Genomic DNA, 133,036 nt, shown 5'->3' with positions numbered 1-133,036 from the left:
AATTTTGCTATTGGTGATACTGTCTCTTGACGACCACTTTGCACCTAATTATTTAGTAGGGACTTCAAACTGGAGTGAGTGGTACTGTCCCAAAGTAATCGCTTTAAATAAATATCTAGACTCAAATTCTTCAAATTTTTTTTGGATGAAGGCTTAGTTGAATTGAGTTGAGTTGTAGACATATCTGCTGCAGTTTTCATTGAAGAAACTTTGACAGCTTCACCTTTTCAGGAATGTCTGAGCTGTAGAACCTAAGATGTGAAAGAAATGTTCATATGGATTTAAGGTGTTAATTTCTGGTGGAACGAATGTGTCCCTTATTAGATAACAATAGTGGTCATGCAGATTTGACACAATAGTTTGAGGAAACGTTGGTTGAATATGTGAGCAAAGTGGATCATATGCTTGTGAATAGACATGAACTATTTTTGAATCGATTGATGTGATCTTCTGAATTAAGAAGGCCTATTTTCTAGGGCTGGAATCTCTGTTGTGGCGTTTTTCTTCTACGTGCATTGCCAGTTTCTCCCACTGAACTCGTTCTTACCTTTTTTGCTGCATAATATTCCAGTATTCTTTCACTATTCTCAACTTTCAACAGTAATGTTGTTTATAATTGCTATTTGTTGAGATAAACATGCTATCTGAATCAGAGATCCAGCTTTGTTAGTAATTTCTTGAAGATGCAAGGATCATTTTCTTGGACCAACTCACAAATATCTAGTGATCTTTAAATAGAGTTGTTGTATAATATATCTTACTATCAATCAGCATTTTCTACATAATTCAAGTTGTCTTATAAAAATGGAAGAAACTAGACCGTTAAATGGTTTGCTGAGAGCCTAGAATCTCAGGTTTCAAGCCCATTAGTCTCATGTTTCCTTCCTTCTTTTGTTAAGCACTTGTTTTCTATGCGATTTGTTTTTTTCCAGGTCTATTTGTTTCTTATACTGCTGTTTTACCTTTCCTTTTTGTTTCTTTGTATTTGAAAGGATCTTCTAGTGATCCCTTTGTTTGGATTATTAGCCTATTCTTGAAGGTGTTGACATTCCCTATTGGAGATGTAGCTTTTGTTGGATGAATGATTGTTACGGTAGATTTAGAGCTCTATTAGAACTACGCTCTTCTCTCAGGCTATTTGTTCATCATGATTTCATTTAGGAATGCAATGGCATTGCGTTATTTTGGTAGTCCTATATATTTTAAGGAGAAGAACAAAGGTAAGGTCCATTGTCAAAATATTAATGTGTCTCAAGGGACATGGAAAATCTGCACTTATGAGATGGGGCAATTGGTTCAGTGAGGATGAATACAAATCCGTGCCTTAGAGGATGTGCCAAGGGGCGTATATGCTCTTATTGCAAAACAATTAAGGAGATACAGTCCTTGTATGAGCGTAATTGTTGGGTTTAGATGCTTGCTCTTGTGAGAATTATATTGTTCTTTTGTACCTTACTATGATATTGGACTTTGATCTCCTTGTATGTGAGGCAGAGCCTTTATATGCTTGTAATCCCTGTTAGCGTACATATATATTGTTAGGTCGTGTCAGTCAGCATACCTTAGTGGTTATTAGGAGAAAGGGGGAACCAACATTACTCCAGAATGCCTGGATTTCATAGCATGTTGGTCAAATTTTCGCTAAATGAGGAATTCCTGCCATTGGATGGTGGGTATAGGGACGACTTGCTCACTTGACTAACTCTTTAGCCTCAACCTTAGGCAACGAGGTTGAAATCAAATGGGGGCATTAGAAATAAAAAATGAGGTACTCTAGTCATGATCCTTTTTCTTGTTAACTGCACCAAGTTGTGCAGCCATGGGGCAAAGACTGCAATGGAGGCTACCAAATACCAGTGTTTCTTTTTTTGAAAATGAAATACCAGTGTTTCTTACTATAGCCCACGAAGGTTCTCTTCACTGCCTTGAATTTGAATGGTCGGAGAGAGAGAGAGAGAGAGAGAGAGAGTTAATTGATGTACGTTAAAGGAATAGACACAAAACTGTGGAATGCGGGTTTTGCAGCAACTTGGCATCAGCAATGTAAAGGCAAAATAAAAGCTGATGCCTGATGGTATTTATTTGATGTCTCCTGCAGCTTTCGATTTAATGCTTCTCAGGTCTTGTCGTTGGTATGGTTTCTGTGGTATTTATTTACTTTGTTTTAATGGTATTCTGATTTCTGATACCAAACTCCTGCTTCCCTTCCCATATTGAAATTTACCATTTTTAACAACCAGCTCAACCGGAATGTTACCAACTTATTCTAATTTCTTAAAAAGGTTTTAACCTCCGTATTATCAAATAATTTTTTTTTTATCATTCTCATAAAAAATTGCACCTATGAGATGTTTAGTGTAAATTACAAAATAATATATATTTTACCCTTTGTTTTATAGAATATATTTGAATGTAATGGACTGTAATGAAATTTCCTTTAATCTAAAACGGAAGAACTGAAAACTACAACAAACTGGAAGAGCTGAAAACTAGTTGCTGTAGTTAAAGTTCTTCCGCTGTTGATGCTTTCTAGCCATGAAAATTTCTCATGAAATAAAAACAAGATACTATCCTTTTAAAACAACCATAATACATGGTAATGCAAATGAAACTCATCAATGTTATTCAGTTATGGAGAGGATTTGGTCCAGTGGGAACACGTCGCTTCTCAGCACTGAAGTTTGGGCCATTCTTCTCCATTGCCGGAGAACAATGATAATACCTTCCAAAAAGGCTGTGATGGGGATGGCTGTGGCGGTGATCTTGCTTGTGATACAAAGTAGCCATTGTAGGGGAGACTTGTGCCACTGCATGGAATGGTTGAACATTTGACATGGAGATAAGCAAGAGAAAAATGACAGCTACAATCTGCAGGCCTGAAAATGCTTTAGAAGGAATAAATCTCTTCATGTTGTTGATGTTTGAGAAGAGTGGGGGAAGTGTAGAAGAAGATGAAACTTCAACTAAATGCATGAAGAAAGCTAGTTGTCTGTATATATTTATATATATGAAGCGGCAGTGCCGGCCTGATGGGGAGTTGAAAGAAGCTATTTGAACACTAATTTTGGTCTCCAACAGTTCTTTTTCCTTTGTGCAATAAATGGGCTCTCAAGCTCAGTTTTCTCCTTTGCACGTATACCATGCAAAATTTGAGAGAGAGAGAGAGATTTTTTAAAGGACGCCTTGTGTCCCTCATATGTACAGTGTTGAGTGAGTCGGCAACTTATCCACTTTCTATAAAGTGTACCATTTAATAAGGATCAATCAATTTTTTTTAATCTCACATGTAAGAGGAACTCTCCACCACCACAAGACACTGTTTTTATGCATGCATAGATCTTCCAGGCATCCTTTGCCCTTATTATACCAAAGGAAATACATTTTTGAAGTAGCCGTTTTCATATCTAAACAATAAATTAACAAATTGCCTTAAAAAAGGGGTATCTTTAGGAGCAAATGAATCTCATTGAAAATGAATTGCCAAATTTCCAATCTTGTATGAATTGTAAGGCGGAATAAAGAAAAAATATTCCTACATCATAGAAGAAAATCTAAATCCAAACCCATACATGCAGCGAACAACAGTGAGAAAGGGAAGGGGAAGCCATTATCAGTGGAGCAGTATTCAATCAAACTCAACAACCTGCACTCTATTTTCCCAGCAAACGACGACCACGTTGATTTGCACCTTTAACACGGAAATTTAGTTCATCCACATCATCCTGGAAATGATCCAGAGCTTTGGTTTGCCTGCAGTCATAGTAAAATGATTTACTCATTGATGGATTAACTCAAGAAAAGATCAGATAAGAAATTGATAGTTCAAGTGACATGATTTGTCCACAAAAGTGTCTAATTTTCACGTCATTTTTCATGACACAGACAGTTGAAGTTCTTGCATTTTCAGAGTCAAAAGAAGGAAAGATAAAATAGCAACATCAGAAAGAAACAAGTATATAATGCTGAAATGCTAACCAACAAAACTAACCTCTCAATTTCAGTCCCCATGTCAACAGCCATATCCTTCAGCTCTCCCAACAGATTACTCAAATCTGAAAGCGCATCATCTTGCTTTTCTTTTTCCAACTGTTTTAGCATAATCCCAAATTGAGAAAAATAATTAGACCGCATTGACAAATTAATTCAATTAATCATTGCAGGTTTTAGATCTGATACATTGATTAAACATACGAACGAAATACAGAAAAATGACTTCAGCAGATATAGAAGCAGAAACTATGATATAATTCTCATCATACATGATACAAACAGAGAAGGAGAAAGATCTCCCATGAAAGCAGCAAAGCATATATGTGAAAATTCTTAACCAAAAGGAAGAAGAAAAAAAAATATATTGTAAACTTAAGAAGAAAAAGATTAGACTCTATAGCGGCATAAAATGGCACTTTTTATGTGCCAGAAGCACCTATTTCTTAAGAAATTAAAAATGAACACAAACCTCAACTTTCTGGAATGCATTGGTAGGTTCAGCCAAAGGTGTTCGAGTGTTTGACCGTTCCTTGGCTGCAGAATTCAATCCCAACTTCTCCCTCTGCTCCAGGTGGCTACCCCTTGTTTTGGGATAATCACCTGTAAAATAAAATAAATCACACATAATTCAAATGATAAAAAGTAAAGTTCCAAGATTTTCATATTGTTTCAACTTCAGCACCCCATTTTTTCCTTGTAATAAATTGTAAATAAAAAAGAAAGGAAAAATGAGACAAGCAGCCAGCATGCACAGAGTTCAACCTTTTTTTCTGCGTATATGGTCATAAACCTGTATAATATTAAATTTTGAAAATGAATATTAATCAACAGTTGGGAAATATAACCTCCTGTGATAACAGGGCCTGTAATTGGACGATTCTTCTTTGGCTTCCAAGTTCTAGAGAAAATGCCTCCAAGACTTCCTAGAAGCTTCTCTCCCTGAAATCAAAATCAAAATAACCATGAATATGTTCCTTAGGTCACAAATGATTGCTGAGCCACAAGAAGGGAATATTCTTATGCCGAAAGAGGAATGGTGTAATACTACACTAATAGGAATAACAGAATTTTAGGCTGATGCTATTCAACATCCTCAATTGACAACATTTATAATCAACATGTAAAGAATAAACTAAATAAATATTTAAGAATAATATATTTCAATCAAGAAGTAAATCGAAAGATATGGGATCAGCTTCAAGCACGGAAGTCTGATAAAAAATAATAAGACTTGCTAGCAATCAGCAGCGTTTATGTAAACCAAACTTAAATGAAAAGATTAATCAATTGTAGCATGTCTTATAAGTTCTAGCCATAAGTGAAACTGAGCAGAAAAAATTTCAAAAGAACAAACTGAGTTAACATATCTGTAAATCAGTTGATTAATAATACACCAAGATCTATAGTATTCAAGACAATCATCTGATAGGAAACTGATGACAAAAAACAGAATCAAGCTTCTAACAAATTTCAACAAAAAATATAAAAGAGAACTTTAAATGCCATTTCAAAGAGCTGAGCTAACACCACTGAAGTGCATAATATTAGGTAAGAAAATCTAAGTGAAATGGGAGATATAGGACGTCACTTTAGAATACTCTCTTTTTTTCTTTTTTTTTCCCTCTCTTAAATGTTTAACTTCTGGAGTTACTTTAGACTAAGTAAACAAAAGTCATACCCGACTAAGATCATGATCCGTCTCAACTGCAACATTATGGGTCTTGGTTATTTGGTCCCCCTGCTGATGTAAAGTGATCAAAGTTTTGGTAGCGTCCTCTCTGATTTCCTCAGCAATCTTCAGGCAGCCATTGACCTCCTTTGTAGTCTCCTCAGCCTTGTATACAGCATAGTTCTCCAATTCTTGTACTGATTGGTTCTCTAGTCCTCCTGAGTCACGGAAATCATTCTTGTACTTATTTCTTGCTGCTGAAGCAGCTGAACTGAAGGAATACAAAGATGAAGAAGATGTCTCTCTTTCCTCATCATCATCAAAAGGATTGGTACTAAAATCTGGTGTAGTCAGATTGGGTTCTGAAGAAGTTTTCCTTGAAGGTTTAAGGGTTTGCTTTTTGTCCAACTCGTCATCAGAATCAAAAGGGTTAGGACGAGGAGGATCAGGATATTCAGGGTCAACCTTGCTACGCTTGCCGAGCTTCAAGGGAGATTTTTTCAAACCAAACATTCTCCCCAAAAATAAAATGCAGACAGATCAGGCAGCTGATGAATAATCAGTTAAAATTTCTGCAGAAGATGAAGGAATGAACATGTGATACAGAGTCAACATTGAAATTACTGTGAATCAACATGAATAATCAGAATTTCTAGAGCATTCAATTTAGATACATGAAAGTTCCCTTCCAGGAGAGGGGTGGGAGCTTGGTTTTGACAAAATTTTGTGGAGGACTACAAGAAAACTCTACAATTGGAAAAAATCAAAGAGACGAGGATAAAAAGATAAATTGGAAAAATAAGTTTTTATAGAACAACAAAAACTATTAGAGAACAAAATCATCAACAGGAACAGTTGAAATAGCAGGATGGATTTCAAAAAGGGTATGAAAATTTTTCCGAGGGGTCACATGACCAAAAAAATAGTGAAAAGTTAACAAATCCGCAGCGTAATTTCTCTTTTCCCCCCTTTTTTTAACTGGTTGAAAAGAAAAGGCTACTAGGATATTATGCCAAAATTTGAAAAAGCAACATAAAAAGGATCAAAAGAACAAAAGCGAACCAAAAGAACAATCATCGATCATATTTAACAAGAGACAAGCACACAATTAAGAGTCATCTCACCATTAGGACTTCACTAAAACTGATTAATTTCTATTTCTATTTCTATTTATTAAAAAGCCAGAAAACAGGGAATACTTTTGAAAATCTTCTATCTTCAGTTTTCTCACCAACCAAACAGAATAAACGGGTATGAATCCGTGAACATTAGTGAAAGGGATCAATTCCAAAACGATAGAGAAAGAGAGAGAAGGAAAGGTCATAAACACATATTCACAAAAGGTACTAAATGTCAAACTAGATGCATAGATCATCAATAACAGAAATAAGAAGAGAAAATTGGAAGTACTTTACAATAATAACAAGAAGGTCAAACTAAAGTTCAAGAATTTAAAGAAAACCCAGATTAATTTGAGTGATAAGAGGATAAGAAAACAAGTGAAATAGAAACAGAATCAACGGTCATCAACAAAGCGAAGAGAGAATCTGGGTATACCTGATATTGTGGAGAAAAGAGTTGCAGAAACTGAGGACAAAATTCAATCCAAAGAATCTCTTGTTTTTTTTTTTTTTTGAGAGAGAGAGAGAGAGAGAGTTCTTGAGGGCGAGAGAGAGGGAGAGATTTTTATAGTTGTACAGAGAGAAAGAGAAGCATTCGAAATTTCGAACGCGTCAAGGACTGAGCCAATTCTTGAGAATGGAAACTCGTAAGAAAAAGCCAAAGCCTGTACCCAAACTAAGAAACGTTCCATTCAAGGAGATGTAGTTTTCTTGACTTTTTTTTTTTTTAATTTTTTCTTTTAATATTGCATAAGAAGCTTCTATTTTTAATATATTTTTTTTTTACCCAAAAGTAAATACCAACGTAATTCATGTATAAGACATGTCTCTTAAGATATATTAAGATATATTAATTTTATTAAGATATATTAATTCATATAAATTACACACAAGCACCCTCTATAGTTAATGTGAAAGCTCAAATGCTCAATCTCTTCAAGAGACTTATACTAGTGAGCCACATTCACACATATCAGCTTTCCTCTTCTGAATTTAAGATTTTTTTTTCTCAAAGTTAGGTACACATATAGTTCAAAAACATGATACACTCCTCAATAAATTATAATAATTTTATCAAGACATACTAATTCATATAAACTACATACACACTTTATAACCGATGTGGGTGCCTAAATACTCACTAAAATCTTCTACCTTCATCTCAATGAAAATAAAAAAAAATATTCAAATTATTATAATTATTATTATTGGAATATCTTCTAAAGTCAATATCTTCTAAAATAAAGTATTCAAATTATCCATGAATAATGTTATTGATTAATCAGAATATAAAATCAAAAGTCTTTCTAAAAATAAAAGGATTAATCAACTTAAGCTTGATTAATTAGTCATTTTATCGTCAATGCGGTCTTGATTTAGTGCTAAATTATTTAAGATTGTAACTATAAATTATGAAATTTAAATTTGATAAAGTTATATTTTTTTAATTAATTAAAAAATAAATTTATATTAACTTTATAAATATGGAAAACATCTTATTTAAATTTGAATTTAAAATATTTTATAAAATAATGTTATTTAATAACTATTTTCAAAAGTTTTTAACAAATAAAATGATATTATTTAAAATTTAAAATTTATTAATAATTTATATTACAATTAAATTTAAATCTTTTTTTTTTCAAGTTATGATATTAAAACATAAGTATAAATAAATTTTTATTTAAACACTTCTTTTTATAACCATTTTTCAAAAATGGTATTCAAACATTTCTCTTTAGAATTTGTGGGCAATGGACCTAATCAAGAAAATTAAAATAAAGCAGCCCAAGAATTTTGATAGAATTTTTTGCTCTAGTTATGGTGAATTTTGTAAAATTAGAAATATAAATGAATTATTGTTAAAACCAATTTCATAAATGGGAAATTATATATAAAATTGTATTTTTCAAATATAATAGGTGTAAACCAAATAACTTATATGATAAGAAATTTGGTGAATTTCTTAGGGTTAGGGATGAAATCTTGAAAATTAAATGAAGATAAAAGACAGGGCAAGAAACAGGCGAACACCACCAAACTTACAGCAAAAAATTAATTAAATCTCAATTACTTAATTTTGTAATTTATTATTATTATTATTAATTTTAAAGGGAGAGCTTATACATGGATGATGCTTTGCTATTGGATGAGCAAGATGGTTCTTTTTCCCATAGTCTTTGGTCTTTACAGAACATATCTTCTAATAAGAGCCTTTAGAACCTGCAGATTGTGCAAATTGCATTCGAACATTTTCTTTCAATACTAACAACTAATGTCTTTACAACACATACCCAAAAGATCTAGTGAAGATATCATCGTACTAACACTAAATGAACAACTTTGGGGCTCTTGATAGTTCATACGTTTCATCCACTCCATGAAAATGGCGTCTTCTTCGACTTGGAAACAAATGGGTGACTTTCTAATGCCTGGGTTAAAGTCTTGCAGGCAAAAATTTACGGGTCAGTAATAAAAGAGCTGAAGTTTGAAAATGCAAATGAATTGGTGTGACTGTGACCAATTTAGAAAGGTAGAAGCAAGTCAAATCAAACGAAATATCTGTATGTGATTAAAAATCAAAGTTTGCAACTATCTCCTCCTTCTCCTATCTTTTTTCTTTTTTTGGTTGACTCAGCCATCGACTTTACATTATATTTGGGTTATTTATTGTCAAAATTAGAACTATCTCGCCTGGAAAATTATTCTGTAGGCTGTAGCCATGGGTGTTAACAACAATCCATGGTTCAAGCTTTGTTTTCTCTTCGTGTGCTTCTGTTTCCAGTCACATATCTCTTTTGCTGCAGGTAAAATCTGTGGAAATCAGTCTATCTCCGGCAAGCAAACCATTTCGTCTGAAACAGGGGAATTTATACTGGGTTTCTTCACTCCAGGTAACTCCTCAAAATACTACGTAGGAATTTGGTTTAACATTCCTGAACAGACCATAGTTTGGGTAGCAAATAGAGATAAACCAGTTTTTGATATTTACACTTCAGATATCAGAATATCAAATGGTAATTTAGTTCTCTTTAATGAATCCGGTATTATGATATGGTCAACAAATTTGAGCTCTACAAATTCAAGCTCTTTGGAAGCAGTACTTCTCGATGAAGGAAATCTTGTTTTGAGAGATGGGCCTAGTTCATCAGACCCACTGCTATGGCAGAGTTTTGATCATCCAACTCATATATGGCTCCCTGGTCCTGGTGCTAAGCTTGGATTCAACAAAATCACCAAAAAAAGTACACGTCTTACTTCATGGAAAACCAATGAAGATCCTGCGCCAGGTTGCTTTTCTCTTGAGCTGGACCCCAATTCAACCAGTCAATTTTTTATCTTACGGGATATGTCTAATATTTTGTGGACTAGTGGTCCTTGGAACGGACAAATCTTTAGCTTAGTTCCTGAAATGAGATTGAATTATATCTTTAACTATAGTTATATTGACAATGAAAATGAAAGCTATTTCCAGTATTCTCTGTACAATAATTCTCTCAAATCTCTACTCATCATGGATGTTGGAGGGCAGATTCAACAGAGAACATGGTTACAGCCCGCCAAGCAATGGAATGTGTTTTGGGCTGTGCCGAGGATGCAATGTGAAATGTATGCCTACTGCGGGGCATTTGGAATCTGCAACAAGGAATCTGAGCCTCTTTGTAATTGCTTGGAAGGTTTTGGTCCAAAGTCGGTAGATGAGTGGAATTCCAGGGCTTATTCTGATGGATGTCAAAGGAAAACCAGTTTGCACTGTGGGAATTCCAGTCTTGTTAATAAGAAGAGTGACCGATTTTTGGAAATTCGCAGCATAGTATTACCAGCAAATCCAAGGCCATGGGCAATGGCAGTTGGGAATGCACAGGAATGCGAATCCACTTGCTTGAATGATTGTTCTTGCACTGCTTATGCTTATAATGGCAGTCACTGTTCATTTTGGTCTGGAGAACTCTTGAATCTTCGCCAGCTTGCAAAAGATGACATTGATGGAAAAACTCTCTATGTCAGGCTTGCAGCTTCTGAGTTCTCAAGTTCTAACAGTAATAAGGGAATGGTTACTGGGGTGGCTGTGGGTTCATCGGTTATGCTAATTCTCCTTGGCCTGCTTCTATCAGTAATCCTGAGAAGGACAAATATGAGAAAAACAGGTACTTTCTTTACACACACTGATAAGCACGGCTCATTTCCATATTTCGATTTGAGTTTTTTCTGATAGTTATCCTAAACAGACAAGGTATCAGGAAGTTCGTCTGAGATAAAAAACAATGTTGCAGCTGGAGGAGGACAAAACAATGCACAGCTGATTTCATTTAGCTTTAAAAGTATGTTAGCCGCCACAAATAACTTTTCTGAAGCAAATAAACTGGGAGAGGGTGGGTTTGGCCCTGTCTATAAGGTATAACTTCCAGATTACAAATTGGATTTCTTCACGAAGCATTCTTGTTTTACTTTTGTTTAAGTGATTGATTTGTGCATTTGGTCACACTTTTATAGGGAAATCTGCCTGGAGATCAAGAAATAGCCATAAAAAGGCTTTCAAGAAAATCTGGACAAGGACTAGAGGAATTTATGAATGAGTTGAAACTTATTGCCAATCTCCAACATAAGTATCTTGTCAGGCTTTTGGGTTGCTGTGTTGAAAGGGAGGAGAAGATGTTGATATACGAGTACATGCCTAATCGAAGTTTGGACAAATTTCTTTTTGGTAAATTTCTTTTTCTCTCTTTAAAGACATGTTTTTGTCTTCACGTCTACTTGATCACTAATTCTTGCCAATGGCGTTATTGATTAGATCCTTTTAAAAAAGCAAAACTGGTTTGGGAAAAACGCTTCAGTATTGCAGAAGGTGTAGCTCAAGGACTCCTGTACATCCACAAGTTCTCTAGATTGAAAGTCATTCACAGGGACCTAAAGGCAAGCAATATTTTGTTGGATGAAGCAATGAATCCCAAAATTTCAGACTTTGGAATGGCCAGGATTTTTGGCATTAATCAAACAGAAGCAAATACCAACCGTGTCATGGGCACTTAGTAAATGTCACACTCTTTCTATTCGTTTGAACCTTACAGTATTTACATGCATTTGATGATTTTGCTTCCTAATGTTGCAGTGGCTACATGTCTCCGGAATATGCATTTTCTGGGCAATTTTCAGAGAAATCAGATGTATTTAGCTTTGGTGTGTTCCTGTTGGAGATTGTGAGTGGAAAGAGGAACACGAGCTTTCATCGCAGTGGACTTTCTTTCACCCTTCTTAGCTGGGTAAGCCAAAACTATAAACCAGACCATACCCTTGTGAGTAGGTAACAGATGACTTAAAACTTAGCCTAAAATTTATGGGTATGTTATTTCAAGGCATGGGAACTGTGGAAAGAAGGCAAAGCAGAAGAGCTGATAGATCCATCAGTGAAGGATACGTGCCGTCCTAAAGAAGCTGTAAAATGCATCCATGTGGGGCTGTTGTGTGTTCAAGAGGATCCAATTGAACGACCTACAATGTCTTTGGTGGTTCTCATGTTGAGCAGTGATACACAGACGCTTCCATCTCCCAAAGAACCAGCATTTCTCAGTCGCAGAGCTGTTGATCTTTCTTCTGAAAGGCCTAACACTCGTTCCAACAATGAGCTCACTATCAGCTTGCCTGAAGGTCGATAGAAGCTCAGCTCTCAGATTTTCAAACCAATAGAAACACTTCACGTAGTCCACAATTCAAAGTTAATTAAAAGTAAATTACATGTTAATCCATAATTGTATTAATACGAAAGGATTTCAAGCTTAGACTATAATATGATAGATTAAATTTATCCAAGAATTTCTTTCAAAAAAATCATCCCATTCAAGAATTATATATATATATATATGAGAATATACCATTTGCTAATCCTGTTTGCTACACATAAACATATGGCTAGTGTACCAAACGCACTTAAACAAGAAGCAAAATATTAATTGCTTTAATCAAACGACAAACACAAGCAAGCTGAAGCCCATTCGGTGGATTAGATTTATAAAACAATCCAATAAAATTAGAAGCAAGCAACTAATGCACTTTTACGGATGAGTTTTGTAACATCCCAAATTTTTAAATTTATTATTTTGTGGGTAAATATTAATATCTTATTTTATTTAAATTTTAGAAAATTATTTGAAATTTTTTGGATTTTAGAAATTGGGTTCGATTTTCCGAAAATATAAAACTTTGATGATTTTTAAAAAATAATTTAAAGATCACGTGGCAAAACTAAAAATATATTTGGACTCTACGAATTTTTCTGAATTTTCTAGAATATTTTTTCGAAAATTTTGGGCCTCGTTTTCGGTCCCAAGGCAAAGTAAAAATTTAAAATTTTGTATCATAAATCGGACCAACCGAATCAAACCGGACCGGATCAAACTGGTCGAATTAGACCGACCTTCTTCTTCTTTTTTCCTCTCCCCCGCGCGTTCCCGTCTCTCTTCCTCTCTCTCTCGTTTTCTCTCTCCTCCCTCCTCTCTAGGCAGCGCCGCCGCCACCCCAGCCTCGCCGGCGCTCTGCCCCAGCCCTTCCCCATCGCCGGCCAGCACTCCAAACGGCCAAAAAACGCGGGCGAACTCCTCCTCTGTGCCCGCGCGATGCCTCACCTTCCCGGCCAAAATTTGGCCGATCCAGCCACCAATCGGACCGGGTCTTGTGTCAAACTTCATCTACGCCTTGAGAGCTTTATATGGACACCAAGAACACCAAAATCCATCGAGCGGTTTGCCCAATTTTTGTCCAGGAAGTTTTAGTCCATTTCGATTTTTGGGCTAAATTTCTCGCAAACCGTGAACCCCACGAGAAAACCGAGAGTACCGGAGCGCTCCACTCGTCGAGAGCTTTGCGGCAATATAAATTTCAAAATTTTTCGATACCATTTTTCGGTGGATCCCATGAAACTTCGTTGTATTTTTCCGAGCATTAAATGGGCTTAAAAAATTCCGTAAAAATTATATACTAACCCCTGTATTGTGGGCTTCGTGTAGGTACCTTCAATTTGCAGAAATTCGACGACTGCTAGGGTCTGTAAATTTCCAGCCAGACAGACAAGCTATCGAAAAAGTCTTGGAATTGGGTCGAGATTTTGGCTGCCCCACCTTTGTTAGACGTCCCGAGCGCGTTCCCGAGGTCGGAATCGGCATAAGTAAACCCGAACCTTGCTTTTTCTTAATTTTCTAGTGCTTGAATGGGATTAAAAATCCATAAAACATTCGTGGTAGCTCAGAAAATTATAATTCCTTTTGCATTAGCTTAGTAATAATGCTAAGAACCACGGGGCAAAGTTTTAGAATTTTTAGAACTCATTTGGGTAGTTTTTGCAAAAATGGTCAATTATAAGGACTAAACTGTAATTTTACATATTGTGATTAATGACTGTTTGGATGGGCCTAGGAGGGGCTGTGTGATGTGATTGAGTTGTGGGTGTATGGTTTGTGGATATAGAAGTGCGTTTTAAGCCCTTTTGCAGGTTGGGTAGGTCCTAGGTATAGGGGAAACTCTGCCGGATTTTCGGTACGACTTAGGACATCTTTAGTCTTTTTCTTAGTTTGTATTGAGTCAAATGTACTAAATAATTGTAATAAAATTGTTAGGTGAGCCGGGACAGCCTTCCTCCTCCGCCCAGCCGCCACAGTGACTTCGGTTGAGTCTGTGAGTAAAATTTTAATTTTAATTGTAATTTCGATATTATTATATGTTCAAGCATGCCCATGCATCACTTATAAATATGTATCTATGTAGTTAAACTCTAGGCACATTTTATGTTGCATTCACAACTGTTAATGTCACGACCCAACCTATGGGCCGGACCGGCACAAGGACCTGGGCCAGCCTAAAGCCCCCGAGGCCCGTAGTAAGCCTAACTGTACCTTTACCCAACTCTAAGGCCCATTTGGGCCCAATATCAAGAAATCAAACGGACAGAGTCCGGACATAAAATGGACTTTCCAACGGGGAGTTTTCGACTCACCCGACCTGTAAACACAATAAATACTCATTTGGGGAGCTCAGCTCACTCTCCACATACTCATCAGCATAAAAATAAATGGGAGCTCAGCTCCCTCATCCAATCCATTAAACATGCATAGCATATTAAGTTTACAGGTCCAAAATAATAATTTAGGTTACAGACCCAAATCAAATAAACATTTCTAACACATGCGGAAATTCTAAGATTTAACCAGTTTATACAAACATTAGTAATCGACCTGCGAGGGAGAAAGCAGGTTAACCTCAAAAAATATCCTCCTGTGGCCTGTAAAAATTTTTGAACAGGAGTGAGCGTTCGACTCAGAGAGTAAAATATCAATTTTAACCATAATCTCTATAACTATCTAAAACTAATGCACCCTGTAGAGTGAAATGCAACATCAACAACATTTTCACATCATAACATCAAAAAGGTAATTTGGAGCACTCACGCACCCTGTAGCATCAATCATAATATATGGAGCCGATCCTGCATGCCTCTCTTAAATCCAACTCAGTGCGGCCAAGAACTCAAGCCGGACTTTCGCTTAATAAACCAAATCGAGGGTCCCAGCGAAGAACTCAAGCCGTGACTACCCCTCGAAGGATCGGGTTCCCAGCGAAGAACTCAAGCCGTGACTACCCGTCCTGTCCATAGTCCACACCACATCACACGCACACCAACGCACGCAACTGCTCCAAATTACCACAACAACATCATGGCACTTTAACAGTTATCAATGCAACATAAATCGTGCCTAGAGTTTAACTACATAAATATATGCATATAAGTGATGCATGGGCATGCTGAACATATAATAATATCGAAATTACAATTAAAATTAATATTTTACTCACAGACTTGACGACAATCACTGTGGCGGCTGGGCGGAGGAAGAAGGCTGTCCCGGCTCACCTGACAATTTTTATTACAATCATTTAATAAATTTGACTCAATACAAACAAAGAAAAAGACCAGTACGTCCTAAGTCGTGCCGAAAATCCTAAGCAGTCTCCCCTATACCTAGGACCAAACCAACCTGCAAAAGGCTCAAAACACACTTCTATATTCACAATCCATATGTCCACAACTCAATCACATCACACAGCCCTCTCCCGCCCATCAAATCAGTCATCCATCACAATACGTAAAATTTCAATTTAGTCCTTATTATTGATCATTTTTGCAAAAACTGCCCAAACAAACTCTAAAAATTCTAAAACTTTGCCCCGCGGTCCTTAGCAATATTACTAAGCTATTGCAAAAAGAATCGTAATTTTCTAAGCTACCACGAATATTTTATGGATTTTTAATCCTATTTAAGCACTAGAAAATTACGAAAAAGCAAGGTTCGGGTTTACCTTTGCCAATTCCGACTTCGGGAACGCGCTCGGGACGTCTGACAATGGGGGGCTAGCCAAAACCTCGGTCCAATTTGGAGACTTTTCCGGTAACAGGTCTGTCAGGCCGGGATTTCGCAGACCCGGTCAACTGTCGAATTTCCGCGAATCGAGGATACCTACACGAAGCCCATAACACGGGGGTTAGTACATAAATTTTTCAGAATTTTCTAAGCTCATTAAATGCTCGGAAAAACACTGCGAAGTTCCGTGGGACCCACCGAAAAACGGTGTCGGAAAAATTCGAAATTTATGTCGCCGCGAAGCTCTCGACGAGTGGAGCGTGCTGGTACCCTCGGTTTTCTCGTGGGATTCACGGTTTTCGAGAAATCTAGCCCAAAAGTTGAAATGGGCTAAAATCTTCCCGAGCAAAAATCGGACAAACCGCTCGATGGATTTCGGCGTTCTTGGTGTCTATGGAAAGCTCTCACCGAGTAGATGATTTTAGACACAAGATTCGGTCCAATTGGTGGCCGGATCGGCCGGAGAAGCCGAAACGCCGCGTGCGCAGGGGAGGGCGTTTCGCGCGCGTTTTTCCGGCCGTTTAGGCGGCGGCGGCCGGGGTGGGGAGGAGAGAGAAAACGGGAGGAAGAGAGAAGGAGGAAGGAACGCGCGCGGGAGGAAGAAAAAGAGAAGAAGACTGGTCCGATTTGACCGGTCCGATCCGGTCCGGTTCGATTCGGCCGGTTCGATTCAGAATACAAAATTTTGAATTTTTACTCTGCCTCGGGACCGAACGAGGTCCAAAAATTCTGAAAAAATTCCAGAAAACTCAGAAAAATACGTAGACTCCAAATATATTTTTAGTTTTGCCACGTGGTCTTTAAATTAATTTTTAAAAATCATCAAAGTTTATATTTTCGGAAAATCGAACCCGATTTTTAAAATCCGAAAAATCTCAAATAATTTCTTAAAATTTAAATAAAATTAAAATACCAATAATGCTCATAAAATTTAAAATTTCGGGGTGTTACATTCTTCCCCCCTTACAGAAAATTCGTCCTCGAATTTTACACAAGGCAGAATAAAACACATGATTACACATTGAACAGATAGGGGTACTTGCTACGCATGTCCCGTTCTGACTCCCAGGTGCACTCTTCCACTGACTGGCTCCTCCACAAAACCTTAACCATAGGGATCTGTTTGGATCTTTGCTGTCTCACTTGGTAGTCCACTATGGCTACAGGCTGCTCCTCAAATGTCAAGTTCTCTTTTAGCTCTATCACATCCGGCTGCAGTACATGAGAAGGATCGGGAATGTATTTCCTGAGCATGGAGATGTGAAACACGGGATGAACGTGAGAGAGGTTGGGTGGTAGCTCCAACCGGTAGGCAACTGCTCCAACTCTATCAGTAACCTCAAAAGGTCCGATATACCGAGGTGCCAACTTGCCTTTCTTTCCAAATCTCATGACTCCCTTCATTCAGGAATACATAGTCGCCCACTGCAAACTCCACATCCCTCCGTCTAGGGTCTGCATAACTCTTTTGCCTCTCGAAAGTTTTGATCGTTCCTCGATTAAAGGAACTACCTCAAGTGTCTTGCACTAGGTCTACATCATGCACCTTCGCTTCCCCCATTTCTGTCCAACACAGAGGAGACCTACACTTTCTTCCATATAATGCCTCATAGGGTGCCATCCCTATGCTGGAATGGTAACTGTTGTTGTAGGCAAACTCCACCAAAGCTAGCTGCTCATCCCATTGACCTCCAAAATCCAAAACACTCATGCGAAGCATGTCTTCCAGTGTTTGGATTGTCCTTCTCTGACCGTCTGCATGCGAGGGTGGAAAGCCGCATCAAGTTCAATCTGTGCCAAGTGCCTCCTGCAACTTTCTCCAAAACCGAGAAGTGAACTGGGGCCCTCTGTCAGATATTATGGAAGCCGGAACTCCATGCAATCTGATTATTTCTCGAATGTAGAGCCGGGCGTACTGTGCCACAGAATATGTAGTCTTCACAGGCAAGAAGTGGGCTGATTTGGTTAAGCGGTCTACAATTACCCATATGGAATCATATCCTCGCGTGGTACGAGGCAACCCAGTCACAAAATCCATGGTAATCATTTTCCACTTCCATTCTGGGATAGGGAGCTCTTGCAGCTTCCCTGACGGTCTCTGATGTTCAAACTTCACCTTCTGACAAGTCAAGCACTTGGACACAAAGTCTGCTATGTCTCTCTTCATGCCATTCCACCAATAGCTATCTTTCACATCATGGTACATCTTGGTGGAACCTGGGTGGACAACATGCGATGTGTAGTGTGCCTCTCGCATGATTTCATTCCTGAGGTTGTCTACATCGGGCACACATATCCTAGAACCTTGCACTAGGGCGCCATCATTGGCAAATCCAAACTCACCACCTTCACCCTGTTGTACTCTTTCTATGATCTTCATCAATTGTTGGTCTCTGTGCTGGGAAACTCTAACTCTGTCTCTCAAGTCTGGCCTCACTGAAAAATGAGCCAACAATACCCCCTCATCTGAAAGATCTAGGATTAAACCTTGATCCATCAACTCCTGTACTTCCTGAATCAACGGTCTCTTCTCTACCGAAATGTGCGCCATACTACCAGAAGATTTTCTGCTCAAAGCATCTGCTACAACATTGGCCTTCCCAGGGTGGTACTGGATGGTGCAATCATAGTCTTTCAGAAGCTCCATCCATCTCCTCTGTCTCAAGTTCAAGTCCCTCTGTTGGAAGATGTACTTCAAACTCTTATGGTCGGTGTATATCTCGCACACTTCACCATACAGGTAGTGTCTCCAGATTTTTAGTGCAAAGACTACTGCCGCCATTTCCAAATCATGGGTGGGGTAGTTCTGCTCATGCCTCTTCAGCTGCCTTGAAGCATAAGCCACTACCTTTCCATTCTGCATCAAGACACACCCTAGGCCAACTCTGGAGGCGTCACAGTACACGGCGTATCCTTCACCGCTCATAGGTAGTGTCAACACAGGGGCAGTGGTTAGACACTCCTTAAGCTTCTGGAAACTCTCCTCACAGTCATCTGTCCAAATGAATGGAACATTCTTCCTGGTCAACTTAGTTAGGGGAGCCGCTATCCTGGAGAAATCTTGTACAAAACGCCTATAGTAGCCAGCTAGACCCAGAAAACTTCGCACCTCAGTGACTGTTGTAGGCCTAAGCCAATCGATTCTGACTTCAATTTTCTTGGGATCCACTTGAATACCTTCACTAGAAACCACGTGTCCCAAGAATGAGATGCTTTCTAGCCAAAATTCACATTTTGAAAATTTGGCATATAGCTGGTGCTCCCTTAACGTCTGCAACACCATCCTCAAGTGCCACACGTGTTCTTCCTCGGTCTGAGAGTATACCAAAACGTCATCTATGAATATGATGACAAAACGGTCCAAAAATGGCTTGAACACCCTGTTCATCAAGTCCATGAAGGCTGCTGGTGCATTAGTGAGTCCAAAAGACATCATCAAGAACTCATAATGACCATATCTTGTCCTGAATGCCGTTTTGGACACGTCCTCATCCCTGATTCTCAACTGATGGTAGCCTGATCGCAGGTCTATCTTGGAAAAGAATCTAGCTCCTTGGAGCTGATCAAACAAATCATCGATCCGAGGAAGTGGATACTTGTTCTTCACAGTCACCTTGTTCAGCTGTCTATAGTCAATACACAACCTCAATGACTCATCCTTCTTTCTCACGAATAGAACAGGAGCGCCCCAGGGTGAAGTGCTCGGATGTATGAAACCCTTGTCCAAAAGCTCCTGTAGTTGCTCCTTTAGCTCTTTCAATTCTGCTGGCGCCATCCTGTAAGGTGGCATGGATATGGGATTTATACCCGGCACAACATCAATGCAAAACTCTATTTCCCTTCCTGGTGGCAACCCTGGAAGCTCCTCTGGGAAGACATCCATAAATTCTCTGACAACAGGAACATTTTCCATGCTGACACCTTCTATAGATGTATCTCTCACCAATGCCAAATACCCTTGGCATCCACGCCTCAACATTTTTCTAGCACTAATTGCTGACACCAAATTATATGGAGCCACGCTCCTGTCACCATCAAAGCTAAACTCTTCCACACCAGGTATGTGGAAATGCACCTTTTTGTTCCTGCAGTCTAAAGTGGCATAATGAGTTGCCAACCAATCCATCCCCAAAATTACATCAAAATCCATTACTGGTAGAGGAACCAAGTCTGCTGGGAGGATCTTTCCATCCACTACCACTAGACTACCCGGAAAAACCATGTCTACATCTATATTGTCACTAAGTGGGGTAGCTACCGACAAAGGGCATTCTAAAGTTGTAGGGTTTCTACCCAACCTCATGGCAAACACAGGGGAGACAAATGAGTGCGTAGCACCCGGATCTATCAAAACATGAGCCTCATAGGAATGCACTGGAAGAATACCGCCACAACCGCATTTGAAGCTTGAGCATCTGGTGGGTCGTGGTGAAAACCCGAGCTTGACCCCTACCCCGAGTGGCGTAACCGACATCGACTTCTACCTCCTCGATCGGCTCCAAATCCACGCCCCTTGTCCTCGCCTGTTGGCCACCGAATCGATCGCCATGTTGGAAGCACCTGGATACAACTGGCGAGGAACATTTGCAACAGAACCCTGTGACCCCATCTGTGGCTCACTGAAAACGGGGCATTCTCTAGCAAAGTGACCCGGTTGGCCACACCTGAAGCATACTCCTGATCCCATCAAACAAGGTTCTGAATGTCCTCTTCCACACTGTGCACAAGGTGCCAAGGAGGATCTGAACTGCACTCTTTGTACCCAGGCTGTGACAATCGCTGATCCGGATCAGTGCAGATCCTCGAGGTTTGTGTCTAAAACCACTCTTCTTGTTCCTACTCTTTCCTCTGTAATTAGTTTGGCCACCACTTTCCGTAGTGCCCATGTGGGGAACACACAAGAACCCTACGCTGCTTTTTCTTTGCTCTTCCGCTGTCATCCACAGCATAGCTAATCTCAATCTGTCTAGCTCGATCAACCACCACATCAAAAGACTGATCAGACATCATGGCCAGGTTTGCATACCTCCTGTCAAGCCCCTGTAAGAACCTCTTCACCTTCATAGTTTCTGTAGCAACTACTGTAGGGGCATACCTGCTCAACTCCAGAAATTCTGTAGCATATTCATCTACAGACCTGCCATTCTGTCTTAAGGCCTCAAAGGCCCACTGCTTCTGATCTCTGAAGCTTTCTGGCACAAACCGATTGATAAAAAGTTCCACAAACTGAGCCCATGTCAAACCCTCCATCCGGGGTAACACGTAGTCATTCATCCATTGTCTAGGCACAGGCCCCATGACATCTTGCATACACTCTATCGCCTCCTATCAGTCAATCAGACTGCTCGCCTGTCATAGAATCCAAAAACCGATATGCATCGTCTGACACATCATAAGTACCAGGCACCAACTTCTTGAAGTTGATGATCTGTTTGTAAGTTTTCCCTCTTGGTGCGGTGGACTGCTGCTGCTGTGGAGGGTGGACCATATACTGCGCCACCATGTCGATGGTCCTCTGCAACCCAGCTAGAGTAGCTGCCATGGGGTCCATGGGACCCTGTGCCATAAAGGACCGATCTCAGTCTTGGGGTGGTCTCCTCTACTTGAGCGACTCTAGGCCTCCTACCCCGCCTCCTCGGGCGGCGCCTCATCTGTGCCGACACCTCGTCAGCACATCCGTTCTCGTGCGAAGGCAGCTCTCCTGCTTCTACGCATTTTTCTGAAATTCAGCAGCATTAGCCCACAAAATTCAAAACTGCACATTACACAGCTCTATAGACTCATATTTATACACATATATGTAGCAGACACTAGAAGCAAAGATGACAATGCAAGACGAATGTGAACCCTATTTTCCGCATGTGACTCCTAGTAGACTCTTTCCAATACTTTAGACAAACATTCCCTAAGAATCTGGAGCCTAAGCTCTGATACCACATCTGTCACGACCCAACCTATGGGCCGGACCGGCACTAGGACCTGGGCCAGCCTAAAGCCCCCGAGGCCCGTAGTAAGCCTAACTGTACCTTTACCCAACTCTAAGGCCCATTTGGGCCCAATATCAAGAAATCAAACGGACAGAGTCCGGCCATAAAATGGACTTTCCAACGGGGAGTTTTTGACTCACCCGACCTGTAAACACAATAAATACTCATTTGGGGAGCTCAGCTCACCCTCCACATACTCATCAGCATAAAAATAAATGGGAGCTCAGCTCCCTCATCCAATCCATTAAACATGCATAGCATATTAAGTTTACAGGTCCAAAATAATAATTTAGGTTACAGACCCAAATCAAATAAACATTTCTAACACATGCGGAAATTCTAAGATTTAACCAGTTTATACAAACATTAGTAATCGACCTGCGAGGGAGAAAGCAGGTTAACCTCAAAAATATCCTCCTGTGGCCTGTAAAAATTTTTGAACAGGAGTGAGCGTTCGACTCAGAGAGTAAAATATCAATTTTAACCATAATCTCTATAACTATCTAAAACTAATGCACCCTGTAGAGTGAAATGCAACATCAACAACATTTTCACATCATAACATCAAAAAGGTAATTTGGAGCACTCACGCACCCTGTAGCATCAATCATAATATATGGAGCCGATCCTGCATGCCTCTCTTAAATCCAACCTGGTGCCAGCGAAGAACTCAAGCCGAACTTTCGCATAATAAACCAAATCGAGGGTCCCAGCGAAGAACTCAAGCCGTGACTACCCCTCGAAGGATCGGGTTCCCAGTGAAGAACTCAAGCCGTGACTACCCGTCCTGTCCATAGTCCACACCACATCACACGCACACCAACGCACGCACACTGCTCCAAATTACCACAACAACATCATGGCACTTTAACAGTTATCAATGCAACATAAATCGTGCCTAGAGTTTAACTACATAAATATATGCATATAAGTGATGCATGGACATGCTGAACATATAATAATATTGAAATTATAATTAAAATTAATATTTTACTCACAGACTTGACGACAATCACTGTGGCGGCTGGGCGGAGGAAGAAGGCTGTCCCGGCTCACCTGACAATTTTTATTACAATCATTTAATAAATTTGACTCAATACAAACAAAGAAAAAGACCAGTACGTCCTAAGTCGTGCCGAAAATCCGGCAGAGTCTCCCCTATACCTAGGACCTACCCAACCTGCAAAAAGGCTCAAAACACACTTCTATATTCACAATCCATATGTCCACAACTCAATCACATCACACAGCCCCTCCTGGGCCCATCAAATCAGTCATCCATCACAATACGTAAAATTTCAATTTAGTCCTTATTATTGATCATTTTTGCAAAAACTGCCCAAACAAACTCTAAAAATTCTAAAACTTTGCCCCGCGGTCCTTAGCAATATTACTAAGCTATTGCAAAAAGAATCGTAATTTTCTAAGCTACCACGAATATTTTATGGATTTTTAATCCTATTTAAGCACTAGAAAATTACGAAAAAGCAAGGTTCGGGTTTACCTTTGCCAATTCCGACTTCGGAAACGCGCTCGGGATGTCTGACAATGGGGGGCTAGCCAAAACCTCGGTCCAATTCGGAAACTTTTCCTAGCGTCTGTCGGTAGGATTTCGCAGACCCGGTCAACTGTCGAATTTCTGCGAATCGAGGATACCTACACGAAGCCCATAACACGGGGGTTAGTACATAAATTTTTCAGAATTTTCTAAGCTCATTAAATGCTCGGAAAAACACTGCGAAGTTCCGTGGGACCCACCGAAAAACGGTGTCGGAAAAATTCGAAATTTATGTCGCCGCGAAGCTCTCGACGAGTGGAGCGTGCTGGTACCCTCGGTTTTCTCGTGGGATTCACGGTTTTTGAGAAATCTAGCCCAAAAGTCGAAATGGGCTAAAATCTTTCCGAGCAAAAATCGGACAAACCGCTAGATGGATTTCGGCGTTCTTGGTGTCTATGGAAAGCTCTCGCCGAGTAGATGATTTTAGACACAAGACCCGGTCCAATTGGTGGCCGGATCGGCCGGATTTTGGCCGGAGAAGCCGAAACGCCGCGCGCGCAGGGGAGGGCGTTTCGCGCGCGTTTTTCCCGCCGTTTAGCGGCGCCACCGGTTGGGAGGGTTGGGTGGCGCGCGGCCTACCGGGGTAGGGCGGTGGTCGGCCGGGCCGGGTGGGGAGGAGAGAGAAAACGGGAGGAAGAGAGAAGGAGGAAGGAACGCGCGTGGGAGGAAGAAAAAGAGAAGAAGACCGATCCGATCCGGTCCGGTTCGATTCGGCCGGTTCCATTCAGAATACAAAATTTTGAATTTTTACTCTGCCTCGGGACCGAAAACGAGGTCCAAAAATTCCGAAAAAATTCCAGAAAACTCAGAAAAATACGTAGACTCCAAATATATTTTTAGTTTTGCCACGTGGTCTTTAAATTAATTTTTAAAAATCATCAAAGTTTATATTTTCGAAAAATCGAACCCGATTTTTAAAATCCGAAAAATCTCAAATAATTTCTTAAAATTTAAATAAAATTAAAATACCAATAATGCTCATAAAATTTAAAATTTCGGGGTGTTACAGTTAAAGTGCCATGGATGTTGCTTGTGGTAATTTGGAGCAGTGTGTGTGCGTGGCGTGCATGTGGTATGGTATTGGATATGGACAGGACGGGTAGACACGGCTTGAGTTCTTCACTGGGACCCGATCCTACGGGGTAGACACGGCTTGAGATCTTCACTGGGACCCCGTATTTGGTTTATTAAGAGAAAGTCCGGCTTGAGATCTTCGCTGGCAGAGGTTGGATTAAGAGGCTGTATAGGGAATCAGCTCCCATATATGTATTGTTTGACAGTGTTGGGTGTGTGAGTGCTCCAAATTGCCTTTTTCCTGTTATGATGTGAAAATATTGACATTGTTGCATTTCACTCCACAGGGTGCATTAGCTTTAGATAACTATAGAGATTATGGTTAAAATAGATATTTTACTCTCTGAATCGAACGCTCACTCCTGTTCAATTATTTTTCCAGGCTACAGGAGGATTATTGTCGTGGTTAACCTGCTTTTCTTCTTCGCATGTCGCTTATTAATGCTTGTGTAATTCTGTTAACTCCTAGAATTTCCGCATGTGTTAGAAACACTTATTTTATTTTGGGTCTGTAAGATATTGGCCATGTTGGACCTGTAAACTTATTAAATGCATGTATGTTGGACTGGATGAGGGAGCCGAGCTCCCATTTATTTTTATGGCATCAGGATTATATGGAGGGTGAGCTGAGCTCCCCAGATGATTATATATATTGTTTTTATAGGTCGGGCGAGTCAAAAACTCCCTGTTGTATAGTCCATTTTAAGGCAGGACTCTGTCTGGTTGAATTCTTGAAATTGGGCCCAAATGGGCCTTAGAGTTGTGTTAAGGAATAGTTAGGCTTACTACGGGCCTCGGGGGCTTTAGGCTTGTCCAGGTCCTAGTGCCGGTCCGGCCCATAGATTGTGTCGTGACCAATGTGGTATCAGAGCTTAGGCTCCAGATTCATAGGGAATATTTGTTTAAAGTGTTGGGAAGAGTCTACTAGGAGTCACATGCGAAAAATAGGGTCCACATTCGTCTTGCATTGTTATCTTTGCTTCTAGTTTCTACTTTATATAATTGTGTGTAAATATGAGTCTATAGAGCTGTGTAACATTTTAGGAAAATGCGTAGAAGTAGGAGAGCTGCCACTACACCAGAACCAGATGTGCCTGACGAGGTGTCAGCACAGGATGAGGCGCCTGCCCCGAGGAGGCGGGGTAGGAGGCCTAGAGCTACTCAAGTAGAGGAGCAGCCACCACTAGTTCAGGATCAGTCTTATGGCTCAGGGTCCCATGGACCCAATGGCAGCTACTCTAGCTGGTTTGCAGAGAACCATCGATATGATGGCACAGTATATGGTCCACCCTCCCCAACAGCAGCAGTCCACCTCACCAAGAGGGGAACCTTATAAACAAATAATTAATTTCAAGAAGTTGGTGCCGGGTACTTATGATGTGTCAGATGATGCTTATCGATTTTTGGATTCCTGCAAACAGGCAGGAATAGAGTTGCAGTTGACTGATAGGAGACTTATAGAGTGTGTGCAGCATGTCATGGGGCCTATGCCTAGATAATGGATAAATGACTACATATTACCTCGGATGGAAGGTTTGTCATGGACCCCATTTGTGAAACTGTTAATCAACAGGTTTGTGCCAGAAAGTTTTAGAGATTAAAAGCAGTAGGCCTTTGAGGCCTTAAGGCAGAATGGCAGGTCTGTAGATGAATATGCTACAGAATTTCTGGAACTGAGCAGGTATGCCCCTACAGCAGTGGCTACGGAAAGTATGAAGCTAAAAAGGTTCCTAAAGGGGCTGGACATGAGGTATGCAAACCTGGCTATGATGTCTGATCAGTCTTTTGATATGGCAATTGATCGAGCTCGACAGATTAAGATTAGCTATACAGGAGATGACAGTGGAAGGGCAAAGAAAAATAGAGCAGAGGGTTCTTCAGGTGTTCTCCACATAGGTATTACGAATAGCGGAGGCCAAAATAATTACAGAGGAAGAAGTAGGAATAAGAAGAGTGATTTTAGACACAAATCTCGAGGATTGCACAGGTACGGATCAGCGGTGGTCACGATACAGCAGCCTGGTGCAGTTCAGGATCCTCCCTTGCACCTTGCGCACAGTGTGGAAGAGGACATTCAGGACCTTGTATGATGGCTTCAGGAGTATGTTTCAGGTGTGGCCAACAAGGTCACTTTGCTAGGGAATGCCCCGTGTTCAGCGAGCCACAGATGGGATCACAGGGTTCTGTTGCAAATGTTCCTCGTCAGCTGTATCCTGGTGCTTCCAACATGGCAGGCAGTCAGTTCAGTGGCCAACAGGGCCGGGGACAAGGAGGACGTGGATTTGGAGGCAGATCAGGAGGTAGAAATCAATATCAGGATTCTGCAACACAGAGTAGGGGTCAAGCTTGGGTTTTCACCCTGACCCACCAGGATGCTCAGGCTTTCAATGCAATTGTGGCAGGTATTCTTCTAGTATGTTCCTATGAGGCTCGTGTTTTGATAGATCCGGGTCCTACGCACTCATTTGTCTCTCCAGTGTTTGCCATGAGATTGGGTAAGAACCCTACAACTTTAGAATGCCCTTTGTCTGTAGCTACCCCGCTTAGTGACAACATAGATGCAGACATGGTTTTTCCAGGTAGTCCAGTAGTACTGGATGGAAGAATCCTCCCAGCAGACTTGGTTCCTCTACCAGTAATGGATTTCGATGTAATTTTGGGAATGGATTAGTTGGCAACTCATTATGCCACTTTAGATTGCAAAAATAAAAAAGTGTATTTCCACATACCTGGTATGGAAGAGTTTAGCTTTGATGGTGACAGGAGCGTGGCTCCATATAATTTGGTATCAGCAATTAGTGCTAGAAAAATGTTGAGGCATGAATGTCAAGGGTATTTGGCATTGGTGAGAGATACATCTGTAGAAGGTGTTAACATGGAAAATGTTCCTGTTGTCAGAGAATTCATGGATGTCTTCCCTGAGGAGCTTCCAGGGTTTCCACCAGGAAGGAAAATAGAGTTCTGCATTTATGTTGTACCGGGTATAAACCCCATATCAATGCCGCCATACAGGATGGCACCAGCAGAATTGAAAGAGCTAAAAGAGCAACTACAGGAGCTTCTGGACAAGGGTTTCATACGTCCGAGCACTTCACCTTGGGGCGCTCCTGTTCTATTCATGAGAAAGAAAGATGGATCTTTGAGGTTATGTATTGATTATAGACAGCTGAACAAGGTGACTGTGAAGAACAAGTATCCACTTCCTCGGATCGATGATCTGTTTGATCAGCTCCAAGGGGCTAGATTCTTTTCCAAAATAGACCTACGATCAGGCTACCATCAGTTGAGAATCAGGAATGAGGATGTGTCCAAAACAGCATTCAGGATAAGATATGGTCATTATGAGTTCTTGGTGATGTCTTTTGGACTCACTAATGCACCAGCAGCCTTCATGGACTTGATGAACAGGGTGTTCAGGCCATTCCTGGACCGTTTTGTCATCGTATTCATAGATGACATTTTAGTATACTCTTGGACCGAGGAAGAACACGTGTGGCATTTGAGGATGGTGTTGCAGACTTTGAGGGAGCACCAGCTATATGCCAAATTTTCAAAATGTGAATTTTGGCTAGAAAGCATCTCATTCTTGGGACACGTGGTTTCTAGTGAAGGCATTCAAGTGGATCCCAAGAAAATTAAGGCTGTAACTGATTGGCTTAGGCCTACAACAGTCACTGAGGTGCGAAGTTTTCTGGGCCTAGCTGGCTACTATAGGCGTTTTGTGCAGGATTTTTCCAGGATAGCAGCTCCCCTAACTAAGTTGACTCGAAAGAATGTTCCATTCATTTGGACAGATGATTGTGAGGAGAGTTTCCAGAAGCTTAAGGAGTGTCTAACCACCGCCCTGTGTTGACACTATCGATGAGTGGTGAAGGATATGCCGTGTACTGTGATGCCTCTAGAGTTAGCTTAGGGTGTGTTTTAATGCAGAATGGAAAAGTAGTGGCTTATGCTTCAAGGCAGCTAAAGAGGCATAAGCAGAACTACCCCACCCATGATTTGAAAATGGCGGCTGTAGTCTTTGCACTAAAGATCTAGAGACACTACCTGTATGGTGAAGTATGCGAGATATACACCGACCACAAGAGTTTGAAGTACATCTTCCAACAGAAGAATTTAAATTTGAGACAAAGGAGATGGATGGAGCTTCTGAAGGACTATGATTGTACCATCCAGTACCACCCTGGGAAGGCCAATGTAGTAGCAGATGCTTTGAGCAGAAAATCTTCTGGCAGCTTGGCGCACATATCAGCGGAGAAGAGACCATTGATTCAAGAAATACATGAGTTGATGGATAAGGTCTGATCTTAAATCTTTCAGATGAGAGGGTATTGTTGGCCCATTTTTCAGTGAGGCCAGACTTGCGGGATAGAGTCAGAGTTTCCCAGCACAGAGACCAACAATTGATGAAGATCATAGAAAGAGTACAGCAGGGTGAAGGTGGTGAGTTTGGATTTGCAAATGATGGCGCCCTTATGCAAGGTTCCAGGATATGTGTGCCTGACGTGGACAATCTCAGAAATGAAATCATGCGAGAGGCACACTATACACTGTACAATGTCCACCCAGGCTCCACCAAAATGTACCATGATGTAAAAGATAGCTACTGGTGGAATGGCATGAAGAGAGACATAGCAGACTTTGTGTCCAAGTGCTTGACTTGTCAGAAGGTGAAGTTTGAACATCAGAGGCCGTCAGGGAAGCTGCAAGAGCTCCCTATCCCAGAATGGAAGTGGGAAATGATTACTATGGATTTAGTGACTAGGTTGCCTCGTACCACGTGGGGATATGATTCGATATGGATAATTATAGACCATCTGACTAAATCAACTCATTTCTTGCCTGTGAAGACTACATGTTCTGTGGCACAGTACGCCCGACCCTATATTCGAGAAATAGTCATATTGCATGGAGTTCCGGCTTCCATAATATCTGACAGAGGGCCCTAGTTCACTTCTCAGTTTTGGAAGAAGTTGCAGGAGGCACTTGGCACACAGTTAAACTTTAGTACCGCTTTCCACCCTCAGATAGACGAGTAGCCCGAAAGGACAATCCAAACACTGGAAGACATGCTTCGCATGTGTGTTTTGGATTTTGGAGGCCAATGGGATGATTAGCTACCCTTGGTGGAGTTTGCCTACAACAACAGTTATCATTCCAGCATAGGGATGGCACCCTATGAGGCATTATATGGCAGAAAGTGTAGGTCTCCTCTGTGTTGGACGGAAATGGGAGAAGCGAAGGTGCATGATGTAGACCTAGTGCAGTACACTTCAGAGATGGTTCCTTTAATCAGGGAACGATTGAAAACGACTTTTCGAGGCGCAGAGTTATGCAGATCCCAGACGGAGGGATGTAGAGTTTGCAGTAGGCGATTACGTATTCCTGAAGGTTTCTCCGATGAAGGGAGTTATGAGATTTGGAAAGAAGGGCAAGTTGGCACCTCGGTATATTAGACCTTTTGAGGTTACTGATAGAGTTGGAGCAGTTACCTACCGATTGGAGCTACCACCTAACTTTTCTCATGTTCATTATGTATTTCACATCACCATGCTCAGGAAATTCATACCTGATCCTTCTCATGTGTTACAGCCAGATGTAGTAGAGCTGAAAGAAAACCTGACGTTTGAGGAGCAACCTATAGCCATAGTGGAATACCAAGTGAGGCAGCTAAGATCAAAACAGATCCCTATGGTTAAGGTTTTGTAGAGGAGTCAGTTAGTGGAAGAGTGCACCTGGGAGTCAGAGCGGGACATGCGTAGCAAGTACTCTTATATATTCAATGTGTAATTCTGTACTTTATTCTGCCTTATGTAAAAATTCGAGGACGAATTTTCTGTAAGGAGGGAAGAATGTAACACCCCAAATTTTTAAATTTATTATTTTGTGGATAAATATTAATTTTTTTTTATTCAAATTTTAGGAAATTATTTGAAATTTTTCAGATTTTACAAATCGGGTTCGATTTTCTGAAAATATAAAACTTTGATGATTTTTAAAAATTAATTTAAAGACCACGTGGCAAAACTAAAAATATATTTGGACTCTACGAATTTTTCTGAGTTTTCAGGAATTTTTTTTCGGAATTTTTGGGCCTCGTTTTCGGTCCCAAGGCAGAGTAAAAATTCAAAATTTTATATCCTGAATCGGACTGACCGAATCAAACTAGACCGGATCGGACCGGTCGAATCAGACCGGCCTTCTTCTTCTTTTTTCCTCTCCCCCGCGCGTTCCCGTATCTCTTCCTCTCTCTCCCATTTTCTCTCTCCTCCCTCCTCCCCAGACTGCGCCGCCGCCTCCCCAGCCTCCCCACCTCGCCGGCGCACCGCCCCAGCCTTTCCCCACCGCCAGCCGGCACTCCAAAAGGCCGAAAAATGCGCGCAAACTCCTCCCCTGGCGCGCGACGCCTCACTTTCCCGGTCAAAATCCGGTCGATCCGGCTACCAATCGGATCAGGTCTTGTGTCAAACTTCATCTACGCCTTGAGAGCATTCCATAGACACCAAGAACACCAAAATCCATTAAGCGGTTTGCCCAATTTTTGTCTGGGAAGTTTTAGTCCATTTCGACTTTTGGGCTAGATTTCTCGCAAACTGTGAATTTCACGAGAAAACCGAGAGTACAGGAGCGCTCTACTCGTAGAGAGCTTCGCGGCAATATAAATTTCAAAATTTTCTGACATCATTTTTCGGTGGGACCCACAAAACTTCGTTGTGTTTTTTCGAGTATTAAATGAGCTTAGAAAAATTCGTAAAAATTATATACTAACCCCCGTGTTGTGGGCTTCGTGTAGGTACCTTCAATTCGAGAAAATTCGACCGTTGCCCGGGTCTGTGAATTTTCGGCCAGACAGAGAGGCTACCAAAAAAGTCTCGGAATTGGGTCGAGATTTTAGCTACTCCACCGTTGTCAGACGTCCCGAGCGCGTTCCCTAGGTCGGAATCGGCATAGGTAAACCCGAACCTTGTTTTTTCTTAATTTTCTAGTGCTTGAATGGGATTACAAATCCATAAAATATTCATGGTAGCTCAGAAAATTATAATTCCTTTTGCATTAGCTTAGTAATAATGCTAAGAATCGCGGGGCAAAGTTTTAGAATTTTTAGAACTCATTTGGGTAGTTTTTGCAAAAATAGTCAATTATAAGGACTAAACTGTAATTTTACATATTGTGATTGATGACTGTTTGGATGGGCCCAGGAGGGGCTGTGTGATGTGATTGAGTATGGGTGTATGGTTTGTGGATATAGAAGTGCGTTTTAAGCCCTTTTGCAGGTTGGGTAGGTCCAAGGTATAGGGGAGACTCTGCCGGATTTTCGGCACGACTTAGGACATCTTTAGTCTTTTTCTTAGTTTGTATTGAGCCAAATGTACTAAATAATTGTAATAAAATTTTTAGGTAAGCCGGGACAGCCTTCCTCCTACGCCCAGCCGCCACAGTGACTTCGGTTGAGTCTGTGAGTAAAATATTAATTTTAATTATAATTTCGATATTATTATATGTTCAAGCATGCTCATGTATCACTTATAAATATGTATCTATGTAATTAAATTCTATGCACATTTTATGTTGCATTCACAACTGTTAAAGTGCCATGGATGTTGCTTGTGGTAATTTGGAGCAGTGTGTGTGCGTGGCGTGCGTGGCGTATAGTATTGGATATGGACAGGACGGGTAGACACGGCTTGAGTTCTTCGCTGGGACCCGGTCCTACAGGGTAGACACGGCTTGAGATCTTCGCTGGGATCCCGTATTTGGTTTATTAAGAGAAAATTCGGCTTTAGATCTTCGTTGGCAGAGGTTGGATTAAGAGGCTATATAGGGGATCAGCTCCCATATATGTATTGTTTGACAGTGTTGGGTGTGTGAGTGCTCCAAATTGCCTTTTTGCTTTTATGATGTGAAAATATTGACGTTGTTGCATTCCACTTCACATGGTGCATTAGCTTTAGATAGCTATAGAGATTATGGTTAAAATTGATATTTTACTCTCTGAGTCGAACGCTCACTCCTGTTCAATTATTTTTTCAGGCTACAGGAGGATTATTGTTGTGGTTAACCTGCTTTTCTTTTTCGCAGGTCGTTTATTAATGTTTGTGCAATTCTGTTAACTCCTAGAATTTTCGCATGTGTTAGAAACACTTATTTTATTTTGAGTCTGTAATATATTGGCCATGTTAGACCTGTAAACTTATTAAATGCATGTATGTTGGACTGGATGAAGGAGCCGAGCTCCCATTTATTTTTATGGCATCAGGATTATATGGAGGGTGAGCTGAGCTCCCCAGATAATTATATATATTATGTTTACAGGTCGGGTGAGTCAAAAACTCCCCGTTGTATAGTCCATTTTATGGCCAGACTATGTCCGGTTGAAATCTTGAAATTGGGTCCAAATGGGCCTTATAGTTGGGTTGAGGAATAGTTAAGCTTACTACGGGCCTCGGGGGCTTTAGGCTGGCCCAGGTCCTAGTACCGGTCTGGTCCATAGATTAGGTCATGACAAGTTTAATAATTATTAAATAAATATTTATGAATAAATGTATATATTTACTATAAACATTTTATTAATTTTAAATAAATCTTAATACCAACATTTAATTTAATAATTACTAAATTTATTCTCATAAATCGATTTTATATTAAATGGTCAATTTGGGTTTGCAATTAACTTTAATACAACTACTTAATTGTTATATGCCAATTGTGAACTTAAAGTAATGCTATTTAAAATAAATAAATAAATAAATAAAATGCTTGAAGGGGGAATTGACTTTCCCTTGTTCACCAAATTAAGATATCTTTAGGGTTTGTTTTAGTGTGGTCATTTACAAGGAAAAGTCAAACTCTTGATGCTCAGTTATGCCAATTCTTAATTATACAATTAGCTCACTCCCTCAACCTTAATTTGGGTAGGTATTTTTCTTGAGAAAAAAAAAAGAGATTAGAGAATTGAGCTATGAAAATCAAGAGGTTTTGCATTATAATTATTGTTATTATTAATTAGATTATTAATTATTTCTAATTATTTGTTTATTATATGCCTTCTGAAAAAGGGTACTTGAGCCTTAGAAGAGGGGGACATGAATCTGATTCCAGTAAACACCCAAAGGCCAACACTAAAAATAGTTAACAGCTACAAAAATAATTGAAGTATCAATGTAAAATGCCCCTAAATCTCCAAACACTCTTCTTGGACATTCTAAGAGGGATATATACCAATATACTTATTTATTCTAAATTTAATTCTTATTTTCAAAAGAATTTCTTGAAAAAAAAAACCTTATATCTTATTACCAGCCTAAAAAATAAAAAGAATTTTTTTTTATAATTTTATTAATGTAATTAAATATAATTATTTCTGAACTTTAATTTTGAAGTTTCAATTCCAAAGGCAGGCATGCTGAAAATTTTCCAATGCAAGGCAGCCCATTGGGCTTTAAAGAAATGTTAACCTACATTTTCAATGGCCTAGTTGACTTTATATTAAAGTTGACTCAAATGATATGGCCACGGCTACAGCCATTTGCTTTGGTTAGATCTGAAAAAGCTCAAAGGAAAAAAAAAAAAAAAACAAACCTAAAATTTGATGAACTAGGGTTTGCATGTGCAAGTGTCCAATTCCAATTCATTGCTGAAATTCCCTCACAAGACCAGACGTAAAGCATCCATCTTCTTGATCAAATAAAATCCCCAAACCCCAATTTTTCCAAATTATGTGAATCTAAAACGGCTGCTACCTGCAGGTAGTTCCCTGTGCTAGTTTAGACCAAGAAGCACCAACAGGCAACTGCCAGCTTCTAGAGCAGGTTAAACAGTAAGTTCACCAAGATTCTATGGTCTAAGCAAGCAAATTAGACCAGAGATTTTGAGTTTTTTGGCCAAATTAGGCACATAACTGCATGCCGCCCATGAGAATTTGTGCGAAGATGTGATCACTTTTTTTGACCCACCTTAATTAAAGACCTTTTTGTGCTCAACTGGAGAGAGATTGCATAAGAATTTGCGCATCTTTGCCTAATCTTAAGCCATCCCATCAACTTAAAAACCTTGACCAAAACCCTATTATTGATTAGTATTAGGGATGAGTTTTTCTCCAACTATTCTTGATTTGGTTGGATTAGGATTCTGATTAAGAGATATGGTGTGATCAAGCTTTTTGCTAATCTTTAATCTTTTTATGTTGCTGACCTAATCAAAACCACACTAACAACTAGTACAAAGTGGTCCCATTATAGAGAGAGCTTTCTTTCTACTTAGCTTAGCCATTAAATAAGCACATAATAACACCACTGGTAGATTAAATTTGGGGATTATATTTAACTTTTATAGCAACAGCATATTGTGTATGAGAGAAAGAGGAGAAGTAAGATGGGTTGTCTTGTTTTATGGTAGGTGACTAAACAACCACCTTTGAGCTCACATGCTATCCTTGTGTGCATTATAAAATTGCCTTTTATCTTCTCATGACTTCACACACCCATCCAAATTTTCAATACCTCACTCATTTCTCTTTGATGCTAAGAAAAAATAATTACCCCAGAAACAAACGGCTTTTGATTCGGCAAGTACACTTCAAATGTGATTTAAGTAAAATTGACATTCAATTACAGTATTGTAGTTTCTAGGCACATGAGATTTAATGTGCCTGAACTTGTTTACAACTATGAAAAGAAGGGAAAACATATAGGAAATGAAGTGAAGAAAAAGAGGGTTTAACATTTGATTTTGTGGGATTGGAATGTGAAGTAGGCGCAAGTAAAAGGCTACTAAGAGCAACACCTTGGCTAATTTCTTTCTGAATCTTTAAAAGAATAAATGAATCTGTACACTCTTGAATCCCTTTTTATTGAAAATTAACCATGCATAGCCTAGATTAGAGAACTCAATTAGAGATCAAACCTACAAGGGGTTCATGCTTGTGGTTGCTTCCAATCCACCATGGATTAAACCCCACAAGCCCATTGTTCTCTTCTTCAACAGGAGCAGGAAGATTAAGATCAGGGAAGTCTCTAACGGATGGAATTGGTTCTTGAGTTGCAATGGTTTGGTTGTTTTTAGCCTTAGTACCTCCCACTAAGTGAGACCTCTTGTGACCACCCAATGCTTGGCCTGATGGGAACACCTTGAGACAAACAGGGCACTCATGTCCTTTACTGTTCTTTGCTCTATAACTTGTCTCAGCTTTGTTGTCACAATCTAGGGCCAAGTGATCAGCAGAAATCTCATTTTTGATGGATTTGATGAGCTTACTATCTCCTGTTGGGACAGGAGGTAGTTCAGTTTCAATGCTGTTTTCACTGCTGTCAATTCTTGAAGCAAAGCAACCTTTAGTCTTTTTGTGGCTAGCTCTATGGCCTCCTAAAGCTTGGTAAGAGTGGAACACCTTGCTACAGGTAGTACACTCAAATCTGCTGCTTCTATCAGAGGTCTTGCAAACTTCAGAATCTGAGGCATCGGTTGTCAGCTTTTTCAAGTAATCTGACATCAATTCAGGATCAAAAGAGTCGCTGAACTTTCTCTTGCTAGAACTGCACTTGCTAGGAACCATTTTAGCTTGATCCAAACCAGTTTCCTTGGTCAAATTCTTGCCCAATTTAACTCCAGAATTTTCAGCTTCACATTCATCATCTAGCTCAGACTTCTTGGCTTTATCATTCTTGGTAAACCTTTTTCTTGAAATCCTTGAAGCAGAGAATTCTGATTTTCTGTTTTCAACTTTGAAATCATCATAATCCTCAAATTCGTCAATCTCCAACTTCTCACCAAGTTTTTTCACTTTCACAGTCTCAGTACCAACACAAATAGAAGGCTTATTTTCAGTTTTTGAACTACCCAAATTAGTTTCAAGAAACACAGAATTGTTATCGGAGGACTCAGCAACAGAATTCAAGCCATCCCACAGACCAACATCCCTAGAAAGCATCATCAAGCACATAGCAACCTCTTCTTGTTCTTGATCAATTTCAGAAACAGAGGAGGAAGCATTATTAGCAAAAGACAGAGAAGAAGAATTTGCAGCACCCATGTACCTTATTCTCCTTTTTGATCTCTTTCTTCGACTAGGAGCAGCAGTTTCATTGTCAGATTGGCTGTCCATGACCAGCTTTTGGTTATTAGCACTGGTCCAAGAATCTTGCTGCTCCTCCAGGCTGTTATTGTTGGGCACTTTTTCTTTCTCTAGCGAGTGATATTTCATGTGACCAAACAAAGCTTTCCAAGATTGGAATACTTTGCCACACTCTTTGCAGGATTTGTCAAGGAGTGAAGTATCTTCACTTGAATGATTTGCAAGTCTCCAAGTCTTCTTTGGATTTTCTCTGAGACCATAACCGGTAGTTTCGCTGCTAGTTGTATTGTTATTAGCTCCATTATTGCTGGGGAGAGATGGGAGCTTTTTCTTGGTGAGCTTAGTACCATCAGCTTGAGCTGTAATATCATTAATCATGTGAGACCTCATGTGACCACCCAAGGATCTACCACAAGAGAAGCTCTTGCAGCAGAACTTGCACACATGTTTGAATTGTTGGTCTTCTTCCATGAATTTGAATCACCGAAATTGAAGAAAGAAGAGAAACAAATCGTACAAGTAAATGGAAACTTCAAATCTGATCAAAGAACTTGAAACAATGCTTCAATTACACTAAAACTGGAGGCCAAAATGGTAATGAAAGAGAGGATCCCCCAGTAAGAAGACAATTAGTTGGAGACCCAAATCAGAAAAACAAGATGAAAGTTCAAATCTTGAGAGTAAATTAAGTCAGTTCATATTCCTGAGGTGATTCGACAAGAATCTATCTCAGATATCAGAGAACTTTGGAGCAAGAAAAAGACCTAGATGTAGAGAAAAGAGGGAGATGAACAAAAACAGAGGCCTAGAAGTGAATATCTACTAGCTTATTTAACTTCTTGTGCAGTTGAAATTTTCAAGAGAAAAAAAAAAAAAGAAGATCAAATTGGGAGAGCTTGTGGGTCTGTTGCCTTTGTTGCAAATGATGGCAATGAACAAAGCCAAAGAAGAAATACCAAGAGAGAGAGACAGAAAGCAAGTGACTATTTCTTTGTTTCTTTCTCTCTCTCCCCCCACAACTACAAGTTCACTATATTTAGGAGAAGAATTCCATGCATGGAAGTAAAGATAAAAAGAGGTAAAGGAAAGAGGAAAGAAAGCACGTGTACTCAAGTTGAGAATGCACTGTGTTGGACAAGCAAAGGTCCTGAGCCGACCCTTAGCGAAGTCTCCCCTGATCTCTCATATGGCTGCATAGAAATTGCCTATATTGCAGTAAAAGGGATTGCCTACTGAAATATGACCCAAATGGCCTTCTTTCCAAACAAAGGTATATCCAGGGTTCATATATTATATTATAATCAATATAAAAATTTCAACCCATGCTAAGATATAGCAGGACCACTTTAGCTAAGTAGCCAAATTAATTAAGAAGTTGATTAATTTTAATTATAGTGATTCCTTCCTCTTGAAGATGCTATATTGATATTAAGAGACATAAATTAAACAAATGGCTAGCCTTAAGTGAAACACTGAGATGGAAACATATATGCCAGATAAAGTTGCACTTGCACCTGCAGCCCAAATCTTGAATTATAGCAGGCTCCCAAGTTGTAAGATCCTATGCGATGCATCATCAAAACAAAAACTACTCACTCAAGCTACTCTCTCCACTCTCCTCCAAGTTATCACCTACCCTCATAGATAGCCCAGCTAAATTCACCCAAAACTTAAATATAAATCATGGCCAGGCTTAGATCATAGAGATGTTTCTTATAAATTCTTTTTTTTTTTTTCCTTAAAGAAAAGAAATCAGAGGAAGAATTAAGAACAACCTCTTAAATAAGTGGTCATTTACAGGACTATAAGGACTCAAGTTCGAATTCCAACCAGAGTGAAAGAGAGGGAGAAAGCCGGCTACTTAATTTCCTCGCACTAACCGTAGTTTAACTGTCTTATTAGGGCACCAACTGGTTATTTTTTCTTTGCAAGAAATCCCTTCTTTTGTGCCCTTCTTGCCGGCACTCTACTGCATTGTTAATTTTTGTTTTTTTATTTTTTGTTATTTGATGCATCAGAGAGAAAATGAAATCCTTTGCAAAGAAAAGTGATAATTAGAGCATATTTTGGGCTGCTTTTGTAGATAAAATAGTCTGTAACCAATCAACATGTGCATGCACATTATATATGTGGTATGTGTAGCACAATGTGAGAGCCAACCCAATTATTGATTAACAACTTCAATTATATATTATATACCAATTAATTAAGACTCTAATTAACTTGGTTTCAGAGATAATTTTCTGAAAGATCATTGAAGGCAGGTCACTGAACAATGTAGTTTAATATGCTGGTATATGAGGAGTTTTATTAATGAAAAAAATGACAAGTTAATTGCAACTTACAGATGCTAGTTGACCAATATTATCAGTACCCACTAAGAATTTATTCAGAAGGAAATTAAATATTATACTATTATTTGTAACTAATATCAAAAAGCTAAGTGAAAATAGAATTTGTACTACTAATTAGGCACTCCTCTGATTTGACTTGACAAATAGAATTGAGTATGTTAAGGCTAGAACTACTTTCGTTCATTTTTATCTATTGCATTTAGGTTTTTTTTATCTAAAATTATTTATCACATTTTAAAAATTAAAGAGTATTAATTATTTTTTTAAAATTTTATCTTTTATCTCTATTAAATATAATAAATATTTATATAATTTTTTAAGTGAGATAAAGGGTAATTTAATCCATTACTAATTTTTTTTGTAAAAAATTTTTTTTAATTATTTCTTTAATTATCACATAAAATGTAAATGTAATAGATAAAAATAAACAAAGGTATTAATATTTTTTGGCAAGTTGGCAACATTGCTTGATTTTTTTTTTTTTTTTTAATCTTTATAGGGAAAAGGTTGGGTTGAGAAGAGATGTCCAACAACTATAGTGTGGTAAGTTGTACCTAAAAGTTGTTTGCACGTACAAGCATCCATATGTACTATAGTTTATGCAGGCATAGAATAGAGAGAGAGGCAGTAGTATAAGCTTAGCAAGTAGCTTCTTTATTGGAATATTATATATATATATACTGCTACTGGCTAAATGCTTAATGCCCATAGAAACTTCACTTGAGAGTGAAGTGTGCTGGCCCTCCAAAAGTGATGCTCAAAATTGGACAACTAGACACCTTACAAGGAAAGATTAGGCCAGCCCTTGTCTTCTGCCATGCCTTGTAACATTTATATCAACAAAACTTGGACAAGAATATGCCCTATACTTTGGCTTTATGCTTTGTCAAGCTCTTCTCCATTCATCACCCTGCATCCATGACTAGACCTAAACCTTATTTGGAACCATGCACCATAGGTAGGACAATTACTTAGTTTCCCTAGAAATTGACCACAGAGTCAGGACCATTGCTTATTTGCCCTAATCTTCCAAAACTTTTCCTCATTATTCCTTCCTTTGCCACCACCCTAGGGATTCTTATATGTTGACTTCTATGTCCAAGCTATAGCTACCTTTACAAATGTACTGCTTCGAGAATTTCTTTTGCTTCATTCCACAGATAACAATTTCAAATCTTCTATATTTTACTGAATAGGAAATGCTTTACCCTTGAGGTGAAAAATCAATCTAAATATACCCACTAAATGTGGATATGAATTCTTTATTATTTTTCCTTAAAAATTAAAAGGATAAATAGAAATAACAAAAAATAAAAAGTGGATAACAGTTATACAGAATAGGCATGAGGTATCTTGAATTCTTGCCCTTAATGCATGGATTTTATTTTATATGCAAAAATTATTTATACAATTGTGAAGCAGGCACATATCCAGCACTTTCTTTTTGAAATATATATATGCTTTAATCATAAAGGCGCATGTGTTTCTTCATACAAGTAATAATGTTGCATGTGTTGATGAGCAAGTTTGCAACAGCAATGCTTAGGGAATACTCAAAAAGAGTGGATATGAAAATCAAAAAAGAAAAAGAAAAAGTATAATTACATTTATTTTGAGAAATTAATATGTTACAATGGGACCCATTTCTTACCTAGTCTTTTTTGGATGGTAGAGGTAGTTTGGAGTTAGCACACCAGCACTATCACTCTTAACTTGTTTATTTGTTGCTTTTAGGCTAGCTAGCCATGAGTTGCATAGTTGCATATTCCTTATCCAAAGCCATGTGGGTGTTTGTTAGAATCAAAGATTGGTTCATCAAAGACAGACATGTACAGTTGCTTTCCACTCCACTTGAGACTCCTCATAAAAATCAAATTTTCTACCCATTAATGGGGAGGTCAATTTTCTACTAAACCCATATATATTTGTCTAATCCTACATTATAAACTCCATTATCTTTACAAATATGTAAACAAAACTAGTAGAAATCCAAGTCATGTTGACTTGCTAATTGACATTAATTTCTTGGCCACTAAGTAAGTGTATTTCATGCCCCATTTTCTGTTGAAATCCCACAAGCATGAACCACATTTTCTTGTGCTCAATGCAACTGTGGACTTTGGGCTCATAGAAGACTCCTTACACAGTGAAATTGACTTCCAGGATTTAACAATATCTTGTATGCTTTTGAATTGGTAGGTCACTAAAATTTATTTTTTAAGCAATACAGTGTTTTTTTTTTTTTAAATTACAAATGTTCAACTAGAAGTTTGTCCATGAAGATGGTTCTAGACTAAGAAAATATAACACAAATACCTTGCATTAGCATAAAGGTGCCAGCCACCACTCCTTTTGAGAATGAGCACATTAAGAGAGCAAAATTAGCAAAAGAAAAATAGACCAATAATTTGTTAAAGTCAATTTAATATCTCCTTCCTTCCTAGCAGATTCCACCATTATGAATGATCCTTTGTAGTTGATTTATGAACAAATTGCCCCAAACTTGCTAGGAAATTAAATGCATTGGGTGGAGAAAATGTGCCAATAAAAGTGGTAGTTAATATGGTAAGAGTATTTTGACAATTTGGTACAGCCCAACTTTGATGAAGATTGAAATGACTCACTCCTTAGCAAAGCAGTGTCAAACATATTGGGCTAGATTTAGTCTTGGTTAAAAAGATCAGAAAGCTTTCTACCAAGAAAAAATGAGCATAGGCTTTTTGGGTAATGCACTGGCTAGATGCTAATAGGTCCACAACTTGCAAAGAAGTGCATTTAATTAAAAATAGTAAAAGCATCTCTTTCTCGTAAGCAAGCACAAGAATGCAGTGGCTGGAATAAGTGTGTCTGAATTCCAAATGGAAATGATATCAAGCAAGAGTTTTCATGTCTGCAGAGGATATATTCCACACCACTGTTTCTTGCAGATCAGAAGTGTGTAAATATAATCCTACTTCAGTGGATATCAATCTTTTTGACTTCCTATATTGCTTTAAATCATTGGTCACTACGAAAGTCAGAAAGAGTGGAAATCATAGTTGGGACTGATCCAGGATTTGTAAAAATAAATGAAGAATTAGAGAGATGAACACCATGAAACTGGTCAACAAGGGAAAGCCTGTTGAAAAATGCAGCAAAATTTCTGAATCTGATATATGAAAATTTAAATTTTTAATAAATTTTACAGGCTCAACATGTTCAAGTAACATTGGAAAGCAAATAAATGAGAAGTACATAACAAGGCCATCTTGAAAACAGTAGAATCATCTTCAGTTGTTCATTTCCGATTCATGGAATTTTGTCCTCACTAAATACAGAAAAAACCACCTACAATTACCTGTTCTCGTCAGAAAAATCACTTCAGCAGTCATCTATGAAATACTGGCTCATTTCGGCCTGAATTATTATAGATCTTACTTTTAAGGTAGCTATGATGTAAGTAGGCTAGAGTGCAGCTTCTAATTAGCCAGCCAAGCATGAGTGCAACCTCATGCTGGTGTATCTTCATTACTCCACAAATGTGCATGCTAAAACAAGAAGAGAAAATTTATGCAAATACTATTTCTCCATTGAAAGGAAAATATATTTAAAATTACAAGATAGAAACCCCACCTCTCTCCCACACACACCCACCCACCACCACCACCCCCACCCCAAAAAAAAAAAAAAGAAAAAAGGGACAACACACCTACATGCTGTTTATCCCTTAACAAGGGAGGGATCCCTGAACTTTAACATCTGTAATGAGCAACTGGAAATTGCAGATTCTCAGTACCGACCAAAGAATACATTTAAACCTAATCGATTGAAACTAATATTCCAATATACTATCTTACAGTGAAAGGTGGGCTACCCACGTTACACCATATTAATGTACAAAACTAAATCTCTCGTACACACGCATGTAGACACACACATTTCTTCGTTAGAAAATTTGACTCTCCTGTTGCTTCTACAATAAAAACTTGTTGGTCAGTGGCTTCAAACCAAAGCCTTGGAGAATAAGTGCTTTCCAATCACCTGTAGTTTAAAGGTAAGCACTTGCAGTAGCTCAGACTCTAGTCATCTTTTGCCTTATAGTTTCATGAACCATCTCCAAAAACCTCGTCGATCATACTGCAAGTAGGCAAAAAGTCAACTTTACTTTTTGGGCATATCATATAACCAGAATCCCAAACTTTGACATCAAAAGGTTCTAAAACATGATCCCCGCCACTTCCACAGCTTAATTCATTAAAACTACATGTCCAATGCTCATCACTTTCAACCTTCACCTCGGCCCCTTGTGAATAAACGCCTGTATCGGAAGATATGCATGAGTCATCTTGGACTTCTTGATCAACCTTTTTATCAGAGGGAAGTTCATCCAGGAGATGAGAGTTGGAATCACAATTATCAAGAGATATCCTAGGGCATGTTTCTAAAAAGTTGGTGTTGTCTCTATCCCAAGCAAAATAAGAATTTTCATCAACAGCATCATGTAAATCATCTTTCAAGTTCTGGTTATGAGTACAAACATCTTGACGTACAGGAGACTCAATAACTGAGTCTTCATCTTCCTCTGTCATTCCAAATTCATTGTTATTATAATCATCACCCCCCAGCCACTCATCATCATCACTGTCAATGTTCACTGAGTCATATCTGTTCTGTTCAGCTCGCCTTCGAAGCATAAAGACATTAAAGTAGTAGCAGACAATATCCTTTTTGGATCGAGAAGGGAAGACAGCAGAAAGATGGTCCCAAAAGTTTTTGCCCAATGACTTAGGATTTGAAAATACAACCTCATTGTATAATTGTTCTTCCTCCTCACTCCACTTATCAGCCACTTCCTCTCCCATGTCATAGAACCCCATCTCCTCAAATCTCTCCCCCCCAAGGAGTCTCTTAAGTTCCTCTCTTGATTCAACAATGTGCTGTCTGACACATCTGATAGAACCCTCATCCAGGCAATTGCAGTCAATCCTAACATTTCCAAACCCATCAGTAAGTTCCAAATCAGGCATTGGAATGACACAAGTCCCCATCAGTCTATTCACATTTTCCTCCCTAACAACAAGGTTAGAATCCAGAGTTGCTACAGGTGCTCCAGAAGAATTTGGTTTAGTCTCACTATAATGACTCCATTCTGGAATATCAGCTTGATGATTCAATCCAATTGGAACTGCTTTTCGTGGAGGATAATGCAAAAGCAAAGAATATATATCCTCATGGTGAGCTGCTGTCTTTATTGGATGCTCAGGACTAAAATATTCTTTGGGACAAGATATATACACTGGCATGTCAAGAAAGGAAGACTCTTGGCAAGCACTGATGGTAGCAAAGGAAGAGATGCTTCTTCCACGAACAATGGTCTCTACATCCTTCTCTGTACTAACTGGGAATCTAGCAATTATATCACTTGCAAGCCTCTCATGGCCTTCAGTAGCATTTTCAGTGAGTCCACACTCACCTTCACCAAATAATAATAAATTAACCTATCAGGGTTGTTACAAAATAAATAAGGAAAATATTCCGTCCAAGTTGTCTCAGCCAAGAATCAGAAATACAAAAAAGAACTAAAAACTGAAGCTTCTAAGGAGCACTGTCACACATCAATCATACAGCCCAAAGGAGGGATGTCAGAGAAGGAAACTAACAAAGGGACTGAGCAAATGGTCAACAGATCACATCCTTTCAAAGAACAAAGTTCAACACCCTTGAATCAATCCAACACCACAATCTGTTGTGATCGAGGTTCAAATTTCGATGCAATGCAAATATCAAGTTCTCAAAAATTATGGATATTTGTTACATCAATGGATATATATATTGACGCAGCGTGAAGCTCAGATGAAAACACTCTATGCACAAGAGTGAAAATAAGGAGAGAAACCTCTGTTGAATTTCTATTAGTAATAATTTGTGTCCCAATGTAAATAAGGGTATTTATAGATATTAATCTCCTAAACCTAATAAGAATGTAAAACTACTGAATAAGAATTTTAGATAAACTAAAATACAATAAGAAGATATAAACTAAAATAGGAAAACATTAATATGTCCTAAATAGAGTAGGCGACTTCCTAATTAATTCTAATATAATCCCTACAACTGCTAGAAGCATTCACAATACGTCCTAATTTAATTAGGACTGTTGAAAATTAAAATTAGTTAAAAAAAAGTTCTGCCTTATTATCCAAGCCCCACATCATATATATATTGAATTTTAAAAAAATGTATAAATCTCTAAAGAAATTAAGAAATATTAATTGACCAATCTATTCATTTCTTTTAGTTTCAAAATATTGCAAAGAAAATGGGAAAGTAACAACCATATAGTATATAAAAAATTGAACATCTGAAATTGTTAAAATATAACATAAAAATGTAAATATGTATAAGAATTAAATTCAAAACAAATTTTAATGTTTAATACTTTATAGTTAAAAAAAATTATATTAAATGACTCAGTTTTTAGTTATTTTAAATTTATTTTCTATTTGACACTTTATATTTTCAATTCTAAGCTACAATTGTCACTTTTAACATTCATGTTGCTAGATGTTATTCATGTTATAATCACCCCTACCATTAAACACAACGTTGGGTTAACAGTATGCAAATTTTGCATGTGAAGGCTCAGGTTCAAGCCTTAACAACTAATATTTCTTCCATGTTTTTCAAATCTTGGCAAATTGAAAATGCTGGTACATATAGTAAAAAGTTCCAATAAATGAAAATAATGAGTGATGTGAAAGATATATGGGAAAAAAATACCTTATTGATCATCTTGATATGTGATATATTGGTCAATATTTCAACTGATATCACAAAATTATAGCCCATGGTTGTAATAACTAAGAATGTCAGTCTAATTGCAAAATGTTGGAAACAAATCAGAGATCAGATTCTGATGATTCAGAAAAGGTGGCACCCACCATGGTATGTGAAAGAGTCGATACATAGCCCTAACAGATTATTAGACTAAATAACCTCCTCTCACCTGGAACTTGAGGTGTCGTCAAAGCTACCTCCAGAGGAACAAAATCTGAAAATGAAACTAGCCGATTATTGTATTCCACTTTTCTTGGGTGCTTGCAAGCAATGCTGTATGATTCCTCATTAAAAGATCGCTTTTGTACCATGCTTAACTGCATTAGAAAAGGTCAAATAACTTGATGAATGCATAGAACAAGAAGGACAAAGCCATAACCATAAATAGCACCAAGAAGAAAGCAACAACCAGAGATTCATGGTGCGCACAAAGAACAACAAAGGAAAAAGAAACACATATCTAATGACACAGCAATATAATTTATTACTATTGTTCAACTAACTGACACATTGAAGAAACTGTCAACAATTCATCAGCTTGCTCATAACTATCCTGAAAATGCCATCTCATCTCTCGCAGCAATATTATCGGTTATGATACATTCAATTTACTAAAAATTCAACTCTTCCTGGCTTTTGAACGACATAAGATGGTATGAGCCAGAATTTACCATAATGTTAAGCATATAAAGTAATATTTGCATAAATTCAACTAGGAACTTGCAGGATTGTCTTCCATGAGCATGCCATTGAATGCTCAACTTAATCTAACAGTTTCCATACCCTATCCCAATCACATTGCAATACTTAAGGAATAGTGTCTATGGGAATCAGTGTAGACTATAGAGCATGCTGCAGAAGCTAACTTCCAATATGTAACATCCATTTACAATCACATCAAGCATGAAAGGAAAAGTGACTCTCAAGCATATCACTAATAAAAACATAAAATGTACCCAAAAAAAAAAAAACTGATAAAACCATGAAAACTATTAACCATCCTTGCTCAAGAGGGAAAAAATTCAATCAATCAATCATTTGCACATGAAACAAAACAATGTTAACACTTCCATAATTAATATATATGAATCCAAACCCCAGGGCAAACAATTCCCAAAATCTACCACTTCAAAGACGATTAATGGGTATAGACTCCCTGAGTCAAAGCCCCATTCCAAGTGTATACCTAAAGAGTCTGTATTATTGCATTTTAGTCTTCAAAATGCATATATGATGCATCTTCAAGATCACACCACCGAATTCATAAACTTTAACGTGTTATTTGTTATTTAATTTTCTCCAACAATTATTATTACTATGCAGGGAAGTGGTCAGTGATTTGAGCGGCCCACCTTAAGGACACCCCTTCTGTTAAGGGCAATTTGGTGAAAATAAAAAACTTGACCATTAAAGGGGCAGCCTGTCAACAAAAGAACAGCGCCCAAATAACCATTTCCAAAATTTTGCCAAATAGAACGAATAACATTTTTTCTTTTCCCTGACATCCCCAGTTTTTTGATATTTAATAAGCATATCTTAAATCCAAAATTAAAAAAAAAAGGTTTATACCTCAGGAAAATAATTCTCCTTCAATGATAGAGCAGATCGCTAAAATGTAAAAGGAAAAGTATAGTTCAAATTTACAGGCAACCAAGGAAAAAAAAATGAGATCTTTCACTTTACCCAATATATAATTTTTTTTAATAGAAAAAGGTCTAATTTTCAGGAAACCCTAACCCTAGAGCTTCAAATTCGTGAAGAAATATACAAAAAAAAAAAAAAATTACACCTCGCCAACCAACAAAATGAAAAAAAAAGAAAAGCAAAAAAATTCAAGTCGGGATCAAGCAGATATATAGATCAAAACAGACCTTATTAATCAAAACCCAAAAACAGCTTCCAAAATAAATTTTACAAAATCAGAATAATTTTGACGAGATAAACGAAACCCGCAACCCAAAATGGCTTAATTTACAAGCGTTTTCACGGATCTTGAGATCAAAACCACAGATCGGGAGTTTGTGTATCCTAAACCTAAAAATGGGGAGAAAAAACGGATAAAGTTGAAATTGGGATCGATCAGTACAGCAAAAGGAATAAACGTCAAATCTGATCCTTATTTGACGATTAAGAATAGAAACATATAAGGAAGAAGATGAAAAAGGATCGTGAATGACGAAATGGGGCAAAAGTTAGGGTTACCTTTTTTCTGAAATAGGCAGTTCAAGAACGGAAAAATCCCTAAAAATGATGGCAAACAAAGAGGCACGTTATTTGGGTGTAATTACGAGAAATGCCCCTGACAATTTGGTTACTGAGAATCGGATTATAAAGTGCCTATATACGGATTGGATTGAGTCGCTGAGTTTGATGGTGAACGGCACGTGGTTTTTGACTGGCTGGAAAACCAACCCTAAATTACCTTTTAATCCCTATTAATATCTAATATTTACCTATGAATATTTTCCAAAGTAGATTGTAAGATGACTTATGAAATTTGATAAAAATTATAAATTAATTTTATTATTTGAAAATATAATCATTTTAATTTTAATTTTATTTTATTAATAATAAAATTTTTATATTAATGATTTATAATTAATAATATTAAAATTATTTTTGATTGCGGAAAAATGTTACAAAGTCAATTCTATATTACATAAATATTTATTTTGTACATCTTACAATAAGATAGAAAAACCGCCATTGTCAAAGATAATCCGGCCAGACATTGAAAATGTTTTTTTTCTTTTTTTTAAGTACTGCACGTAATTGTTATATTCTAATTTACCTATTTTTTAATTCAGTGAAGATACGATACATCATGTGTTATGAATATGATAAGGGGAATTTACAATTTAATAAAAAAATTAATTATTTAATTTTAAAATTTTATGTGTATTATATTTTAATCTTTAAATTTTGAAAAATTATTTATTTAATTCTTATCATTTTAATATATAAAATAATTTAATTTTTATAATTTTAATATTTATAATAATTTTATCTATTGACAAAATAAATAAATTATTTTATACATTAAAATTACAAAAATTAAAGTATAATAATGTAAAATCTAATAATTAACTAATTAATTTTTTAAAATTTAAGAATTAAAATGTAATATAATGCAAAATCAAGATACTAAAATATAATATAGTATAAAATTTAAAAATTAAATAATTAATTTTTTAAAATTTAAAAATTAAAATATAATATAGAGGAAAATCTAGAGACCAAATTATAAATTTCCCATTGGATAATTAAAGATGGAAGAGAGATTTCAGGAAGCAGCTCCACCACTTAAGCTTACAATTAGCAATATATATTATATAAAATCTTAAAAAGGGAACCACCACCGTATATAAACCTGCACATGACAGTCCAGTATCTAGCAGAGAAACTTCTATCATTGACATTCACAATAAGAAAACCAGTTGAGATTATATTTTATTTCAAATCTGCCAAGAATTCAAAATGAATACTGATCTGAAGAAGAGCTATTAGGAATCTACAGCTGTTGAGATCCAATTCCCATTCCTTGCATTAAACATAGCCTCAACCAGTCCAACTCTGTCATGCATTCTGTTCCAGAGAAGTCCTAATTTATATCTTCACTACATAAAAGAAATTACAGAAAAATATCCACAAGAAATCTTTTACTGTACAAAAAGGTAAACATAGCATCAAAACATAACATAAATGAAATTCCGACTGCACATATTAGATAACATAATAGAGGGGTATGCTCGTATTTGTCAACTTAATCCTTACTCAAGCTTGGCTGGTATAATAGTTAAGCTGTTCCCAAGCCTTAATTTGAAGCTCGTTTAACAAATAAGTCAAGCTTGAGCCGAGCAATATATCTCATATAAAGCTCACAAGCCTGAACAAGTTCAATCGATCCAAAGTCTTTTCTACACTTAGTAATATTTGCTTGAAATTTTGTTTACAGTAAACATTACAAAATTAAAATATATTAATTTTTTTATATATTTTTAATTAGTAAGTTTAAGAAAGAATAATTTTATACATATTAAATAAAAATATATAATTTAAATTTGAATCGTTGACAAAGTTATTTAAGAGCCATCGTGTGAACTAAATGAGCCGAGTATTGATGAGCTCAAATTTAACTCATTAATTTAACAAACCGAGATCAGACAAGCTTTAAACGAGTCAAGATTGGAGTAGCTCGTGAATGGATTGGTTCATTTACAACCCTATATATCATCAAGTAATGTCTTTCGGTAAATCAGCCAATGCATATATTAGATATCGTCATCCTCTTCATCCCACATCAAGCAACAATCAAGTGCATTGTAAACAACAGTATCTCAACAACACTGCTAAAGGATCAACCGGGAATAAAAGAACCACAGACCCCAGGAAGATTTATATTCTAAAAATAGCATGCTCAACAGACTTTTCTATGTTCATAAACCATCAAAATGCAATTTTCCAGAACAATTAACTGTATATCAGAGGTGTTTCAAGAGTCAGTAACCATGTGAAACTTACTCTGGCATGGTATCATCATAGATCAACGCCCTCGTCAAGCCCTTTGGAACTGATCATCACATTTGAATCAATTTGTTTGTCAAATTTCCTCTTTCTTCTTGCTTCAAATTCTTGAAATCCTTCCATCTAAAAGCAATTTATGGAGCATTTCAATTGAAGCAAAAGATAAAGAACTTTTTTTTTCTGAAAATTTAAAAATATGTATATATATAAAGAATGCAGCAAAGAACTGTAACTTACCTGCTGAAATTGATCCATAGAAATAGGATTGTCATGAAGGGAAATATTCTGGAGAGCTTTGCAGTCTTTCAACAGATTTGAAGGAATCTATGAACCAAGGAGCACAAAATATCTATGAAATCCAGTCCAACTAATAAAACCTACTATACATGCTTTTCCAAGGAAAACAACAACGAAAAGATTTATAATTTGAAGGTTTTACAGTATGGCCCTGACAATTAATCAAGTTTTTAAGTTTGATACATCATCCATCAATGGAAACTGATGCTCTTCACATATTCCTTTAGATTGCTATTATGCCATTGAAGAACCTAGAAAATCAATAGAGCTGGATTCTTAATGACCAGCAAAGTGAAATTGCCCTGTTAGTAAGTTACTAATAAATAATCAAACCTAGATTACCATAAATTTCAATTATTGACCAATAAAATACCTTGAACTGATTAGAACCTATACTTAAGAGTCTTAAACCAATATTCACATCAGCTAGTAATATTTAACATTCAAATCCTTGCATTCAACCAACCTAAACTCATTTAACAATTATTTCTTATGTGATAATCATTATAGGCCAATGTAAGCCAAGTAGGTAACTGTTGAGTCATTTCCAGAAGCCCTAGGACAAGAGCTTTCTTACATTTCAAATTTGGAAATAGAGAGATTTGGCATTATTTCTCATTACCCAATCCCAAAAAAATAAACATACTCAAAATAAAATATAAAATATCCTTTTGTGTAAAACAACATCCAACATAGTTTACTAGAAATCAAATTACTTGCACATTCCATTATATCTTTACATAGAAGGAAGACAATAAACTCAACAATACCTGGCTCACATTATTGTTGTTCAAGGAAAGCGACTTCAAGTGAACGAGATTGCATATTGATCCAGGAAGGTCTTCAATTAAATTATCTGCAAAGTTGTTCACGAACACAAACCTTTAAGCAGTAATGACAGTATTATTCATAACAAGGACCAAAAACATAGAACTTATTAAAAAATAGTAAGGAAAAAAAAATCCATTTGCATCATGGAGCAGAATTAGAATATGGTAACTCTTCCAGCTAATATCACTTTATCAACAAAGCATTGAAGGATTGTCAATATTGATCACTCGATCAGACAAGCCTTTCCATGCATTGATCTTCTTTCTCTAGTATTAAACCCCTCATGTATATATGTGACTGATTAGGATCTGACACCTGACAGTAATCTTCAAATGGGAAAGGTAAAAAGTAAAATACATGGCCACAAAAGAAGAATAGATAATGTAAAAGCTAAAGGAAATTAAGATTCATATACAACTCAACTCAACTCAACTAAGCCTTTATCCCAAAAATTTGGGGTTGGTTATATGGATTCGCTTTCTCCACTCTAAACGATTTTGGGGTTAAATCCTCAGAAATGTGTAATGCTTCTAGATTATGTTGTACTACTATCCTCCAAGTCAATTTAAGTCTATCCCTTTTTTTCTTTCTATCCTCCAACCTAATGTGCTCTACTTGTCTAATTGGAACCTCCGTATGTCCACGCTTCACATGACTAAACCACCTCAATCTCTCTTCTCTCAACTTATCCTCATGCAAAAATATCAATAAAACGTCAAAAGTCTTCCAACATCCAAAAGTAGAAAACTTGTGCATAGGAAAAGGTAACCTAATGCCAAACTGGAGGAAATCAAGTGTAAAAATAATTAGAATTGAAAGAAGTATAAGTGAACATACCATTTGCTTGTAATTCTTCCAGAGAGAAGCAACTCCCAATTGATTCTGGAAGAGCCTTTAACTTGTTATTTGAAACATTTAATAGTGATAGCTACATCACCAAACAATCCACATTAGATCAAGGAAGTTAATGAGATATGCAAAATGCATCATAGATAGTATAAAAAACTCCAAATGGTAAAACGTTACCATGCTTGGAAAACACTTTCAGTCAATTTATAACAACCCAAGATGCAGATTACTAATAGGTGGGTTTTCACTCAACAACATTTTGCGGACTACTTCGATCACCCTATATCCTTATCCTTAATTCCTTATCTGTTTCAGCTGAGATACCTTTTCACTACTTTTTGCTATTTCATAGTATATACCAATTTGTTTGTTTTTTTCAAAATTCTAGTCTTTCTCCATTAACACATTCCTTGAATTGGAGTTACTTACATTGCGCAAGCTCCCAATTGTCTCGGGCAAGAAAGTTAACATATTTCCTGAGATTGACAAACGCTCAAGCCTCACCAGCTGGCCCACTAGACATAGATAACAAACATTTGTTAGTGCTTAGTCAAACAGCCTTATCCAAACGAGGGCGTTATGAAATTCACAGATAAATCCATGAAGGAAAATCTGCAAACAAGAAGTTAAGGGAAATAAATTTAAAAAATAAATAAATAAAATTATCTTACTTATTTAGAGGAGAATATTACTTTCATCAGGCAAGTAAGTAATTTGATTCCCATCGAGTATCATAACTTTTAAAGACTGCAGCTTCCCCAAGTTAATTGGTAGTCGCTCAATAAGATTATCAGCCAAAACCTGGAAAGGACAAGCTACGTCGATGTTAATCAAGTTTTTCCCAACTTGCTTCAGTTAACAAAACCAACATTCAACTTCAACATACAATAAGATCACCTAGTATGCCGATGAGTATTGGCACATAATCATGCCATTATGAATATGGATGATATTTCCAAACTCCTAAGTAATAACTGATCCGTTTATACCAAATGAATGCAATGGTTGATGGAATTCGTGAATAGATTAATGATAATGTACCCCGGATGGATCAAAGTGAATATACAACAAATAATTTCAGCACATTTACAGCCTTCACCATGAGTTTTGTAAAAAAGAAGTGTAGAAAAAATGAATAAATAAAAGGCTGCAACTTGTAACTCTTACCAGGCGCTGCATGTTGACTAATTGGCTAATCTCCATAGGAATGCCAACTGCAGTTACATAAAAAATAAACCATCAACTCCTGAAGAAAGCATGTGTCAATAATATTTAGGTCTTAAAGGGAAAATTTTACTGCAGTAGTATCACCACTACAACACAAAGTCCAGAAAAGTTCCTTTGATTCTTTAATAGGAAAATTATTATTTAGTCCATGTATTTTAACGAAACTAACTACTTGATCATTGTATTTTGAAAAATACACTATTTAGTCCCTATATTTTGTTTCAATTAAACTATTTAGGCACTCCATCAAATTTTCCGTTGTTTATGCTATTAAAGTTACATTTTTTTATAATTTTCAATTCTTTAGACATTATTTTGTATTTTCTCTAATGGGAAATAATTTTTCTTAATTATTTAGAAATTTAAAAAAGCTGATTAATTTTTTCTGTGTAGATAGCTTGTACCATTTTTATCAGCGGATGAAAACAAAGAGAGAATGAGGAGGAGAAATGTGTAAATGTAGAAGAGAAGAAACATGGAGAGAGAAAAATAAGAGAGGATAAGAGAAAAATAAGGGAGAGAAATTATTAGAGTAGTATAGATATTAAAAAAAATTATGGGATTAAATAGTTAATAAAGTTAAATTATAGGGACTAACTAATGTATTTTTTCAAAATATAGGGACAACTAATTATTTTTACTAAAATAGAGAGATTAAATAGTAGTTTGACCTGTATTGATTAATGAAAAAATTGATGAAATAAACAGTTTAATGAAAGGATAATACAGAGACTAAATAGCGTATTTTTCAAAATACAAAGACTAAATAATTAGTTTCGTTAAAATACAAGAACTAAATAGTAATTTACCCTTCTTTAATTCATTTGCTACTACTAAAGAAAGGAAATAATGCATTACCTAATTTGTTGTGAGTTAAATCGAGGGTGCGCACACTTTTGTCTAAATCAAGAACCTCATCCGGAAAAGTCTGTTAACGATAAATAGACAAGTAAAAAAAAAAACACAAAAAAATACATATGCAAGCCAGATCACGGGATTGGGAAGGCACTTGAACATCTGAACTTCTTCATCTGGTATCAATGAATGGTATCTAAACTATCAGCATTAAATTTTTTGTCACAGTACAACTTACCAAATTGTCCTATTATTAAATTACTTAAAAAAAAAAAAAGGATTGATCACATGTGATGCGTCTTGCTTATACAACCATGTCCTTAAATGGAAACTACTGTAAATGTGTGCATATAAAATAACAATGCGTTACCATTTCTAACATATCTATCTACTCCAAGATTAACATTCTTAAATATCCAAGTAAAAATTCTAAACAAGAAGAGAAACGAGCCAAACACAACTTCATATTTAAATTCCTTATAAGTCAATTAAATTATAGCCCGGAATCACCTACAAGAACAAACGCATTTCCTTGCAAATACCCACACATGCTTTTACCTAGCAAAATTATGGACAGGGACACAAGCATACAAACAAACAGGAAGAAATAATATAATAATAATATCAAAATTCAGAAAAAAGGAAAAGGGCATAAAAACGCCATCATCTGCAAAGTAATAAACAATCAAACACGATCAAGCAAAACCCATGATGTTTACGAAGCTTATCGAAAACCTACTAATGAAATTTAAGGAAAATATTGAAAAGGGAAAATCGAGAGAAAGAGAGAGTGATGGAAATGCCTTCAATTTAGCATCACGCAGGGCAACAATGCCCGTGGATCGCCAACGGGCGGTCCTGCTGGCTTTGGAATCGGCGTTTTGGCTGGGACAGCAACCCATCTTCGTTCGAACTCTCGTGATAAGAATTTTACACCACAAAAAGCAATAGAAGTATAGAGAAACAAGAATCAAAAGCTGGAGTTTTGGTTTTGTTGCCCCCAGTAAGCAAAGAGAGGAGGTTTTAGGTGTGGGTCAAGGTGCCAGATTCGTCATTTAGTTATTGGAAGGACCCCTCGAGTCGTTGGGTTTTGTTGGATTTTGCGGGCTCCGTGCATCTGAATGTGAGACTTTGCCTTGTTTGACTATTCTCCCTTTTTTTCTTTTTCTTCCTTTTTTGTTAATTTAAAAAAGAAAGAATATTTAACTTGAATACCATATGTTAAAGTAAGAATAAAAGGAAATTTAGAGAATATGTTTAAAATTGAGTTAAAGATTGTTTTTAACAAATTATTATTATTATTATTATTAGAGAAATAAACTCACAAATATATTCATGATTCATATAAAAAATAATTATGCTCATTAAAATAAATATAAGACTAAATGTGGATGGATAAAATCTGAGAGAATTATTTTTTATTTTTTCTCCCATAAAGCTTGGAAAAAAATAAGAATAAGATCAGGACGGGTTGGGTGCGAGTAGGGGTGGCCACGGTTCGGTTTTGAACCGGAATCGAACCGGAACCGGTTTGGTCAAAACCGGACCGAAACCGGTCAAAATCGGAATCGGCTTCAAACCGGACCGAAACCGTCATTCTACGGTTTGGTTCAGGTTCATAATTTTTAGAAACCGTGAACCGGCGGTTCCGAACCGGATTGAACCGACGATTTCAAATCGGACTAAACCGATGATTTAAATACAAAAAATTCAATAAATAATTCATTCTACTCCTAATTCATTTATATATATATATATATATATGTATCATTAATTCATTAATTCTCTACACTCTCTTTAATTCTTAATACTCTTTCAATTTCTCTCAAATTTTCCAAATAATTATTTTCTACACTCCTTTTAATTCTCAGTACTTTCACAATTCCCCTACTTTATTATTTTTATACTCACTGAAATTTTTAATACTATCTCAATTACTCTGTTATTATTTTATATCTTCAATAAAATTTTCAATACCCTCTATTTTTATTTTTTTTTTCTTTTATATTTTTTTAATTATTAATTATCATATAATTTTTTAAAAAAGGGCAAATAATACTCAATTCAACTAAGCTTTTATTCCAAAAATTTATTGGGCTCGGCTATATGGATTATTTCTCCACTCTAAACGATTTTGGGTTAAATCCTCGGAAATGTGTAATGCTTCTAGGTCATGTTGTACTATTCTCCTCTAAGTCGATTTAGGTCTACCTATTATTTTCATTCTATCCTCAACATAATATGCTCTACTTGTCTAATTGGAGCTTTCCTATGTCTATGCTTCATATTACCAAATCACCTCAATTTCCCTTCTCTCAACTTATAACTGAAAATTTTGATTCCTCTAAATCCTAAAGGGATACATAGGTAAAATTAAGTTTATGCACATTTTTCTATTTTTTTTTAAATTAGTTTTATCTCTAGTTTTTTAATAAGTTCAAGTATTTGCTTATTAAATTTTTCTTAAAAATAAGTTATTTTTATTCTTATTTTTCTTATTTTATTTTGATTGAAAAATTTCTAAGAAAAATTAAAATATTTTTACAAATATAACTTAAATTCTAAATTAATAAAATTTTTCTATAATTTTTTCCTTTAAGTTGTTCTTAAACCGCCCCTAAACCGCTTTCAAACCGTCTTGAATTATCATTTTTCGAACCGTTCTCTAAACCGTTTTAAACCGGCTCGTTCAAAAACCGTCTTCCGAACCGTCCCATGACGGTTTGGTTCAGGTTCATGATTTCATTGAACCTGAGCCGGCGGTTCAGGAACCGTAACCGGCGGTTCCTGAACCGTGACCACCCCTAGGTGCGAGATTACTCCCCCTTCCTCTCCAAGTCCCCATCCCCGTCCCATAAGAGTTTGGGGCTAGGCGGGGACTTCTTTATCAAAAAGTAAGGCGAAGTAAGTTTTTCCTCGAAGATTTTATCTTTTTATTTTTTTATTTTAATTTATTAATATATAATATAAATTATTTATTAAAAAATAAATATAATTAGAATTATTTTAACAATATAAGAAAATTATAATATTTAAATATATAAAAATAAATTATTTTTTAATAAAAAAATAATATATTACTATGTAGGCAGGCTATGAGGATTCAGGTAGGGCGGGGAGAAAATTTTTCTGGTCTCACCCCGCACAAATCGAGTTTGGACAAATTGGATAGGATTGGATTTGGGAACTTTACCAACTCTAGAAAAAAGTTTGGATGACTATTTTTATTTTTGTTAAATAGGGCTTCAAAATGGATGATTGAGTTAGACCAAAAGAGAGAGAAACTTCTCTATACTGATGGATCAACACTCAGTGGATCCTTCTTGAAATCCACTATGCAGGACCATAGTCATGAACCTGCAAGTAAAATGAAGGATAAATCAAGCTAATAATGTCAATGAACAATGCCCAAACCCAAACCAGAGTTTCTTTAAAGTTGAGACTCAGCCTCATTAATCATAATAGTAAATAAAATTATAGATTTTCTACTAAGACAATGACATTATGCAATGATTATGATATTCAAGTGATGATTACCAGTAAAATAAAAGAAACAAGCACAGAATAGAAAAATCAAACTGCAGCTTCCAGATTGCTCATTTCTAGCTTCAAATCCCATGAGAAGAAACTCATGCCACAGCAGGCATGTCTTTTAGCCATGGATCCAATGGTTTCCCCATGGAGTAAACAATGAAACCAATCTCCCTCAACTTGTCAACATTCACAATATTTCTTCCATCAAACACAAATGCAGGCTTCTGCATGTTGTCAAAAATCCTCTGGTAATCAAGGGTCTTGAATTCGTCCCACTCGGTAAGAATGCAGACCCCATGAGCATCCTTTGTGGCCTCATAAGCATCCCACACCACACTCACTTGCTTCACGGAACTAGGGCTTATTGGTTGAAGGTGAATCGGATGATCCCAATTAAATTTGTTCATTGACAGATCCCTCTGGATCTGATCCTCAGTCACTTGTGGATCGTATATGCTCAAGCATGCCTTATCACCCAGCAAGCCTTTGCATACATCAATTGCTGGTGTTTCCCTTGTGTCACCAGTATCTTTCTTGAATGCAAAACCAAGGATGGCAATCTTTTTACCTGAAACTGTATTGAACATTGAGGAGACTAACCTGTTGACAAATCTGTTCTTCTGATAGTCATTAATCTTAATGACTTGTTTCCAGTAGTTAGCAACTTGAGGTAGGCCATTGCACTCGCAAATGTACACCAAATTTAGGATGTCCTTCTGAAAGCAAGATCCTCCAAAACCAACACTTGCATTGAGGAACTTAGGACCAATTCTGGTGTCCATGCCAACAGCATGGGAAACCTGTGAAACATCTGCTCCAGTTGCTTCACAGAGAGCTGACATTGCATTCACAGAAGAAATCCTCTGTGCCAGAAAGGCATTTGCGGCCAGCTTTGAGAGCTCTGCTGACCAGAGATTGGTTGAAATGATTCTATCTTCAGGAACCCATTGAGCATATACATCTTTAAGAGCCTGAATGGCCTTCTGGCCATCTGGAGTTTCCCTCCCTCCAATTAGAACCCTTTCAGGGTTAAAAAGGTCCTGAATTGCAGTCCCCTCTGCAAGAAATTCCGGATTCGACAGAATCTGATATTTGATGCCTCTGCTATTATGGGTCAGGATTTTTTCAATTGCCTCAGCAGTTTTCACAGGAACAGTAGATTTCTCAACAACAATCTTGCTGGATTTTGATACATCAGCAATCATTCGGGCTGCGCTCTCCCAATAAGTCAGGTCAGCAGCTTTGCCTGCTCCAAGGCCCTGAGTTTTTGTCGGGGTATTAACAGAAACAAAGATTATGTCTGCTTCTGAGACATGTTTTTCAATGTCTGCGCTGAAGAAAAGGTTCTTCCCTCTGCACTGCTTCACCACCTCATCGAGGCCAGGCTCATAAATGGGAAGCTGATCACTGTTCCAGGCTGCAATCCTAGAAACTGAGATGTCAACAACGACTACTTCAACTGAAGGGCACTTCCATGCAATAACTGCCATGGTGGGACCCCCAACATAACCAGCACCAATGCAACAGATCTTCACCATGTTTTCTAGCTATCTAAAACCGGAAAGAAAGAAATTTATTTTGTCATCTAAATGAGACTCAAAAGACTAATCATGCAGATAATAATTTCAACAAATAGCTGTGCCTGTGTGAAGTTCAGTGGCAATGCATATCCCGGAAATAGCTATAATGCAAATCAGAATTATCTGAAAGGACAGCCAAATTCAACACAGAAAGATTATAACCATAAATGAAAATGCTCACAAGCAAATCAGGACATATAAATAATTCCTAAATCTGGGGAAAAAAGGATCAAAATTTTGTAACTTGCTTGAAAACCACAAATACCCAATATAACAGGAACTCAAGTATGGAACTAAGGATTTCAAGGAAGAAGAACTTAATACTTTAAAACTACAAGAAGCATTAAAGCAAGACCTTAAAAATATGGAAAACATAAAAATAAACAAAAATTCACGACATTTGGTGTTGAAAGGTTGGGGAACAAAATTACCTGGTGTATTTCTCTCCAAATCTTCTTCACAAAACTTGGAAGGATGGAATGGTAAGGAGAAATGGTTGGCTTAAATTATGAGACACAACCCCACTAGTCTATGCAATTTAAGAGACACCAAAGCTAGTCTTATAGGAAAGTTAAGAGATCACCATCTTCTTAAAACCCCCATCTAAGATCCACTACCTCCTCCCAATGGCCACGTCCCTTTCATATGCCTAAGCAAAGTCAGATTGCTCTATTGGGACGTTCAACACGTTTCCAAAATGCACCTTTCAGTAACAAACATGGGAATCGTATCTTATTTTTTGTAACACCCAAAAATTTTAAATTTTATTATTTTAAGAGTGTTATTGATATTTTAATTATTTAAATTTTAAGAAAAATTATTTGAGATTTTTCGGATTTTAAAAATCAGGTTCGATTTTTCGAAAATATAAACTTTGATGATTTTTAAAAATTAATTTAAAGACCACGTGACAAAACTAAAAGTATATTTGGAGTCTACGAATTTTTCTGAGTTTTTTAGAATTTTTTTTCGGAATTTTTGGACCTCAATTTCGGTCCTGAGGCAGAGTAAAAAAATTCAAAAATTTTGTATCCTGAATCGAACTAGCCGAATCGAACCGGACCGATCGAATCGAACCGACCTTTTCTTTTTCTTTCTTCTTCTCCCCGCGCGCGTCCCGACCCTCCTCTCTTCCTCTCCCATTTTCTCTCTCCTCCCTCTTCCCCTTGCCGCGCCGCCGCCTAGCTAGCCGGTGCCCATCCGAAAACGGCTCTCGAAGCGACGCAACGCTCAAGCGCGCCGCTTCGTCTTCCCGATCGAAATCCGGCCGATCTGGCCACCAATAGGACCGGGTCTTGTGTCTAAACTCATCTACTCGTCGAGAGCTTTCCATAGACACCAAGAACACCGAAATCCATAAAGCGGTTTGTCTAATTTTTGCCCGGGAAGTTTTAGCCCATTTTGACTTTTGGGCTAGATTTCTCACAAACCGTAAACCCCACGAGAAAACCGAGAGTACCAAAGCGCTCCACTTGTCGAGAGTTTCGCGGCGACATAAATTTTGAATTTTTCCGACACCGTTTTTTGGTGGGTCCCACGGAACTTCGCAGTGTTTTTCCAAGCATTAAATGAGCTTAGAAAATTCTGAAAAATTTATGTACTAACCCCCGTGTTGTGGGCTTCGTGTAGGTATCCTCAATTCACTAAATTAGAAAAAGTCTCCGAATTGGACCGAGGTTTTGGCTACCCCTCCATTGTCAGACGTCCCGAGCGCGTCCCCGAAGTCGGAATCGGCAAAGGTAAATCTGAACCTTGCTTTTCATAATTTTCTAGTGCTTAAATAGGATTAAAAATTCATAAAATATTCGTGGTAGCTCAGAAAATTATGATTCTTTTTGCAATAGCCTAGTAATATTGCTAAGGACCGCGGGGCAAAGTTTTAGAATTTTTAGAGTTTATTTGGGCAGTTTTTGCAAAAATGATCAATTATAAGGACTAAATTGAAATTTTACATATTGTGATGGATGACTGATTTGATGGGCCCATGAGGGGCTGTGTGATGTGATTGAGCTGTGGATATATGGATTGTGAATATAGAAGTGTGTTTTGAGCCATTTTGCAGGTTAGGTAGGTCCTAGGTATAGGGGAGATTTTCGGCACAACTTAGGACGTATTTAGTCTTTTCATGAATTGTATTGAGTCAATTGTGTTAAATAATTGTAATATGATTGTCAGGTGAGCTGGGACAGCCTTCTTCCTCCGCCCAGCTGCCACAGTGACCGTTGTCAAGTCTGTGAGTAAAATATTAATTGTAATTTCACTATTATTATATGTTCAAGCATGCTCATGCATCACTTATATGCATATATCTATGTAGATAAACTTTAGGCACGATTTATGTTGCATTCATAACTGTGAAAGTGCCATGTATGTTGTTGTGGTAATTTGGAGCGTGCGTTGGCGTGCGTGTGATGTGGTGTGGACTATGGATAGGACGGTAGACACGGCTTGAGATCTTCGGGACCCGATCCTTGTAGACACGGCTTGAGTTCTTCGACCCCGATTTGGTTATTAAGTGGAAGTCCGAGTTCTTCACTGGAATTAAGAGAGTGGATCAGCTTCCATATATATTATGATTGATATTACTAGGTGCATGAGTGCTCCAAATTACCTTTTTGCTGTTATGATGTGAATTTATTGTTGTTGTTGCATTTCACTCTACAGGGTGCATTAGTTTTAGATAGTTATAGAGATTATGGTTAAAATTGATATTTTACTCTCGCTCACTCTGTTCAATATTTTTGAGGATTTTATTGTGGTTAACCTACTTTTCTCCTTCGCAGGTTATTTACCAATATTTGTGTAATTTTATTTACTCCTAGAATTTCCGCATGTGTTAGAAATATTTAAATGATTCGAGTTTGTAACATAAATTGTTATGTGGACCTGTAAAATTATTATATGCATGTTTGATGGACTGGATGAGGGAGCTGAGCTCCCATTTATCTTTATGTTGATTTGAGTATGTGGAGGGTGAGCTGAGCTCCCCAATTGATGATATATTTTGTTTACAGGTCGGGTGAGTCAAAAACTCCCCGTTGAAAGGTCCACTTTATGGCCGGACTCTGTCCGGTTGATTTCTTGAAATTGGGCCCAAATGGGCCTTAGAGTTGGGTTAATGAACAGTTAGGCTTACTACGGGCCTCGGGGCTTTAGGGCCCAGTCCTAGTCTGACCATAGGTTGGGTCGTGACAAATGTAGTATCAGAGTTTAGGCTCCAGATTCATAGGGAAAAATTGTCTAAGTGTTGGGAAGAGTCTACTAGGAGTCACATGCGGAAAAATAGGGTCCACATTCGTCTTGCATTATCATCTTTGCTTCTAGTTTCTGCTTCATATATTGTGTATAAATATAAGTCTATAGGGCTGTGTAACATGCTGTTTTGAATTTTGTGGGCTAATGATGCTGAATTTCAGGAAAATGCGTAGAAGCGATGAGGCGCCAGGAGCCGGTAGGAGGCCTAGAGAAGTAGAAGAGCGATCTTTCATGGCACAGGGTCCCATGGACCCCATGGCAGCTACTCTAGCTTGGTTGCAGAGAACCATCGATATGATGGCGCAGTATATGATCCACCCTCCACAGCAGCAGCAGTCCACCGCACCAAGAGGGGAACCTTACAAACAGATCATCAATTTCAAGAAGTTGGTGCCTAGTACTTATGATGTGTCAGACGATGCATATCGATTTTTGGATTCTGATAGAAGACTTATAGAGTGTATGCAGCATGTCATGGGGCCTATGCCTAGACAATGGATGAATGACTACGTGTTACCTCGGATGGAGGATTTGTCGTGGACTCAGTTTGTGGAATTGTTCATCAATCGGTTTGTGCCAGAAAGCTTCAGAGATCAAAAGTAGTGGGCCTTTGAGGCCTTAAGAATGGCGATGAATATGCTGTAGGTATGCCCCTAACTATGAAGGTAAAGAGATTCCTAAAGGGGCTTGACAAGAGGTATGCAAACCTGGCCATGATGTTCGATCAGTCTTTTGACGTGGTAGTTGATCGAGCCAGACAGATAGAGATTAGCTATGCTGTGGATGACAGTGGAAGGGCAAAGAAAAACAGAGCAGAGGGTTCTTCAGGTGTTCCCCACATGGCTACTACGGATAGTGGTGGCCTATCTAATTACATATGAAGAAGCATGTATAAGAGGTGTGGTTTTAGACACAAATACTGAGGGTTCATACCGAATCCGTCACGTTCAAGATCCTCCTTGGCACCTTATGCGGACATTCAGACCTTGTATGATGGGTTCACGAGTATGCTGTGTGGCCAACCAGTCACTTTGCTAGGGAATGCCCGTGTTGAACCAGCAAATGTTCCTCGTCAAATGTATCCGGTGCTTGACAAGGGGGCGTGGGTTTGGAGGTAGATCAGGTAGAAGTCGGTTACGCCACTCAGGGGTCAAGCTCGGTTTTCACCGTGACCCATCAGATGCTCGGCTTCAAATGCGTATTCTTCTAGTCTGTTCCTATGAGGCTCGTGTTTTGATAGATCCGGGTGCTACGCACTCATTTGTCTCCCCTGTGTTTGCCATGAGGTTGAGTAGAAACCCTACCACTTTAGAATACCCTTTGTCTGTAGCTACCCCGCTTAGCGACAACATAGAAGTAGACATGGTTTTTCCGGGTAGCCCAGTAGTAGTGGATGGAAAGATCCTCCCAGTAGACTTGGTTCCTCTACCAGTAATGGATTTTGAATAGCCTAGTAATATTGCTAAGGATCACGGGGCAAAGTTTTAGAATTTTTAGAGCTTATTTGGGCAGTTTTTGCAATAATGATCAATTATAAGGACTAAATTGAAATTTTACATATTGTGATGGATGACTGATTTGATGGGCCCAGGAGGGGCTGTGTGATGTGATTGAGCTGTGGATATATGGATTGTGAATATAGAAGTGTGTTTTGAGCCATTTTGCAGGTTGGGTAGGTCCTAGGTATAGGGGAGACTCTGCTGGATTTTCGGCACGACTTAGGACGTATTTAGTCTTTTCATGAATTGTATTAAGTCAATTGTGTTAAATAATTATAATGTGATTGTCAGGTGAGTCGGGACAGCCTTCTTCCTCCGCCCATCCACCACAGTGACCGTTGTCAAGTCTGTGAGTAAAATATTAATTTTAATTTTAATTTCACTATTATTATATGTTCAAGCATGCGCATGCATCACTTATATGCATATATCTATGTAGATAAACTTTAGGCACGATTTATGTTGCATTCATAACTGTGAAAGTGCCATGTATGTTGTTGTGGTAATTGGAGCGTTGGCGTGCGTGTGATGTGGTGTGGACTATGGATAGGACGGTAGACACGGCTTGAGATCTTCGGTAGACACGGCTTGAGTTCTTCGCATTTGGTTATTAAGTGGAAGTCCGAGTGAATTCTTCATGGAATTAAGAGAGCTGTATAGGGGATCAGCTCCCATATATATTATAATTGATATTACTGGGTGCGTGAGTGCTCCAAATTACCTTTTTGCTATTATGATGTGAATTTATTGCTGTTGTTGCATTTCACTCTAAAGGGTGCATTAGTTTTAGATAGTTATAGAGATTATGGTTAAAATTGATATTTTACTCTCTGAGTCGAACGCTCACTCTTGTTCAATATTTTTCGAGGATTTTATTGTGGTTAACCTGCTTTTCTCCTTCGCAGGTTGTTTATCAATATTTGTGTAATTTTATTTACTCCTAGAATTTTCGCATGTGTTAGAAATATTTAAATGATTCGGGTCTGTAATATAAATTGTTATGTGGACCTGTAAAATTATTATATGCATGTTTGATGTACTGGATGAGGGAGCTGAGCTCCCATTTATCTTTATGTTGATTTGAGTATGTAGAGGGTGAGCTGAGCTCCCCAATTGATGATATATTTTGTTTACAGGTCGGGTGAGTCAAAAACTCCCCGTTGAAAGGTCCACTTCATAGCCGGACTTTGTCCGGTTGATTTCTTGAAATTGGGCCCAAATGGGCCTTAGAGTTGGATTAATGAACAGTTATGCTTACTACGGGCCTCGGGGGCTTTAGGCTGGCCCAGGTCTTAGTGCCGGTCCGGCCCATAGATTGGGTCATGACATTTTTAAAATAATAATAATGATAATAATTCAACTATTTGAGTGCAAGAATAACTGAAAAGAAAACCCAACTAAACTCAAGATTTTGAACACTATCAATTTTAAGAAAAGTTCAGTTTTGCATTGGAACAAGGTTGTTCATTAACTGACAAATCCCTTGGCAGCCAAAAGTATTAGATTAAAAACTACATTTTCTTTTACTAGATATACATAATTTTCCTTCAGAATACATAGGCCCATAGAAATCAAATTTTGGACAAAACCCATGTACTATAATACGCAAACAAGAGGTTGTCCACCTATATTAAAAAGAAAAAGAGGGGGTAGTAACTCTAAGAGGCATATATTAACATAAATATTTTGAATATTGTATTAACGTATACCCAATTATTTGGGTTTGTTCTTCACATCTTCTACGCAATAAGATAATTCACATAGGGCAGAAGATTAATAGTTGAAACAAATTTTTTTTCCTTGAAGACACAAAATCTAAAGTTAGTACCTTTCTTGTGCTAAAGAGGGAATGAACTAAATCCCATAATGGTTTACTACAGGGGAAGCTTAAGAGACCAGAAAGAAAAAGCTTGGTAGGTTGAGAAAGGTGCATTAAGAGTGAGATCAAAGCCAGAGGAAGTATTGTTAAAAAAAAAAAGAGTGACGGTTAAAAAGAGAGCTTTACTCAAAAGGAACTAGGAATTTTTTTCTTTTTGTTTTCTTTTTTATCAGAGAAAAGGAACTAGAAATGAAAGGTTAATACCTCATACACTGAACAGAAATCAGCACCAGAAAGTTGATGGATGGGCACAGCCGTGAGACTCACCACACGAAGATTTATTTATATATATATATATATTTGTTCATGGAAAGCAGAGCGAGAAAAAAGAGATTTACAATGAGAGGCTAATTTTGGAGGGCACTTTTCCTCAACCCTCATGTTGTGCTTGAGTTATAATGGTTACCGTTCGTATGAGATATGCTTTAATTAATCAGTTTTCTTACTAAGAGAAATTTTTTTTTAATAAAAAATGTATATTCATATATGCTAATCACACACTCGTCATTAAATGTTACAACTTACATTATTATATCCATACACATCTTAAAGGATTCTATCATAGTTAAGTGGAGATTGAAGCTTTGAGCATTTTTGTAAATATAGGAATTGAGCATATACCATCTCATCTATTTGGAAGGTGAAAGAAAGTAATTAATGAAAAGATAAAAAAGAGTAGGAAGAAAAAAGGACAGAGAGGGTTATAATAAAAAAAAAATTAAAAGTGAAAGGAGTTAATATATATTGTTTATGTGTTGAAAAGAGATAAAAGAATGATAAATTTAAGAGGTATAAGAAATAAAATAATCATAACTCTCACTTCTTATTTATCCCTCTTTACAATCTAACTTGGACGTAAAAAAAATTAAAATTTGAGAAATAAAAGAAAATAAGATTTACCTTTGCATTCACCTCTTTTTATATAAGTCATTTATTTCTCGTTACTTTTATTTATCTTATTTATCTTTTTTGCGCTTCCATCTAAGAAGGGCTTAAAAGACCAGTGACTAAATTCAAATTTGTGACCACAGACTGAATGTGTTGAGGTGGCAATGGATAATGTGCACACAAAAATTATTTTAACTATATGAATCATTCACAAACCCAATTATTCTTATTTGAATAATACACAAATCCATTTAACTCTATATATTTTAATTAATAATTTGAATAAAATATTTTTATTAAAATATTTATATTTTAAAATTTTATTACTTTATGAAATATTTAATTTTTATTTATTTAAAATATAATATATATATACACGTGATTTCAAGCAACGAACATTCTATGCATAAAATATGAATTCAATATAAATATTATTTTTTAAATTCAATTATATAATATTTAAACATATTTCAATTGAATTTAATGGGATTGAGTATTGAAAAATACTTATTTGTCTTTTTCTTACCATTGGAATTAACTCCTTGTAGGTTGAAGGAGAATTTTTTTTTTTAATGATGAGTTTTTTATTTTTATTTTATGGGCGTTCAATAAAATGTTGATTTATGGTATAAAAAAATCTTGATGTATTAGTGCTGGACTTGGCATTAAGTTCTGCAAGAAAGAGATAAAGATTGAACTATTAGATTGATAATAATAATAATAATAATAGCAGAATAAATTATTATTTTAAATATGTTTAGATTTTGACATTTCGTTAGTTGTTTTTTTTTTTTTAAACAACATATTTCCTATACTTATTGAACAAAGCCAGTCAAAAAAATTGGCCTAGAGGATCCTCTACCATCGGAACCCACGGGCGAATGAGACAATGAGCATGCTCATCTTGACCTGAAAAATCAGTAATCAGTGTCCCAAATGGGATTGCAAGTTCTGGTGTCAATTCCTGAGGAAGCTATGTACGGGTATACGTCTACAAGTCCTGAAAATTTTCCAAGTGGAAACGCTGACAAGAACAATCAAGCAAGTAGTGGGTTCAAATTTTAACACTATCGACGGAGCAACTTCTGATCAAATTTCACTCTTAATAACGACAATATCCTTTACATCTACTCCAGAAATTTTCCAGAGAAACAAACTTTAATTTTCTGTTGTTCCATCCTAGTCATCTTCTGGTTTGACCCTTTTGCTCACCATTCTCTCTCTGTGGAGACATTAGGTCCAAACCTAACCTCTTGATTTAGATGTATATTGCACTTCTTGGAATATCCTGAGAGATCAGGTAGCATCAAAAGTTTTGCCTTTCTGATGTTGAGATTTGAGTATGCTCATGGTCATGGTTATCAAACATATCTCATTTTACACACTATTTTCTACCCGTATATTGATTTCTTTTTAAATTAATCTCCATTGATTCCTGTCTAAATTAATCATAATTGGTATGGAACTTAGGTTTTTGGGTGCTTTTCTTGGTTCTAACTAATTGCACAACTAATTCTATATAAGAACATCCTAAAGACGTAGAAAACAAAGCAATTTTCTTGTTAAGCATGGAGGATTTGATGCCATTTGCAGTGTATACTACAAGGAAAAACTTTGATAAATAAACCCATATGGGCCCATTAAAGCCTAAGCACCATTACCAAACACCAACTATCAAAGATGGGAGAGGCTTTAAAGCAAAAAAACTTGCCTCCATCGTTGGACTTCCCAGGAGAGGAGGAGATGCCAAAGACCAATCCCACCCGTGTCCTTAAACCCATTTTCAGTCCGAGTCCCCGGTGCAATGGCAGCACTCTCTACGACTCATTCGAGCTCAGAGCTATAACCAAACAACTCAACAAGGCCATGCAAAACTTGAATGGTTCATCGCCCACTCTGATTTCCTACTTGAAATCCCCCTTTTACAACCATTATTTAGATAGCATCTGCAAAGAACATGCTCAAACACCAAAGAAAATAATGGGTTCCCGGATCACTCAAAGGTCCCTCGACAATAGGGCAAGCAGAGCAGGCACTGGTGCATCACGCTGGGGATTTATTAGCAGGCTGTGGAAAAAGGTTAAACAAGGAGTGCTATGGAATAAGCAGAGAAATGAGAATTAATCAAATTGTTCATGAAACACTGCAGCTGATGATCAAATCATGCTTTGCAGAAGCTGTTATTGTACATATGATGTTGAACCTTGTGTTATGGAATGAATTATCCAGTAAAAAATGCTTGCTTCTTGATAATATCTTTTATCATCAGTAAGAAAAATTTCTTCAATTTGTTTCCTAGCCACGGAAACTAGAACTCTGAGTTTATTACACAACATTACCAACTGAAAGGAAGGTACAAAAACAAGGGATACTAATTCACTTTTTCCTGTCATGTTTCTATAACAAAATTTCCCCTTTTCTGCTAATTTTCAACATGGGGAATGCTATAACCTGTAAATTGAATTTACAAACATGCGTTGGCTAAAGTACCAAGTTAAACACCAATAACACGTGGCATTTGTATGAAGAGATGCAATTAGCAACGTAAAATGCAAAATATTTTTCCTGAGGCAGTAGTTACCAAAACCACAATATCTAACAGGGTGACCAGAGATGACCTCTAAGACAGCCTAAGTGCCATTTCTTGAAGAAGTGCTCGCTTCTGTGAAGCATTAATCACATGATTAGTTTCAGCATTCTCAAGTACATCAGTAATTATGGCAGCTGCATGACCAAGAGGTTCCTCAGCAGCCCTCATTAACATGAAAGCCTGCCAAGCAAAAGGAATTGGTCAAGACATCCAGTCATTCACAAACAACAAAAATTACAAATATTAGTGAGCATACAATTTGCCTCGGAAATTATGTGTATGAGAGAGAAAGAGAGAGAACAAAGGATGGGAGGGTCTAGGATGCCAAAAAGGGAAAGCACTGTGAGAAAGCATCAAGAGGCCAAAATGCATCTTCACATAAATTTAAAAGTTTAACCACAATATCGCCCTTAATGCAAAAGTTTAACCACAATAACGCCCGTAATGCAACTTGATCTCACATGATGCATATGTACTATAAAAGGAGCATGATATTAATGGTTAGAAAACTGTCAAGAAGATATAATATAAACATCCATACGAGGCATTTGCACCACTAAGGTAAGCAAATAAAATGTATAATGACCACTCCCAGCCCCTTAAGATCTGTAAACTTCATCTTTCAGTTTAAATTTTCCTCCAGATTCTCTAGAGGACCAAGAAAAGAGATGCTCAAACAGGTAGTCAATTTAAGTTAAGACTCTTATTAAAATAACAACAGCTTAAAAGTGATTGCATGGGCATCCTGGGATTACTAAAAATGAAACTGCCTCATGCATGGTGGATGCTGAAGCATTGATGTACAACTAGTGAAGCTAAAGCAAATCAAGAGAAAACATTTTATATTTGATATCATAAAAAATTGTTCCTAGATCCTTTAACACAAAATAATATTTTAAACCAAATAACACATTGCTGTCTCATCAATGGCTGAAACCAAACCCTTTTCTGAAACTGGCAAACTTTTTGTACAATTGTGTGTCTCCATTACTTTGGCTAAAATAGCTCATGCTGATCACCAATTTCTATATATGACCTTGTTATGAGATAATGCATTCACTACAGATTGGGCAGATTTCAAGTGATTAAAGGTCCCTGAACTCAATCATTGAGCATACAAAATATTGTAAATAATGAAAAAATTAAGGAAATGGGGAAGGTAACATATTGATATTGCTTATAACAGGTAGTGCAGTACTTCTTTACATTTGAGAATGGGAGAGCATGTCTAAAACAAGATAATGGCAGAATCTAGTAAATCCAACTTGCCATTATTTATAACAATGAGAGAGAGAGAGAGAGAGAGAACCTGTCCATGATGAGATACAGCCAAAGTACAAGGCTGCTGAAACCAAGGTTCTCCATCAATCTGCACAGGCAATGCAGCAAGAAGTTGTATCTTTATTGACTGTCCCTGTGCAAGCCTTCGAGCACGAGAAAGCCCCACCTACCCACACAAAACAAAAGCTCAAAATCAGGAGATGAAACTAAACATATTTCTGTTGTAAACAATTATAAGTCAGTTTGAGCCAAAGCCATGTTCTCTGCTCTGATGAAAACAACAGGCTATTTGGAAGACTAAAATGGTAATGAGTGCAAAGAGGACACTAACAAAATTTCATTTTTGAGTATTTAACTCAGAGCTGGGTTCTTCTTCCAAGCATTAAAATGAAACAAAGTGGTCTAAATGCAATCTTACATGGACGTAAAACTTTATGCTCATGTGCCACTTTCTAGGCATTAATGGAAATTCACAAATAAATTTCACATGAAGAAGTGTCATTTGAGTTGCAAGAAAAACCTGCATATTTCATTATTTTGGAAAAGAAACTACAGTTCAGTTAGCAAAAAATCCATGTGCACATATAAGTTTTTTCACTTATTTTACCTGAAGCTTTCCAAGGTGCCATGTTCCAGATATGCTCACAACCTCTAGTATCTTATCATGCATGGATTGTGGATCAAAGTTATCATAGTGTTCATCCTCATTTTGCCATAGGTCTACACCACCCATATAGCTTCCAATGTTTGCAACAAGTACCCCCTCAGCATCCTGAATTGTATAGAACAAAATCAATAATTTCTAAAAGACATAGGTGACTAGTGAGTAAATTTTTTATTGTGGAACACCCCAAAGCTTTTGCATAAATATCCATAAGACCCAGCTTTTCACAATTACTTTCAATCCTTCATAATTCATTAATAGATCTATTGGACATGGACAAAGTTGAAATGGTGAAAATACCACATATAAATGCAGTCCCTAATTCAGAGGAAGAGAGAAGAAGATGAGAACCCATATCTGTCTCTTCAGTGCCTAACTGCTTTAGTTTTCACAAATTAGAATTTGACATTAGAATAAAAATAATAGATAACAGAATATGCAGCATATGAAAATATATGAAGCATATTCGATCCTTATATCATATCATCCCAAAACAAAAAAATATTCCATTCAGGATTGATAGGAAAATACTAGTAAAGTTTGCATGTGAATTAAAGCCTATTTCGCCCAAATTAGAATTTTGTTTGATTCCAGAACTCAGATGGACACTGACCGCATTAGGAACTGTGATGTAAACTACTTTTTCAGAGAAGTACCATTTAGATCTTTTTGCAGAAAGTGCATAGAAATTTCTTTGGAATATGTTCAGAAAATTTTATGAACAAACATGACAATATGAACTTGAAAAGCAAATGTTAATTAGTTTAACCAAAATATTCAAGAGGATGATCTTCTCAACAATATGTGTGACAACAATGTCAAACAAACATCACCATAGATCAATGTGCACAAGTTATCAGTAAAAGTTCAAACTATTTTACTGCAGAAACAGTTGAGATAAGTGTGGCACTAACCTCAGGGACCTCTATTTCGACACCATCTACTTCCACTCTAACTTGCCATGGAAAGTCAGCAAATGTCCTGTCCATTATACTCCTGGCCCCTTCTCTTGCGTAGAGAACTTTGTTCATAAACTGCAATTATACTAAAGCAATTTCAGCCAAGTGAAAAAAAAGTATGGTTCTCATTTATAAATGAAAGACAAGGAACAAACATATACTCGAACTTGGCAAAAGCCCTTCCAGGTTACGATTTAAGCATGCGTATTCACAGTCCACCAAAATGAAACATAAAATTAAGAATGAAAATAAATCCATGGTAACTGGCACCACAGGATATTGGCATGCCCATAACAATCAATAAATTCATAATCCACCTATACATGCATAAAACACAGAAAATCCCATTTCACTCTGCTATATGATCTGCAAAGTTTTTCCCACCACAAAGTAAATTTTAAGTTTTTATTTAATAAACAATTTCAGTACTCCATATTTCAATCAAGTAATACCAAACTAAAATAACGCATCATCTTCCCTTGGCAGTTGGCATATCCAATAAACATATTTCTATACAAAAAGTTCCCAGAAGCCAGAACTATTTAATTATTTCTTATATTTTCCTGCTGCAAAGATAAAAGGTCATCTCTGGTAACAACACCATCTAATTTGGTGGGCAATCTATTGTCTTACACAGGAAGTCAAACTCATCCTCGGTGGCAGTGATGTCCTGTTAAATATTTTGCAGACCAGTTTGCATTTCATCCTAACCAAAATTTACAGTTACCTGGTTATAAAACTTCTCTGGATTTTCTTCCCGCAGATTGTGGATATCCAGTGCAACCTTTGCATCACACCCAACTCCTGTAAACAGTACTTGCCACAATGAGTAATTGTACTGCACAAAAACATTTATGGCAGAAGAAACGAAAACGAATATGCATCCCACCCCCCAACCCCTCCAACCCCACCCACCACCACCACTGCACACCTACACACATACACACAAGTTCCAAAAATGTGTCTTATTTGACTGGCTTCAAAAAATGAACAATGAAATACCCACAAGCAGATCAACATGACTGAAGATATTTCTGGAACTAATCAAACATGTTTCAGGAAATAACCCTATGATATGATACTTCACACATACAAATTTGATGATCCAAGCCAGATTTTGAGTTGAGATCTTGAGATCCAATAAGGTTTAGTCCCACCTGTACTTGTGATCTATTTTACCACTCCAAAAGCTTATGGCAGGCACACATCCATTTAGAGATCAAACATGCATCCAGATAGCATGCAGTATCCATCAAATAATTCAGCCACATAATTGCATAATATAAGCATTTACCTACCAAGATAGTTGTTCATAAATTTGGAAGACTGAAGTTGCTTTCCTTGATTTACAATGGCTACCTTCCACCGATCAAGAATAGTTACTGCAGCATGCTCTATATGGTGTAACAATGTGCAAAGGCCTCCTTGTTTCTCAACTGAGCCCAGACCACCTCCCCAGGATAGTACTCTAGCCAAGTCATTTCCAGTTCCAGCAGGAAGAATAGCTACAGGTGGAGGAGAAATAAAATTTTGTTTGTCTATGGCATTCAAAACCCAGCCAACAGTACCATCTCCACCACATATGAGAACTCGGAAGTGAGGCACCTTCCTGAAAAGATAAAGGCCTACTTCTGGCCCCTGTTTTGAGCTCAGTTCAAATACCTGTAAGAAATACCAGTATAAACAACCCACATTTAATACTATGTAACATACGAGAAAAGAGAGAGAAAATAAAATAAAAAAGGTCCACATGGTCCATGTTGATAGATGGACAACAGCCATAGTTTGATCCTTAAGTTATGTGCTTTTATTTAAGAATTGTTGATCAAATATCTATAACTCTATGTAGAGAAAAGACAGCTGAGTTAATGAATTAAACACACTGCAAAATGGTTAGAATCTTAGGAAAACTTCTCTTTGGAGCAGTTCAAACCTGAACAGGATTCAAAAGAAAGTTCAAACGCTGCCTGAGGGAATCTCCACGCTGAGCCCCACTCTTCTTGTTGATGAAGACTAACAGTGGTCTTGCATCAGGACGCAAATCAATTATTTCATATCTCTGTTTCATTCGTACTATCTGAGATTCATCTTTCTGATTACGTGATCCACTTCTTTTAAAATTAGGTTTTGAGTTCATCCTATCTACGCTACCACCATGGCAAGGACTTCCCCCATTCAAGCTACCATTACAGCTTTCCTCCCCACCTTGAGAACCATTTACTGTAAGATGGGCATCAGCTGTGCTTTTTGAAGATGGGTCACAACAAGTGCTAGCACTATTACCTTTGTCAACAGAGGACTCATTACCATGCTTGTACTTCTTTCTCTGACTCCTAATACTTGCACGCACTGAAGAAGCAATCTCGTTTGCTCCATGTGTGATAGAGCTCAAAAATCCACCTGATGAATTCAATTCTTTAACATGAAGCGGTGATAAAATCAGCCTTCTAAATGGACCCAAGTCACAAATATCTCCAGTTTCATTAGACATGCTACTGTGACAATCGACATGTACAAGTCGTTGACACCACAAGCAACACCATATAGGGGATCCACTAAGAAAAGACCCGCTACATGGCTCTTCACAAAAACTACAAAAGGAAGTTTCGCAAGGTTGATCTGTCATCTCTGTCCATCGAACAGCCCATTGGTGCATTACATTCTCAAATCCAACCATAGATACACACTTGCAATCCTTGTGTGCACTTGAAGAGCAACTTAGGTGTGCCGCTGCACCACAAATGCTACAGTGGTGAATAAAACTGTCTGAGGCCACCATAGGCCCAAGAGTTTGAGAAGGAGACATGGACCTTAAGCAGACACAGCAATTTAAATTCTTTCCACGCGATATAGGTTCGAGAACCCACTTATGAGGAGTTACAGGAACCTTATGCCTTGCCTTTGGGTTTTTCTTTGACCTGGCTACGGCTTTCATCCAATTTAGATTGATGTTTCTTCTCCATTGGAAAGCAGTGTAAGCTATTGTCAAAATACCAACTAAAGCAGCAATTAAGCAAGATAAAATAAAAATGCGAGATTCAGTTGGATTGTTCCAACCAGAAAGCAACATCCCAATTTCTCTATCATCATCCATTCTTCAAATTGTATTCTTTCTCATTCCATAAGCTCTGCCATGATTAAAAGATATCAGCAAATCACACAAAAACTAAATTCCTATTCATCCTCCAAGCTACCTCCGTCACTGAAGCATACATAAGTATGATAAAAATGCTTGAACCTTAAAACCCATTTCACTTAAAACTCACTACCAGAACCCATATTCACATCACACTGATTGAAATAAACCCGTGAATTCAAGTAAGCCACTCAATAATAGTAGTCGACCCTAGTTCTCTAAAATATAGACCCTAGTTCTCTGAAATATAGATCCAAATCTCCAAGGCAATAAAAAGCCAGAGATAACACAGATGATACCTGTTAAAAAAGAAAAGGCAGAGAATTAAGTTCAGACACAAAATGCAAATAACCAACGTTACCCATTACCAAAAAATTGATACACTTCTTCTTTCTTCTCCAACTATGGCAAATATTCTTCATAAGTAATACTCAAATTGCTTAGTCAAGCAACGCAGATGAACTCCATTATCATTTCAAACTCCTTAGCCGACCATTAGAAAAATAACAAAGTCAAAAGGGGGGAAAAAAATCCGATCTCTTGCACCAATACACGGGACAAAAACCACACATAAGAATTACAAAAACTCCATTATCTTAACTATAACACAAAAATTTCATTTCCAAAAAGGAGAATTATAATTAAAACGGCTTTTATTTCCTGCCAATCTAAATAAATAAACAAAAAAAAAGCAAGAGCTTACAGTAACAGTACACGACGAGCCAGAGAAGAAGACGATCGAAGGAAGGTGAAAAACCTGAGGTCGATCTGGAAAGAGAAAGTGAAATCCAGGGATGGAGAGAGGAAGAATCTGTTTCGAATTTAGAAAATTTGAGCATCTAAGCAAGAACACCTATCCCAAAACCACATCCAAGACGTAGTATTTCATTGGTATTCGAAATCGAGGGGAAAAAAATATGGGCTTATGAGTTACTTTTTTTTTCCTCTAGAAATTAAAAATAAAATAAAAATTACTACTTTCAAAAGCAAAAGCGAAATCCAGATATTCTCTATTTTGGGAAAGACGCGTCCAGAGAGAAAACGAAGGGGCCTAGATTCTGAATCTCGAGCACGGCCTGCCACGTGGCACGAGCGGATGCTATAGTGGCAATGCTGAGTTCCACTAGACTGTTACGGTGGCGTATTGAGCTGTCGACATGTTATTGATTAAATTTCTTAGTTACATCAAAATGTTTAGTATAAATAATTATTACATTATAATTTTTAATTTAAAGAAATTAAATTAAATTTTTATTTTATTAATAATTATTTATTTAAAAATTAAAATTTATAAAAATAACATTTAATTTTTTTTTATAATCAATCAATATATATATAATTTTAATTAATATAATAATTATAAATTAATCAATAAGTAAATAATATTAGACTATATGATAATATTTTTCAGACTAATTATAAATTTATCATTTTCTGCAAACTCTTCTAAAAGGAACAATTTCCCAATATTTGTCACGGAAGGACAAAACGTTTTCAAAGCAAACGGAAATTTAGAAAAATGAAAAAAAGCTTTTAATTGATTGAAAAGCACTAATTTCGTGAGAATTGATTATTATAACACTTTTTTTGGCATTGAAGTCGTTCTTTGTCTGAATTTAAGGATCAATTTAAAAGCGATTGTAATCAGAATTTAAACACTGAGCAGATGTGCAAATGGTCGGTTCGGTTTTGAATCGAATCGAATCGATAAAATTAAAAATTAAAAATTTTAAAAATCAAATCGAACTAATTAATAAGAGAAAATCGAATCAAATCGATAAATATTAGTTCGATTTGATTTTAAATCAATCAAATTGAAATTTATAAAATTTCATATTTTTAACATTAAATCTAAATAATAAAAACATATAAACAAAAAAAATAGAAATCAAAACTTAAAAATCTTAAGGTTCGGTTCGGTTCGGTTTTCTTTGATTTCGATTCGATTCGATTCGATTTTCTTTGATTTCCTATATATATTAATAATTTCGGTTCGGTTCGATTTTTTTATTTTTTTATGAAAATAACCGAACCAAATCGATTAACTGAAATTATCAAAATTATAAATCGAACTAAACTGATTAAATTTTAAAACTTAACTAATTAAATCGAATTGAATCAATTCAGTTCGATTTTTCAATTTAAATCAAAAATTACTCTCCCCTAATTATTGTGGGTTGTTTGATGGGAGTTGCAGCAGAGACTTGCAATAAGAGCCAGCTTCTGCCTTGTAAACAGCGAAACCAAACCCCAGCTTCAACCTGGCAGTTAAGGAAAGTTGAAACTTGTTTCGTCTCCTTGTCATGGGCTTCCATCTCATTTTGTGATTCTGAATCTAACTGCTACGGCTTTATTTGGATTTATTTTACTCATGTTTAGCCATTATAATTAATTATTTCTGAATTTCAATCTATATCTTAAAAACTCTCTAAATTTTAGGTTTTATTTATTTCATAAAAAAAAAAATTTCATGAAATATTTTTATTATTTATTTGTAATGTTAAACTGTTATTATATATTTATGTTATACATTTATAACTATTTTTTACATTTTTATGGAATTATCAAAGTCTAAAAATGATAACTTAATTTTTTGTTTAACTAGAAAAATATTTTTTATTAACATATTTTTTAAGTACCTTAAATATTAAAAAAATGCAAGGAAATGTTTTATTAAAAAATATTTTTCACAGAAAAAATGAAATCTTATTATGACAAATTTTTATTTAGTCTCAATTCATTATGCATTTAGAACTTAGTAAAAATATATAATAAAATTTACATGTATAATAAATAAAATTTATTTATATTTTGAATTTATCATAAACAAAAAGAGTATTTAATTTAACTAATGAAAAATCAATCAGTGCTTATAAGTTAATTTAAATTTATAAATATTTAAAATTTTAAATGTTTATAAAAATAGCTTATAAAGTATATTTGTTACTTAAAAATATTATAAAGAGTATTAAATGAAATTTATAATAAAATTTTAAAAATTAAATAAAAATAATATAATAAAATACTTGATCATTCTATTTTTAAAATTTATAAACTGATTTAATCATTCTTAAAAGTAATTTTCCATTTTAATCGTTAATAATAAAGTTGAAGAGCTAAATTTCCTCAAAAGTAATTTTCCATTTTAATGGTTAATAATAAAATTAAAGTGTTAATTTTGACTTTCATCTCCATACACACGCCTCTCTCTCTCTCTCTCTCTCTCTCTCTCTCTCTCTCTCTCAAGTTGATTCAACAACAAAAACCTAAAAATAATCACAACAATCCAGTACAAAATCAACAACAAAAACCCAAGTTGATTCAAACATAGCACATTAATTTAAAATGATTTACATGCTAAACTCGATTCATTCTCGCCTAAAGCAGCAACCTTCGTGTTGTTACTCAAAAATCAAGCCACCAAATAATAAATAAATCAAAAAATACTAAATAATAATAATAATAATAATAATAATAATAATAATAATAATAATAATAATAATAGAAGATTAAAAAAATCCACAACAGAAATTAACAAATTCAAAATCCAAAGCAAATCCAGAAGAAGACGAAGCTAACGCTGTTGCTTCTAGTGATTATTTTGGTGGTTGGGGATGAAGTCGAGGAAGGCGCCGTGGAGGTGTATACGCACTGTGGAGGTTCACCTATTGTGTGAATCAAAGGAGATTGCGCAAGGAGCGATTAAAGTGAAACCAAACATGATGGGTTGTTTGGGCTGCGCAAGGTTGAATTGCATTCTCACATTCAGTGCGAATTGCAATTAATCCAAGAACACTTCTTTTCTATGCATAACGCAATTCAAGAACACTTCTTTTCTATATTAGTCAAGTCAAACAAACACCTAACCGATGCCATAAAGATCCAGCGCACTAACTACACTGATATTGTGCGGATCAAATGCAATGTGTCGTATCAATATGATGGGTTGATGATTCTTCAGATGCATGATCACCAATGACTATCTCAGGATACTGACGTAGTAAATCACATTGGTAGAATGATCAAACAATAGTTTAAAGATAGGTTATTTTAGGAGTGCTATAAAAATGGACAAATGGTTGGTGTGCTCAAACTAGATAGCTACTTCAAGAAAAGAATCCGGATATAAAATTGAAGGCAAAAGTCAAAAACTTCCACAATAGGACATGAAAAACTCATGTTTAACGTAAAAAGTACCAGGCAAACCAAGAAGGTAATTAATTAACAGTACTCTCTACATCTACTTCCAATTAAAGAACTAGACTCCAATATTCCATCATCCTCATCAAAGTTGGAGTAAATCACTCAGTGAGCAACTGCAATCCGTCCAGCAACTTGGTCAAGATCCCTCTGGCCACTAGATGTAATTCTTCTACCGCTGGTTAAAAAAAAAAAAAAGAGTTGTGAGCACAACATTTGGTAGTGCATCAGATTGATGAACAAAGAGAGGAGAGAGGAGAGGAGTAAGGGAGAGAGAAAAAAAAAAAGAGAGGGAGGGGAGGGAAGAGAGGGAGGGAGGGGGGCGCGCATTCTTCAATCTTTTAACCCCCTAGGAAGGTCATATTTCTACATGTTTTAGGAGAGTTATGAATAGCATAACCCCACACACGAAGATACTTCAAAGTCCCAAGGCTAAACAACTTAAATTCAAAGTCAATGATAAGCCTGCTTCCAATTACAAATCATGAATCTGGAATTATATAAAAGTAGACTAACCCCTTAGGATCAAGGTCAATGATGTTCATGTTCTGTAATTGCTGAAGAATGTGTCGGGCAATAGATCCACTACTCTTGCCAAAATGAGGTGGGCGACTACCATTCCTCTTGCTCCCTCCGTAGATCCTCCTGAACGCACCAACACCAAGACCACCCCTCAAGTATATTTTCCTCGCCATGGAAGCTGTATAGCAACTTAGATTAGATAAAAAGAAAAGATAACACAATCATACTACACGAGTACCCACACAAACAGACAATGTATGTCTCGAGGGAGCGAGAGATATGTACCAGCCCTTATGTAGTACCAATCAGGATCATAGGGTGCAAGCTCCTTCAAAGTGCCAGTCTTCACAATATCAGTCCATGGAGGAAGCTCAACCTAAGTCAAAAAAAAAAGGAAAAAAAGAAAATTTTAGAACCATTACCTTTTTAAGAACTCCAGTTCAAGCTTATAATTTTTCCAACACATCAAGATATGACAAAAGTTAAGTAGTGGAACATCAAAGAAAGTCATGCACGCAACCACACCAAATCCAGCATTGCGCCAAAACATCACAAATTGAGCTTGACAACATATTTCAACTACCTTAAGAAAATCATAAAACGATTCAACATACACCAGAATTAAGAAAATACAAAAACAATCTCAAAATAAAAGCAGCCAGGCAACTCTTAATTGCAATGCTAGCCAAATGCTCGCAGAATTTCTATATAAACTTCCTGGGATACGGCAAAAAGAATTAATGTTATTTTAAACCAATCCAATAGACATGGAAAATACACCGCCATAAAGCATAGGCAATTACACTACACAGAAGGCTAACAGAGATGCTGATAAAAGAAATACTGCAAAATAAGCAAAAATCCATCTTAAGTGACGAGATTCTCAAACGATAAACCAAAGATCGAACAGAACATTCCAAACAGCTTGAGCTATTGAGAAAAAAAAAAAAAAAAAAAAAAAAACCCAAACTCAGACAGCTAGATTAAGCTAAAAACCAATCAACCCAAAAGAACCAAACTAAAAAAACCGCAAACAAAAGAAGAAAGGAAACAAATCAAGCTTACAAATCTATAAAACAGTTATATTAAAGGCGAAACAAAACAACTTTATAGATTCATTGATCAAAATGCAAGCAAGCAAGCAGGCGCATTTGCGTCTTACCTTTCCGGAGCGCTTGAGGTGGGCAGCGTAGGCCTTAACGAACTCGTGAGGAGAGACATCCTTCACCGTTCTTGCTGCCTCCATTTTGTTTTGTGTCCCTTTAGCCCTGCTTCCGGTGGTCTAGCTAGCCGTTGCGCCGCGGAACTCCAATAGAGAAGAGAGTGTGCTAATGCTTTCGGGTGAAGGATTTAGGGACCCTAGGGTTTTGAATAAAGTCCAATTTACCTGCCTTTGCCTCAAAATTACGTTTATGTCCTCCCTTCACTGCCGCTATTTATTAGAACCTTTTTGCAGAAGATATTACCATATTTTATTGTTGATTGGAGGAAAATTCATGCTTATAACTCTATTTATTTATAATTACAATTTGTATTTATTATTTTATAATTAAATTGACAAGATTAATCCTAAAAACCATATGTTTAACATTTAATCATTATAAAATATAAGCTATTTAGTATTTAAATTTTTTACAACTCTCTGAAAATTTAAAATTAATTATATCCTCAACTAATTATATATAATGATTAATTAAACCACAAAATGAAATTACAATTTTTTTTTTAAATAAAAAGGTATTAATTGTGTTAAAGTTTAAATTTAATCAAATTTATTATATTTTAATTAATTATAAATTTTATTTTAATAATTAAGAATAATCATTTATTTTTCTAGTTATTTACAATTTTTTACATATACTTATTTTAGAATTAGGTTTGTATTTTTTTAATTAAAAAATTTTAATTATCTAATTAAAATATAAATTGTGATTTACCAAAAATTTAATTTTATTGATTTATATCCTAATTTTTTTATCTTTATTTATATATTTTTATAAAAAAAATAAATTATCATATTAAATATTAATTTTTTATTTAAATATTTTTAAATTTCAACTATTATCTTTAACTCATAAGGAAAATAATTATTATCTAATTTTTTTTATATTTTTAAAATTTTCAAAATTCTTAAGTTTATTATTTTATGTTATATATATATAAAAATAATCAACTTTTAGTTAAATTTTTGGTTAGATTTAAGAATCGTATATTGTTGATACTATAGATATTAAAATAGTGGTCAAATCATCGCAGTTATAAATCCTAATGCTCATAAGACTCTTAATAGTATGGACTCCAAGTGTACCTAGTCATAGACTTTTAATTCTAATAGAAATATATATAAATAAATTTTAATAATTGTCATTGAATTTATATTGTTGTACCACTATAGTCATTCAATTTAAAAATATAACATAAAATGTTAATCAATTTTTAAATTTTGCACAGTTTACTCCCTCTAACCTCCAATCATCGATTTTCTAATGAAATGCTGATCTAAACAGTTGCAGTATGGCATTAATCAATATTTCTCTTTTCTCTCTGAAGTCATATGTAAATTAAATATTTCTCCTCTCTGTAGAGAAAATAATTTTCATGTGTAGAAAGAATAATTTTACATCATGCGTAAGAGAGGAGAGAGAAATGCTGATTAAACTTCACTCTGGACCTATTAAAAAGCAGTAATTAAAAGTTCAAAAAATTTTATTATACAACATTTAAAAATTTATAAGATTTTATATTACATTTTAAAATTAAAAAATTAGAATAATTATTGAAATTTATCGAATATACACCAAAACTTATATAAAAGTCATTAGGTATATACATAAATCTCTTAATCAATCATATTCAACTATCCCATCCGGTATTATTTTCATATTATTATATATCTATAAAAATAATGAAAATGAACTTTTAATTAAATTTTTTATTAAATTAAAGAATCATATATTATTGATATTATAGCCACTAAAATAGTCTTCAAATCACCGCTATAAGTCCTAATATTCATAAGACTCTTAACAATGTCAACTCCAAGTTCCAACTAATCACAAACTTTTGATCTTAATAGAAATTTAAGCAACTAATCCACCTAGTTTTCTTTGCTACATTTCAGATCCAAGATCCAAATACTCAGGAGAGGAGAACAATATCAATTATTTTTTTCAAAAATTATATATATATATATATTCAATAAAAAATTATTCATAAAATTTTAGAAATTATTTTTAAAAATATTTCTTATATTTAATGTCTAAGAATTTTAATAATGGCTTAATAAAAATAAATATTTATAAATTTAACTGCTAAAATTTTATCTTATTTAAAAAATAATTATTATCTAAATTTTTTTCTACATTTTTTTAAATTTTTAAGTTTATAATTATCAAATTATATATCTTAAAAATGAATTATGTTTTAATTAAATATTATTTCAGATTAAAAAATGGTAAATTACCTTTTAAAAAATTATATATATAAATAATTACTCAACAAAAAATTATTCATAAAATTTTAAAAATTTTACAAACATTTCTTATATATAAAGTCTAAGAATTTTAATGATAATATTTCAAAAAATACGTGCCATAACCATTTTTTTCCTACTTTATTTATTATTATATTTATTTATGATTATATCAATTAACTCAACAAATAAAAAAATTATTAACATTTTATTTATCTATTAAGACTTAAAATAAAATTACAAATAATTAAAAATTTTATCATAACAAAATTTGATAATATGATTATAAAAATACATAATAAATTATACTATGTAAATAGAAAAAAAAAAACACATGGTCAAAACAAGTAGTTATCAATTAAGCGTTATCAAAGTGGAGCTAGTTATAAGAAGGGAATACTAATTTCTCTAGGCTTCCTCACTTCCCATCAGATTGTGAAATGCTTATATTATTAATGAAATAATTAACCCTTAAAAATGTGATTAATATTATTAATTGGCCATAATTAAACGTTCCCATTTGGCAGACATTCTATAAGATTAAGAGTGATTTACATGTTGCATGGAATGACCATTTTATTTTATAATTTATCGTAAAAATTGACCCTTTTCTCACTCTTAGGCAACTATCCAAGAGTCCCATTTAACAAGAAAGTGAAGTACAGCCACCAAAGTCCCTCGGGTAGCTTCAAGACTTTGTCTTGTACAACAAGACAGAATCACGGTTGTTCAAATCCTTAAAAAAGCCAAAGTACGATATGGAACTGGTCTAAAATAATCGTGCACATTCAGTTATCCATTATGTCTTGCGTATCCAAGTTATACTAGGATTCCACTTCACTTTCAAAATGCGTTACGATAATGCAATTTTTTTTCCGTATATAATGACATGAGATGATCAGCTCCTGTGCCACACATTCAGATTGATCATTAAGAACCTGCAGGAGCAAGCACACATGTTGGATTTTCAATCATCATATACGGATTGCCAAAGTGAAATTCTCACAGAATTCCCAATAGGGTACAGATTTTTGCCCACTGATGAAGAACTGGTCACTCACTATTTGAGTAACAAGGTGTTTTACAGGCCTCTTCCTGCCCATGTTGCTCAGGACATTGATTCCAGGGAGTTCTATAGCAAGGCTCCTAACAGTATTGGTATTTTTTTTTACCACTCTCCATGTTTATATATCATCCTAATTTCTTGATCTTAATTTATATATGCATTCTTTCTAACATTTCATTTGGAAGCACCGTTTTTAAGGTAAGGTAAAGTTTTTTTTTTTAATGTAATTAAGATATATAAACATGTTTGGGTGGGAGATTTTATGGAGAAGATAAAGGTTTTTGAGGGATTCATAATTTCTTTTATTTTTCTTTACTTGTTTTATTTTCTAGATTGATTGATGAATAAAGAAAGAACTAAAAAAATGAAGGCTGACAATAATCAAAGTGTATTAGGAACAAGAAATGAGATGAGAATGGCAAGAGAAACTATGAAGGAAAAAGAAAAATGGAAATTTGGAATAGCAGCATAAATTATAGCCAAAGATCTAACCCCATGTAGTCAACTTAATTGTTTTCTTTTGTAGAGCACTAAATATGCTTAATTATTTACTTAATTATTCAAAATTAATGAAAAACAACTACTTGGCATGCATTGGGGTGAATTTAATTTTTTTTTGGTTAATTTTTTTTTATATTTAGGCATTTATTTTCATTTCTAACCATAATATTTTTTTCTTTTTTTTTTATTATTATACAGTGAATTACTCCTGTGGAGAAAGGGAGTGGTATTTCTTTCTTCATGAAGATGAAGACTTTCTTGTAGAAAATAATCCAAATAGAATCGTTGGAGATAAGATAGGGTTTTGGAAATCAACTGGGCAAGAAAAATCCATATGCAACTTAGATGGAAATGTTTTTGCCTCCAAGTTTCAGTTTACTTATTTCTCAGGAATCTTTCCTAACGCTAGGAAAACACATTGGAAGATGGATGAGTACCGATTACCCTCTCAATGTCAAACTGCTCACAGTTTCCAGGTGATTACAGCAAGACCAGTAACATGCTTCTTTCCCAACACACCATGCCATAAGCTGATCATTCACCTCCTTGTATAGAACCTTAAGCTTAAGAGCATGTGAATAATGACAATTTTTAAGGATATATATATGAATTATGACAATTTTTAATTTTGAATTCTTTTTGGAATGTATGGAGAAAAAATATTATTAATTTGATAGTAAGAATTAGTTGTTGCATTTGCTAACATTTTTATCTTAAAATATTGGCTGCAGGAAGAGGAATGGGTACTAGTAAGACTGAAAAGAGGAATGGAGTACAGTAGTTAATTTCTAGTTTCATTCATTTTTTTTTTAATTTAATTTTTTATGATGCTAGGAATAATAGATCAGCTGAGCAAATTAAGCGGAGAGAAACTATATGTATGATGAATTTAGTTTTTCATTGAAAAATTTATGTTTAGACTTCGTCTACCGTGTAATAGGTGAATCTCATCATACAAGATAAAATTTTCTAGGTTCACGATGAACCAGATGTACATAAGAAAAATTCTTGTTATTATTATTTTTTCCTTCTTTATTTATTTGTATGTATTACTTTTTTTTAATATAAAATTTAAATTTCATTTTTTTTTATTTCTAATTAATTACTATTTTTTTTATTATTTTATTTGTTCATGAAAGTACTTTCTATTTATTTTTTCTCTCTTTTTTGTTAACCATAAAAGGTATGATTTTTAGGAAACCCCAGTGGTTAATTGTACTCTGGCATTTATGTAAGGCAGATTGATTTTTTTGGGAGTAATAGTGAAAAAGTTGATTTTTTGGGTTGTTAGTGAAAAAATTGACAGATGAATCACCCTTAAGATGGGTAACAAGTGGGTTTTTGTAATAGCTAAAGGACTTAACTGTAAATTAATAAAAAATCTAAACGCAAGCGCACGATATCCCCAATAACATTCGACAAGAGGTTTACTTAAGAATCAAAATTTGACGGTAGAGGAGAGCAGCAACAAGAGGCCAGATTGCATTCGGCTTATGGCATCTGGCATGAGGTAAACATTCCACAGGCCGTCGAGGCCGTGAATTGAAAGAGAGCGTTGCGAGGGTGAGGCCGTGAGGTGCAGTCGATGCAGAGAGCGCTAGGTGCAGACAAGAGGAGTAGAGGACCAAGGCCTGTGAGGTTTTGGTGAACTTATCGCCCATGTCGTCGTCGTCTTCTTCCAACCAACAAGTGCCGAGCTACCAAACCCATCTCTTCCACTCCAGTGCCTAGTAGCTAGCCGTAACTGCTGGCTATCCCCTTGCATCTGCTATCGCTGTACTGCGAGCTAGTGTATCTGAATATCTGATCTTGCACCCATGTCGAGCCTTCCTTTAATGAGGCAGCTAGAAAAGGGTGTTTTGGTCACATGTTCATATCTTGGTGAACTCTGCTGGAGTGTTGTATCCGGAGCATCTCTTCATGGGTTTTGACTACATTCAGGTGCTTTTCTGTAAAGAAACCAGAATTCTCAATCTTCCTTTTTCTTTTTGCAATTAGGGGGATTTTTGGTTGATGATTATGCATTTGGTTTGGGAGTTTTAAGAAATATTAATTCATAGTTATATGGATGGAGAAAATGATGAAATGGGATGCATTCTCTTTTGCAATGATCATTGAAAAAGCTGTTCCTTGAAGTCCTTAACCTGAGTACCTTTAGCTTATTTAACCACAGTGGAGGACACAGATTGTACATTTATTCTCTGTATTGAATGCACCAAAGAAAAAAAGAGACAAAATGAAGGCTGTAAATTGTTATTGCAAAAAGCTAGCTTCCTAAAGAAAACTGAAATTCTAAATTCAGAACCTTGAATTTTATTCTTATAGTATATCACAATTTCAACTATACTTCAATCAGATGCTATCAAGTTTATTTCCTAGAAAAACACAAACACCAAAAACATCCTATTGCTTTATCCGTTCAACAAAGCTTATGAAATTACTGAAAGAAGATCCACCTTCACTAGTGCTTTTTCTAGCCATTTCCTTCAACTTCAGTGAATTGGCTTCTATATCCTTATCAGAAAGCAGTTTCTCTAACTTTGTCTTGATTTCATGCCTAGTTACAATCCCATTGTCATCAGGGATCAATCGTAGGCCAACTTTCCAAGTTTCGCATATGTAACTCCTGTTATGGAATTGATCTGTAAAGTAAGGCCAACATAGAAAAGGCATCCCCTTGCTTAGACCCTCCATGGTTGAATTCCATCCGCAGTGAGAAAAGAAACATGCGGTAGAAGGGTGAGCCAACGCCTTCTCTTGAGGAGCCCATTTGACTATCTTCCCATATTTTTCGACTCTCTTTGTGAATCCATCGGGGAATTCCACAACCATTCCGTTTGTAAAATCTGATCTAACGACCCACAGAAATGGCTGGCCTACCATCTCAAGACCAAGCGCCAGTTCATTAAATTGTTGCTGGTCGCAGACAAATGTACTTCCAAATGCAGCATAGATGACTGAGCGTGGAGGTTGTTGATCAAGCCAGCTTAAGCTAGTTGAGTCCTCAGCCCAAAAGTTTCCAGCATAAGTTCCCAAATGATCACTTGCAAACAATGGACCGATGGGTAAGATGTTGGGAATCAAATTACAGGCTGATGGCTCAAGTTCATAAAAAGAGTTGGCGAGAAGCCAATTACAAATTTTGACATTTTCTGCAATTTTACGAACAAAGTGTTGAAACATGAATTTCTCCGTATCTGGATTGCCTGGGAAGCTCCAAAGGAGTTCATTTTTGTTCCAGGCAGGAATCTTCTTTGACAGGCAGATACGCTCATCTTTCATTTGAATTCCTGCAGAGAATTTCAAGTGCTTCTTTCAAGATCACTACCATATTTCAGTCACAAATCAAATTCTTTACTACGTATCAATGTTTAAATACTAACCAAAACTATTGAATTGCCTTTTTCATTTCGGTGGTATGACATTTCAGCTTGGTTTGTTTGCATAGAGCATGCTTTCAGTTGCATAATTGTCAGATGACAAAGCAGAATAATTAACAAGTAAAATTAAAGCCTAACATAAATGGTTTAGAATCTTAGGTTTGAATCTTCCTAACTGCTAAGACTGGGATGAGGAGGATTATAGCTCATCCAACGAACAAGGTTAAAGTTTAGCATAATTTTATAGACAAATTATAAGTGTTAAAGGTATACTTCATGTTCTTACCATCAACATCAATGATTCCAGCCTCAATAAGCATTTGATTATGCAGAACCAAAGCCAAGTTTGCTACTCCAAAAGGTACAAATGCAGCTGGCTTGATGTCCATTTTCTTGGCTGCTTCCAGTGCCCACCCAGCTGTTATATCAGCAATGATATGAGTTACTTGGTCATCATTGTTTAACTCGTTTATGTTTTCAATCAAATTTTGCAGATGACCTGGCATAAAACTGGGTGCACTCTCTACGAATTCTTTTGCATCTGTTCCGTCTAATTCTACAGGAACTGAAACTAGGCTTATTGGGCTTTCCTCTTTAAATTTCTCAGGCATCGCAGACATGACTTTCACATGAGTGGATTCTGTATTAACGAATGTGACCTTAACCCCATGGTCGGCTAAGTTGTATGCCAACTTCATTAGAGGAGCAACATGGCCTTGTGCTGGGTATGGTACAACAACCACATGTGGTTTCCTGCCCATGATAGAGAAATGAACAGAGGCTTGCATGATTTGATCACAGAATGTGTATATATATCATTTTCTCCAGTTCGATTATTTTATTTTCAAGTGCTTAAACAATAGGCGTCAATGATATCATTGACTACGACTAATTACTATTAGTATGTTATTAACCGTCTGTACTTTTGTTGTTGGTAAAGTCATTGCCTCTGTACTTAAATCTAGATGGGGAACTCAATTGGCATCCTCTTTCTCCTTTTATTCGGCATTTGTTTGTTTGATACTGTATTATTGCTTTTGTCATTTTATCACAAAACTAGTATGTACACCTACATCTTACATAAATAATTGCGTAGCTTTAGCCACATGGGGTTGATTCTCATGTTGTATTAGAGAAAACTTGTATTTCTCAATGGAGATAAAATAGAGTCGTCAGAAAATAATCAGGTTAATTTAAATGGAAAAGCACTGCTTAACAATACACTTGGTCTATTCTTCCTGTAGCTTTTGCTTGACTCTGTTGTGTTTTTCCTTGTCCTCCTTGCCCAAAATAATCCAAATTATTTTTTGTCCCTGAAAGTGAAAATTGAAAGCTAATCTTTTACTTGAAGCCTATGTATATATTTTTTTTCTTCAGGGAGATCATGTAAGGCAATAAATTCAGTCACTGTAGGAGGGGTTATTTTCTCAGGTCTGCAGTGCAGGATGTACTGATAAATTCTATAGCTACTGGACAGGGTTGAATATGATCGAATAATGTAACTATCATATTAATCTAGATTGCCTAAACATATGTTGATGCTGAAGTCATTGCCCATGCACTTGTTTGTACTTAGGCCTTGCCTCCAGACTTCGTCCTCGCACATATTGTAGAATGTAATTGTCAGGCTCTTCTCGTTTTATTAGGCTTTTGTTTGTTTCCCTCTATGAATTAAAAGGATGATGGCTCGCTCAATGAACTGCTTACTTCTAGATGCCGACAAGGCTTTGGCCTAGTGGCAAAACAAGGGAAGATTGATACCCTAAATCAAGATATTTATTTTCAAATTATTTGATTCTTTGTTTTATAAAGACATTTCAATATGATAATAATGTAACTATCATATTAATTTTTATAATTTGATATTTTTAGCTATGTTAGGTCGATTGCTATACTAAATTCAATAAATCTTGTATTTGTCAGAGGAGATGAAGATAGAATTGTCAGAAAATAAATTATAATGGATATCTTGTGTTCTTGAATCCTTCTGACAATTCTGCAAACATTTCATTCATTCTGATCTAGCAACCCAATAGAAATGGCTGGCCTAAAGATACTGACATTTTGCCAATGCTAAATACTTACATTTTGTTCTTAAGCGGCTAAACATATTGCCTGCAGAATCTTATGGTCATCTTCTTTCTTACAAACTCTTGTTTTTCCTCTCTGCATTATCATTTTTGTCCTTTTAGGACAAAATCAATACATAGCAATACCCAAAACTAAAATTTATTATTTAAATGTTCTTAGCCATGTTGAGTTGATTGCTATATTACAATAAACAAATCTGGTACTTGTCAGTGGAGATGAAGACAGAATTAATTATATATAAAAAAAATACATTAGAATCGATGGATATCTTATGCTCATTCTCTCTCTCTCTCCCTCTCTCCCTCTCTCTCTTTCTTATTGCAAGGAAGGAGATGAAGCTAGAAGTTCTTTAGTTGCCTGCTCATATATAATTGAGAAAATTTGGATATAATTCAGAAGTCTATGACTGAAATGGAATACATCAGTAATGTTCACTGTTATATCAAACTTAGATACACTTACCAGGGACTTCCTAATTCTTGATTTGTTCAATAAAGACTTGAAAATTCTTGAAAGATCCACCTGCAGCTAAACTCTTTCTAGCCATTTCCTTCCGATTAAAAGCATTTGCTTTATAACATCGTCCAAAAGCAGTCTTTTTATTTTGTTTCTAATCCATGCCTTGCTATGATCCCATTTTGATACGGATTCAGATATTATGTAATTGACCTGCAAAGTAAGGCCAACAAAGAAAGGGGATTCCGCTGCTAAGACCCTCCATTGTGGGATTCCATCCACAATGGCTCAAGAAGCATGCAATACTAGAGAAAGACGATACTTTCCCTTGTGAAGCCCACTCCATTATCTTTCCATGATCTGCTACTCTTGCTATGAACCCTTCCTGGAATTCTGCACACATTCCATTAATGTCTGATCTAACACATTCCACTAAACTACTCTAAATTGTAGGTTAATTGATGTTTATAGTTCTTGGTCAAGAGGGTTCTGGTTTAGCACTCATTTGGGCTTGCATGGGAGCATGGTTTTTAAAAGGTGATAACATAATAAGAAGGGAGATCATTATCGGTAAAGTTCGATAGAATAGTTATACAATTTCTTCAGAACCCTAAGAGAGAGTATTCCAAAAGGCAAACTGAAATATAATAGGCCTAAGAGGATATCGCTAAACAATCAAAACCATAAACGATTAAAAGGTGTAGTAGAAATGGCCCGTTGAGGAATTATTCCATGTAACAGTCCCATGGAACAAAAGCAGAAGAGAAATTTGATTTTTGTTGAGAAAATTTGACAAGAGTTGCCATGAAAATGTCCTACTTTCAAGGCATGGAATAGCTACGAAACTAGGTTTTCTTCAGCCACTTAGAATTTCAATTCCATGAAATTGAGGGACTTGTATCCTTTGGAATAATTATTCCTGCATAAAAACTCGTACCATTTTCCTTTCCTTGGAGGCTTCCAATCAAACCAAATGTAAATCTGACCAGGACTTCTGAGATATTTCTTTATTAAAAATAGTAAAGAAGAAAAAATCCTAACGAGCTGCCCATTTATTAAGTAATGGGTTCAAAACAGAGAGCCCTCAAATCAATTCAACTCAGATGAAATAGTGTTAAAAGCTAATAGCCGCAGCCTTTGTTCTAAGAAAATCGTAACAGAGGTGATTTGAGAAAATATTGTTAAAGCATTTCAAACTAGAGAAATTGCAAAGCTTGAGTCGAGACACGAATTTCAACATTATAGGTACACAGTTCCCTCCATATTCGTAACATCAGCACTCACCAGTCAATAAACTTAGCCTTCAGAATCAATAATTATCATTAAATGAAAAGGACCTAAATTGTCACTATTTCTCTTCTAATCTCTCAGTGAAGGAATCTCACTTTTGTGTTTGTGCACTGGGTCGTGTAGGCCCCAAGTAGTTTGTCACCAAACCCATGATTGCAAACCTGGTGCCAGGACATAAAATTTAAAATTAATAACCAAAATAATAATGAACACAAATCCAAGTCAGTCAACAATTCATCGTCTTACATTGCTGCATCTGTGGTACAGGGACCTAACTCGCTTGATATAGCGGACTTAACTTATTAATGAACTACGATGAAATTTACAATTACAGCCAAGCTTCATATTTCTTACGTTGCTGCATATGTAGTGCAGGGACCTAACTAGCTTGATATGGCAGACAACTTATTAATGAACTATGATGAAATTTACAATTATGGTCAACTGTCATAAATGCCCAATTGTAGCCCAAAGTCTACTTATATGTTACTCTTTGACAATCTTTATTCTAATAATAAAGTTAATAAATCGACATTTTGATTTCTTGTGTTACATTCTGCCCTTTATAGACCATCTCACAAGCATGGATTAAAATAAAGCAAATGTTCAAGCAAAGCAATTATCTGGTAAAAAAAAATTCCAGAATAAGAATTTCATTCTCTGCCAAAATCTTATGATGATTGAGGAAACCTATGTCATCAACACTTAGTGGCCTTCATTTTACTCAGAATAACATGGAATGGTTCTTAATATCACTCAAATATAGGCTAGTCTTCCATGTACAGGAGAACTAAGAGGACAGCCGGACTATTTTCATCTGAAAAGTGGTAGTTGAGACCAAAACATTTGCAATTTTGCATTGACATTCACCAGCTCTGACCCTGACTTTCCTCAAAAAGTGTCTCCATGAGTGCAAAATCTACACGGACACTTGGAATCTCTTTTGTTCCTAACAGTAAAACTTTGTGTGTATGTAAGTGCCATACATAGCTCTTTCTAGAAAAGTGCAGTTTCTCGACTATTCTCAATGAATCTGTCAGCAAACTCATAGCACTAGATTGAGATATGCTAACAGGCATATTATACTCCCTCGTATCAAGTGAACAAAGGGATGGGTGATACAATCTTCACAACGCATGAACCTACAGTAACTGTATTAGAAACATTTTCTGACCAAGTATAAGCCTCTACAGTCTCTACAAGCATTTCACTCTCTTCAGGAAGAGCAGACAGGAATGGAAGACCTTTAATCAGTGTGCTGCACTTCATCATTCCAGGAATAAACAATCATTGTTTATAGACAACATAAACTCATAAAGTATTACGTATTATGTATCTGTTAGCAGTCCCAAAGATCATATTGATACCATAGAGCAACACTACCTATCAGGTACTCAACAATACACTGCATCCACTCCACTCACTTCATATGTCACGTCACCCACTCAAACCTTAACCATTTTAATGATGGTCAACCAAATACAGTAGAAATAACCACTCATAGAATCACTTGCCTTCAAGTTGTTTTCACTTCTTTGCATCTATTTGAGGCTTCTAACATATTTGAGGACCTCTACACATGTTACAACCTTAAACATCCCAATGCTATGAAATCATATGTTACAACCTCAGAGAACGAAGGTTATGAGAATAACACATAAACAAACAATTATACCATAAGCATAACACATGCAATGAATACAAGCATAAAACCAAAACTGATGGAGAAACGAACCAAACTTACATGGAGGCCATGGAAACCTGTTTCAGATCATTCTCAATATTTCTCATGTTGGTAAGTGATTGGGCACAAAATATGATTGCAAGCCATGAGCAAAGCTTGTACTGCCAAAAAATAGCAAGTAAAAAAACATACAAGATTACATATTAGAAAAAAGTTGAGGAAAAAGATAGAGCGCACCAGCAACACTAATCAAATCCAACAAAACAACTTGAACCCACTAATAGTCTAAACTTAAGCAAGAAATTTTTCATATTTGTTATGAAAAATTTGAAAGAACGAGATAGAGAAAAAAAAAATCCAAGATCTATGACAAAAATTCTGAGATCCCAAGAGCGTCATCGATAAATATACTTATATCATACTAATTGTAGCACATTAACTAAACTTCAATTCATATCAGCTATCACAAAATAAAAAGAATTCGCATAAGCACAAAACAATTAATAAATAAGAGAAATATCAGTATATCACGATTGCTAGTAAAGTCAAAGGAAAGGGTGCGAACCCTGAACATGACGCCAGCAACTCCGAAAATAACGGCGATGAAACCAGCGTAATCGACAGGAAGATCTTGAGGCAAAACCATAGGCGGCGCGTAAGGCTTCGCCGCCGATGGCTGGCGTGGATCGTTCGCCGACGATGAAGAATTGTTGTGTGACGACATGCCCGATCCCTCTCTCTTTCTGTGTTTGTATCGCAATTCGCAACCGAAAAGAGGAGAGATTGAGGCTTAACTGGTTAAGTTAGTCGTCGCTGGGAATATATAACCACGTCAGATAATCTGATGACGTGGATTACCATGGTGGGCCCCATGTTTTTTTTTTAATTTATTTTTTCAAGCTTCAAGGACAGTGTTGGGGAGGTGCAGTAAAGAACTCTTCGAGACCTAAACTCCAGCAATGGAAACCCCAGAGCAAACCTCTTCCTCTGCTACTTCCTCTTACTACGGCTCCTCGCCACTGCCACCGTCAGTTTCGCGGCTATGGAGACCGGCGGCTCAGCGAAATTTGAGAAACCAGTGGTCAAAGTTAGCCTCTTACAGGCCCCAATGGGTGTCTTCTTCCTCTTCTGGGAGATCTCACGCTACTTCCCTTGTCAACGCTTATCTCTCTCAAAAGTATCGCAAATTTATTTTCATTCTTTCTTTCTTTCATTTAGTGTTCATTTTGTTCTGTGGTTGTTTACTGAGAAAATGCTTGATTAATTTTAATTCAGATACATGCCTTCAATGGAGCTGGGGTCCCTAAATGATATGCCAGATATTCGGAAGAAAGCTTGTTCCAAATTGTTTAAACAACAGGTTATTTTCTATCCCACCTGTGAGCTGGAAATCATTTTATGTGCTGCTTACTCTTATTCTTTTTTTTTAGGAGCTTCATAGGAGCAAACTTTTGTCATCCTACAAGGATATGGTACGAAGATAAAGCACACACTTCTTTTCTGTTTGTAATTCCTAATGAATGCATACACACATGGAAAGTTGAATAGTTGAATGTGGTTGAGCAAACAATTTATGGGTAAGAAACTGTGTTGAAATTTTATTGCATCATCGAGATTACGAATGGAATCCCATTACTTTCTCCTTATTTTATGTAAATTCCCAGAATTTTGGTTTGGAATTACATTAAATTAAGGATAGCGTAAGTTAGGTGTATAAGTTCTAATAATGACACTTTATGCAAAAGGAATATGCACCTTGTCTGTAACTCTATTAATGCAAATATCCTTAAATACGTAGGCATTGATCAACCATATGAAGTTATAGACAAGGGCTTTTCTCAAGTAACTTGCTTGGGCTTTGTTTATTGTGTTCATTGTAATAATTTCTTTGCAGGTGACTGTTGTAACTCACATGGTCAACACTAGTAGATCCATGAGATGCTATGTCAAAGGGACAGGCAGTAGTCCTATTCTGCAATTTTCTAGTAGTTCTGAGGATAATAATGACACTGGTGATGGTGCTGGGATTCCAGTCTTTGCATTTTGGCCAATTTCTTCATTTGGTATGTACTTATCTGCAAATGTTGTATAATGTATGTACCATTTTAAAGTTTTGAGACATCAAAATTCCAGTTCATGGCATCACATTACCATTATCTCATCCCTATCTTATTTATCAAGTTGGTTTTTGTTTGATCATCTTCTAGCAGAAGTTTGAATTTTAAGGTTTAAATGGCCAAATCTTTTATTGTCTTGTTGATGAGATTTACCATTGATGATTCTAATATTTGAATGATTTCAGAGCAGTTAGCAGAGGAGCTTGTTCAAATGTTTATATCTGAGCTCAATTTGAAGGTAAATTGCAATCTTTTACTATGATGAGGTGATCACTTGTATTTGCTGCTGGTTTCGAGCATCCTTCTTTGTTTTAGACACTTTACCAATTATTCATCTTGCTGCTATTCATCTCAGAGACTACTTGTAGTGGAGTTGCTTACAATTAGCTGTGAGGTTCCACAAGTCAATGAGTTGTATTGGTCAAATGAGCTTTATCCAGGAGAATTTGATGATCTGAGCATTTGCAACTTGTATTCGAAGGAAACCTGTAAACCAGTGCCTCCAAGATTGGTGGAAGGGAAGTATGATATGCGTAACATGCAATTCAAGAGTCAACCAAATGAGGATATTTTGCAGGTATTGATTTCAATAATCATTACTATATATAAATATTATTCCACATTGCCCAACCATGCCAAAGATCATTTCATTTTATATCATGTAAGCACCGTGTCCTTATGCATAAGTTGGTAAAAGAAATCATGCCTAATACTTGGGCTAGTGCTGTACCAGGATTTACATAGCCCTTGTACTTGCTTTTCTTCATTATTTTTTTTTCCAGATATAATAAACATTATTTTCTTATGCTGACATGCTTTCATTTACAATGGTCATGTGAATTGCTGAAGTTCATTGCATTGCAGGTTTACCTAACAACATGGCTGGCAGAGGTGAATATAGATATCCATAGGTAGGTTGGAATTTGAGAACCTATTCAATGTTGCACATGAATCACGATATCCATTATAGCTGTTACTTCAATTATGGAGGGAAAAAAAAGCCAGCTAAATTTTTATCTTTATTCTTGAATTATGCAAATGTCATTAATACGACTGCCTCAAATATTGATTTCAGGGTGGATGAAATATTTGCAATTATAGGGGAGGAAATGCATGTCAACTTATCGTGAGCTCTTTCCCTAATCATGCACCATAGTGAGATGAGGCTATCAATGCTAATCCTTCACCTTATGACCATCTGGGCCAACATCTCGATAGTCTTTTGTCAAGGCAAGCTTAAATTAGGTAAGGTGCTGGATCCCAAGAGCGGAAGGAAACTATTTAACCAAGTAGGTACCATCTTCCTTACTACTAGTAGCAACCTGCTTGTATGTTAATCACAAACAAGGCATCAAGGGGTACTGTTGAGATTGCGTAACAATAAGCATGTTTGTTCAGGACTCTTAAATGAGAGGAGATTGAGATGTGACAGAAATGGAAATTTAATTCTAAGAAGCTGTGTATTCTCTTTAAAAATAAGTCCCAAAAATATAGGGGAAAATACATGAAATGGAAATAACAATGTTTACCATTTTACATGATCCTTCTTTTCCTCCTCTATTTCCTATTTCTTGTAAGATTTAACCAAACAAGAACCGAGTATCTTTCATTATAGTGTCTTTTTTTCCTGTTAACATTCTCTCCGCATCTCATTTCCTAGATGAGTACTAATGTTAATAGCAATGTTGTCAGTTCATTATGGGAGTGAATTGTACATTGGATGATGACTGATAAGATGAGCCCTTTCCATGTGAACTCTTCCAACAGGTTTATCTCATTCTTTCTAACCGCCCATTGAACATAAGGTCATAAAATGACCAGTGAATGAATTGTCGATCTTTCCTGTATTGGGGTTATGATTTTTGAATTGAATATTAGTATGGTTATTTAAATCAATAAATCAATAAAATTATTGATTTTTATTCATTTTGGTAAGATCACCCATGAATGAGCTATGTAAGAAAGCTCTATATTCTATTTCTATTTTTAAAATTTAATTTGAAAATTTTAACATGATTCTTGAGTTAAAAATCTCATTGAAATTTGACCAAAATCTAGGAATAAAAAAAACCTAATTATTAAATCAAAAATTAAAATTTAATGATTAGTTGAATAATTATAGAGCTCGATTAAGTAAAAATCTCTGTTGCATTGCTTATGAAAGGTAAGCCTTTACTTGGTTACGTATTGCCTGCAAAAGGATGAAAAATACATAACAAATTTTCTTGTAGCTCTTTTCACTTGAAAATTGAGATTGAAATGTCTTTTTATTGAAGGGTCCTCTTTTAAATCTATATAGGAAAAACAAAAATCAATTGATGAGGGCTGTTGAATTTAGGTGAAATTACTAATCATTTTTATTCCACTGATACATCGGAAAGAACCAAATTCCTGATCTTTTGAATGCAATATCAAGAAACAATCCTAGCAACTTAAAAAAGAGGAACTTTTTGGTACCAAGTAAACCATGATATGTTAAGATCGTTACCATCACGAGTGACTGTCACTTTAGTGGTACCAAAATTTTTACCCTGCTTTAATAATGTTACACAAGCATTGGGTAAATGCTGTCTTCTTCCCAACAATTCAATTAACATATCGTGACCATACATGATCGGTCAACTGTCACTTTCAGAGGGGCCAAATTAAAATTTATTTAGTTTTTTAAGGTACGGATTAAAAGGCTAAAAATATTTCAACACAAAAAAATATTGCTTTTTCTAAGAAAGGCAACTAAATAGGACTTTCCAAATGGCCATCACTAATAGAGAAAAACTTTTTAGCAACTACATTTACCGCCACCATGTAAGCTTAAAACATGGCAAATCAAGATGAAACATTCAATCAATCATGTGCATACAAGGCTCACACCCATGCACTTTGAAATTTCAAATTTTCCTGGGGAAATCTGACTTGAGAAATAAACTAAGCTAAGATGCGCATGGATTTGTTTTTTTGTCGCTTCAATTCCAACCATTATTTTATATTCACATTGCTTAAAATGTGATAATTATTTGACAATATAGGTAACCAAAGTAGACACACTCCTCAATCATAGCCAAATGAACCAAATTAAAAAATAATAAATAAATAAATAAACAGCGGCAGCAGACATACTAACAGCCAAAAAAAAGTGGTAGAAACTTGACTAAAACACATTCAAAGAACATAAGAGTTGAGTCAAATTTGGACCATGTTTTGTATCAATTAGCAATCGCAGCATGCCATACTAATTGACATAGAGGAAACCAAAACAAAAACATAAAGGAAAAGGGGGTTCAGATAAATTTCTCAAAATAAATTTTTATGAAGGTTAAGAGCATAAAGAAAACACAGGAACACAACAAAAAAGTAAATTTTCATATGAACCTATTAATTACTTGGGAGGGTGTAAGAAATTTTGGGTCATTTTCCCATCCCAGGAAGTCCGAGAAATATCATGAACAATTTAATTTCTCTGTGACCATATAGCATTCAGGCACCTTTTCAGCTTCCAGATGCACAAAAAGGAAAAATACTAAGACTGCTGTAAGTCTAAGTTTGAGCTCAATGCTCATGGTTGAATCCATAGTTAAATGGGAATAAGTCAAAGTAAGCTGACCAAAATAAAGTTAGATCCAACAAAGAAGAGAATGATGAGGAGGAAGAAAATAAGAGATAAAGAGCAACAGAGTATGCTGTTGGAAAACCAAATATAGAAACTTCTTGAACTGCTCAGTATTTTGGCAACTTCAGCATCTTTACATTTTTCTCAATTTCTAGGATAAAGAAATCCCAAGAATACTTGTGAAAGCTCAGCCAATTTGTACAAAATAATATAGGGGCCAAATGTGAAATAACAACATTATTGCACTAAAGCCGGCAATTCAAGACTAAAGGGCCTGGAAATTCGCTGCCCCTCTCCCAATCCACCCTCACCCCCCCTACTCCCTCTTCTTTTCCTTTTTTTTTTGGTTTTTTTTTTTCTTTTTCCAGAAAAGAAGAGGAAACAAGGTAAAACACTTATATCACACATAGAAATCCATTATCGGAAGCCTTGCTAGCAAAGAAACACACTTGATAAATTTTTAGCTATGTGTGAATATCATTGCTAAGACAGACTGCCATCTGTTGTCCCCCATTTACTGAAAAAACATTGTGGGGAACCCCAATTTCCTCTGATCATTCAATTAAGTATACAAGACCAGATTAATCTCTCAAGAATGAATATGATATCAACGGCCTAAGTTGAAAACATCTAACAGCCTCCATTGCTCTTAAGGAGACAATATAGCATCCAAGCCTCCTACATTCCCATCTGTGTGGTTCTACAGTAAGAAAGTGCTAGTATACGAGTTGGTAGCAAATGAATCAGAGAAGTATGATGGATGTGGAGATAATTGCCCAAGAGAGATAAAAATCAATTAATTAATGATCAAAGTGGAAAACATTGTACCCCGTCAGGGAGATTCCTAGGCATTGGAAGTGCAGTAACATATCTTTGGAGACGGGATTTCTGAGTTGCATCAGAGGATGATGAGGTCTCAGCCCCATCAGCTTGGCCCCGTCCATGGAACTTGGCAAAACGATTGATAACAGAATACTTCTCTAGCTCTTGGCATTCCACTCTCAGGTCTAGAACAGATGTTCTCTTGTCCAATCTGAATCATCAGTAGGCAGCACAAGAACAATGAGCATGACATTGATACTGAGACCAAATATACATTGTTTTCATAAACATTATGTTGAGAATGACACACAAAGAAAAGAAGTGTTAGCAGCAACAGCAAGGAAGAGAGAGGAAAGAAGGATGAAAAATGACACTGCTTCATGGTCATGCAAAAACCTGATAATATGCAAGCCAGATCGATTGGAAATACAAGAATCCCTACCAATTTGAAATAGCATCAAACTAGATCAAGATTTAACAAGTGGAAGCAAATTCAATTTGTTATCACAGACTTTTCTTTTAAGGTGTACACCTTGTGGACCTATTTTCTCAGTCTAACCAAATCCCAATCATCTACCTCCGTTTTGCAAATATATAACTCAGTTCTATCCATTCATAAACCAAACAAGATTTGAAGCAGCGAAGGCATACGCCCCCAGTTTCTGTAAAAAAATTTCTCAATTATTCAGACATGAAACTCAATATTAGAACAGAATACACAACAGTTTTACCTCAAGATATCATTTTCTAGCTTCCTTGCTCTACTGATCAGGTCTTCCACAACTCTTGAGAAGTATTGATTGCTGATTCTCTCAGATGTTTTTAGCTTCTCAGGCAGGCTGAGGACAAAAAAAAAATACTTCTTATTAGCATTGATGGGATCATATTTCCAGTAAAACTGTAAACGTTGCAACTGGTAAAAGCATGCTAGAGAAATTTCAATGTGCAGCACTTACGAATTTCCACTGCTGGAAGGCACAGGAGTTTCACTTCCACCACAAGAGAGTGTGCTGCAGGCATCTCCCAGGGTTGATCGAGCAAGCAAGTGTACAACACTCTCATAATGTGACATAGCATCTGCAGACAGAACTGATGCCAACGAAGGGTGAAAAAGCAGCTGCATAAGCTGTGTTGTCAATATAAGCCTTCTCTTTGATCTAAATCCTGGTGGTCTGTCCTCTACCATTTCAGTTTCATCTTCCACCTGTCATTAAATGAAGCAAAAACACTGATAATGTCAGAGACCTAAGAAGAAAAACAATAACAGCATAACAGAATTAGGAAAGCCTGTTTTTGTTATGAGCACACCTTCTCAGGCAATCTGTTTGCTGCATGAGCCCATTCCAGTTCTGCCGAACTGCAAACAATAAACTTAGCATGTGTTAAAATAGTTGGGGAAAAGGTATCACACAATATACAAGAATATATAGGAAATGCATTTTTTAATGCATTAGATGATTAAAATAATTTAAAAAAATGAATGACGCATCAGTTTCATCAACACAGACAAGAAAAGGTACCCATCAACATGAAATTTATGTAAACTACCTGATGTTCTGAAGCCTTTGAAGGCCATGCACCACTTGTTTATTCCATGGTAAAAGTTCTGACGTAGCACTTTTACGCTTCTTTGGTCTCACAGCAGCCAAGCTCACATCAACAGTATCAAGATGCATTAACTGAGGGGAAGAGAGTGGTGAGGGGGTTGAACCCTTTTGGAGAAGACTATGCCGACTAGCATCAGCAGCAATCACATTTTCTTGCTCCACTGGACCATGAGCATGCAAACTATTGGAAGGCCTTCCAACAGTGAAAGGAAGTTCCATAGTCTTTACGGTGACATTTCTCCGTGCATCATGTAATGGTAATATCTGCCCATTTTTAAAGGCACCATACTGATCAAACCAGGAGGGGGCCATCTGGGGACTGATCTGAGAATGTTCAGTTCTCACTGAAACTGCACTGCTATTAGCAAAATTTTGAGAATCATTTTGACCAAATCCAAGCGTATCCTGAAAAAGGGCATTTGCATCCCGAACATCTGTCCTTCTTCCCAAAATGCTTAGCATCTTAGCATCTCCAGCAGAACTTGAAGCACAATTTGTTGATGTATCTCTGACCATATTATTGTGACCATATAACTGCTGTCCATCCAGGGGGCCTACTTGCTGAGCATCCACAGCACCATCAGGACCTTTAAATCTCTTCATACTCCTATTGTCTGGATCCACATCTGCATTTTTCGTGCCCTGCACTTGATGCATTAAGGAGTAATTCTCATGAAAAAAATTATTGGGCCTTAAAGATCGGCCAAATGGTTCAATCTCTCTTTGGGTACTAGCAGGGTTCGCAAGAGAAGTGCCAATAAGACCATTTGCAGCAGATTCTTTCCCTTCTGAGACAGAAGTTGTCTTCTGAGCATGGTCATTATCCGGTGAAACTTGCTGGCATGGGTATCCTTTCACTGCTTGTTCTTTCCCGCCAAAACCAAGTGAATTCATGGAACATGCACCAGATTCAGAAGGACCATTCCTTACCATTTGCACAGCATGACCTTCTAGCTTCTGTGGTACAGAGGAAGTTGCTTCTGCATCATTATTAGATTGAATGTTGGGCTTAAACATATTGGATGAAGCCTTAAAAGCCTGCACACCAAATGAACGTTGCTGTGTTGAAATGTTGGTCCATACAGGAGCCGACGTTCTTGCAGACGCATACTCCTGTGATTTGCCAGATACATTAGAACCCTGAAGAGCTGGCACAGCTTCCAAAACAGGAAATTGCTGGGCAGAATCTTTTGCGCCATTTTGGTTGTTATTACTGAACTGATGCATCTCACCAGAGGAAGTAACATCATTATGTGAAGTAATTCTAGAGTCGTCTGGCAATGAAGCTAGTGCTGACTGACCACTTCGAGCTCTCTCAAAAGATTCAGTCACCTGTTTTGACTGAGATGTAAACCCATCAAAATATGCATTGACAGACTGACTGTTTGTTGCTCGTGCGCCCATATCGTACATGTGCTGATTTTGACTATGACTTCTTGAATAAGGAAATCCAGGGGAAAGAGCAGCAGAAAAATTTCCCTGGGCAGTCTTGCCACTTTGTCCTGAGATACCACAAATATTATTCCTCAATTCTTCTTGAGATATTTCACAAGAAAGAGGAAAGCCCTGAACAGAGGTTGTGGAAGCCAACCATTTATGACCCTTCTCCCCTACTTCAGAAGTGACACAAGTTGAACTGATGGAGTTATTTTTCTGTGAGGGGCTCTGAGAAGATAGGGCATGCTCTTGACTAGGCAAGGGTTGAGATGGGGGAACAAGTTGAAAACCAAAAACTTGAGAAGCGGAAGTCTGATTTTGTTGGAGTTGAACAGATCCATCAGAATTTTTTACATCATGCATCTCAGAAGACTGATTGCAGTTAGAAGAGGCGAAGTGTGTTGCATTTCCACACTCCCTTGATTGGTCCACCTTATGAAGAAGCTCAAGCATATTTTGACTGCAATGAATTTGAACATAGAAAGCATGACTTATGAAAGGGACAACTAAAAAAGCCAAGTATGAAGGAAAAAGAAATTCTATCACCATGGAAAGCAAACCATACTGACACACAGTAAGTTAATAGGAAGCAATAGAAATGCTGGATGAAATCATTCCTATCAACTTAAATAACTGTTTCAAAATAAATCAATTACCTTGAGGGTGTTGCCTTGCTTGTTGTGTACACAGCTCTGTCAAAGGAAGCAGATGTACTAGGTGCTGAACCTGCAACTATGTTTTTCACATTTATCCCATCTAAACCTTTTGTTTCTCCTTGACCCGGAAAATGAAGCTGCAAATAAGTATTAAAAGAGAAATGTCAACAAATCTTTTGAAGACTTGCTGCTGGTTGTTATTTAACACCAGAAGAGGGGCTTAGCCTGATTCAAAAATTTGGAAATAGGAAAAATGAAATGGCAACACATCATGGAGCAAAATCAACAATTACCTTGTCAATTTCCGTAGAATTTCTAGCTATCTGAGTAGGAAATTTTGATTGCCCAATACCCCCATGATCATGACCTTTAAACCGTTGAGAAATCTGCATTGGCATGGACTGTGAATGTTTGAGATGTTTTGTTCCATAAGAAGGTTCAACATCAGCATCCAGATCCCCCATAGGATGATACTGAAATTTACGGACTCCTGAGGGCTTTCGGCCAATATGAATAGATGACTTTAGTTTTCCTCCACACAAAGTAGGTGAATCATTTGCATCTAGCCAAGTTTTTTCTCTGGCACCACTAGTAGAAGTATGGTGGGATACAGTGATAAAGCTATCAGTTTTGCTTTCTTTTGTATCAGGGTAATCATGAGTTTCAATTGCACCATTGCCCAAACTATTGTTTCCTGTTAAAGTTTGATGACTCTTATCCATATGAGGCTGGTATTTTCCTGGAAACTCACGTCCTTTAGTGTTGACTGAAGAACCAATATTTTTCCAGATATCAATATTATTACCATTGGGAAGCTGCTGGCTGTTTTCCTCGTTAGCCCTTACAGTGCTTGAATCAGGCAATGCAGCAACATTATTCAGGTTAGAATCTTCTCTATTAACTTGTGGGCTTCCAGTGGCGGATTTTGAACGCTCCAATTCAACAATTGAATTAGAAACACTATCAGTCTTCCATGTACCAGCACCATAGCCCATTACCTCAAACATGGGACTCTTGAGCTCAGTCATCTGAGAAGTTTGCAATGTGTTCTCATTACCCTGGTTCTTCAAAACATTACCTGTGCCTAGCGGCATAGAATCAATAAACTTCCAACCATTTGGTCTAATGCCTGGTTGGCTACCATTACTATAAGAGGATATGCTCTGTTGATTTGTCCAAGAATCTGAAATGCTTTTTGCATTTGATTCTACATCTGAGGCCTCAGCACCCTTTCCATAATTATGACTGCCTTCAGAAACTGGCTTTTGTAAAGGATTGCAATCCAACCATTTGTTTTCCTCTCCAGAAAACGGCTGAACATATCTTTTAGAAGAACCACCATGCAACCTCTCACTCTGTTCATGTGATGTATTCACTCCAGATTGCTTAACCCCTGGCATATTATTACAGTTGATACTTGAGTTCGTGCCATCGTACATACTGTAGGGTCTATCATTCATAGAACCCTGCAATCTGTTATCAACTCCAGTGGATTGCCGTTTGCCACTATCATTCACAGTTGGGGTCTGTTGATTCTCACCTGAAGGTTCACTATGACGGAAAGTCAGACCTCTCCACTCCTCTTGCACCCCAGTATCAGCACTTGATGTTTCTGCTACAGCAGACTGCATAAGAGCACTCCAACTCCCACTTTGAACAGAAGGAAATGCACTGAGAAAATCTGTGCCATCCAACATATTAAAACCTCCTGATCCTACATTGGTACCTCTGCCAAAAGCTTCCCATAAATTATCATCTGTACCAAACAAAATCTTTTCCTCAGTCGGGTCTAGGGCAGCCACATTCTGTGAAGTAGTAACCTGCATTGCTGTTTTCTCCAGTGATGTTTCGGATGGGCCACCTGGATCTTGCCTCCTATGAAAATCCTGCCCAGGCCCATTGCTTTGATGGGGATCTACTTGCCGCATGTTTTCCAAATTAAATCCACCATCTAAGCCTTGGCTATCAGCAGTCCCTAACGCCTGCCTAGAAGCCAAAGTACCATCCAGCATGCTAGCTTGGTCTGGAAACCCAGCATATTGATTACCTGAAAAGGAATTACTGCTGCCTGATATCTGCTGTATTGTAGACGCATCCATTTGGACAGGAGAGTATTGGCTGGGAGCAACTCTTGTTCCAGAGATAGGAACACCATAAAGAGATTGATCAACCTGCTGAGGAATGATTCCTGTCAAGCGCTGTGCCTGACCATGCTCAGGGGAAAACATTAGCCCGCCAGATGATCCTTGCATCACTGGAGACATACCACGCTGTAGCCAATTTGCATTACCTGGCATAAGCTCAGGCTGCCAGGAATAATTAGATGCATCATGTATAGGAATGCCATTGAGCAAAGTCGATGGATGACTGCCAGCTGTCTGTTTCGCAAAAGAGGAAACCTGATTTACAGAATTCAGTTGCCTCACTTCTTGTTGTTGCAATTGTTGTTTCTGATACTGTTGCTGCCTTTGAATTTCTTGCATTTGCTTGAGCATGACATCTTGTTGTATTAGCTGCATATCTCTAATCCCCGACTGCTGCCTTGGCAAAGATTGCAACATGCCAGGATGATGACTACTCATTTGCTGTTTACCTCCCAAAAAATCATAATTAACAGGAGATTCATTAAAATCCACCCTTGCTGAATTTTTCTTCTGAAGTTCAGGAGCATTTCCTAAAGGTGCATCAAGAATTGAAAAGCCTCTTGACATTAAATTATGTCGATCAGGTTCTGTATCCATTCCCAAAAAGTTTGCATCATTCTGCCTTGTCTGGAAAGCTTGATTCCCATGCATATACCCATTCAATGTTGGTTGCTGGTTTTGAGATTGTCTTCTAGCAAACTCAGGCCTCAGAATTGATTGAGAAAAATTCACACCATGCTGCATACTTGATGACTGTCCCCCATGTCCTCCCTCAGAATCAGCTAAAATCAAAAAGAAAAAAAAAAGATGTTTAATAACAGAGAAGATGGAAACGAAAAAAAAGAAAAAAAAAACTTTTTAATAATATCCCGCATAGAAAACAATATTGATCAGCAAAACGAACTAATTCAATGTGGAGAAGTGTTACCTGATTGCTGTACAGAGTGATTCTTTAAGTTAGAAATAAAAGGTGTGCCAATCTGTCTCTGACTACCAGCCCACAGATTGTTACCTAGTGCAGGCCAGGCCCCGTCAACAACCTCTGAGTGATGCTGGCCCTGAGACAAGTTCTCCTGGCCAAAGAAATTATGGATCCTATCTCCAACTTCGTTGCCAGGCATAGATAATCCACCACACAAATTTTCAGTAGCTAAAAAATTTGTGACAGGAAAATCAATACCTACAATGAAAACCAAAAATTTCCAGTCCTTACAACTTGACATATGATTGATGAGATCATGAGAATATACTTGAGTGAAATATTTTCAGGCACAAGCAAGTTCAAACCTCCTCTATTCTCATTTAAGTGTCACTCCACTCACCATGCTCAAGTCATTCAAAATCTAATTCTGCAAACAACAAAACTGAGGGCATAAACACAAAGTAATGGTAATGAGTTCTTACATGCAAACATGAATACCACACTATTTGCAAGTAGCAGACAAAAAAGGGCAAGTTAAATTTTCCCAGAAAACACATAAGATGAATATGTCCTTCATTTAAATGGCTTAATTACAGGCAGCTCCAATGTGAATAAGCACAAGAATATCGTCTTATTTGGTGAAAAAAGAACATTGCAAGCCTTCGTATGACAAGTGGATAAAACTTGTACATTTTGTAAAAGAAACAACAAGAAACGGCTCCATACTGCAAAAGCAAAATGTCATACCAAATATTAACCTAGCATCCATCCACTAAACATTGTACAGTATCATTTGGATACACTCCAATTCTAAGAACCTAGATAACCTGCATCAGAAGGTTATACAACACCACCAACTAAGCTTGAGAATGGAAGCAAGAATGGAAGATAAATTTCAATGCATCAAACTGGCCTATCAAGAAAAAAAAATTCAACACAATCAGATCCTCAGTAGTTTCTAAAACACCATTCAGTATTTAAATTAAAAATCATTGTGCCACGTCCCACCTACATTTAGCCACTAATCATGGCAAACTAATCAAATGGTAAAGCACTAAAATTCAGAATCGACTACAGATACACCTACATCCCAATGTGATCTCTAGTACAAAGTTTTCACTCACACTTTCTGAAAGTGCAACTTCAAATATTTCCTTCATCACAACCAAAAGGATCTCTCAGTTAATTGGTCAACCAACTTTAAAAGGACAAAGCCAGCATAAGTTAGTAATCCTCATTACTTTCCACACAAAACAAGATCTAGGGCTGAGCAGATTCCGGTTAAAACCAAAAAACTGAACTGATCCAGTTCAGCTTTTCAGTTCAGTTTCGGTTATCATTTAAAAACAGTTTGCAGTTTGGTTTGGTTTGGTTAATTTGATTAAAAAAAAAAAAAATCAAACCAACTGAATCATCCCATATATGTTATTACGCCCTTTTGCCCTCCCTATAAAATCCCTAAAGCTCACAACCTTCCCCATCACCTCTGCATTCTGGAGCCTCTCTCCCTCACCTCACCCTCAATTTTCTTTCACACAAACCAGACCCAGAGGCCTCCCCCAGACCAGACCCAGAGGCCTCCCCCAGCCCTCCCTTCTCACTTCAGCTGACTTCTTCTTTCCCTCATCTTTTCCTTTCCTTCACACTAAATCCCTCACCTGACCTCAGCCATTGCCACTTACCACACACCACACCAGTCACTCGACTCACTCCAACAACATGCATAATCTCTAGAGAAACTGAACCCATCGAAATCCCTCACCTGACCAGAAATCTCCCTCACTCCATCCATGCCAAAATACCAAAGGAACGGAGCATGGAGGACAGCCCAGATTTTCAAGAAAAACAAGTTCTTCTTCCCATGGATTTTGGCAATGCCACAGATTCAGTGAGATCAAGATTTGTTATTCTTCACCTTTTTTGTTCTATTTGAAATTGCAGAACCAGTTTGTGGTCTACTGAAATTGCAAATCTGATTTCTTCTTCTTCACCTTGGTTTCCTGAAATTGGTCTATACCTTGTTGTTGCTCTATTGAAATTGCTGAAATTATTAATGGTTCTTTTGGCCAGCTTGTTGCAAAATGCAACTTTGCACTTGTTACTTTGTGTTTCCTGTATATAATGATTTTACATTTGATGTTAATAAATGATAACTGGAAAACCATTTTGATTTGATTCTGTAAAAGCTACTGGCAATTATTGGTGACCTGTTCTCAAACCAATGAGTCCAACTGAACCCAATTTTTTTTTTTTTATTTGATTCAATTTTCTTTATACTTTGGTACATAATTCACATTTCAGTTTTTCAGCTAGTTCAGGTCAGTTTGAAACCGAACCAACCGATTGCACACCCCTAACCAAATCCCTAAAGAGAATACTTTCCAATAGGTCAACGCTTAAACTTAAATTTGACAAATTTAATAGATGAAATCATAATTCAATCACAAGCCCCAATGACCTACTAAATTCCATTCCCAGTAGGTATGTGAAATATAGCACTTAAATGTCCTCCCTCCCTCTGGCCAGACCACAGGCATTTAGATTCACCTTAATGGTCATCTTTGTAGGTTTGTCACAGTTCATGCATCGCATATGCTAAATAATAAAAGAATGAAGCAATGACATGTCCTGCACTCCTCTCTAATAGGCAAAGTTCAAAGGAAAGAGGGGAGGAAGGAAAAGAATAAAAGAAAAAGGCCATTTTCCACCACTTGGTTAGAGCACAAAGCAATCAAGGAGAGGGGGGGAAGAGGACCTTCCACCCTACTACCTACCCAAAAATACTTTCCAACCAATTCAGGCAGATTGACAGTATGGGAAGTTCTTAAATGGATTATTTTACTATGTTTCCAATACAACTTATGAATTTTAGTGTATTTTAATGGCTTTTGTCAATGTAGATAATGAAAAAATATCGTCCTCTACTATTAGTCACCAAAGAAGACAAAGGAATGGCAGCTATCCTTCCTTTCTCAATCCCTTCCTTCATTATTTCTTTGTTTTCAATTTCCTTCCCTCCAACCAAACAAATTGCCAAGTGATCCCCAACCTAACCATCATTTCAACTTCTCTAGGATGGCAACCTCTTACAGATTTTCCAAAATATTAAAACTAATAAAACTCAACTCAACTCAACTCAACTTAACTAAGCCTTTATCCCAAAAATTTGGGGCCAGCTATATGGATTCACTTTCTCCACTCTAAACGATTTTGGATTAAATCCTCAGAAATGTGTAATGCTTCTAGGTCATGTTGTACTACTCTCCTCCAAGTCAATTTAGGTCTATCCCTTTTTTTCTTTCTATCCTCTAACCTAATGTACTCTACTTGTCTAACTGGAGCCTCCGTATGTTTACGCTTCACATGACCAAACCACCTCAATCTCCCTTCTCTCAACTTATCCTCAATTGGCACCACTCCTACCTTTTCTCTAATACTCTCATTACGGATTTTATCTAGTCTAGTATGGCCATTCATCCACCTTAACATTCTTATCTCTACAACTCTTATCTTAGACGCATACGACTCCTTCAGTGCCCAACACTCACTACCATATAACATAGCCGGTCATATGGCTATACGGTCAAATTTTCCTTTCAACTTATTGAGAATCTTGCGATCACATAAAACTCCCGTGGCACGTCTCCACTTCAACCATCCGGCTTTAATCCTATGACTAACATCTTCCTCACATCCCCCATCTACTTGAAGGACTGAGCCGAGATATTTAAAGTGATTACTTTGAGACAATACTACTCCATCCAAACTAACTCCTTCCCTATCACCAGTTTGGCCTTCACTGAACTTGCAATGCATGTATTCTGTTTTCGTTCTACTTAACTTAAAGCCCTTTGACTCTAGAGTACTTCTCCAAAGCTCTAGCTTTCTATTGACTCATTCTCACGTCTCATCTATCAGAACAATATCATCCGCAAACATCATGCACCAAGGAATACTCTATTGTATATGTTTCGTCAATTCATCTAAAACTAATGTAAAAAGGTAAGGGCTTATAGCTGATCCTTGGTGTAATCCAATTGAGATCGGAAAACCTCTTGTATCCCCTCCCACTGTGCGCATAATAGTAGTTGTTCATTCATATATATCTTTCAACACTTGTATGTACCTAATAGATACCCTCTTTTGTTCTAACACACTCCATAAGACATCTCTTGGAACACTATCATAAGCCTTCTCCAAATCAATAAAAACCATGTGTAGATCTTTCTTCACATATCTATATTTCTCCATCAAGCTTCTAATGAGAAAGATTGCTTCCATGGTTGAACGACCAGGCATGAAGCCAAATTGATTGAGAGAGATAGAAGTATCATGACATAGTCGATGCTCCACAACTCTCTCCCACAACTTCATAGTATGGCTCATGAGTTTAATTCCCCTATAGTTTGAGCAATTCTGTATGTCTCCCTTATTTTTAAAAATAAGTACCAAAATACTCCTTCATTCATCATGCATTTTCTTTGAGTTTAGAATCTTATTAAATAATTTAGTTAACCATGCCACTCCCATATATCTCAAACACTTTCACGCTTCAATTAGTATTCCATCGGGTCCACAGGCTTTACCCACTTTCATTCTCTTAAGTGCTTCCTTTACTTCTAAAAATCTAATCCTTCTAGTATAATTCACATTCTTTTCTATTATTCTATAATCTATATTCACGCGATTACCATTTTGACTATTATTAAAGAGATCATTAAAATAATTTCTCCATCTTTCTTTAATGTCCTCATCTTTCACCAACATTTCTCCCTCTTTATCCTTAATGCACCTAACTTGACTGAGATCTTGACATTTCCTTTCTCTCCTCCTTGCTAATCTATAAATATCTTTCTCCTCTTCTTTAGTTCCAAATTTCTCATATAACTTTTCAAAAGCCTGTGCTCTTGCTTGACTAACTGCCTTTTTTGCCTCTTTATTTGCTATCTTGTACTGTTCATATGCCTCATTATTATCGCATTTAGGTAATTTCTTATACCATTCCATTTTTCTCTTCACTGCCTTTTATACTTCCTCATTCCACCACCATATCTCTTTTGAGACTAGTCCATGTCCTTTAGACTCTCCAAGTACTTTTCTAGTTACTTCTCTAATCTTTGATGCCATCTGTATCCACATATCATTGGCCTCCATATCCAGCTTCCATGCTTCGAACTCGAAAAGCTCATTTTTGAACTTCACTTGCTGTACTCCTTAGAACTCCCACCACTTTGTTCGAGCTACACTATTTCTTCTGACCTTACTTGAATTGTTCCTAAACTTGACATCCAAGACCACTAACCGATGTTGACTTGTTAAAGACTTTCCTGAAGTGACCTTGCAATCCTTGCATAGAGCTCTATTTGTCTTCCTAGTGAAGAGGAAATCGATTTGGCTTCTATGTTGCCCACTTTTGAAAGTCACTAAATGTGACTCTCTTTTTATAAAGCAAGTATTTGCTAGTATTAGGTCGTATGCCATAGCAAAATCCAAGATGCTTTTTCCCTTCTCATTTCGACTGCCAAAACTAAAACCTTCATGATCATTCTCATAACCTTGCCTATCACTTCCTACATGTCCATTCAAATCTCCACCAATGAAAACATTCTCTTCATTCAGTATACTTTGCATTAAATCATCCATATCTTCCCAAAACATTTATTTACTCTCACTATCTAGTCCTATTTGTGGGGCATAAGCACTAACTACATTTATTGTTTCTCCTTCTAGTACTAGCTTTACTAGTATAATTCTATCTCTTACTCTTTTCACAGCTATAACAGCGTCTTTCAATGTCCTGTCTATGATTATGCCCACTCCGTTCTTGTTTCTCTCCTTTCCGGTAAACCACAGTTTGTACCCCTTCTAGTACTAGCTTTACTAGTATAATTCTATCTCTTACTCTTTTCACAGCTATAACAGCGTCTTTCAATGTCCTGTCTATGATTATGCCCACTCCGTTCTTGTTTCTCTCCTTTCCGGTAAACCACAGTTTGTACCCTGAATTACCCACTTCCTTGCTTTTCTCTCCTACATAGGGAATCGCCTCAACTGAGTGGGACATGGACTTAGGGTTTGCAAGTCAACTAAACAATTGAATAGTTATTCATGCTTTAAATATTTCCTTTTTTCCCAAATTTAGTTAGTTACAGAAAATTCTTTAAATCCCAATAATGTGTCAACCTCATATCTAGAATAGAGTATGTATGAACAACTTGCTCCTAACTCGAGAAAAGTGGTCAAGCCTCTGCAATAATTTCATGCTATAGCCTATAAGAGAACTTCATATGCCTCTTTCAAGTTATAACATCTTGAAAAACAACATGAAATATCAAAAGATTTCTTCTTGCTCTTAAAGTCCATAGATTTCTGCCAAGACTCCATATCTAGAATTCTACATAGAATAGGATCTTAAGAGAAATAAATATGAAATAAAGAAAAACAAAATAGCATTCTCTCACACCAACATTCAAAATGTACAAGTACAATCCAAAGTTGGAATGGGATATCAAGGTAACACTCTACTGCAGAGTTACACCCCTCCACTTGCCCCAAGAAAGAGAATATCAATACTAATAAATTAGTTACATAGATGTGTAGGAGAAACCAAACATCTTAGTTTTGAATTGTAAGAATATATCAATCATAGCAAACCCTCTAACCTACCGTGAATGTTTACACCGAAAAAGTTCACAATTCAGAGTAATTTATCCAAAAAAACAAGAATAGATAAACTCATACTACACCCTTTTCTTATTTCTTTGTGTTTGACATCCATAAATTTCTACCAAAAGAAGAGCAGGAAAACACAGAAGAAGAAGGTTGGTGGAAAACTTTAAAACACCAAAAGAACTAGTAAGATATTGACATGAACCTCATCAACTTCAATTGATAATAAGAAATCTAATCAACAGTGTTGAAAATATAAGATTATACAATCAATCAATCTACCATGGTTCAAAATTTCATGGACTACAGGCGATACTGGAATCAGTACTAACATACTCTCACAGTATTTGAAACCTCAATACCAACTAAAACTTTTTGGCCAAACTAAAGATGGAAAATAATCAGTGGCACGTGTACTAAAATACTAAGTACCTATACTTCCACATTGAAACACACTATATATGCTGGATCATCGCCCAACACTCCATAAAAATACTTGAACAGCAACGTTTATATTTAGGATACCACATTTTTTTCAGATAACAGTCAAAGTCCGCTTGGCATGCTTAAGAATATCAACGCTTGCTCTTCTGTGGATTCTCATTTTATATTCAACACAATTTTTTTCTTCAGTTATTAAGTATTAACTAATCACTGCAAAATCTGACGCCTGTAACATGCTCAGTAATGAATAATTTTGGGGCCTAATGCAAATTTGCCGTTTTCACAAGCCATGTAGACATGTAGTGACAAAAAGATACTCTTGGTACAAACCAGCTAAAATTAAAGATAGGATAATAGCATGAAGTCAATCAAGCAAGTGAAAAATCTACAATAGGGAATTCAGGGCATAGCGCTGACAAAGCTCAAGCCAAGTGGAAATGAAAACCCTTCTCACTAGCAGAAAGAGACATTAAAGCAACAAATGCCTCCATTGTTAGCTTAACTCTAAGCACTACAAATATAGAAAGATCCATAAACGTAATAATAAAAATACTACTAATAACGATATATGAACTAGATGAAATCTCATCAAAACCCTTTTTTGCTCGTTTTGGGTTACTGAGAAAATATGGAAGAAAAATAATAACAACAACTTAAGACGAAATTTGAACACTAAATACTCAATAGCTAGGAACATTTCTAAAGGCAGCCAGAGCAACTTTGCAAACTAACCATCTAAATTTATAAGCAAATTAAAAGATTTTTTAACAAAAAAAAATAGGCAGCAAACCCAGCGCCCAAAATCTCCACTTCCTTTCCATTCCCCACATTTTCTCAGCAAGCAAACAGAGCCTAGACCTAAAAAGTAGCCCAAAATCTCTCATTTGACGCCAAATTCATATAAGATCGAGAGCAAATGACCAAAATTCAAATCCAATATAAAACATTTTTTTATCATAAATACAATCCTGAAAACACAAGACAAGATGCAATGCAGCTGCCCACCCCTAAAGCTCCAAAACCCTGGTACAGATTAGGTCGTCAAGGCAAATTAGCCTTTAGAGAGAAAAAGTTAGGGTTTCAAGAAAGAGAAAGCAACTCACAGTTTCGCCCGACGGCCTCCGTCTGAACTTGAAACCGATCTTCTAAGACTCTGAATTTGTTCAATAATTAAGGGTTTGAATCGAGAGACGTAGAAAGATATATAGAAAAAGAGCCTTCTCTGAGCTCAGAGCCAGAGAGAGAGAGATAAAGCGATCGAAAATTGTGTGCGAAATTTTCAACGAACAGAGGAACAAAACTGAGGTTCGGATCCTAGGCTCAGATGTGGGAAGGTAAGCTAGGTATAGGTTTGGACCCGAAGAAAGTGAAGAAAAACGTATTTCCTTTGAAATAAGATTCAAATTGCACCCATATTTATTGGGAAGATTTAATTTTATTTATTTTTAATTTAATTTAATTTATAAATTTTAATTTATATTTAAATTAATCTAATTAATAAAAAATATAATTATTTAATTATTTTTAAATATTAAAATATTATTTTATATTATATAATTAATTAATAAAAATAAAAATATTATTTTTATTATTCAATATTATTAATTAAATTAAAAATATAAAAAATTAAAAATTATTACTATCGCAATTAATAATATTAAATAATAAAAATAATATTTTTATTTTATTAATTATAAAATAGAAAATAATATTTTAATATTAAAAATAATTAAATATTAAATAATTTATTTAAATAAATTATTTGATATATAAATTAATTAATTATAAAATATAAAAATAATATTTTAATATCATTTTTAAAATATTTAATTATTTTGTTTAAATAATTAAATATTTTAAAAATGATATTAAAATAAAAATAATTAAATATTTTAAAATTGATATTGAAATATTATTTTTATATTGTATAATTTGTATAATTAAAATATTAAATAAATTATTTTTATATTATATTTTAATATTAAAAAATAATATTTTTATTAATTGGACTAATTTGAGTATAGATCAAAATTTATGTATTAAATTACACCAAAAGTTAAAAATTAATTAAATTGAACCTCCCCAATAAGTAGCCAAATTGAACCTTATTTTTATTTTCTTTTGGTTAGTGAAGAAAAAAGTATTTTTCAGGGTGAATTTAAAAAAAAATAATTTCGATTAATTATTTTATTTTTTGTGAAACATATAATTATTTGATTGTAAATAAAATAAATTATTATATTTTAAAGTTTTTCAAGTTTAAATTTTATCAAATTTATATTTTATTTCATTTATAATAATGAAGTGATAAATGATAATATAATTTATATGATCAAAATATAATTGATGAAATAGATGAGATTAAATATTGGACATTTAACATATAACATATTTATAATATTAATGTTGTGGACATATAAATATTAATATAGATGTTTAATATTATAATAATAAATAAGATTATGAATAACTACACATTTTAAAAATGTGTATATTATTTTACTATAGACTTATCATATTTTACACCAAAGCATTCAATACTTTATATTGAAAATAATCAAATTATGTTAATTAATTATCTTTCAATTTATTCTTAATGTGTGCTAGACATAGTGATGGTATCTCAATCTAACTTAATTATATTGAGACGAGTTTGGAACTGATTTTAATTTAAAAAATAATATAATGTAAATAGGATGGCGATAGATAAGATGCTTGAAAATCATCTTATCCAAACTAAAATCTAATTAATATTTGTAATACTTAAATTTATCACAAATCTAATTAAAATTCATCATAAATTACATAAATTCATCTCTGACTTAATTATTATTACTTGAAAAATATTTAAACTCATTTAAATTTATATTTTTTAATTAATAAGCTCGAGTAAAAATATTTGTTTATTAATATTAATATTTTAAAATTTTATTATTTTATAAAATATTTAAATTCTATTCACTAAAATATATTATATAAAAAATTTATCAATATTATTTTGAGAAATTATATTTTATATTTAATTAATTATTTATATAAACAAATTTGATAAGAGCATTTAATTTATAAAACTCGATTTATTAAACCTAAACTTGTAACACCCCAAAATTTTAAATTTTATTATTTTATGAGCATTTTTATATTTTAATTTTATTTAAATTTTAAGAATTTTTTTTGAGATTTTTCGGATTTTAAAAATCGGGTTCGATTTTTCGAAAATATAAACTTTGATGATTTTTAAAAATTAATTTAAAGACCACGTGGCAAAACTAAAAATATATTTGGAGTCTACGAATTTTTCTGAGTTTTTTGGAATTTTTTCGGAATTTTTGGACCTCGTTTTCGATCCCGAGACAGAGTAAAAATTCAAAATTTTATATTTCGAATCGAACCGGCCGAATCGATCCGGACCGGATCCGACCGGTCGAATCGGACCGGCTCCCTCCCCTTTTTCTTCCTCCCGCGCCCGTCTCCTCCCCCTTCTCTCTTTCTCCCGTTTTCTCTCTCCTCCCACCACGGCCACCCACCTCCCCCTGCCTCCCACGCCAGGCCACTGTTTCGACTTCCCTCCCTTGAGCGCGCGACGTTTCGACTTCCCGGTCAAAATCCTGTCGATCCGGTCACCAATTGGACCGGGTCTTGTGTCTAAAATCATCTACTCGTCAAGAGCTTTCCATATACACCAAGAACACCGAAATCCATTGAACGGTTTGTCCAATTTTTATCCGGGAAGTTTTAGCCCATTTTGACTTTCGGGCTAGATTTCTCGCAAACCGTGAATCCCACGAGAAAACCGAGAGTACCAGAGCGCTCCACTAGTCGAGAGCTTCGCGGCGACATAAATTTCGAATTTTTCCGACACCGTTTTTCGGTGGGTCCTACGAAACTTCGCAGTGTTTTTCCGAGTATTAAATGAGCTTAGAAAATTCTGAAATATTTATGTACTAACCCCCGTGTTGTGGGCTTCGTGTAGGTATCCTCAATTCGCGGAAATTCGACAGTTGACCGGGTTTGTGAATTTCCTGGCCAGATGCACTGCTACTGAAAAGTCTCCGAATTGGACCGAGGTTTTGGCTACCCCCCATTGTCAGACGTCCCGAGCGCGTTCCCGAAGTCGGAATCGGCAAAGGTAAACCCGAACCTTGCTTTTTCATAATTTTCTAGTGCTTAAATAGGATTAAAAATTCATAAAATATTCGTGGTAGCTCAGAAAATTATGATTCTTTTTGCAATGGCCTAGTAATATTGCTAAGGACCGCGGGGCAAAGTTTTAGAATTTTTAGAGCTTGTTTGGGTAGTTTTTGCAAAAATGATCAATTATAAGGACTAAATTGAAATTTTACATATTGTGATGGATGACTGATTTGATGGGCTCAGGAGGGGCTGTGTGATGTGATTGAGTTGTGGATATATGGATTGTGAATATAAAAGTGTGTTTTGAGCCATTTTGCAGGTTGGGTAGGTTCTAGGTATAGGGGAGACTCTGCCGGATTTTCGGCACGACTTAGGACGTATTTGGTCTTTTCTTGATTGTATCGAGTCATTTATATTAAAAATTGTAATGTAATTGTCAGGTGAGCCGGGACAGCCTTCTTCCTCCGCCCAGCCGCCACAGTGACCGTTGTCAAGTCTGTGAGTAAAATATTAATTTTAATTGTAATTTCACTATTATTATATGTTCAAGCATGCCCATGCATCACTTATATGCATATATCTATGTAGATAAACTTTAGGCATGATTTATGTTGCATTCATAATTGTGAAAGTGCCATGTATGTTATTGTGGTAATTTGGAGCAGTGTGCATGCGTTGGCGTGCGTATGATGTAGTGTGGACTATGGATAGGACGGGTAGACACGGCTTGAGATCTTCCCTGGGACCCGGTCCTTCGGGGTAGACACGGCTTGAGTTCTTCGCTGGGACCCCGATTTGGTTATTAAGTGGAAGTCCGAGCTGAGTTCTTCGCTGGCACAGTTGGAATTAAGAGAGCTATATAGGGGATCAGCTCCCATATACTATGATTGATATTATTGGGTGTGTGAGTGCTCCAAATTACCTTTTTGATGTTATGATGTAAAAATGTTGTTGATGTTGCATTTCACTCTACAGGGGGCACTAGTTCTAGATAGTTATATAGATTATGGTTAAAATTGATATTTTACTCTTTGAGTCGAACGCTCACTCCTGTTCAATATTTTTCCAGGCCACAGGAGGATATTTTTGAGGTTAACCTGCTTTCTTCCCTCGCAGGTGGTTTATCAATGTTTGTGTAATTTTATTAACTCCTAGAATTTTCGCATGTTTTAGAAGTATTTATTTGATTTTGGTCTGTAATATTATTATCATGTTGGACCTGTAAACATATAATGATATGTATGTTTGATGGACTGGATGAGGGAGCTGAGCTCCCATATATTTTTATGATGATATGAGTATGTGGAGGGTGAGCTGAGCTCCCAAATTGAGTATTTACTGTGTTTACAGGTCGGGTTCAATTTTCCGAAAATATAAACTTTGATGATTTTTAAAAATTAATTTAAAGACCACGTGGCAAAACTAAAAATATATTTGGAGTCTACGAATTTTTCTGAGTTTTCTGGAATTTTTTCAGAATTTTTGGACCTCGTTTTCGATCCCAAGGCAGAGTAAAAATTCAAAATTTTATATTTCGAATCGAACCGGCCGAATCGAACTAGACCGGATCGGACCGGTCGAATCGGACCGGCTCCCTCCCCTTTTTCTTCCTCCCGCGCGCGTCTCCTCCCCCTTCTCTCTTTCTCCCGTTTTCTCTCTCCTCCCGACCACGGCCACCACCTCCCTGCCTCCCGGCTCACGTGCGCCCACTGCCCCACTGTCGGCCACGCGCCTAAACGGCAAAAACGCGCGAACTCCCCTCCCTCGCGCGCATGACGTTTCGACTTCCCGGCCAAAATCCGGCCGATCCGGCCACCAATTGGACCGGGTCTTGTCTCTAAAATCATCTACTCGTCGAGAGCTTTCCATAGACACCAAGAACACCGAAATCCATCGAGCGGTTTGTCCAATTTTTACCCGGGAAGTTTTAGCCCATTTTGATTTTCGGGCTAGATTTCTCGCAAACCGTGAATCCCACGAGAAAACCGAGAGTACCAGAGCGCTCCACTCGTCGAGAGCTTCGCGGCGACATAAATTTCGAATTTTTCCGACACCGTTTTTCGGTGGTGTAGACTCTTATTTTGTGATGAGTATGTGCATTGAGGCCGTGGGAAACCCGATGATGAAAAATTATATGACTGTAAGATGTAATTGGAGGCATTGAGCTGAATTATTAATTTCGTGGCATGATCTTGAAAAAATAAAAATAATAATAAAGTTTTGGAAAATTAATTTAATTAAATTTAAATAAAATTTTATTTTGTTTAAATTTAATATGGGTAGTTTTTTAAATGGATCTAATTAAGTTTAATTGGGCTCCGTGGGCCTAAGAAAGCCTAGTTAGGAATTTTAAATGGGACCCATTTAATTATTTTCTAAAAATTAAAATAACAAAATATCTCTCTCCTCCTTGGCCCCACTCTCTTCCTCACTCCCTATTGGTGCCTTCCATTTTTTCCTGTGTTCCTATTGGTTGAAACACCTCACCCATATCCCAGTCTTATTCGACTCGCAATCGTGATTGTTTAAGTCATCTAAACTTTATCACCCTAAGACTCCAAATCCTACCACACCTCTTCCTCATTCCCTATTGGTGCCTTCCATTTTTTCCTGTCTTCCTATTGGTTGAAACACCTCACCCATATCCCAGTCTTATTCGAATTCTGCAATCGCAGTTGTTTAAGTCATCTAAACTTTATCACCCTAAGACTCCAAATCCTACCACACCTCTTCCTCATTCCCTATTGGTGCCTTCCATTTTTTTCTGTCTTCCTATTGGTTGAAACACCTCACCCATATCCCAGTCTTATTCGAATTCTGCAATTGTAGTTGTTCAAGTCATCTAAACTTTATCATCCTAAGACTCCAAACCCTATCACACCTCTCTCCCAAAACCCTATAAATACCCTACTAGAGAAGAGAAGAAGGAGATGATGGGAGGAAAGAAGAAGAGAAAATTCAGAGCTATAAGAAATTTAGAGATATTTAAGATTCTTTGAGTTCTTTCTTATTTTTTTTCTTTTCTTCAAGAAGATTTCTATACAAGATTTCTGGAAGGTCAGTTTTTATTGTTTTCTTTTCAAGATCTATGCCACATGATTTTTTAATTTTATGCTCTTTGTCTTCAATTTATTTTATATGTTCATATAGATCATGTAATCATATTTAATTTGAGGGGATACACAACTCTGCACATGTTTAGTTTCTGTCTCTTGTACTTTTATTATTTTCTTTAGTTTCTTTATTTTTTTGTTTTATTACAAACAAAATTGGTAAGTAACCCTAAGGTAAGTATCAAAGAGGGCATTTGCGTGGAGCTTATATGGAGCTAAATGGGAGTAAGCCAGGGATATCATTACCATACTAGAAGAGAAGACCCATTTTTAAGGGTAGCTTGCCCCAATGGCAACTGCATTTATCAACAAGTAAGTAGCTCTAAACTTCTCGAATAACCATTGGCATGAAATTGTAGTAATAATAGAACTTTCATTTGGTAAATTAAAATTAACTTTGTTTTTTAATTTAACTGACTTTTGCATGTAATTAATTTAAATAAATACTTTATAAATTAAAATTAATCTTGTTTGTAAATTAAACTAATATGGGCATGTAAAATAAATTTAATTTAATACTTGGTAATTGTAAAATAAATTTGCATGTTAGAAATCTTTATTAGGTTGTGATTGTTTGGGACTTATGTGATATTAGAATAAATTACACATGTACATAATTGACTTAGTTCAATTATCCTTAGGGTAACTTGGTGAAAATTAATTAATTAGGTTAAATAGAAACATAGGGTTATTTGAAATTGAATTTGTTTGTAAATTAAATTCCCAATAATAAATTAATTTTAGTCACCTGATAAATATCATTTAAATAATTAGCAACCCCATAGATAGGAATTACTTGTGCATGAAAATTGTGTGTAAACAACAACCCTTTTTGTGAATTACTTGCGTGTGTAGGATTAGAATTGCATTTTTTAGGATAAAAGTTTAATAAAGGAATAATAAACGAGACTTCTAGAAACATTAGTAGAGGACTGGCACTCGAATTAACGAGGTTAGACCAGGCGTAAAGGGGTGCCTAACACCTTCCCCTTACGCACCCACTATCCCGAACCTAGACATTGGGCTATGGTAATGACGGTTGTGGAAACTCGCAAGGAGTAAGTTGCCATCCATGACCCTCGGAAGAAACATCGAATATGTCCCGGTTATTACCCGTGGCGACTGTCTATCTATGCCTTCGTGGCATAAATCCTTAGTACCGTGGTAGTGTTATGGGAAGACTAGTACTTACCAGTGGTTTGATTCTATTAGGATTGTATGAAGTGCATGTCTAGGAAATGCTGTCTAAGGAGGTGGTATTTAAGTGAGACCATTGTGACTCCACCATCTTTCCTGGGCATTACCTGGTGCATTTTATATAATTCTAATGGATGATATTTCGCCTCACGCCCCACCCTCACAGTTTGGCGACTCCACTGGGGACTAAATGGATAGTTACTCCAACATGTTTCTATTAGTCTAATATTATTCCTTTGTTAAACTTTTTGCATTGCACTACACTATCACATGGATCACCCTTACCCTTTTAGCCTCGTTAGTACTAGCCAAGGAGACCATGGTTCTACTCGAGCTATGACGAATTGGTGAATGCTAGCACCCCATGCCCGTACCTTCGAGTATATAAAAGAGCCACAGCTCCGGCCGTTGTGGTTAATGGACAAGCTCTCGCATGGGTGACCCTTTTCCTACTCGATGAAGCCCATGAGCCATAGATTTTAACCCTAGGTACCCCGTAGATTTTTGTTTTGCTAGATTTATAACTTTACTGTTCAAACCATAAGTTCTAGTGGTAGTTGAGATGAACCTAGGCCTATGCATAGGCCCATTGTGTGTATAGGCCCAAGTCCATTTCAAAACCCATGTTAAGCAAGAGGATGCTTACTTATGATTAAACTTTAAGGATATAAATCCTTTGTTTGTGAGGGAAGGATCGTCCTGGACCATCCCCTGTTGGTGTGTCCAGTGTACCGTAGCCTAGGATAGAATTTTTTCTTACCCTGCACGTGAGAGTTGAAGGTATAAGGAGGCGAAGATTCAGTTCTTGAGATTTTTTTTTTGTCTTTGGTTTTAATTTTGTCTTTGGTCCAATTTTAGTTCAGTTTATATGGTCTGGTTTTGGTTTAGTTTTGGTTCTATTGGTATGGTTCAGTTTTGGTTTTGTAAAAGTAAAGGCAAAAAAAAAAAAGAGAAAAAAAAAGAAAAAAATAGTTCATTCATGCATTGCATTCATGTACATAGTATGTTTAGGTTAACCCTTAAATCCTATTTTTTTTTAGCAAACATAGCCTCAAAACACACCAAAGAGACTTCCAATTAGGTCACTTAGGTTAGGGAATGGAAGAAATTAGTAAGGATTTCTCCTGCACTACTTAAGATGGAAAAAACTATGGCCGTGCTTGATGAAATATTGAACGCCAAGATGTTTGAGCTAGAAGAGACAATTGTGGTCAACTTTAGAAAGAGGCCCCGAGGTAGGCCAATTAAGTGGCATTAAAGTTATTGAGGTTCAAATTGTGTCTCACAGCCCAAGGAGATTTTTTCCAAATCAGCCAACCCTTATCCTAAGTTTTGGAGCGTCTCAAAGTTCAAGACCTCCTACAGCTCTTAGCACCCAGACCACTACCAAATCCACGCCCACCTAACTATGATATCAACCAATGTTGCCGGTTCTACCAAGCCCACAATCATGACACCGACTGATGCTTTCAACTTAAGCATGATATCTAAGACCTAATTGATGCCAAAAGGATAATTGACCCAGAAAATCAACCCAAAAGCCCCATGCCTAGCCAAAATTTCCACCTACACCAGGTCTCTACATGATCTCCATCACCCCAAATAACCCTAACAGAATTATTGACTTTATCCAACCCATCCAAAAGCCCAATAAACTTATCCAATCCATCCAAAAGCTCAGTGAACCTATCCAACCCATCCAAAAGCCCAATGAACCTCAGTTTATAATGGTTGTTGACATTTGTGATAATTCTAGCTATGATGAGGGTCCTTTAGACGTTTTGATCAATTTTGATGACGAAGTAGTTGCATTACAACTAGATGGTTCAGTTCCACTAGTGTTTGATTTTCAAGTTGTTGGGATCTATAAAAACTATATGGATCTAAAGGTGGCTACTATGAAGAAAGGGATGAAGTTTTTTCTTAGCACAGGCCTAGAAGAAAGTATAGATGGTCTGGTGACTTTTCTTGAAATGAAGGGGTAGATCACAAGGTATGGTTTGGGCTATGAGCCAACTAAAGAGGAAAAAGAGTCAAAACCTCCTAAGTTCTTGAAAGAGAGGGGCAATTATCTAGACATATGATTAGGGGTTACTACATGTGAAAGTGCTAAAGCAGAAAATCAAGACCATTGATCTAAGGACAGCATGGAAAGCTAAGCACCTAAAGTTACACTCCTAAGTTTGAGTTTGTCTTTTGTAATGCTCATAGTAGTGATACAGATGTTTTCATTTTTGATGTACTTGATGCTGATTTTAAGGCGAAGATCAACAACATGACCAGTCCTTCTGCTTACTTGTTTGATGTTTATTCTAATGGGCATATGCATGGCATTCATAATCATTTAGAATTAGTTTCTATTAATGCATCAAAATCGATCTCTATTAATTTGGGTACACCAAATAATCCTAAAGACATTAAGTTAGCTGAAGATTTAACCCAAGAAGAAAGAGATAAATTTATAGCCTTGTTAATAAAGTACCAAGAAGCACATGCCTCGAGCTTAAAATTAGATGGCTGATTCCCAAGCCAAGCTAATGTCCCCATAGGAAAAGAATGATCAAAAGTTGACTTGGCTAGTTATCCTAATGAGGAGTAAAATTTCATGCTATGAAGAATTAATAGTGGCACCTGTGGACTTAGAGGGAGAAGGAAAATGATATGAACACATAAGGAGGTCTCTGGAAGTGAGAGAATACTCGCAATAAGCCTACAAAAGAGATAAAGCAATAATTCATAAATTAGCTGCTCAACTTACTTTAGCTGGGGGGCAATTCTACAAACTCTTATGTGTGATAGAAAAATAGGCTGAGCAAATAATGAAAGAAGTACATGCAGGAATGTGTGGTCCCCATATGAATGGAAAGGTTCTACTTGGGAAAAAATGTTCAAAACATATAAGGATAGGCCTGAAAAACTCCCTTATGTTCTTTAAGGTTATCGTAGTACTGCAAGGACATCCACGGGGGCAACTCCATTCTCTTTAGTGTATGGGACTAAAGCAATGCTATCCATTAAGCGAGAGCTCAGATCCTTAAGAGTGATGCTAGAAGCTAAGATCCTAAAAAAATGAGTGGGCTTAGAAGAGATATGAAGAATTAGCTTTGATTGATGAAAAGAGGATGTGAGCCTTGTATCATATGCAGGCTTATCAGAGGAAGATAGTTAGAGCCTTTAATAAGAAGGTGAAGCCAAGAAAGATCAAAGAGGGAGACATGGTTTTGAAATAAGCTCGGCCCATCCCTTTTGATTTAAGAGGAAAGCTTAACCCAAGCTAGGATGGTCCACACATAGTCAAAAAGATCTTGCTACTGTAAGAATATCAGACCTGGATGGGAATGAATTTCAAGAACCAGTCAACTTAGACAAGCTCAAATGGTACTTTGTGTGAGATAGGCCCGCTAGGCTGAAAACTTACAAAAGACGGTCTAAGCAAAAATAAGGGTCAAAGAAAAAAAAAGAAAATAAAAGAAAAAAAATGCTAGATTGAAAACCTGCAAAAGGCAGTCTAGGCAAAAGGAGAGATGAGAGAAGATCTGGATGGAAAACCTGAAAAGGCCATTTGGCAGGTTATAAAGCTTATTTCTAACTTTGGAAGGTTAGAAATTTGGCAAAACTAAATGTAAGAGGGAGTAATGGTATACCTGAATAAATAAAAAAGTTTTTATTGCATTGACTAGGAATGGGTTTTATTTAATTATGATCGTGAATGTTTGTGTCTTGAGGAATACATCAAATGATTAAGTAATTGAACTGCATTATTTTGATTTAATCTATGTCTTCTGAGCATGACAAGATAGGTTCTTGATATGAATGCCCTGGTAATTGTCTAATTTCAAAAAAAAAAAGCTCTCTAGGTGGAAAACCCAAAAGGGCCACTTAGGCAAAAGTTAGAGCAAGCCCGCTGAGATGAAAATCCAAAAGGACATTTCAGGCAAAAGTTAGGGCACAGAGAATGGAGTTCATGGAAGAGAAATGAGTCAAGGCAGAAACCATGGGGGGAGAAAAGAAAAAGAAAAATGAGAGAGAAATTGTATTGTGACTTTAAGGAAGTCTTTTTTGGTGAACGGTTTTCCTCAAAAATTTTGAGGCTAAAAGAAAGTTTTTGCAAAAGAGATCCCTCAGAGAACTATGTTTTTTTATAGAATCTCTAGTAAAATTTGCATGCCCATGATAGGAAGTAGCATACAGGAAGAACAAAAATCACAGAGAAAGTTTTGAAACCTAGTCATCCCAAATTTTTTCAAATCATGAATTAGATATTTTGGTAAGTCCTTAGACGTTGTTTAGGGCGCACGACATAGTTGTGTAAGGCATAGAAGAACATGCATCAACATGTCACCTGTAGGTGTGTAAGGCATAGAATAACATGCATCACCACAGTTTCAAGTGTCGAACTACGAGGGGGTCTGATTCTTCCTCAGGATAGCGAGGGGGATACGTAGGTAGTTTAGGACCGCGATCCTAAATACGAACCCACAACATTTCATGACAGATATTTTTTTGGTAAGTCCTTAGACGTTGTTTAGGGCATATGGCGTAGTTGTGTAAGGCGTAGAAGAACACACATCAACATGTCACCTATAGGTGTGTAAGGCGTAGAAGAACATGCATCACCACAGTTTCAAGTGTCGAACTACGAGTGGGTCTGATTCTTCCTCAGGATAATGAGGGGGATACGTAGGTAGTTTAGGACTGCGGTCCTAAATACGAATCCACAACATTTCAAATCACACAGTTGCCATTGTCATGAGACCATGGCTAGTCTCATTACATAGAGTGTATCTACAGAGCAAGATGCACTCAATTTTCACATGACACAGTTATCACTGTTATGAGACCGTAGCTAGTCTCATGACGCAGAGTGTATCGACAGAGCAAGATACACTCATTTTTCACATGACACAGTTATTACTGTTATGAGACCGTAGCTAGTCTCATAATATAGAGTATGTCAACCGAGCAAGATATACTTGATCCTCATAGCCAATGTTTCATAGTTATTAGAAATTCGAGTTTCACTTTGACGAAACTTGAGCAATGCTTTCGCATTGATTTCAACTTTCGCCAAAGTGGGGGGCAAACTGTAGACTCTTATTTTGTGATGAGTATGTGCATTGAGGCCGTGGGAAACCCGATGATGAAAAATTATATGACTGTAAGATGTAATTGGAGGCATTGAGCTGAATTATTAATTTCATGGCATGATCTTGAAAAAATAAAAATAATAATAAAGTTTTGGGAAAATTAATTTAATTAAATTTAAATAAAATTTTATTTTGTTTAAATTTAATATGGGTAGTTTTTTAAATGGATCTAATTAAGTTTAATTGGGCTCCGTGGGCCTAAGAAAGCCTAGTTAGGAATTTTAAATGGGACCCATTTAATTATTTTCTAAAAATTAAAATAACAAAATATCTCTCTCCTCCTTGGCCCCACTCTCTTCCTCACTCCCTATTGGTGCCTTCCATTTTTTCCTGTGTTCCTATTGGTTGAAACACCTCACCCATATCCTAGTCTTATTCGAATTCTGCAATCGCAGTTGTTTAAGTCATCTAAACTTTATCACCCTAAGACTCCAAATCCTACCACACCTCTTCCTCATTCCCTATTGGTGCCTTCCATTTTTTTCTGTCTTCCTATTGGTTGAAACACCTCACCCATATCCTAGTCTTATTCGAATTCTGCAATCGCAGTTGTTTAAGTCATCTAAACTTTATCACCCTAAGACTCCAAATCCTACCACACCTCTTCCTCATTCCCTATTGGTGCCTTCCATTTTTTTCTGTCTTCCTATTGGTTGAAACACCTCACCCATATCCCAGTCTTATTCGAATTCTGCAATTGTAGTTGTTCAAGTCATCTAAACTTTATCATCCTAAGACTCCAAACCCTATCACACCTCTCTCCCAAAACCCTATAAATACCCTACTAGAGAAGAGAAGAAGGGGATGATGGGAGGAAAGAAGAAGAGAAAATTCAGAGCTATAAGAAATTTAGAGATATTTAAGATTCTTTGAGTTCTTTCTTATTTTTTTTCTTTTCTTCAAGAAGATTTCTATACAAGATTTCTGGAAGGTCAGTTTTTATTGTTTTCTTTTCAAGATCTATGCCACATGATTTTTTAATTTTATGCTCTTTGTCTTCAATTTATTTTATATGTTCATATAGATCATGTAATCATATTTAATTTGAGGGGATACACAACTCTGCACATGTTTAGTTTCTGTCTCTTGTACTTTTATTATTTTCTTTAGTTTCTTTATTTTTTTGTTTTATTACAAACAAAATTGGTAAGTAACCCTAAGGTAAGTATCAAAGAGGGCATTTGCGTGGAGCTTATATGGAGCTAAATGGGAGTAAGCCAGGGATATCATTACCATACTAGAAGAGAAGACCCATTTTTAAGGGTAGCTTGCCCCAATGGCAACTGCATTTATCAACAAGTAAGTAGCTCTAAACTTCTCGAATAACCATTGGCATGAAATTGTAGTAATAATAGAACTTTCATTTGGTAAATTAAAATTAACTTTGTTTTTTAATTTAACTGACTTTTGCATGTAATTAATTTAAATAAATACTTTATAAATTAAAATTAATCTTGTTTGTAAATTAAACTAATATGGGCATGTAAAATAAATTTAATTTAATACTTGGTAATTGTAAAATAAATTTGCATGTTAGAAATCTTTATTAGGTTGTGATTGTTTGGGACTTATGTGATATTAGAATAAATTACAAATGTACATAATTTACTTAGTTCAATTATCCTTAGGTAACTTGGTGAAAATTAATTAATTAGGTTAAATAGAAACATAGGGTTATTTGAAATTGAATTTGTTTGTAAATTAAATTCCCAATAATAAATTAATTTTAGTCACCTGGTAAATATCATTTAAATAATTAGCAACCCCATAGATAGGAATTACTTGTGCATGAAAATTGTGTGTAAACAACAACCCTTTTTGTGAATTACTTGCGTGTGTAGGATTAGAATTGCATTTTTTAGGATAAAAGTTTAATAAAGGAATAATAAACAAGACTTCTAGAAACATTAGTAGAGGACTGGCACTCGAATTAACGAGGTTAGACCAGGCGTAAGGGGTGCCTAACACCTTCCCCTTACGTACCCACTATCCCGAACCTAGACATTGGGCTATGGTAATGATGGTTGTGGAAACTCTGCAAGGAGTAAGTTGCCATCCATGACCCTCGGAAGAAACACTGAATATGTCCCGGTTATTACCCGGGTGGCGACTCCTGTCTATCTATGCCTTCGTGGCATAAATCCTTAGTACCGTGGTAGTGTTATGGGAAGACGGTACTTACCAGTGGTTTGATTCTATTAGGATTGTATGAAGTGCATGTCTAGGAAATGCTGTCTAAGGAGGTGGTATTTAAGTGAGACCATTGTGACTCCACCATCTTTCCTGGGCATTACCTGGTGTATTTTATATAATTCTAATGGATGATATTTCGCCTCACGCCCCACCCTCACAGGTGGGTCCCACGGAACTTCGTAGTATTTTTCCGAGCATTAAATGAGGTTAGAAAATTCTGAAAAATTTATGTACCAACCCCCGTGTTGTGGGCTTCGTGTAGGTATCCTCAATTCGCGGAAATTCGACAGTTGATCGGGTCTGTGAATTTCCGGCCAGACAGACCCGTTAGCGGAAAAGTCTCCGAATTGGACCGAGGTTTTGGATACCCCCCATTGTCAGACGTCTCGAGCGCGTTCCCGAAGTCAGAATCGGCAAAGGTAAACCCGAACCTTGCTTTTTCGTAATTTTCTAGTGCTTAAATAGGATTAAAAATTCATAAAATATTCGTGGTAGCTCAGAAAATTATGATTCTTTTTGCAATAGCCTAGTAATATTGCTAAGGACCGTGGGGCAAAGTTTTAGAATTTTTAGAGCTTGTTTGGATAGTTTTTGCAAAAATGATCAATTATAAGGACTAAATTGAAATTTTACATATTGTGATGGATGACTGATTTGATGGGCCCAGGAGGGGCTGTGTGATGTGATTGAGTTGTGGATATATGGATTGTGAATATAGAAGTGTGTTTTGAGCCATTTTGCAGGTTGGGTAGGTTCTAGGTATAGGGAGACTCTGCCGGATTTTTGGCACGACTTATGACGTATTTGGTCTTTTCTTGATTGTATTGAGTCATTTATATTAAAAATTGTAATGTAATTTTCAGGTGAGCCGGGACAGTCTTCTTCCTCCGCCACCGCCACAAAGGACTGCTTGTCAAGTCTGTGAGAAAAATATTAATTTTAATTGTAATTTCACTATTATTATATGTTCAAGCATGCCCATGCATCACTTATATGCATATATCTATGTAGATAAACTTTAGGCATGATTTATGTTGCATTCATAATTGTGAAAGTGCCATGTATGTTGTTGTGGTAATTTGGAGCAGTGTGTGTGCGTTGGCGTGCGTATGATGTGGTGTGGACTATGGATAGGACGGGTAGACACGGCTTGAGATCTTCACTGGGACCCGGTCCTTCGGGGTAGACATGGCTTGAGTTCTTCGCTTGGACCCCGATTTGGTTATTAAGTGGAAGTCCGAGCTGAGTTCTTCGCTGGCACAGTTGGAATTAAGAGAGCTATATAGGGGATCAGCTCCCATATACTATGATTGATATTATTGGGTGTGTGAGTACTCCAAATTACCTTTTTGATGTTATAATGTGAAAATGTTGTTAATGTTGCATTTCACTCTACAAGGTGCACTAGTTCTAGATAGTTATAGAGATTATGGTTAAAATTGATATTTTACTCTTTGAGTCGAACGCTCACTCCTGTTCAATATTTTTCCAGGCCACAGGAGGATATTTTTGAGGTTAACCTGCTTTCTTCCCTCGCAGGTGGTTTATCAATGTTTGTGTAATTTTATTAACTCCTAGAATTTTCGCATGTGTTAGAAGTATTTATTTGATTTTGGTCTGTAATATTATTATCATGTTGGACCTGTAAACATATAATGATATGTATGTTTGATGGACTGGATGAGGGAGCTGAGGTCCCATATGTTTTTATGATGATATGAGTATGTGGAGGGTGAGCTGAGCTCCCCAATTGAGTATTTACTGTGTTTACAGGTCGGTTGAGTCAAAAACTCCCCGTTGGTAGGTCCATTTTATGGTCGGACTCTGTCCGGTTGATTTCTTGATATTGGGCCCAAATGGGCCTTAGAGTTGGGTTAGTGAATAGTTAGGCTTACTACGGGCCTCGGGGGCTTTAGGCTGACCCAGGTCCTAGTGCCGGTCCGGCCCATAGGTTGGGTCGTGACAAAACTCATTTTCAATCCAATTTTATACTATTTAAATCTATAATAATATGTATCACTTTATACAAATATTTAAAAAATAAACTTATTACCGTGGGAAGTGAAAATGAAAACTCTAAAATAATATAGAAAAAAATAATATTAAAATATTTATAATTATTTAATATTATTATAAAATTAATTTCAAATAAAATTAAATAATAAAAAATAATTCATGTAGTTCCAATTAATTTAGGATCAAATGCATAGTTATTATTATATTTTTTAAAATTTATATAATATATTATTTAATTTTTTTATAAAATATTAC

At 36.3% G+C, this 133,036-nt stretch overlaps 13 protein-coding genes and 1 long non-coding RNA gene across 26 annotated transcripts; 4 read left to right on the top strand and 10 right to left on the bottom strand.

Moving 5' to 3' along the window:
• Nucleotides 1-3,445: 3,445 nt before the first annotated feature.
• LOC110639173 (SNAP25 homologous protein SNAP33) lies at nucleotides 3,446-7,440 on the bottom strand. Its single transcript, XM_021790005.2, has 6 exons — nucleotides 7,217-7,440; nucleotides 5,669-6,231; nucleotides 4,836-4,929; nucleotides 4,460-4,590; nucleotides 3,989-4,086; nucleotides 3,446-3,750 (listed from the first exon to the last, which is right to left on the bottom strand). The coding sequence occupies exons 2-6, from the start codon at nucleotides 6,170-6,172 to the stop codon at nucleotides 3,651-3,653; spliced, it is 927 nt and encodes a 308-aa protein (XP_021645697.2). The 5' UTR covers nucleotides 6,173-6,231; nucleotides 7,217-7,440; the 3' UTR covers nucleotides 3,446-3,650.
• A 1,991-nt stretch (nucleotides 7,441-9,431) lies between these two features.
• LOC110639172 (receptor-like serine/threonine-protein kinase SD1-8) lies at nucleotides 9,432-12,660 on the top strand. 2 transcript variants are annotated; one of them, XM_058132416.1, is made up of 6 exons: nucleotides 9,432-10,928; nucleotides 11,022-11,176; nucleotides 11,275-11,485; nucleotides 11,573-11,810; nucleotides 11,891-12,041; nucleotides 12,135-12,660. In XM_058132416.1, the coding sequence occupies exons 1-6, from the start codon at nucleotides 9,503-9,505 to the stop codon at nucleotides 12,432-12,434; spliced, it is 2,481 nt and encodes an 826-aa protein (XP_057988399.1). In that variant the 5' UTR covers nucleotides 9,432-9,502; the 3' UTR covers nucleotides 12,435-12,660. The 2 variants fall into 2 exon arrangements, with proteins under 2 accessions (XP_057988399.1, XP_057988398.1); XM_058132415.1 differs by having other exon boundaries at nucleotides 11,010-11,176.
• A 22,845-nt stretch (nucleotides 12,661-35,505) lies between these two features.
• LOC110636263 (zinc finger protein ZAT9-like) lies at nucleotides 35,506-38,144 on the bottom strand. The gene has a single exon (XM_058132414.1). The coding sequence runs from the start codon at nucleotides 37,345-37,347 to the stop codon at nucleotides 35,692-35,694; it is 1,656 nt and encodes a 551-aa protein (XP_057988397.1). The 5' UTR covers nucleotides 37,348-38,144; the 3' UTR covers nucleotides 35,506-35,691.
• A 4,782-nt stretch (nucleotides 38,145-42,926) lies between these two features.
• On the bottom strand, nucleotides 42,927-48,402 carry LOC110636239 (uncharacterized). Of its 4 annotated transcripts, none has more exons than XM_058132412.1 (3): nucleotides 48,249-48,402; nucleotides 46,216-46,363; nucleotides 42,927-44,682 (listed from the first exon to the last, which is right to left on the bottom strand). In XM_058132412.1, the coding sequence occupies exons 2-3, from the start codon at nucleotides 46,355-46,357 to the stop codon at nucleotides 43,313-43,315; spliced, it is 1,512 nt and encodes a 503-aa protein (XP_057988395.1). In that variant the 5' UTR covers nucleotides 46,358-46,363; nucleotides 48,249-48,402; the 3' UTR covers nucleotides 42,927-43,312. The 4 variants fall into 4 exon arrangements, with proteins under 4 accessions (XP_057988395.1, XP_057988394.1, XP_057988396.1 ...); XM_058132411.1 differs by lacking the exon at nucleotides 48,249-48,402 and adding an exon at nucleotides 47,616-48,242; XM_058132413.1 differs by lacking the exon at nucleotides 48,249-48,402 and adding an exon at nucleotides 47,918-48,242.
• An 874-nt stretch (nucleotides 48,403-49,276) lies between these two features.
• LOC110636250 (plant intracellular Ras-group-related LRR protein 7) lies at nucleotides 49,277-55,792 on the bottom strand. 2 transcript variants are annotated; one of them, XM_058132409.1, is made up of 10 exons: nucleotides 55,433-55,792; nucleotides 54,633-54,702; nucleotides 53,715-53,761; nucleotides 53,240-53,348; nucleotides 52,977-53,062; nucleotides 52,536-52,626; nucleotides 51,638-51,723; nucleotides 50,808-50,894; nucleotides 50,568-50,693; nucleotides 49,277-49,663 (listed from the first exon to the last, which is right to left on the bottom strand). In XM_058132409.1, the coding sequence occupies exons 1-9, from the start codon at nucleotides 55,529-55,531 to the stop codon at nucleotides 50,583-50,585; spliced, it is 786 nt and encodes a 261-aa protein (XP_057988392.1). In that variant the 5' UTR covers nucleotides 55,532-55,792; the 3' UTR covers nucleotides 49,277-49,663; nucleotides 50,568-50,582. The 2 variants fall into 2 exon arrangements, with proteins under 2 accessions (XP_057988392.1, XP_021641574.2); XM_021785882.2 differs by having other exon boundaries at nucleotides 49,277-49,631; nucleotides 55,433-55,786.
• A 2,006-nt stretch (nucleotides 55,793-57,798) lies between these two features.
• Nucleotides 57,799-60,347, bottom strand: LOC110636249 (UDP-glucose 6-dehydrogenase 1). Of its 3 annotated transcripts, XR_009142604.1 has the most exons (3): nucleotides 60,175-60,347; nucleotides 58,167-59,714; nucleotides 57,799-57,986 (listed from the first exon to the last, which is right to left on the bottom strand). XR_009142604.1 is itself a non-coding variant. In XM_058132407.1 (2 exons), the coding sequence occupies exon 2, from the start codon at nucleotides 59,699-59,701 to the stop codon at nucleotides 58,259-58,261; it is 1,443 nt and encodes a 480-aa protein (XP_057988390.1). In that variant the 5' UTR covers nucleotides 59,702-59,714; nucleotides 60,175-60,347; the 3' UTR covers nucleotides 58,055-58,258. The 3 variants fall into 3 exon arrangements, 2 of the variants coding, with proteins under 2 accessions (XP_057988390.1, XP_057988391.1); XM_058132407.1 differs by lacking the exon at nucleotides 57,799-57,986 and having other exon boundaries at nucleotides 58,055-59,714; XM_058132408.1 differs by lacking the exon at nucleotides 57,799-57,986 and having other exon boundaries at nucleotides 58,055-59,588; nucleotides 60,175-60,345.
• Nucleotides 60,348-69,485: 9,138 nt separating this feature from the next.
• On the bottom strand, nucleotides 69,486-77,021 carry LOC110636248 (diacylglycerol kinase 1). Of its 2 annotated transcripts, none has more exons than XM_021785880.2 (8): nucleotides 76,598-77,021; nucleotides 74,692-76,193; nucleotides 74,057-74,420; nucleotides 73,486-73,562; nucleotides 72,714-72,833; nucleotides 71,743-71,907; nucleotides 71,164-71,301; nucleotides 69,486-70,034 (listed from the first exon to the last, which is right to left on the bottom strand). In XM_021785880.2, exons 2-8 carry the CDS (start codon nucleotides 75,850-75,852, stop codon nucleotides 69,885-69,887), a joined length of 2,175 nt encoding a protein of 724 aa, XP_021641572.1. In that variant the 5' UTR covers nucleotides 75,853-76,193; nucleotides 76,598-77,021; the 3' UTR covers nucleotides 69,486-69,884. The 2 variants fall into 2 exon arrangements, with proteins under 2 accessions (XP_021641572.1, XP_057988389.1); XM_058132406.1 differs by lacking the exon at nucleotides 76,598-77,021 and adding an exon at nucleotides 76,279-76,568.
• Nucleotides 77,022-79,999: 2,978 nt separating this feature from the next.
• LOC110636247 (40S ribosomal protein S19-3) lies at nucleotides 80,000-82,047 on the bottom strand. Its single transcript, XM_021785879.2, has 4 exons — nucleotides 81,779-82,047; nucleotides 80,902-80,992; nucleotides 80,611-80,794; nucleotides 80,000-80,272 (listed from the first exon to the last, which is right to left on the bottom strand). Exons 1-4 carry the CDS (start codon nucleotides 81,860-81,862, stop codon nucleotides 80,200-80,202), a joined length of 432 nt encoding a protein of 143 aa, XP_021641571.2. The 5' UTR covers nucleotides 81,863-82,047; the 3' UTR covers nucleotides 80,000-80,199.
• A 2,936-nt stretch (nucleotides 82,048-84,983) lies between these two features.
• Nucleotides 84,984-86,675, top strand: LOC110636260 (NAC domain-containing protein 101). 2 transcript variants are annotated; one of them, XM_021785906.2, is made up of 3 exons: nucleotides 84,984-85,246; nucleotides 85,854-86,131; nucleotides 86,387-86,675. In XM_021785906.2, exons 1-3 carry the CDS (start codon nucleotides 85,045-85,047, stop codon nucleotides 86,438-86,440), a joined length of 534 nt encoding a protein of 177 aa, XP_021641598.1. In that variant the 5' UTR covers nucleotides 84,984-85,044; the 3' UTR covers nucleotides 86,441-86,675. The 2 variants fall into 2 exon arrangements, with proteins under 2 accessions (XP_021641598.1, XP_021641597.1); XM_021785905.2 differs by having other exon boundaries at nucleotides 85,854-86,675.
• A 389-nt stretch (nucleotides 86,676-87,064) lies between these two features.
• LOC131171941 (uncharacterized) lies at nucleotides 87,065-90,019 on the top strand. The gene is made up of 2 exons (XR_009142603.1): nucleotides 87,065-87,596; nucleotides 89,530-90,019. It is a non-coding gene; the product is annotated as an uncharacterized LOC131171941 (long non-coding RNA).
• Nucleotides 87,998-89,823, bottom strand: LOC110636262 (UDP-glycosyltransferase 83A1). Of its 2 annotated transcripts, XM_058132405.1 has the most exons (3): nucleotides 89,535-89,823; nucleotides 89,322-89,453; nucleotides 87,998-88,945 (listed from the first exon to the last, which is right to left on the bottom strand). In XM_058132405.1, the coding sequence occupies exons 1-3, from the start codon at nucleotides 89,821-89,823 to the stop codon at nucleotides 88,059-88,061; spliced, it is 1,308 nt and encodes a 435-aa protein (XP_057988388.1). In that variant the 3' UTR covers nucleotides 87,998-88,058. The 2 variants fall into 2 exon arrangements, with proteins under 2 accessions (XP_057988388.1, XP_021641601.2); XM_021785909.2 differs by having other exon boundaries at nucleotides 89,322-89,823.
• A 2,729-nt stretch (nucleotides 90,020-92,748) lies between the features above and the next one.
• On the bottom strand, nucleotides 92,749-95,367 carry LOC110636242 (protein Asterix). Its single transcript, XM_021785866.2, has 3 exons — nucleotides 95,122-95,367; nucleotides 94,617-94,717; nucleotides 92,749-93,033 (listed from the first exon to the last, which is right to left on the bottom strand). The coding sequence occupies exons 1-3, from the start codon at nucleotides 95,278-95,280 to the stop codon at nucleotides 92,964-92,966; spliced, it is 330 nt and encodes a 109-aa protein (XP_021641558.2). The 5' UTR covers nucleotides 95,281-95,367; the 3' UTR covers nucleotides 92,749-92,963.
• Nucleotides 95,368-95,455: 88 nt separating this feature from the next.
• Nucleotides 95,456-98,307, top strand: LOC110636240 (uncharacterized). The gene is made up of 8 exons (XM_021785865.2): nucleotides 95,456-95,733; nucleotides 95,832-95,916; nucleotides 95,987-96,028; nucleotides 96,451-96,619; nucleotides 96,859-96,911; nucleotides 97,029-97,250; nucleotides 97,538-97,584; nucleotides 97,749-98,307. The coding sequence occupies exons 1-8, from the start codon at nucleotides 95,516-95,518 to the stop codon at nucleotides 97,801-97,803; spliced, it is 891 nt and encodes a 296-aa protein (XP_021641557.1). The 5' UTR covers nucleotides 95,456-95,515; the 3' UTR covers nucleotides 97,804-98,307.
• Nucleotides 98,308-100,348: 2,041 nt separating this feature from the next.
• On the bottom strand, nucleotides 100,349-116,347 carry LOC110636255 (uncharacterized). Of its 3 annotated transcripts, none has more exons than XM_058132404.1 (10): nucleotides 116,085-116,347; nucleotides 108,234-108,310; nucleotides 107,875-108,126; nucleotides 105,096-107,728; nucleotides 104,803-104,939; nucleotides 102,651-104,606; nucleotides 102,411-102,459; nucleotides 102,059-102,306; nucleotides 101,834-101,941; nucleotides 100,349-101,313 (listed from the first exon to the last, which is right to left on the bottom strand). In XM_058132404.1, the coding sequence occupies exons 3-10, from the start codon at nucleotides 108,065-108,067 to the stop codon at nucleotides 101,088-101,090; spliced, it is 5,550 nt and encodes a 1,849-aa protein (XP_057988387.1). In that variant the 5' UTR covers nucleotides 108,068-108,126; nucleotides 108,234-108,310; nucleotides 116,085-116,347; the 3' UTR covers nucleotides 100,349-101,087. The 3 variants fall into 3 exon arrangements, with proteins under 3 accessions (XP_057988387.1, XP_021641591.2, XP_021641593.2); XM_021785899.2 differs by having other exon boundaries at nucleotides 108,234-108,295; XM_021785901.2 differs by lacking the exon at nucleotides 108,234-108,310.
• Nucleotides 116,348-133,036: the final 16,689 nt, after the last annotated feature.

The sequence above is a fragment of the Hevea brasiliensis genome, chromosome 13, assembly GCF_030052815.1.
Source record: "Hevea brasiliensis isolate MT/VB/25A 57/8 chromosome 13, ASM3005281v1, whole genome shotgun sequence".
Lineage (NCBI taxonomy): Eukaryota > Viridiplantae > Streptophyta > Magnoliopsida > Malpighiales > Euphorbiaceae > Hevea > Hevea brasiliensis.
The sequence above is the reverse complement of the archived record's forward strand: the minus strand, read 5'-3'. Positions and strand labels throughout refer to the sequence as shown.

Excerpts from the sequence above, each read along its gene's own strand:
- LOC110639173 (XM_021790005.2), bottom strand. The coding sequence starts at position 6,172 with ATGTTTGGTTTGAAAAAATCTCCCTTGAAGCTCGGCAAGCGTAGCAAG. Across the intron at positions 4,591-4,835 it reads AGGCCCTGTTATCACAGGAG|GTGATTATCCCAAAACAAGG; the intron begins GTTATATTTCCC and ends TTTATTTTACAG. Across the intron at positions 4,087-4,459 it reads ATGCATTCCAGAAAGTTGAG|TTGGAAAAAGAAAAGCAAGA; the intron begins GTTTGTGTTCAT and ends ATGCTAAAACAG.
- LOC110639172 (XM_058132415.1), top strand. The coding sequence starts at position 9,503 with ATGGGTGTTAACAACAATCCATGGTTCAAGCTTTGTTTTCTCTTCGTG. Across the intron at positions 11,486-11,572 it reads TTTGGACAAATTTCTTTTTG|ATCCTTTTAAAAAAGCAAAA; the intron begins GTAAATTTCTTT and ends GTTATTGATTAG. Across the intron at positions 11,811-11,890 it reads AACCGTGTCATGGGCACTTA|TGGCTACATGTCTCCGGAAT; the intron begins GTAAATGTCACA and ends CTAATGTTGCAG.
- LOC110636263 (XM_058132414.1), bottom strand. The coding sequence starts at position 37,347 with ATGGAAGAAGACCAACAATTCAAACATGTGTGCAAGTTCTGCTGCAAG.
- LOC110636239 (XM_058132410.1), bottom strand. The coding sequence starts at position 47,551 with ATGTCAGGGAAAAGAAAAAATGTTATTCGTTCTATTTGGCAAAATTTT. Across the intron at positions 46,364-47,398 it reads ACAGAAGGGGTGTCCTTAAG|TTAAGCATGGTACAAAAGCG; the intron begins GTGGGCCGCTCA and ends TTTCTAATGCAG. Across the intron at positions 44,683-46,215 it reads GACGACACCTCAAGTTCCAG|GTGAGTGTGGACTCACTGAA; the intron begins GTGAGAGGAGGT and ends TATTTGGTGAAG.
- LOC110636250 (XM_058132409.1), bottom strand. The coding sequence starts at position 55,531 with ATGGGTTGCTGTCCCAGCCAAAACGCCGATTCCAAAGCCAGCAGGACC. Across the intron at positions 54,703-55,432 it reads TGCGTGATGCTAAATTGAAG|ACTTTTCCGGATGAGGTTCT; the intron begins GCATTTCCATCA and ends TATCGTTAACAG. Across the intron at positions 51,724-52,535 it reads GGAAGAATTACAAGCAAATG|ATAATTTAATTGAAGACCTT; the intron begins GTATGTTCACTT and ends ACAACTTTGCAG.
- LOC110636249 (XM_058132407.1), bottom strand. The coding sequence starts at position 59,701 with ATGGTGAAGATCTGTTGCATTGGTGCTGGTTATGTTGGGGGTCCCACC.
- LOC110636248 (XM_021785880.2), bottom strand. The coding sequence starts at position 75,852 with ATGGATGATGATAGAGAAATTGGGATGTTGCTTTCTGGTTGGAACAAT. Across the intron at positions 72,834-73,485 it reads CAGAGAAGTTTTATAACCAG|TTTATGAACAAAGTTCTCTA; the intron begins GTAACTGTAAAT and ends GTATAATTGCAG. Across the intron at positions 71,302-71,742 it reads GGCACCTTGGAAAGCTTCAG|GTGGGGCTTTCTCGTGCTCG; the intron begins GTAAAATAAGTG and ends TTGTGTGGGTAG.
- LOC110636247 (XM_021785879.2), bottom strand. The coding sequence starts at position 81,862 with ATGGAGGCAGCAAGAACGGTGAAGGATGTCTCTCCTCACGAGTTCGTT. Across the intron at positions 80,993-81,778 it reads ACCTCAAGCGCTCCGGAAAG|GTTGAGCTTCCTCCATGGAC; the intron begins GTAAGACGCAAA and ends TTTTTGACTTAG. Across the intron at positions 80,795-80,901 it reads TTGGTACTACATAAGGGCTG|CTTCCATGGCGAGGAAAATA; the intron begins GTACATATCTCT and ends GTTGCTATACAG.
- LOC110636260 (XM_021785905.2), top strand. The coding sequence starts at position 85,045 with ATGTTGGATTTTCAATCATCATATACGGATTGCCAAAGTGAAATTCTC. Across the intron at positions 85,247-85,853 it reads CAAGGCTCCTAACAGTATTG|TGAATTACTCCTGTGGAGAA; the intron begins GTATTTTTTTTT and ends ATTATTATACAG.
- LOC110636262 (XM_021785909.2), bottom strand. The coding sequence starts at position 89,823 with ATGCAAGCCTCTGTTCATTTCTCTATCATGGGCAGGAAACCACATGTG. Across the intron at positions 88,946-89,321 it reads TGGAATCATTGATGTTGATG|GAATTCAAATGAAAGATGAG; the intron begins GTAAGAACATGA and ends AATTCTCTGCAG.
- LOC110636242 (XM_021785866.2), bottom strand. The coding sequence starts at position 95,280 with ATGTCGTCACACAACAATTCTTCATCGTCGGCGAACGATCCACGCCAG. Across the intron at positions 94,718-95,121 it reads TTGCTGGCGTCATGTTCAGG|TACAAGCTTTGCTCATGGCT; the intron begins GTTCGCACCCTT and ends ATTTTTTGGCAG. Across the intron at positions 93,034-94,616 it reads CAGGTTTCCATGGCCTCCAT|GTTTGCAATCATGGGTTTGG; the intron begins GTAAGTTTGGTT and ends TCCTGGCACCAG.
- LOC110636240 (XM_021785865.2), top strand. The coding sequence starts at position 95,516 with ATGGAAACCCCAGAGCAAACCTCTTCCTCTGCTACTTCCTCTTACTAC. Across the intron at positions 96,620-96,858 it reads TTGGCCAATTTCTTCATTTG|AGCAGTTAGCAGAGGAGCTT; the intron begins GTATGTACTTAT and ends GAATGATTTCAG. Across the intron at positions 96,912-97,028 it reads TATCTGAGCTCAATTTGAAG|AGACTACTTGTAGTGGAGTT; the intron begins GTAAATTGCAAT and ends TATTCATCTCAG.
- LOC110636255 (XM_058132404.1), bottom strand. The coding sequence starts at position 108,067 with ATGCCTGGCAACGAAGTTGGAGATAGGATCCATAATTTCTTTGGCCAG. Across the intron at positions 104,940-105,095 it reads ATTCTACGGAAATTGACAAG|CTTCATTTTCCGGGTCAAGG; the intron begins GTAATTGTTGAT and ends ACTTATTTGCAG. Across the intron at positions 104,607-104,802 it reads AGCAAGGCAACACCCTCAAG|TCAAAATATGCTTGAGCTTC; the intron begins GTAATTGATTTA and ends AATTCATTGCAG.